The sequence below is a fragment of the Arachis hypogaea genome, chromosome 13, assembly GCF_003086295.3.
Source record: "Arachis hypogaea cultivar Tifrunner chromosome 13, arahy.Tifrunner.gnm2.J5K5, whole genome shotgun sequence".
Taxonomy (NCBI): domain Eukaryota; kingdom Viridiplantae; phylum Streptophyta; class Magnoliopsida; order Fabales; family Fabaceae; genus Arachis; species Arachis hypogaea.
The window spans coordinates 34224521-34368699 of NC_092048.1; the positions used below are offsets into that span (position 1 = coordinate 34224521).

General features: G+C 36.0%; 6 protein-coding genes, 1 long non-coding RNA gene and 1 other non-coding gene across 17 annotated transcripts; 3 read left to right on the forward strand and 5 right to left on the reverse strand.

Moving 5' to 3' along the window:
- Positions 1-2674: 2674 nt before the first annotated feature.
- LOC112739660 (small nucleolar RNA R71) lies at positions 2675-2782 on the reverse strand. Its single transcript, XR_003170594.1, has one exon. It is a non-coding gene; the product is annotated as a small nucleolar RNA R71 (small nucleolar RNA).
- A 28637-nt stretch (positions 2783-31419) lies between these two features.
- On the reverse strand, positions 31420-32007 carry LOC140177550 (uncharacterized). The gene has a single exon (XM_072210671.1). The coding sequence runs from the start codon at positions 32005-32007 to the stop codon at positions 31420-31422; it is 588 nt and encodes a 195-aa protein (XP_072066772.1).
- A 2978-nt stretch (positions 32008-34985) lies between these two features.
- Positions 34986-43800, forward strand: LOC112738010 (uncharacterized). Of its 2 annotated transcripts, none has more exons than XM_025788227.3 (22): positions 34986-36166; positions 36512-36627; positions 36798-37006; positions 37436-37555; positions 37951-38079; positions 38171-38296; positions 38764-38816; positions 38928-39027; positions 39120-39237; positions 39351-39560; positions 39661-39988; positions 40100-40193; positions 40431-40539; positions 40739-41010; positions 41116-41243; positions 41375-41609; positions 41840-42028; positions 42133-42419; positions 42539-42719; positions 42815-43057; positions 43157-43248; positions 43325-43800. In XM_025788227.3, exons 1-22 carry the CDS (start codon positions 35331-35333, stop codon positions 43470-43472), a joined length of 4323 nt encoding a protein of 1440 aa, XP_025644012.1. In that variant the 5' UTR covers positions 34986-35330; the 3' UTR covers positions 43473-43800. The 2 variants fall into 2 exon arrangements, with proteins under 2 accessions (XP_025644012.1, XP_025644013.1); XM_025788228.3 differs by having other exon boundaries at positions 39120-39213.
- Positions 43801-44819: 1019 nt separating this feature from the next.
- Positions 44820-48228, reverse strand: LOC112738012 (ATP-dependent 6-phosphofructokinase 3). The gene is made up of 11 exons (XM_025788229.3): positions 47371-48228; positions 47243-47289; positions 47124-47163; positions 46972-47034; positions 46756-46893; positions 46400-46681; positions 46183-46312; positions 45824-46089; positions 45634-45682; positions 45388-45542; positions 44820-45204 (listed from the first exon to the last, which is right to left on the reverse strand). Exons 1-11 carry the CDS (start codon positions 47470-47472, stop codon positions 45055-45057), a joined length of 1422 nt encoding a protein of 473 aa, XP_025644014.1. The 5' UTR covers positions 47473-48228; the 3' UTR covers positions 44820-45054.
- Positions 48229-48877: 649 nt separating this feature from the next.
- On the forward strand, positions 48878-53311 carry LOC112738013 (mitochondrial-processing peptidase subunit alpha). Its single transcript, XM_025788230.3, has 13 exons — positions 48878-49245; positions 49366-49617; positions 49701-49997; positions 50611-50778; positions 50870-51037; positions 51146-51226; positions 51508-51574; positions 51759-51856; positions 51990-52062; positions 52165-52235; positions 52404-52453; positions 52768-52880; positions 52995-53311. Exons 1-13 carry the CDS (start codon positions 49207-49209, stop codon positions 53045-53047), a joined length of 1530 nt encoding a protein of 509 aa, XP_025644015.1. The 5' UTR covers positions 48878-49206; the 3' UTR covers positions 53048-53311.
- A 4944-nt stretch (positions 53312-58255) lies between these two features.
- On the forward strand, positions 58256-62058 carry LOC112738014 (NAC domain-containing protein 75). 8 transcript variants are annotated; one of them, XM_025788232.3, is made up of 6 exons: positions 58256-58835; positions 59099-60091; positions 60236-60391; positions 60470-60568; positions 61508-61608; positions 61702-62058. In XM_025788232.3, the coding sequence occupies exons 2-6, from the start codon at positions 59303-59305 to the stop codon at positions 61730-61732; spliced, it is 1176 nt and encodes a 391-aa protein (XP_025644017.1). In that variant the 5' UTR covers positions 58256-58835; positions 59099-59302; the 3' UTR covers positions 61733-62058. The 8 variants fall into 8 exon arrangements, with proteins under 8 accessions (XP_025644017.1, XP_025644020.1, XP_025644019.1 ...); XM_025788235.3 differs by having other exon boundaries at positions 60473-60568; XM_025788234.3 differs by having other exon boundaries at positions 60239-60391.
- Positions 62059-82748: 20690 nt separating this feature from the next.
- Positions 82749-84614, reverse strand: LOC140177922 (uncharacterized). Its single transcript, XR_011869572.1, has 2 exons — positions 84004-84614; positions 82749-83768 (listed from the first exon to the last, which is right to left on the reverse strand). It is a non-coding gene; the product is annotated as an uncharacterized lncRNA (long non-coding RNA).
- Positions 84615-84990: 376 nt separating this feature from the next.
- On the reverse strand, positions 84991-87964 carry LOC112738015 (phosphatidylglycerophosphate phosphatase PTPMT2). Of its 2 annotated transcripts, XR_003169186.3 has the most exons (8): positions 87635-87964; positions 87268-87532; positions 86830-86952; positions 86498-86591; positions 86279-86361; positions 86079-86168; positions 85390-85936; positions 84991-85315 (listed from the first exon to the last, which is right to left on the reverse strand). XR_003169186.3 is itself a non-coding variant. In XM_025788237.3 (7 exons), exons 2-7 carry the CDS (start codon positions 87460-87462, stop codon positions 85676-85678), a joined length of 846 nt encoding a protein of 281 aa, XP_025644022.1. In that variant the 5' UTR covers positions 87463-87532; positions 87635-87964; the 3' UTR covers positions 85384-85675. The 2 variants fall into 2 exon arrangements, 1 of the variants encoding a protein (XP_025644022.1); XM_025788237.3 differs by lacking the exon at positions 84991-85315 and having other exon boundaries at positions 85384-85936.
- Positions 87965-144179: the final 56215 nt, after the last annotated feature.

The window sequence follows — 144179 nt, forward strand, 5'->3', positions numbered from 1 at the left end:
GACTCAAGACTCAAACAAGAACACAAAAAAATATTTTTGATTTTTTTTTTTGTAATTTTTTTGTATTTTTTTTCGAAAATTATTATGAAAAAGAAAAAATAAGGATTCCAAAATTTTTAATATGAATTCCAGGAATCTTATACTCTAAAGCTCCAATCAAAGGGTCAGGCATGGCTTAATAGCCAGCCAAGCTTTAGTATGTAATCCAGACATGACACGCCTAACATGCCCTACAGTCGTGGCTTTACAGCCAGCTAGGCTTCAACATGCTTCATGAAACACTAGAATTCATTCTTAAAAATTCTGAAGAAAAATAATTTTTTTTGAAAACACATTTTTTTTCGAAAACAAAAGAAAAATTTTTGAAAGATTTTTGAAAACTTTTTGAGAACAAAATAAGAAGAAAATTACCTAATCTGAGCAACAAGATGAACCGTCAGTTGTCCAAACTCGAACAATCCCCGGCAACAGCGCCAAAAACTTGGTGCGCAGAAATTGTGATTACACTTTGATTATGTAAAATTCATCGCTCTTTCTTTCCCTGGTAATGGCGCCAAAAACATGATGCCAATACCATGGTTCACAACTTCGCACAACTAACCAGCAAGTGCACTGGGTCGTCCAAGTAATACCTTACGTGAGTAAGGGTCGAATCCCACGGAGATTGTTGGTATGAAGCAAGCTATGGTCACCTTGTAAATCTCAGTCAGGCGGATATAAAATAGTAATGGGGTTTTCGAAATTAATTAATAAAATAGGGATAGAAATACTTATGTAAATCATTGGTGAGAATTTCAGATAAGCGAATAGAGATGCTTTCATTCCTCTGAACCTTTGCTTTCCTGCTATCTTCATCCAATTAGTCTTACTCCCTTCTATGGCTGGCTTTATGTAATGCATCACCATTGTCAATGGCTACTTTCGGTCTTCTCTCGGGAAAATGATCCAAATGCCCTGTCACGGCACGACTAATCGTTTGGAAGCATTACCCTTGTCAATGGTTACATCATATCCTCTCAGTGAAAGTGGTCAACGCACCCTGTCACGGCACGACTATTCATCTATCGGTTCTCGATCATGCTGGAATAGGATTTACTATCCTTTTGCGTCTGTCACTACGCCCAGCAATCACGAGTTTGAAGCTCGTCACAGTCATTCAATCATTGAATCCTACTCGGAATACCACAGACAAGGTTTAGACTTTCCGGATTCTCTTGAATGCCGCCATCATTCTAGCTTACACCATGAAGATTCTGATTAAGAGATCTAAGAGATACTCATTCAATCTAATGTAGAACGGAAGTGGTTGTCAGGCACGCGTTCATAGGGAATGATGATGATTGTCACGTTCATCACATTCAGGTTGAAGTGCGAATGAATATCTTAGAAGCGGAATAAGATGAATTGAATAGAAAACAGTAGTACTTTGCATTAATCTTTGAGGAACAGCAGAGCTCCACACCTTAATCTATGGAGTGTAGAAACTCTACCGTTAAAAATACATAAGTGAATAGAGGGTAAGCATGGCCGAATGGCCAGCCTCCCATGGAGGTCTAGAGATCTAAAAATGATCAAAAGATGTATAATACAATAGTAAGAAGTCCTATTTATAATAAACTAGCTACTAGGGTTTACAGAAGTAAGTAATTGATGCATAAATCCACTTCCGGGGCCCACTTGGTGTGTGCTTGGGATGAGCATGAATGTTACACGTGCAGTGGCCATTTGTGGAGTTGAACGCTAGGTTTTGATCCATTTCTGGCGTTCAACTCTGGTTCTTGATCCATTTCTGGCGCTGAACTCCAGAATCGGGCAGAGATCTGGCGTTGAACGCCACTTTACGTCATCTATTATCGAGTAAAGTATGGACTATTATATATTGCTGGAAAGCCCTGGATGTCTACTTTCCAACGCAATTGAAAGCGCGCCATTTTGAGTTCTGTAGCTCCAGAAAATCCACTTTGAGTGCAGGGAGGTCAGAATCCAACAGCATCAGCAGTCCTTCTTCAACCTCTGAATCTGATTTTTGCTCAAGTCCCTCAATTTCAGCCAGAAAATACCTGAAATCATAGAAAAACACACAAACTCATAGTAAAGTCTAGAAATGTGAATTTAACATAAAAACTAATGAAAATATCCCTAAAAGTAACTAGATCCTACTAAAAACATACTAAAAACAATGTCAAAAAGCGTATAAATTATCCGCTCATCAGAAGCTAAGGCACAACCCTCTGGAGAGGACCTGACAGAAATTTTCGAAAAAGAAGGAGACATGGCCAAACCTAATAACAATGGTGGAGATGCAAGGAAGATGCTTGGTGACTTTATTGCACCCTCTTCCAACTTCTATGGAAGAAGCATCTCAATTCCTACCATTGGAGCAAACAACTTTGAGCTTAAGTCTCAATTAGTTTCTCTAATGCAGTAGAACTGCAAGTTTCATGGACTTCTAATGAAAGATCCTCATTAGTTTTTATCTGAATTCTTGCAAATCTGTGACACTGTCAAGACCAATGGAGTTGATAACGAGATCTACAGGCTTATGCTTTTCCCTTTTGCTGTAAGAGACAAAGCTAGAACATGGTTGGATTCACAACCTAAGAAAAGCCTGAACTCTTGGGATAAGCTGGTCAGTGCTTTCCTGGCCAAATTCTTTCCACCTTAAAAGATGAGCAAGCTTAGAGTGGAAATCCAAACCTTCAGACAGAAGGAAGGAGAGTCCCTCTATGAAGCTTGGGAAAGATATAAGCAACTGATCAAAAAGTGTCCTACTGACATGCTTCCAGAATGGAGCATCATATGTATACTCTATGATGGTCTGTCTGAGTTGTCAAAAATGTCATTGGACCATTCTGCAGGAGGATCTTTTCATCTGAAAACTCCTGCAGAAGCTTAGGAACTCATTGAAATGGTTGCAAATAACCAGTTCATATACACCTCTAAGAGGAGTCCTGTGAACAATGGGACGCCTCAAAAGAAGGGAGTTCTTGAAATTGATACTCTGAATGCCATATTGGTTCAGAACAAAATATTGACTCAGCAAGTCAATATGATTTCTCAGAGTCTGAATGGATTGCAAGCTGCATCCAACAGTACTAAAGAAGCATCTTCTGAAGAAGAAGCTTATGATCCTGAGAACCCTGCAATGGCAGAGGTAAATTACATAGGAGAATCCTATGGAAATACCTATAATCCTTCATGGAGAAATCATCCAAATTTCTCATAGAAGGATCAACAGAAGCCTCAACAAGGCTTCAACAATAATGGTGGAAGAAATAGGTTTAGCAATAGCAAGCCTTTTCCATCATCTTCTCAGCAACAGACAGAGAATTCTGAACAGAGCCATTCTGGCCTGGCAACCATAGTCTCTGATCTATCCAAGACCACACTAAGTTTCATGAATAAAACAAGGTCCTCCATTAGAAATTTGGAGGCACAGGTGGGTCAGCTGAGTAAGAAGATTTCTGAAACTCCTCCCAGTACTCTCCCAAGCAATACAGAAGAAAATCCCAAGAGAGAGTGCAAGGCCATAACCATGACCAACATGGCCGAACCTGGAGAGAGAGAGGAGGACATGAGTTCCAGTGAGAAAAGTCTCATGGGACGTCCTCTGGACAGAAAGGAGTTTCCCTTTGAGGAACCAAAGGAATCTGAGGCTCATACAGAGACCATAGAGATTCCATTGAACTTCCTTCTGCCATTCATGAGCTCTGATGAATATTCTTCCTCTGAAGAGGATGAAGACATCACTGAAGAGTAAGTTGCTAAGTATCTAGGAGTAATCATGAAGATGAATGCCAAGTTATTTGGTAATGAGACTTGGGAGAATGAACCCCCCTTGTTCACTAATGAACTGAATACATTAATGAGGCAGACATTACCTCAGAAGAAACCGAATCCCAGAAAATTCTTCATACCTTGTACCATAGGCACCATTACCTTTGAGAAGGCTCTGTGTGACCTGGGGTCAGGGATAAACCTCATGCCACTCTCTGTAATGGAGAAACTGGAAATTTTTGAGGTACAAGCTGCAAGAATCTCCCTAGAGATGGCAGACAAATCAATGAAACAGGCTTATAGACTAGTAGAGGACGTGCTAGTGAAGGTTAAAGGCCTTTACATCCCTACTGATTCCATAATCCTAGACACTGGGAAGGATGAGGATGAATCCATCATCCCTGGCAGACCCTTCCTAGCCACAGCAAAAGCTGTGATTGATATTGACAGAGGAGATTTAGTCCTTCAGTTGAATGAGGACTACCTTGTATTCAAGACTCAAGGTTCTCCTTCTGTAACCATGGAGAGGAAGCATGAAAAGCTTCTCTCAATACAGAGTCAAACAAAACCCCCCACATTTAAACTCTAAGTTTGGTGTTGAGAGGCCACAACCAAACTCTAAGTTTGGTGTTGAGAGGCTCCAATCCTGCTCTGATTATCTGTGAGGCTCCATGAGAGCTCACTGTCAAGCTATTGACATTAAAGAAGCGCTTATTGGGAGGCAATCCAATGTTATTTAATTATATCTATTTATTTTCTATGGCTATTTTATGTTTTCTTTAGGTTGATGATCATGTGAAGTCACAAAAACAACTGAAAAATCAAAAATAGAATGAAAAATAGCATTAAAAATAGCTCACCCTGGAGGAAGAGCTTACTGGCATTTAAACGCCAGTAAAAGTAGCAGAATGGGTGTTAAACGCCCAGTCTGGCACCATTCTGTGCGTTTAACACCAGAAATAGGCACCAGACTGGCGTTTAACGCCAGAACAGAGCATCAAGTTGGCGTTAAACGCCAATAAAGGGAGAAAAGCTGGCGTTAAATGCCATAAACAAGCAGCAATCTGGCGTTTAACGCCAGAATTGCATTCTAAGGGCGTTTTGCACGCCTAAATAAAGCAGGGATGCTAAGTCCTTGACTCCTCAGGATCTGTGGACCCCACAGAATTTCCACCTACCCCACCTCTTCTTTTCTCCTTTTCACACCTTTTCATAACACTCTTCCCCAAATACCCTTCACCAATCACCTCCAAATTCAAAATCCTTTTCTTCCCAAACCTAACCCCAAATACACGAAACCTAACCTTTCCCCCACCCCTATATAAACCCCTCACCACTCCTTCATTTTCACACATTATAACCACTACTTCTACCCCTTGGACGAACCACATATCTGCCTTCATCTCCTCCATTTTCTTCTTCTTCTACTTCTTTATTTCTTTTTTTGCTCGAGGATGAGCAAAACTTTTAAGTTTGGTGTGGTAAAAGCATTGCTTTTTATTTTTCCATAACCATTAATGGCACCTAAGGCCAGAGAAACCTCAAGAAAGAGGAAAGGGAAGGCAATTGCTTCGACCTCTGAGTCATGGGAGATGGAAAGATTCATCTCAAAGGTCCATCAAGACCACTTCTATAAAGTTGTGGCCAAGAAAAAGGTGATCCATGAGGTCCCTTTTAAGCTCAAAAAGGGCGAATATCCGGAGATCCGACAAGAGATTAGAAGAAGAGGATGGGAAGTTCTCTCCAAACCTATTCAACAAGTCAGAATTTTAATGGTTCAAGAGTTCTATGCAAACGCATGGATCACTAGAAACCATGATCAAAGTATGAACCCGAATCCAAAGAATTGGCTTACAATGGTTCAGGGGAAATACTTAGATTTCAGTCCGAAAAATATAATGTTGGCGTTTAACTTGCCAATGATGCAAGAAAACACGCGCCCCTGCACTAGAAGGGTCAACTTTGATCAAAGGTTGGACCAAATCCTCATGGATATATGTGTGGAAGGAGCTCAATGGAAAGTTGACTCAAGAGGCGAACCGGTTCAATTGAGAAGACCGGACCTTAAGCCTGTGGCTAGAGGATGGTTGGAGTTCATCCAACACTCTATTATTTCTACTAGCAACCGATCCAAAGTAACTGTGGATCGGGCCATCATGATCTATAGTATCATGATTGGGGAGGAAGTGGAAGTTCATGAGATTATACCTCAAGAACTCTACAAGGTGGCTGACAAGTCCTCAATTTTGGCAAGGTTAGCCTTTCCTCACCTCATTTGTCACCTCTGCAATTCGGCTGGGATTGTCATAGAGGGAGACATCCTCATTGAAGAGGACAAGCCCATCACTAAAAAGAGGATGGAGCAAACAAGAGAGCCCACTCATGGACCTCAACAAGAGCATGAGGAAATTCCTCATCATGAAATCCCTGAGATGCCTCAAGGGATGCATTTTCCTCCAGAAAACTATTGGGAGTAAATTAACACCTCCCTAGGAGAATTAAGTTCCAACATGGGACAACTAAGGGTGGAGTACCAAGAGCACTCCATCATTCTCCATGAGATTAGAGAAGATCAAAGAGCTATGAGGGAAGAGCAACAAAGGCAAGGAAGATACATAGAGGAGCTCAAGAGCACCATTGGTTCTTCAAGAGGAAGAAGACGCCACCCTCACTAAGGTGGACCCGTTCTTTAATCTCCTTGTCTATTTATTTTTTCTATTTTTGTTTTCTATGCTTTATTTTTTATGTTTGTGTCTTCATTACATGATCATTAGTGTCTAGTGTCTATGCCTTAAAGCTATGAATGTCCTATGAATCCATCACCTTTCTTAAATGAAAAATGTTCTAAAAGCAAAATAACAAGAAGTACATGATTTCGAATTCATCCTTGAAATTAGTTTAATTATTTTGATGTGGTGACAATACTTTTTATTTTCTGAATGAATGCTTGAACAGTGCATATTTTTTGAATTTGTTATTCATGAATGTTAAAATTGTTGGCTCTTAAAAGAATAACGAAAAAGGAGAAATGTTATTGATAATCTGAAAAATCATAAAATTGATTCTTGAAGAAAGAAAAAGCAGTGAAGAACAAGGCTTGCGAATAAAAAAAAGAAAAGAAAAATGGCAAAAATAAAAGAAAAAAGAAAGAAAAAGAAAAAGCAAGCAGAAAAACCCAAAAGCTCTTTAAACCAAAAGGCAAGAGCAAAAAGCCAATAACCCTTTAAACCAAAAGGCAAGGGTAAAAGGATCCAAGGCTTTGAGCATTAATGGATAGGAGGGCCCAAAGGAATAAAATCCTGGCCTAAGCGGCTAAACCAAGTTGTCCCTAACCATGTGCTTGTGGCGTGAAGGTGTCAAGTGAAAAGCTTGAGACTGAGCGGTTAAAGTCGTGATCCAAAGCAAAAAGAGTGTGCTTAAGAACCTTGGACTCCTCTAATTGGGGACTCTAGCAAAGCTGAGTCACAATCTGAAAAGGTTCACCCAGTTATGTGTCTGTGGCATTTATGTATCCGGTGGTAATACTGGAAAACAAAGTGCTTAGGGCCACGGCCAAGACTCATAAAGTAGCTGTGTTCAAGAATCAACATACTGAACTAGGAGAATCAATAACACTATCTAAATTCTGAGTTCCTATAGATGCCAATCATTCTGAACTTCAAAGGATAAAGTGAGATGCCAAAACTGTTCAGAGGCAAAAAGCTACTAGTCCTGCTCATCTAATTGGAGCTAAGTTTCATTAATATTTTAGAATTTATAGTATATTATCTTCTTTTTATCCTATTTGATTTTTAGTTACTTGGGAACAAGCAACAATTTAAGTTTGGTGTTGTGATGAGCGGATAATTTATACGCTTTTTGGCATTGTTTTTACATAGTTTTTAGTATAATTTAGTTAGTTTTTACGATGTTTTTATTATTTTTTAAGCAAAAATCACATTTCTGGACTTTACTATGATTTTGTGTATTTTTCTGTGATTTCAGATATTTTCTTGCTGAAATTGAGGGACCTGAGCAAAAATCTGATGCACAGGCTGAAAAAGGACTCCAGATGCTATTGGATTCTGACCTCCCTGCACTCGAAATAGATTTTCTGGAGCTACAGAAATCCAATTGGTGCACTCTCAATTGTGTTGGAAAGTAGACATCCAGAGACTTCTAGAAATATATAATAGTCCATACTTTGCCCGAGTTCTGAGGATGCAAACTAGCGTTCAAACGCCAACTTCCTGCCCTATTCTGAAGTTAAACGCCAAAAACATGTTACAAACCAGAGTTAAACGCCACAAACAGGCTGCAACCTGGCGTTTAACTCCAAGAGAAGTATCTACACGTGTAAAGCTCAATGCTCAGCCCAAGTACACACCAAGTGGGCCCGGAAGTGGATTTCTACATCATTTACTTATTTTCTGTAACCCTAGCTACTAGTTTAGTATAAAAACTACTTTTAGTGATTTATTTTACATCTTTAGATCATTTTTGAGATATCTTTTGTATCACTTTTGATCTCTTGATCACGTTTAGGGGGATGGCCATTCGGCCATTCCTAGACCTTCATCACTTATATATTTTCAACGGTGGAGTTTCTACACCCCATAGATTAAGGTGTGGAGCTCTGCTGTTCCTCATGAATTAATGCAAAGTACTATCGTTTTTCTATTCAACTCAAGCTTATTCTTGTTCTATGATATTCATTCGCACACAAGAACATGATGAATGTGATGATCAAGTGACACTCATCATCATTCTCACTTATGAACGCGTGCCTGACAAACACTTCTGTTCTATATGAAAACAAGCTTGAATGCGTATCTCTTGGATCTCTCTTCAACGATTCACATCGTCTCTCCTGATAACAGAGAATCTGAATCTGATATTAGAATCTTCGTGGTATAGGCTAGAATCAATTGGCAGCATTCCTGAGATCCGGAAAGTCTAAACCTTGTCTGTGGTATTCCAAGTAGCATCTGGGAAGGGATGATTGTGACGAGCTTCAAACTCGCGACTGTGGGGTGCAGTGACAGTGCGCAAAAGGATTATTGGATCTTATTCCAACACGATCGAACTAACAGCTGATTAGCCATGCGGTAGCTGTGCCTGGTATTTTTCATCCAAGACGAGAAATCCGACAGTTGATTAGCCGTACAGAAACCGTAGAGGACTATTTTCACTGAGAGGACGGAAGGTAGCCATTGACAACAGTAATACCCAACATGCAGCTTTCCATGGAAAGGAGTATGAATGATTGAATGGATGCAGTAGGAAAGCAGAGATTCAGAAGGAACAAAGCATCTTCATACGCTTATCTGAAATCCCACCAATGAATTACATAAGTATCTCTATCTTATTTTATGTTTTAATTATATTTTAATTATCAAAATCCCATAACCATTTGAATCCACCTGACTGAGATTTACAAGAATGACCATAGCTTGCTTCAAGCTGACAATCTCCGTGGGATCGACCCTTACTCACGTAAGGTTTATTACTTTGACGACCCAGTGCACTTGCTGGTTAGTTGTGCGGAGTTGTGAAGAAGAATTGAGATTATGATCGTGCATACCAAGTTGTTGGCGCAGTTGAGATCACAATTTCGTGCACCAACAAGCAACAATTCAAGTTTGGTGTTGTATGTGTGAGCATCTTCTCTATCTTTTCCTAGTGAATTTACATTCGAATTGTTGAGTTTAATCAAGATTTAAATATCTTTTAGCCACTATGGATGATACTTTGAGTTGTATAATTCTGTTTATTTCAAGTAGCATTCGGATGGATTTGATGGAGTTTCTGTAGAAAAAGAGACGAAAGTGAATGATGCTATCAACCCTGACCTCCTTGCACTCCAACAAGAATAACCCGAGCTACAGAGGTCCAATTAACGTGATTTCAGTGGTATTGGAAATCTAAATTCCAGAACTTTCCAACGATATATAATAGTATACACTTCTTCTCCAGCACACTCGGCCTTGGTGGCGCCTAACTTGGGATTTTCCAAGTTAGGTGCCAAAGGAAAGCTCACACGCCAAAAGCACATTGCGTAGGTGGCGCCTAACTTGGCTTTTCCCAAGTTAGGTGCCAAGACACACTCAACATGTCCAAGCAAGGCTGCCATAATGGCGCCTAGCTTGGGAATTTCCAAGTTAGGTGCCAGCCTTAAATCATCAAGTGGTCCTAGCGCTTAATCAAGCAGCATGCAAAGATCTTCATCAATTTTGGATTAAACTTTATTTTATTTAAAAATAGGAAAAGATATTATTTATTTTTAGAAAATATATTTTATATTAATTAAGATTAGATATAAAAAGGGAAAGATTCATCCCTTCGAGCAAATCTCTTTCTCTCAGACCTTATTCCATGTTTTACAGTTTTTAGAATCCTTATTTTCTCTCTGAATCATGAGCAACTAAACCTCCACTGTTAAGGTTAAAAGCTCTGCTTATTCTATGGATTAATACTATAACTTTTCTATTTTAATTCATGTATTGATTTCAATTTCAAGAATTATTTTCGTTCTTTATCTTATGAATCTGGGTGGAACGGAAGTATGACCCTTATTCTATTTGAGTTCTGTAAAACTTGGGAAAGCTCTTTGCTTGAGCAACAGCTTGAAAATAATTTCTCCTAAATTTCTAATTATCTGGAATTAATGGGATACGTGACATATAATCCTCTCATATTTGGATAATTAAGATTTCTGTGGCATATAAACTAGAATTGAACTAAACCCTCTAATTGGAATCAAGTGACCAAGGAATTGGCAGTTGATGAAGGTTAGAGGAGACTAAAAAGGTCTAAGGAATTAGGATTTAGTCACATATAGTTTGCCATGAATTGAATCTTGCATGATTAAAATAGTTGGTAAGAAAAGTTAATCTGGAAAATAAATACCTCTGAAACCTTAACTGTTTTCTCCATATATTTAACAACCCGTTTACTGCTTGCTTTCTAATTTTCTGAATTTACTGTTTGATGCAATTGAACTCTCAAAACACCATTTTCTACTTGTCTAACTAAGTAAATCACTCAATCCTTATTTCTTAGTCCATCAATCCTCGTGGAATCGACCCTCAATCACCTGAGGTATTGCTTGGTACGACCTGGTGCACTTGCCGGTTAGTTTGTGGAGGCCATCAGAGCAAATGGCGACCTCTTCGCCTGGACTCCGGCCGATATGCCAGGGGTAGACCTTGAGTTTATGTCTCACTGGCTTGCTGTAAAACCAGACGCTAAACCCGTAGCACAGCAACGAAGGAAAATGTCGCAAGAAAGGGCCAACGAGGTGGCCAAGCAGACGGCCAGCTTGTTAGAAGCAGGATTCATCAGGGAACTCGAGTACTCGACGTGGTTGTCGAATGTAATTCTCGTCAAGAAAGCCAACGGAAATTGGAGAATGTGTGTCGACTACTCGGACATTAACAAAGCGTGTCCAAAGGACTCCTTTCCCCTCCCAAACATTGATGCTTTGGTAGACGCGGCAGTAGGGTACCGGTTCCTAAGCTTCATGGATGCATACTCTGGGTATAACCAAATACCGATGCACCAACCCGATGAAGAGAAGACAGCGTTCATAATGCCAACTGGTACTTACTGCTACAAAGTGATGCCATTCGGACTAAAGAACGCAGGAGCCACCTACCAGAGGCTGATGAACAAGGTTTTTAGCGGTCTCATCGGTAAATCCGTTGGGGTTTATGTGGATGATATTTTGGTAAAAACAAGCAAGCCATGCGACCTAGTCAGTGATCTAGACGCCGTTTTCAAGTCTCCTCGTAAGCACAACATGAGACTCAACCCCCCTCAAGTGTGCGTTCTACATGGAAGCTAGGAAGCTCCTTGGTTTAATGATAATACAAAGGGTGGTAGAGGCCAACCCGGATAAGTGCGAAGCCGTCCTACGGATGTCAAGTCCAAGTTGTGTCAAGGACGTGCAGAGACTGGCAGGGAGACTTACGACCTTATCTCACTTCCTCGGGGCCTCGACAGCAAAGGCCCTACCTCTTTTCAACTTGATGAGAAAAGAAGTAATCTTCAAATGGACTCCGCCCTGTGAAGAGGCATTCAATCACTTCAAAAAGATACTCTCGACACCCCCTATCCTCGGCAAGCCAAAAGAAGGCAAGGTTTTGTTTCTATATTTGGCAGTAACAGATGAAGCCATGGCGGCTGTCCTTATCTGAGAGGAAGACAAGGTTCAGCAGCCGATCTACTTCATTAGCAAGGTCCTCCAGGGAGCAGAGCTAAGATACATCAAGCTGGAAAAGCTAGCTTATGCTCTGCTAATCTCGTCCTGGAGGCTGAGGCAATACTTCTAGGGGCACCCGATCATTGTGAGAACCGACCAAGCCATCCATCAGATCTTACAAAAACCCAACCTAGCAGGTCACATGATGGTATGGGCAATTGAACTGTCTCAATACGACTTGCAGTATGAACCCAGGCATGCGATCAAGGCCCAGGAAATGGTGGACTTCCTAGTTGAGGTAACTTGTGATTCCCCCGAGAACCTGACCACACGGTGGAAGCTCCACGTTGACAGAGCCTCCAACCAAGCATTAGGGGGGCGGAATAATACTTGAAAGCTCGACCAGGATGATTTATGAGCAATCGATCAAATTTGACTTCCCATTCTCCAATAACCAGGCGGAGTACGAAGCCTTGATAGGGGGCCTTCTTTTAGCAAAAGAGGTCGGAGCTTCACAAATTGAGGTCAACAGTGATTCTCAAATCGTGACCTCTCAAGTCAACGGGACCTACCAAGCTAGAGACTCCCTGCTCTAGAAGTACCTGGAAAGGGTAAAAAAGTTGTGCGGCGACTTCGAAGAGGTCACGGTTCAACATGTACCCAGGGAAAGGAACACCAGAGCCGACCTCTTGTCAAAACTGGCAAGCACGAAGCCAGGCGCGGGGAACGATCTTTGATCCAGGGACTGATAAAGGAGCCGTCGATAACCCTATGTGTAATGCAAGTGACGAACTCCCCCTCATGGATAAACCCGATTCTCCATTTCTTAGAAGACCACCAATTCCCCAAGGACAAGAAAGAGGCAGCGATGATAAGGAGGTAGGCGGCCAAGTTTGTAGTAATACAGGGCCAGCTGTATAAGCAAGGGTTCAACCAGCCTTTGCTGAAGTGACTACGCCCCGACCAAGCAGGTTACGTCCTGAGCAAAGTTCATGAAGAGTGCTGTGGCCACCATATAGGGGGGAAGCGCTGGCCAGGAAGCTCGTCAGAGCTGGGTATTACTGGCCCTCAATGATGTCGGATGCACAGGAGTTCGTAAAAAAATACAGGAAGTGCCAGGAGAAAGCCAACTTGTACAAGTCCCTAGCAGTGGAGCTAGGCTCAATGTTAGCCTCTCGGCCTTTCGCCTAGTGGGGAATCGACCTCCTAGGCCCGTTCCTAGTTGGTCCCGGGCAAGTTAGATATTTAATTATAGCCATCGATTACTACACCAAATAGGTCAAGGCAGAACCACTGGCCAGCATATCATCGGCAAATTGTCGAAAGTTCATGTGGAGACAAGTGATCTACAGGTTTGGAATCCCCAAAGTCATTATCTCGGACAATAGGACCAAATTCGTAGATAAGAAGTTCGGCGAGTTCCTTTCAGGGCTGAGAATTAAGCAAAAGTTTTTCTCGGTCGAACACCCGCAGAGCAATGGTCAGGTAGAAGCCGCAAACAAAATTATTCTTAAAGGCCTGAAAAAGCAACTAGACCAAAAGAAGGGCTCCTAGGACGACACCACAATCCTCCACAGGAGAAATACCTTTCCAACTCACCTATGAAGTCGACACGGTAATCCCTGTGAAAATCGGGGAGCCCAGCCCAAGGTTACTCCTTGGTGGTGTTGAAGAAGCAGTGGAAAAATACTTGATCGATGAGACAAGGGAGGAAGCCCACTTGTCGGAAGTTTCTTTGAAACAAAGGATAGCCCTAAGGTACAACGGCAGGGTGCTGAGCAGAAGCTTTGAACAAGGCGACTTGGTGCTGCGGCGCAACGACATTGGGCTGCCGACGCCTGGGGAAGGCAAGCTGACAGCAAATTGGGAAGGTCCATACAGGGTAAGGGAAGCCCTTGGTAAGGGAGCTTACAAACTGGAACGGCTCGACGGGTGCGAGATACCGAGGACCTCGAATGCGGCAAATTTAAGAAGGTTCTACTCCTAGGAGGCGACGCCAGGGCGTGTTGGGTTTTTCCATTGTCCTCACCTTTATTTTATGATGTTTGGTTACTGTTTATACTTTATTTTGTGAGTCCGTGAACATTTATATGTCGCTACGCCGTTTCACAATTATTAACGGGTTATGTCTTATGTTTATTTAACATTTCACATTTCGTGTGTGCTTTTCTGCCTTGGCGGCTTTCCGGGATTGATCGCCCCGGGGACCAATTCAAATCCAACTAATGGATACAAAACAAACTACGGTTTATGGCCTACCGGCCATGCGACCAAAACAGTAAACATCTTTCATTGGCACCACATCGGCTTATTTAATACTTGTTCACGAAGAATAAACAATTCAAAGTTAAAAACTACAAGTGTCACACCAGATACAAAAAAGAAAGAGGTGCCTCGGCGGCCCAGTCAACAAAATATACAAAGAATTACAAGTTACTTCTTCATATCGACTATCTTGCCATCCTGGATAGTCTTGAAAGCTCCTATAGCCAAGGTATCAAAGTTGGGAGATAGCAGCTTGACCTGCGCCTTGATGGCCTCCTCAGTGCTTGCAATCACCTCGTAAGCATTCTTAACAGTCACTTTGTTCTTTTTCTTCAAGCTGGCGACCTCTCCTCTTAGACCGGTAGCCTCAGCTTTGGCAGTATATGCGGAGGCAACAACCTCGACCAATTTCTTCGCTAAGGCAGTGACCTTTGCCTCTGCCGTAGTCGCCCAACCCAACGAGACATCAAGCTGGCTCTCCAGGGTCATCTCCCGGTCAACAAGATGGGCCACTGTCCCATTAGAAACTTCTAACTTCTCTTCTATGTCTGCTAGCTTGACCTTCATTGTCTCCATTTCAGCCTTCAGGCTCCCGACCTCCCGTAGAAACGAGTGGTACTTGCCGTCTAGCACCCCAGGCAGGGCTAGAATGGGTTCATCTTTTCTCGCGATGGTCACAGCACGGAGTATGCAGCAGTAAACCCATCTAGCCTGAGAGGCCAAGTCCCTACCATGGAAGAAGTTGTCGGTACCTGGCATGAGCTGGGAGTCAATAAACCCCCCAGCATCAAAATTCTTCTCCATTACGGTGAGTGCTCCTTCTGGGCTAAACGTCGCCTTCCTTTTCTTAGGATTCTCAACGATGGTCAGGTTGGGACCCGCATCCTCATCGGGTATCTCCTCGGAAGGGAGGACCACCCCGGTGCTAGGAATTGCAACGGCGCTGGTGCCGGTGGTTTCTTAAGGAGTAGGACCTGATTGAACCTCGAGAGTCGGGGAAAGCGGAGCCTCGGTAGAACAAGATTTGGAGCTATCGTCACTGTGCCCTGGGAGGAACTGGGCCAGCAGATTGCTAAGTCCAACCTTCTTGGCATCCATGGACACTAAAACAAGAAAGAAAAACATGGCGTTAGACTAAGTGAAGCAAATACTCGAACCCATGAACTAAAAATATGGTGGACGACCCGACGACTCACCCACATAACTTCTACCCATCTCATGACCACCCATCAGTAGATGGGGGTTGAAGTTATTCTTGCCAAAGATAGCCAGCAAGACATTGGCGATTTCCCGATTTTACTGGTTCAAACCTTTGCAAGTGCTCTTTATTAACCAATTCGACCCAGCCCCAAAGCTCCAGTAGGTCGGGATACGCTATTCTCCTTCCAAGGTTAACTAGAAGGGATGACAACCCTCAGCGGACCATACTTTGAAGTACTTTTCTTTGAAGCCGTGAAAGGAATCTTCGAATAACCCGAAGATCCAGTGACCTTGCACGGCCCGAAATGACATGTACCCCTTTTGTGTTTCCCTTCTTTGGAAGGACTGGTCAAGAGGAAGAAATAAAAGAATACTTCCACTAATATCGGGAGCTCCAAGCACTCGCATACCATCTCGAAGCAACGAATGGAGGCCTAACTGTTTGGATGTAACTGTGACGGCGCCACATCACATCGGTTTAAGAGAGAGATGACAAAAGGAGAGAAGGGATGCCGAACCCCCAAGTTAGTAAACATAGATTTGTATACCCACATCCAGTCGGCTACCCGAGGAGTATTCATGTTAATATGGCAGATGCATTCCCGATCCCCAGGAACAAACGTGTCGTAATGTCCCTCTTCAGGACCACCCCCACAGAGCTGATTGGAATTTCGGAGCTCTTGCAGCTCCGCAACGGTCATCTTAGAAGCCGTATCTTTGACATCAGAGGTAACCCAAATATAACGGTCCACTGAAACTCTCGAGACAGGGCGTTGTGCCATACATACAGTAGGGCACCACTTAAAGTCAGACCCGGGTGGTCGGAAACTCGGGAGATGCGGAAACTAGCGCTACGTCCTACTATGCAATAATCTATGGTCAATTAAACGCAAAAATGGTGCACTTAATGGTAATCCTCCTGGAACCTATCTAGCGGCACCGTAACCCAAACGAAAGCAATTATAAACAATCTAGGCAGTTAAAGAAGGAAACAACAACAACAACAAAAACCAGAATTAATCTGTTAAAAATAAAGGGAGTCGATGCTTACCAGGAAGTGAAAGATGAGGAGTGATGAATTCCAAGGAAATGCAGTGAAGCAAGAAAGGATTGGAGGGCCTGAATTGGAGTGAATTAGGAAAGAAAAGAAAGAAGAAAGCAGGAGTGAATGCAGAAGCAGAAGCAATTTGAAGTCAGGTGCAGTGTAAAGGAATAAGGAGCGAGAGGCAAGAAGGGAGAATGGTAACTGACACTGAAAAGTTCAAAAGTCAGGGCAAAATGGGCTTTTTACCCTAGGTTTCAAATCAGCCATAATGAGCATTAAATGCTCGACGCAACAATCGAATAGACTTTTCTGATAACGAGCAAAGGCCACGCGCCTTGGGGCCACAAATTCCACCACAGACCCATGTCCCCACGAGAACTCGGCCAAGAAAGGCGAGTAGTTCAAACGTGCTAGCTATGAGCTGCGCCATACCTATCGCGTTGGGGCACTGTTTCGGCCCGACCCGCCAACAACCCAGGTCTAGGCCCGAGCGGCCGACCCGATGGTCATGCTACCCGAACCAGGAGGAAACTCACCTTTTTCTCCTCACCACGTGGAGCCTGGACAGCTAGCAGAAGCTTTTAGGAAGGTGGGTCTGACCCCGAAGGGCCCACCTGATTATGGACTATAAGAGGGGAGGGACCTACCCCTCTCCAGAGGTACATCACTTACCCTAACCCTAATCGCCGCGTATTATATGGATACTGGTTTGAGCGTTAGAATCCTTGCAGGTGGCCCCACCACATTGTCATCCCGCGGATCCTAACCTGTGACCACCTCCAGCTCTTCGATTCGCACCCAGGTCCTAACCCCCTCAAGTCTCTGCTCCATCAAGTGAACTAGCCAAAACCGTCAAACCTCTGAGAACCTGAGCAAACGAACAATATATATATAAAATTAAGTAATAGGTCATTCTATACGTATACTAAAGAAAAAATCATGTTATTATATGGCATTGATGTCAACTTTGTTTATTTAGCAACAATTTTAGCTAATATTTTCCACATTTAAAAATGATTTGGTTTTATTTTTAAAAATATTAAACAAGAATATTCACACCATTATTCAACTTAAAAACTTTTTATCTCATTCATAAAAGTGAAATTCAAATTCTCGATACTTTTTATCTCAATGGGACACTTGTTTAAGCGAACGAGTGAGCTGACCACTTGACCAACACAAGTTGGTTATTTAATTTACTTCTTTATTATCTACAAATTTCAACATCTATTTCAATTTTGAAAGAGTTAGCCAATCTGTACTTTTTCAACATGAATAAATATTTTTGTTTTCTTTGTGGCCCATTACCACTGCATAACACACATAAAAATAAATCATTAAAGCCCACCACCCTGTCCAAAGAAAAAAAAAGTCTGCCACCGCTTTAGTTAGGCTCCTCCTCTCAGATAGCTTCACTAATCAAGCTTCTGTAAGCTTAGCTCAGACCTTATTAGAGACTTACGATATTACCCTTCTATGTGATACGAGGAATATTCAAATCAGGTTGTCTCACCTGCGTAGACTATTCTTTTGTCTACTAAAACATCATCCTTCCAATATCAACCGTTTACATATTTTAATTTATATCTATATGGTAAAAAACAACAGAACATCACATTCCGCACAAAGATGTGCCATATGAGAACCGCTTCCTATCCTATTATTTATCTATTGTGCTATAACTGTGCATTTTTTGTTTAGCAGATACAATAATCCTTTATGATGTTATATATCCTTGCAGCTTTACATAAAAAAGGTGCATATACTCATCTCATGAATGAAAAAGATCGCGAGAACTCGGAATGGCTCCATATATTCAAGGAAGTTGATAAAGAAATAAAAGATAAACAAGAAGATAAGGATTCAAATTGAATAAAAAGATACATTGAAATTGAAATCAGAGTAAAGGACATTTTTGTCCCTGACCTTTTTTTTGTGGACTTTTTCGTCCTCAAGCAATGAAAAATACATTAAAGCCCCTGACTGTTGAAAAACGTGAACATTTGTGTCCCTCCGTTGATTTCTGCCGTTTCCACTCGACGGAAAAGGCTGAGGTGGCACAGGTGGCGCTAAGGTGGCACGTAACGGAGGCCACATGACATTGGGGCAAAAAGTTATAGGACATATAAGTCCCTGGAGACGAAAACGACGCCGTTTCGTCTCCTCCCCCAATCTTTGAAATTCGTCTTCCCTCATCCCTCGTCTGCACAGTGACGGCGTAGTGGGTATAGTGGGGAGTTGTGGCAGAAAGGAAATTCCTCCTTCCATGGCATCTGAAGGGATATCATCTAGCTGGAGAAGAGGTGGAGGTCAGGTGGGCTCGAGCTCGCGTCCTAAGGAGAAGGACAGCAAACATGGCGTCTCACCAAAGTGCTTCTGTGGAGAAAACGCAGTCCTTTTCATGTCGAAGACCCGGAGCAATCCGGATAGATTGTTTCTGTGCTGTCCCTTTTACAAGGTATGGAAACGCAATGTGATGCACGTTTGGTTGAAGATGTGTTAGGGTTTCTAATTTTTAGGGTTTGAATTATGTGGGTTGATTTGCTGCAGGCAAGACAACCGTATTGCAAATTTTTTGTGTGGCTTGATGAGTACGTTGCTGGACTTGGATTGACAGCAACAAAGTATATGGGAGAGAAGGAATTTGTAGATGTAGAAGATTATCACAGGCAGCAGGACATGGAAATGAGGATAAGTTGCTTGGAGAAGAGGATATTAGCTCTAGAGATGAAAAGAAAGCCAATAAGATGGTGTATCTGTGTCATTGTCATTGTGTTGATTTTTGTTGTTCTAAGTTGTAAGAGTTGATAAACGAATGAAAAAGTGTGTAATATTGTTGCAACAATTATAGGTGAATTCAGTGTTATTTATATGAATGATGATTGTATTGCCCTGTACGTGTTGTGTAAGATGTGGAGGAAATTAAAATTGGTTCCCTAATACATAACATACCATTGCAATAGTCATAAAAAAAAGTTGTTTAGTTAACATCCATGTTTATCTGACCCACAAAGGGTGTTCAAAAAGTATGGGACAGAAACCTAAATTATTTGTACTACTTGTCAACAACCATTACATAGGCAAAAAGTTATCACAAAAAGCACTTAATGACAGTAGTCTTCATTCTTTCGAGTCCTTTGTTTTTGGAGAAGTTGGCAAATTTTGGGGTGGAGCATCTTGATTTGGAGCTGTAGATGGGATGGTAGATAGAGTTGGCTGTTGTGTACTAGTGTTGATTGTGGATGCAGCGATTGGTGCCGACGGCCTGAAAATCTTCTGCTTTGGTCTGAACCTGGACTGTTGTGGGCGAGATGTGTCATTGGCTTTCGCTGGAGATTTAAATGGACGACCTATAGTTGGAGCTGGTAGCCTGGTTTGAGTAGTTGTTGGCCCTGGAGGTGATATGATAAGTGTGGATCTTGTCACCCTTGTTGGAGCTAGTGGCATAGGTGGATTGCTTGGGGCAGGTGATTCCACAACAGTGGGATTTGGGGAGCTGCCTGGTTGGCTGCTGGATGCATCCTGCAAATATGCATGCAAGATGTGAACAGAGTAGTATTATGAAGACAAATTAGTCCCTAAGCTTAGCAGTATTAATACAGAATAGTCCCTAGGCATATCAGTAATCAGACATCGTAGTCCTTAATTATTTCCATACTAAGACAGATTAATCCCTAACCTTAGTAGTACTAATACTAAGACAGATTAATCACTATAGGGTTCTTACCTCTGAACCTGGAGCAGATTGTGACAGTGGAAGCACAATCAGTGACTGGGAGGAAGTAGCTGCTTTCTTCCTAGGGCGCCTTGTCTTCGGCTTCCAGTTTGGGTTGGAAGGGGCTCCTTTACATGTTTTGTAGTTGTGACCCTTCTCACCACACTTGTTGCAGGATACAACGAATAGCAAAGAAACTGGACCAAGTACTGTACAGGACATACCAGTCAGTTGCCATCGATTGCATGAGCAACTGTGCCTAATGAGGTCCACATCCACCTTAGTTCCTTTTCGAGAAACCTCAAACCTCTTTCGTTCATTATCACCAACCCATTCAGCCGTCCACTTGGTGCTTAGGTTTAACAGCTTCTCCATCCTCTTTTCCTGAACTGGTGCTAGCCTCCCTGAGTGATTCTCCAAGACCCGTTTATGATTCACCATCCGCCTCATGAGATAGTACCTGATCTCTTCACACATGGTCAGGATAGGCTTGCAGCGATAGTTTACTATTTTTGCATTAAAAACCTCACACATATTGTTTGTGAGGTTATCCACTTTTGGCCCATGGGAGAAGTAAGCCTTCACCCATGTCTCAGGTTCAAATTTGCTGAGGTACTCCCAGGCACCCTTGTTAACTGTCTTCAACTTCTCCATGCATTCCTTGAACTCAGCAACAGTCGTGCACCTGGCACACTCCCACACAACTTGTCGAATGTATAGATCCTTGTAGCGATTGATGAAGTTTTTCCACATATGCATAACGCAATTGCGGAGCTTAGCGTGTGGCATGACCTCCTTCAACGCAGGCAGCAAACCCTGGCCACAACATAATCAACCACACAGCAATGAAATTAACCAAGTAGGTGGCAATGAATATCATCAATAAATTATAAATGATCTAAACCAAATGCAGAGCAATGCCAATAACCATAAACTGGAGTTACCTTCTGTTAGTCTGATATGAAGTTCCAGCCATGGTTAGCATCGGCTCCTATGTTCCCTTGCAGATTGGTCAGGAACCACTTCCAGGCTTCCTTAGTCTCAGCCCTGACCACTCCATAGGCAACAACATAGAATTGGTTGTTTGCATCCTGAGCAACTGCTGCTAGAAGCCAACCACCGTAATATGTCTTCAGAAAGCACCCATCCAAATGCAACAGGGGACGACATCCATCTTTGAAACCTTGTTTGCAGGCATCTAGGCAAATGTATAGTTTATCAAACACAGGGGGACCATCTGGAATTGGCATGAGCTCAAGCCTAGCTGATGAGCCTGGATTGCTCCTCAGTATTTCCTCACAATAATCCCTGGATCTCTTGTATTGTTCCTTTTCATTTCCTTGGATCTTCTCCCTAGCCTCCTTCACTGCTCTATAAACCATTTTAGGATGGGGACAGAGGGCAAATTCCTCTTTAAGAAAATCAGTAGCCTCCTTTGTATTCATGTGTGGTTAGGTGGACATCCGCTTTTCAATCTTCTTACTTAGCCAGTGTTGATCAGCAGCGTTGCTGCCCAAATCCATCACACAAGTGTGTTCTGGATGGTAGGTCTTCACTTGATAACACTGCAGACTTTTGTTGTATGACAAGTGAACCAAGTAAGGGCACTCCTTATCCCCACACCCCACTCTCACTCTCTCTTTGTCATTTTTTATCCATTTCACTTCCCGACCCTCAGCGATGAAAGAATCTTTAACTACCTCCTTGAACCTGTCTACAGTGGCAAACCTAGTTCCTAGCTCAAACTTGCCCTCACCATGAGCATACTCATCATTAAAATCTGGAAACTTTTCACCTCTGCCTTCATCATCAGATGATATGGAAGTATGTAAGTCTTCAGACTCATACTCAAACATTATCTCCTCCACCTCCGTTGGGAGCTCACTGACATAAAACCCACCCCCGACTGCATAATCCGGCTGGACATCAGGTCCTTGATCCCCTGCTTCACCACGTGCATCAGTCCCATTCCCACTCCCTTCCCCTCTTTCATTGACCCTTGTGCGAAATTGTCTTTTCTTCTTCCCTTGCTTCTTTGGTGTAACTACCTTTTTTCTAGGAGTATTTACCTTCTTCTTAGGAGTAACTACCTTCTTGATCGGCGTAACGACCTTCTTCTTACCCTTGACACCTCTTTTTCTCTTCCCAGCAGTGACCCCACCATTGCTGTCACTCTCACTGCTGTCACTCTCAATTCCAGCCGGTGGAGGTTTGTACAAGACGTCCTCTGTGCTCTCGTACCCGTCATCAGATGAAGAGGAAGAATTCAGTTTCTCTGTAGTTTCATCCACCCCCCTGCAGTATTTCTGTCCTGGGCAGCATCCTCAACAACTTCCGGCTCGTCGACAGGATGGTCAAAGTATATATGGAACTCACCTCGCCCTGGGTGCTTCATTAGGTTCTCTCGCATTGCGTTGATCCCAACATCTCCAGTCAATATGTTCATCCCGGATTCAAATTTAGTGCTTGATGGATCATACCAGTATACTGCCTTGTATGACTGGTAGCCCAAACCCTTAAATAGTGTCACTAGGTCTCCGAAATTCACAAAGTCTAGGTCCATCTCAGGGAACATTTCCTCCATTCCATTCAGATAAACCATTTCTCCACCAACTCCTCTTACGAAGTTCCCTCCATGATGAAAGACTGGAACCACAAACACGTCAACCATCTGAAATTAACCAGTGCAGAACTAGGATTAAAAAAGGAAACAACACAACATATGAAAGAAACTACATTTCCCGAACACAATCCCTCCCCCTAATCCTACACAGCACGCAATACACCCCATTTTCACTTTCTTTCTTACACTGTAAACATGCAAACACATTGCATTCCTAGCTAAGCATAACAATCTTACCTTGTGACGAAGACACCAGCCACGACCTCAGACGAAGCTTCTCCTCAGCCTCTGCCACCAGCGATCACCCCTGGCCTTTTGCTCTTCTACGTGTTGTATTTTTTGGAGGGAGAAACAGAGACGAAGGAGTTTGATCGTCTTTGGGTTAGGGTTTTCTGTAATTCTCTCACTCAACTATGGGTCTTCTGGGTATTGTATATGGGGATTCAACTGTGTTGATTGGGGGAGGAGACGAAATGGCGTCGTTTTCGTCTCCAGAGACTTATATGTCCTATAACTTTTTGCCCCAATGCCACATGACCTCCGTTACGTGCCACCTCAGCGCCACCTGTGCCACCTCAACCTTTTCCGTCAAGTGGAAACGGCAGAAATCAACGGAGGGACACAAATGTCCACATTTTTCAACGGTCAGGGGCTTTAATGTATTTTTCATTGCTTGAGGACGAAAAGTCCGCAAAAAAAAAAGGTCAGGGACGAAAATGTCCTTTACTCTTGAAATAAAAACAAAAAGAATAGATGAAATTAAGTACAAAGAGAATCACTCTATTTTCTACCTAATTTCTTGACGCAACAAGAAAGAGACTCCAAAACCTAACTTATCAACGCCATAGTTTGGGAATTGAATCGAAGGGACCCCTCAACCTTCTACTTAATTCCTGATACAACAAGAGAGGGACTCCTCAACCTCAATTGTCCACACCATGGTTTCATCACGAAACCAAAAAGAAAATTTTTCAAACTTCTAAAATTATTCTGTACTCAACTACCCTAATTTATGAGGTATTTATAGGCTTTCATTAGGTTAAAATATAGATAATTCTAAGCCCACAAACATAAGGTCTAATCTAATAATTAAATAAAAAAATCAAAATATATCAAATTAAATTAAAATATTTTAAAAATATAAACTAATATCTTTTAAATAACACTTAAACTCTTCGTATCACGAACAATCTAACATGTATGTTTATTTGTTCACTTCTTGGACACCTACTTGAATCACTTTCCATGTAATTTTCTACAGCAAGTATGATCTGCACAATAAGAGCAAAGTTTGGTTGATGTCGAAAAAGTGAAGCCATATTATCAATCACTCATCCAAAAAGTAAAGACTTATAATAGAGGCTGATTTTTTTTATATGGAAAAAATATTGGTGTTTTTTTGGGGAATGGGATTATTTGGTGTAATTACAGATGGGTAGATTTTGTAAGTGAAAAGTTAACACGTAGGGGGCGTGTTGGACACGTGGCAGCATCCTGACCAACACGTGGGGGCGTGTTGGACACGTGGCAACGTATTATGCAACACGTGGGGGGCATGGTGCAACACGTGGGGAGCGTGTTGAATGAGTTCCACAGTACTGTAATACATTTCAAATATCAATATTCAACCAAAACACCATCTCCATTTCCATATTAAAAATAATTTCTGTATAATAGAATGGTGTTATTAATTTGTTGTTTCTATTTTTCTTATATCCTTATTTTATAGCGTGACCTTTATTTGTGGGGGGGGGGAGGGGGGAGATGGTTTATAGTATTTTCTGGCAAAGCTTAAGTGGTGAAGCCTCAACATTAAGGTCGAGGTCAAGCTCTTGTTGGATATTTATACTTTGAGATCCATTGTACCTTTATATTTCTCAAACTTCTAAAATGAAATCATGTATATTATATATATTCATCTATATATAAAATGAGTTATCTTACGTGTATATTAAAATTAGTCACTAAAATCAGATATCAATATAAAATACATACTAAAATATAAATATCACATTAAAAATATATTAATAACTGATTTTAATATACAAATAGTATTTTTAATATAAAATTTATATACACTTTTATAACGGTCAGTTTTTTATGTTTTCAACTGTTTCCAATTTGTCTTTTATGTTTGCACATGCATCCCCTATAATTATAGTTTGGAAATGAACCGACAGAGCTAAGCAAGTAAGCATAATTGAACGGATTTTGTAAACTAAATAATTTGCGTGTATATAAATAAGAGAAATATTAGGGATATTAAAATTTATTATTTTTGGTTATTATTTAGTCATTAATTTGATTATTTTAATTTAGTTTTTTTAGTCTAATAATTTAAGAGTATATTTTATTTTATATTTTTAAATATTAATAGCTAACTAATAATTAAAAACAATAAATTTTATTAATCTTCTAATATTTTTCTATAAATAATTTAACCAATCATCTAATAATTAATAATATTTTCACTTGTAAATTATAAATATGATATAAATAAATAAAACTTGCCATTTGAAAAAGTATTCGCTTCCAAAAAGAAGTAATTGGTTTTCCATTTCTTTAAATCTGAATTTAGGAAGGAGGCTAATATATGTTAACATCTCAAGTTGTCTGGGAGCAGGTAAAATTGACTCTTGAATCTATTTGAGTTCGATTTATTAGCAATTCAATAAATAGAATTTGTGAGTTTGTGAACTAAACATAAGTACAAATTTAAGTTCATATATTAAATGACTTAAACTTAAATTTGGTAAATTCATATCACTGACTCGTGAACTAATTTTATTATATATTATTTATTATAATTAATTATATTAATAATATATTATGACTTTTATATTTTTAATTTATAGTAATAATATATAATTTTATATATACATAAGTTTTATATATAATTATAATAGAGGATATAAATTATAATTGATAGATAGACAAATATATAAGTGATAGTTTTTCTTATATCTTAGCTCATAAATTCAATTCAATTTGTGAACTTTTGGTGAGTTGAATTTGATTTTTACAAATAGACTTGATCATTAATGAGCTAAATGATAAGTCGAACCCAATTTTTATGAGCCAAATTCGATACTTCCCACTCTACTCCCAAGTTAATGGTATTAATTTTTATCATTTTACTAGGTAACTAATTAAGATATCAGCCAACTGCAACTAACTAGTACATGGACTGCAAAAGAAGACCAACAAGGAGAAAAAAGAAGAAACAAACTTAGATCCACACACCGCGGTCCGAAATTGCACCGCAACGTCACACCACCCACCATTGTCCATCGCTCAGAATTGTTCGCGCCGCCCACCACCTTCCCTCGCTCAGAAGTCGTCTGCATTGTTCACCACCGTCTGTCTAGTCTTTTTTTTAGAATGATTTTTTTGGAGGAGATGTGAATTCAAATTATCACGAGAAATATCTAAAATCAAATAAAAAAAATATCCAAAATCTAAAAAATCAAACATCTAAAACCAAATGAAAACAAACATCCAAAATCATTGTAAAAAGAATATCCAAAACCTAACAAAAAGAAACATTTAAAATATAACAAAAAGAAAACATCCAAAACCTAACAAAAAAATATTTAAAATTATTTTAAAAAATCCAAAACCTAGCAAAACGAGATATTCAACATCATTGAAAAAGCACATCCGAAAACTAATAAATATTTAAAACTATTTAAAAAATCCATCCAAAAACTAAAAAGAAGAAACATCCTAAATATATGAAAAAAAACATCTAAAACATATACAAAAAGACACATCTAAAACCTAGGAAAAAGAAACATCCAAAATTAGAAAATATAATCATCCAAAAACTACAACAACAACAAGAACACTGTGTGGGGGAATATCGCGGCAATCGCTCTCTAGTACACCGTCGACCGTGGAGGACGTGCAGCTTCTGTTGACAAACGACTGATGCATGACGGACGATGATGGACGATGCAGTGCTGAGACGCGAATTTGGCATGACACGACGGTTGCGCAAGGTGGAAGAGACACTAAATTACGTCGCAACAGCGCAGAGGGAGAGGCGGTGCGAAGGAAGAAGTGGCACCGCAAGAAAAAGAAGAAATATAGAGGGAGAGGAGAAAAAAGGTGGAAAGGGAGAAAGGACATGTGTCTTTGAGCATAAAATTATTTTAAAATTTAATTAATATTTTTTTGAAAAGTTAGCTACTTAACTGCATATAGAGTTAGTTGTTAGACTTTCTCTAGGTTTTATATGTAAAAGACTACATTAACGTGTACATTTAATTAACAATCGAAAGCTAATATAAGATCTAAGCTTGATTTGATAAACTTTTCGAAGAGGTGTTTGTGCTTTTTTCGTTTTGTGTTTGATAAATTAAAAGGTTCATATACATGTACTTGTGCTTACCGTTTTTAAAAATTAGATATACTTTTGAAGTCAGTTAAGAAAAAATTTTTTAAAGTTGATTTGTACTTATCAAAATTCAAAAATTTAATATAACATCGTACATTAATTAATATCTAAATTTAATTTTTATATTAATATATATTATAATATTTTTAAATTTTAAAAATTATTTTATCAAATACACTTATTATTACAAACTTTTTATTTTTAATATGGTGAAAGCTTTGGTGAATAGCTGGGTTATGGGGGTGTATGGTGTTTCACTAGGGTATGGTGGCTGCGCAAGACAATCGGACTGTCCAATGGGGAGTACTGTAATCGGATGGACCGAATACAAAAATCGGATGGTACACAAAACCCTTGATTCGATTTGTGTACTGGTCCCACATGGCACACATGCAGCTCCTCTCCGCATGTATTCCATGCTTCCAATAACCCTTGGAATGTAACCCACCCTCCCAGTAGCGTCACTTTTAGCCTCATACACCAATCTCTATCTATTTGCTCCCCAACCTCCCACCATCTCCATTTTTGGACGTTGCAAGGACCACATACCAGCTCAAAAAAATCTAAACACAATGCCAAGAAGACCAAAAATTAAAGAAGTAAATCAGTTAGAACTTTATATTTGTTAATTATTTTGGACATCTAAATTATGTAAGTTTTTATTCTTTAATATTTTGATTTAATAAATATAGCAGTAATAATATTAAATTTTAGTAATAGAGTAGAACTAATTAGTTAAGTTTAGGGGTTTAGAAATAGAATAGAACTAATTAGTTTATAAACTCTAAATTTTTTATTAATAATATACTTTGTTTTGGAATGAAATGTATGACTAGTTATTATTATGGTTTTGCTGGAATGAATGAATGAAATCAAATTATTATTATTATTATTATTATTATTATTATTATTATTTGGAAGAAAATTTTAATTAATATATTTTCGTTTTAATTGTATTGTACTAGAAATATGAATTTAGAATCTATTAAAAGTATGAATTTATAATATTTATGTTAAGAAAAAAAAAGAATTTAATAAATTATTCTTGATTATTGATAATTGAATGTAATGTAACATAATTTAGGATAATTTTGACAATAAATTAGTGAAAATCGAACCTAAAACACAAATTTAATATATTATTTTATGATTATTATTAATAATAACGTTGGTTTTTTAATAATAATAATAATAATAATATGAATATTAACTTATTCTGGTTATTATGTTATGATATATATGCTTTGTAATGTAAAGAAAAAACACATATTATATATATATATATATATATATATATATATATATATATATATATATATATATATATATATAAGTATTTTAAATAATTTATGATTATTGAACTTATTCTGGTTATGCATAAGTTGGGTACAAAATATAATTTTATTGGTAGTAATAATGGACATTTGAGTATAATCATGTTATTGTTAATATAATTATGTACTGGTAGTTACAATAAAAATGTGATATTGCAGGGTTCATGGATGTTGATATGTGATCACTTTTTGCCGTCGGACTCGTACAACCCAATTGTTGAGGGGCATTTACGGTAAACTGGTTTTTACCATGTTTCTCAGATTGGAGTTGTTCAATGCCAGTCAGCAATGATTAATGCTCTAATCGAGAGATGGCGACCAGAGACTCACACATTTCATTTTCCGGTTGGTGAGTGTGCCGTGACGTTGGAGGATGTGGCGATGATTCTCGGTCTGCTGACAAATGGAATTCCAGTTACAGGACCAACCATGAGTAGTTTTGAGGCCTTGGAGGCCGAGTGCTTGCACCACTTTGGTGTTGCACCGAGGAAGACGGACTGTAGAGGAAGCTTTATAAAACTGACGTGGATTAAGGGTTTGAAGGATTGCATAGTGTTGACTGATGATATTCAGATTCAGAGGTACGTCAAGTGTCACATAATGTTATTATTTGGGGACAAGTCGGGTGCAGCGGTGCACTAAAAATTTCTGCCTTTGCTTCGTAACTTCACTGGGATCATATAGTTTAGTTGGGGTTCGGCATGCCTCGCACACTTGAATAGATCATTGTGTAGGGCAACTTGTGTCGACTGCAAGGAGATGGATGGTCCGCTTACACTTTTTCTTACTTGGGTTTGGATCTGTCTCCTATTTCTTGCGTCGATTTCTGACAATCCCCAAGTGTTTCCAATTGCAAATAGGTAAAATGAATTAATGTATGCGTTGAAATCTCTACTAGAAATTGTATTTTATTTTTTACATAATAAGTTAAATAAGAGATTTCTGACGGCAGGTGGCGCAACTGGGAACGTGGAAATTATGCTTACCGATACCATACGCTTGCGCACTACAGGAGGTTGTTGGATGATCTGCAAGAAGGACATGTATGTTGTAAACTACTAGTACCTACTGTAGTTTGATAAATGAATTAATTGTTGTGTAGTCATTTGATGGTCTCGATGTGTTCAGTTTGTGTGGTAGGCTTATAGCATTGACCACATTAAGCCAGATATGATTTCTGTAGACATCCGGCAGCATTCAGTTGTTTGGAGTGCCACAGTGCCGCTTATATCTTTCGATAGATTCAGGAGGCAGGTTGGCTTGATCCAGGATATTCCTAATCAAGAGCAGGATCTAGATGCATCACACGGGAAAGTACTAACTGAATCTAAGAATTAAGATTGGTCTGACACTTACTCTTTTTGGGTGATGCAATGGACCAATCGGTATAGTCATATTCTTGTTGATGATTTGGTGCCTTTACATTATCCTTTGGAGATTTACATGCATTAGTACCAAGGAACATTCGGTGCCCACTTGCAGATATCGGACCTCGTATTTCAAGAGAATTCAGAGGGTCCTCATAATCAGGAGGATCAACAACAAGAACCACCGACACTGCCCCTGCCACCGCCACCGGTCCAACAGAAGGTTCAGTATGTTACACCGTATGTTTTGCACACGCATCCGTCGGATTATTTTACACAGTCAGTCCTGTTACATCAACAGTATTGGAGTGGTCCACAAGTTGATGTAGGGGAGCAAGCTTCATTTAGCAAGCTGCTTGGTTTCATGGCTCCAGGGCCAGGTTACTTACATTCAGGTAATTATGATGACATTCCCACCGACTAGTTGGCACATCCGAGTGGTATTACTCCAACTAGGAGGTCATTAGATTCGATACCTCAGGTTCGCACTACCTCTGAAAATTCTGGAGATAGAATGTTTGTTGACTGGTCTAGGAGTGTTGATGCCACGAGAGGGATTATACAAAGTGGAAACACTAGGCGTATTCCAATGAGTCTAATTCAGGAGAGCAATAAGTCAGTTGATGATGAGACTGATGACTACCTAGTAGACCATCCGGATAGTGATGGCGATGAGGATGAGGATGAGAATGAGGATGAGGATGAGGAGGACGACAATGATGTCGATGATGAGCCGGCAGGTCAAGATGATGAAGACCACGGTGATGATCCCACACCTAGTGCAGTTAAGCTATTAGTTGTATATTGATAATTAACTAGTTTGTGTTGTATATTGATAGTAGCATATAGCATTGTCTTGTATATTTATAGTCATTTTGTTTTGATTATTTACATGTCTTGTATGTTGATCTGATAGGTACGGCTACAAGTGAAAAAGGAAAAGGCTACAACCTTAGAACGGATCCTCCGCGCAGGAGCACTAATCGGTATACCCCGTCCGCTTTTAACAGGGTTGTAAAGAAGTGCAAGAAGTTATACAAAGATGTGAAGTCGGCAATGAGAAAATAATGTGTGTGAAGTTGTTCATTGTGTTAACTAGGTAGTTGTAACTATTTTGGTTTGAATGTGTGTATTGATTATGTTAATTAGGTTGTTGTTACTGTTTTGGTTTGCATTTATGGATCGACTATGTTAATCAGGTTGTTGTTATACTTAATTATGTACTTAATTAAACTGCATACAATATATCAAAATGCTAATGTCATACAATAACATACAGTCAACTGAAATGCAACAAAAATAACTCTAATTTCCGACTAGTCCCGCACTTGGACCACCACTTTGACGACATCTACTACGGTTGTGGCCCTCAGCACCGCATTGCTTGCATCGCCTAGGACCACGTAACATACGTGTATCCATCTCCTTCAAGAAGCGGGTCATCTTAGGCCGACCTATGGCTACCCGTCTTAGGAACGGATTTCCAACGAATTGAGGTCCATGATAAGGAGGCTATGTTGTAGGATTTTCCAGTGGTCTGAACCTAGCCCTGTATACTCTTCGAACTTGGTCCATCTTGTAAACGTCATGAACATACACTTGCCAATCCAACCGATGATTTGCACAACAAGCAAATACATGTCGACACGGAATTCTGTCAACCTGGAATTCACCATAGTCGCAACGTTGTTGGCGTAGGTCAATTGCATACTCAACCCCACTAGGCATCTCACGTACTTCAAAGACTTCAGTTTCTCTGTCAAAGCAACTAACTTGTATGTTTCCTGATGCTCGTTGATTTGCATGCAACTTAGAGGTCACAAGCTCAGAGAACACATGCCCAGCATTAATGCGAGTCTCAGCCTTAGCTCTTTTCCTAGTGAACAACTCATTCAGTCTGTAAAATGTAGCCTTCACAAGTGCAGTGACTGGGAGATTGCGTGCCCCCTTCAAAACGGAGTTGATGCACTCCACAAGGTTGGTGGTCATATGACCCCATCGATATCCACTGTCAAATACCAAAGCATACAGCTCACGTGGGATCTGGTCAAGCCAGTTGGTGTAAGCCTCACCCCGTTTGCGTAGTCGTTCATAGCACATCTAGTACTCTCGAATCGTCCTCGAATATCCTATGATAAGAAACATTCAACCATGAACAACATTCTATTCCATCGTATTTATAATAATAAAAGATTGCCTGTAATTCAAACTTACCGATGTTGACGATAAGCTTTTGCAGGTAAGGTGTCTTGAACTTCCTCAAGAAATTCGACTCAATATGCCTTATACAAAACATATGGAAAGCTCTAGGAGGAGACCAAGCCCCATTACTACGAGCAATAGCTAACCTGATGGAATCGTGTCGATCAGAGATAAGTCCTACACCATCGCGTGTCACCACATGTTGGCGCAAGTTACTTAGAAAAAAGTACCACGCCTCAGAAGTCTTTCCCTCCACTATGGCAAATGCAATAGACACAATATTGTTATTGCCATCTTGTTAAACTGCTACCAACAAAAAACCCTAGTATTTTCCATACAAATGAGTCCCGTCCACCTGCACAACTGGCTTGCAATGTCTGAATGTCCTTATACAAGGGTAATAATTCCAGAAGACTCGATGCAGTACACAGATATCAGGAACTAAATCATCCCCCTGGTATGCAGGCATTATTTCAAAGTGAACCACCGCTGACGGCTCCTTGTAACACATGGCCTCAAACCATATGGGCAAGGCTTCGTACGATGCTTCCCAACCTTCGAAGATTGACTCCACCGCCTTCTGCTTTGCCAACCATACTTTGCGATAACTGATGGTGTAGTTAAACTTCGACTGTACTTCTGCAATGACTGATTTCACCTTTATAGATGGGTCAACCTCTACCAACGGCTTAATTGTTTCTGCAACTGTCTTGGAATCTAGTTTCGAATGGTCTTGAGAAATACTAGATCTGGTACAAGTGTGACTACCATTGTACCTCCTTATCTCCCAACAGTACTTCTTCTACATTTTGGTAACCCAGATAAGCCAATCACAACCTGTGCCATATTATGTACATTTAGCATAGAATGTCGTCGGTTCCAACTCATACACCCTATAGTCTACACCTCTACGGATGGTATAATCCTTCATCACCTTGATTATTGCCTCTCTCGAACTGAATTTCATTCCAACCGTGAATTCACTATCCACCACAATAGGAAGCTTTGCTACAATTACACAGCAAGATATGTATTCTCGTAAATAATAATAGTCTATATTTTAACAGATATAATTATAGTCTATATTTTAGCTATCTTATCTACCTAAAGACCTAGTAAATATAGTCCATACTAAAGAACTATTAACTAATAAAATAATCAAATGCATGTTACACAAATTATAATTCACAGATCACATATTTTACTCTTCTGATCTTATTGATCTACTACCCCAAACTATCACATAACTATCTTTCTTTACATACCTGTATTCATGTATTGAGGAAACTCCGGTGCATGCATAGCCTCCAAATCCAACGACCGCGTGAAAGAAGGCTCTTGAAACGGTTGTTGGTTTGCCAATACATTTGTGACCTCCGCTACATCTGCGTTCATAGTGCCGTTAGCTTCATCATCTTCTTCACCCAGACCAACTATCTCATAATTACTTTAAAATTCCTCCTCGCTATCACTATTATAATCTTCCAATTCAATATTTCGGTCCATTTTAGACTGCTCGAACTCAATATATAGCTCGATGCATGACATTCGATGGTGATTTTCAATATATATTGAAAACATTTCATGCATGCTCGCTTCATCCGTCACGTATTTGGTTTGAAATTGAACGAACCCCCAAAATACGGATAAAGGATACATGTACAAAATACACGATACTCTCCTAGATATATGAGGATCTATCTTCTCACAAATCACACCTTTTAATTCCTCAAACGATAATGTGTATGGAATAACAACATCTAACGGATTTTCACATACAAATTGAACTCCTTCATACGTTTATAATAAAATCTGTCCAAAATAATATATTTTCAAAATAACTCTATCATCTATGATAATAGTGATATACTAAGCACTCTCAATCACACTATTATTTTTTTGGAAGAATGAAGAAGAAGGAGAACCAGAGAAGAGGAGCAACATTACTTCCTGGTTTTTTGAACTAGACGAAGAGATAGTAGAACTAGTGGGGAGTTCTCAAAGTAATCTTTATGTATACAGCAACAAGCAAATCGGACGGTCCGACCGCGTCCTCGCATTTCAAATTTTTTCATAACACTAATCGGATCGTCCGATTAGTTCCAACATATTTTTTCTGTCCTGAAATCGCTGGTCCAATTTCAGTATCTTCAACGTTCTGCTTTGCACAAATCGAACCATCCGATTTGTGTCACTCTTTCTCTGCAATAAAATTAGACGTTCCGATTTTTTCTCACTAAAATAAAAAATTAAACGCCATCACAACAGTATAAATCCCACTAATACTCCATAACTGAACATATCTCATGTATCAAACTCATATAAAAAAATATTAGCCTATTATTACTTGTATTTATTAAAAATTATTTTTAATTTAACTTATTAAACATAAATGCTACCATTTTTAAAAAATTAATTTTTAAAATCTACTTGTTAAAAGTAAAAATTTTTACAAACCAAATGTCAATGATCCATAATATTAACTACACGTCGATTCATAATAATTAATTTAATATCTCACTGTTTCCCTTTTTTAATTATCCTCTGCCATAAAATAAAAATCCAATAAAAGGCTGTCATTTTCAAGAAAGAGTATAAAATTAAATGAACTTAGTCTATTATTTTCCCTTCATTTTTTATCGTACTCATGAGTCATGACTCATGATGGGTTGCAAATATTGGGAACGCGATATTCTGTGGGCGGAGAAAAGCCCGTAATTAGTTAATCACTTATCTGGGCCAAAAGTGGGCCGGCTTGCGTGAGAGATGTGAGTCAGCAGGCCCTGACGTAAGAAAGAAGAAGGAAGGGTACACGTGGGAAGCCTAGGTGGTGCCCCACCGTGTAGACACCTATTCAGTGGGAAAGAGTCCTCTTCGGTTTCTTCCTTTCTTCATTTGTCTTTCTTTCTTTCTGTGCCAAGTCTCTCACTCACTGCTCTTTCGCTTTTCTGCTTCAACTGCCTTTACTTTCCTTTAATCCTCCGTCCCACATACCAATTAGACACCTTACACTCGTACTCATCATACACATACACCATTTCCTTTCTACTTTCTTTCTTTCTTCTGCGCTAAGTTTTTTTCTGATTCCTCAATTGAATTCACCAAAATTTCTACCTTCCCTGTGCTGCATGATATTCCACGAAACCAATTCCACAGAAACCCTAGCCACTTCAGTTGTCTCATAAAATCACTATATCTGTGATGAGTTCGGCTCCTTTTTAATGGCTCGCGCTCATCACAATCACACGCTGCTTTTCATACTATACTTTACCTTGTTTTTTCCCTTTCTTGATTTTGCTTCATCATCTTCTTCTTTAGACCATGATTTCTCCATTATTGATTGGGATTTTGACTGGCTCCACGGGGATTACACTCCCCCGGCGCCGCCTCAGCCTCCGCCGCTGCCGCACCCGCCCTCCCTCACCTGCGAAGACGATCTCAGGGGAACTGGTTCTTTGAGAACCTCCTGCGACCTCAATTCCAGTTTGGTTTTCGATAGGGATGTGTACATAGAAGGAAATGGGAGCCTCAACGTGCTTCAAGGTGCGAGCTTGAGTTGCCCGATTTTGGGTTGCGTGATTTTGATCAACATCAGTAAGGGGTTCACCTTGCAGAACGGTGCATCCATCGTTGCTGGAACTGTCTCTGTGGTTTCCCAGAATGCCAGCTTGCTCGCTGGCTCTGTCATAAACGTGACCGGTATGGCCGGTATGCCGCCTTCTCAGACCAGTGGCACGCCGTCGGGGACTCAGGGCGCCGGCGGGGGTTACGGCGGCAGAGGTGCCAGCTGTGTCTCCGACAACACCAAGCTTCCCGATGATATCTGGGGTGGGGATGCGTACTCCTGGTCCTCACTGGACAAGCCGTGGAGTTATGGGAGCAAAGGGGGGACCACAAGTAAAGATGAAGATTATGGTGGGGAAGGAGGTGGCAGAATCAGCTTTGAGGTACTTGATTCCATTGAAGTCTCTGCGGATCTTTTGGCAAATGGAGGTGACGGTGGGATCAAGGGTGGTGGAGGTTCTGGTGGTAGCATTTATATTAAAGCTCAGAGAATGTAATGTGGCCCCTTTCCCTCTCTCTTCCTTTAATGCAACAGTACATTTTTAAAGTTGAGCATTACATCAGTTTTTTCTTCCTATTCGGGTTTATTATGTTATACGTAGTGACTAGTGAGTGTGTGTATATCTGATCGGTTGGCAATGGTCTTGCAATTTTTCTGTTCTCATCGTTATTAGTTTTTGCTGAAAGTGTTTACAATGAGGTACTCTTTAACATGCAAATGTTAAACAAGCAATGCTTCCCTTCATGGGCTTCAACTCTTCTCTATTTCCCTGTGTAATTTCAGATTGCCGGGGCTAATGAAATAGTTTGCAACTAATCATGTCCTCTCAAAACGCAGGACCGGAACTGGCACTATCAGTGCTACAGGAGGTGGTGGGTTTGCCGGAGGTGGAGGTGGACGAGTTTCAATCAATGTCTTCAGCAGACACGACAATACGAAATTCTTCATTCATGGTGTGATACAGTGACTGCTGTTTTTAAATATGCAATTTTATTGACCCCTGCCTTGTGTTGATTATAATTTTCAAGAACAATTTTATTCTGCATTCTGATAAGTGAAAGTTTATTAATGCTAAGAAATGCTACTGGCATGATATAATATGCTTTTCTTTTGTTTTTTGCAGGAGGAGTTAGTCTGGGATGTTCTGGCAACGCAGGTGCTGCTGGGACATATTATGATGCTGTTCCTAGGACACTCACAATTTGTAATTATAACTTATCTACACAAACTGATACGCTTCTGTTGGAGTTTCCTAAGGTGCCTCTTTGGACAAATGTTTATATCCAGAATAAAGCCAAGGCATTGTTTCCGTTATATTGGAGCCGTGTTCAGGTGATTGAAATACTGAGCCTGTTTCCCATTGAAATGACATATTATATTAATTTTTGAAAAAGGGGGGATGTTTTGAAGAGGTGAACGGTTGATAAGAGTAATTTAAGCAGTACAAAAATAAAATCCTTCATAAATAATTAAATATTCAGATGCCAATAAGAGTTACTAATGGACATTCAGGCTAAACTTGGAGGATCTACGTTTGGCCATTTGTTGGTATAACGTCTCTTCTGGGAAAAATGAAGTTGAAGAAAAACTAGGAATCGGTTGACAATAGACAAGGCAAATGTGATATAGTTACCTATTATTGTCTATTAGGATCAATTGATGGAGGGATCAATATTCTGTTATTTTTAGTGCTATCTTCATATCATCGCAGTTGAGATTTAAAGAATTGATTAAATACTACGTATTTTCATGAACTTACAGGTCAGTGGGCTAGTTCGTTTGACTTTTGGCTCTGTTTTAAGTGTTGGGCTTGCTCATTATGGTTCATCAGAGGTTGAGTTAATGGCAGAAGAGCTTCTAATGAGTGACTCCACAATCAAGGCAAGCGGATTTGGACAGCTTCTTTTTTCTTAGAGTAGTACTTTTTTCACTTTTGGACATTACGTGCTCTTTCAAAGCCCCATGTTATAATAATTGTTTCTCTTTTTTGAAGTATTTATTAATATTTTTTAGTGTTTTATATAAACCTTTTTTAAAAATAGATAGATTGTGAAAAATTAGCTAGACTAGAGTCAATATTTGGTTTATATATCTTGCGCTGATCCAAATTCAGAATCCATATCCTACTGACTTAAATAATATAAAAGTTTGAGGGAGCCAGTTGTTCTTATTGATCTACAACTGGACATTATTCTATCGCATGACATTTGTATTGGATGGTTAATGATGAATAATGTGTTCCTGTCTATTTTTGTTGTTTTTGCTCTATTGATTAGGTATTTGGGGCGCTTCGTATGTCTGTCAAGATTCACCTGATGTTGAATTCCAAGATGCTTATAGATGTTAATGGTGAACCATTTGTTTCAACAACTTTACTTGAAGCTACCAACTTAGTAGTTCTCAAGGTTGGTATCCTTTGTATTTTTCTCATTTCCATCAGAAGCTTAATATGTATTTTTTTTCTTATGACATTCTTCCCTATGTGGTGGTGAGCAGGATTCATCAATTATTCATTCTAATGCAAATTTGGGAATTCATGGACAAGGTTTTTTGAACTTATCTGGACCTGGAAATCTGATTGAAGCTCAACGTCTGATTTTGTCATTGTTTTATACTATCAATGTAAGTCAAAGTGATACATTTAAGTTCATAGGCTTTCTCTATGTTGACATTATGTTTAGGCACATCTGTTTTGTATCTTGGAGCAATCATGTGCATGCTCACTTTGATGGAAGTTTTATTTTGTTGGGGCAATCATCTGTTTTGTTGGTATCAAGAAAATTTGAGCTACAAATTTGGTGGATTGAACATAAAAAAAAAGGGAAGAAAAACTTGGGGGATTGATGGGTGGGATATTTTTCTACTCAAATTTGGTACTGCAAATTCGGGTTGGCAGCCAAACAATTATGTATTTTTTTAAGCAACATCTGAGGGTTAGCATGTTATGAGCAAAGAAGTTTGACTTTGTAGGCAGAGACAATAGCAATAGTTTCCGAAGCTAGTTAACTTACATTTTTCCTTCTTGTTCCATTTATATTTACTTGTCTTCTTGTCTTAGTAATAATAACTCTCATCTTTGATATTTAAAGGTTGAGTCTGGATCTGTTCTAAGAGGTCCTTTGGAGGCTGCTGGTGATGATATGTGAGTTTATTGGATGTATAGTAAGAAAGCTTTAGCAATTAGCATGCAATTCTCCCTTTCGTTTAATGTATTATTTTCCTTCTTTTTTTTTTTTTCTTTTGGAAATGGTAGGACACCAAAACTCTACTGTGAACTTGAGAATTGCCCTGTGGAATTGCTCCATCCACCTGAAGATTGTAATGTGAATTCTTCATTGGCTTTCACCCTTCAGGTTGTTTATTACTCAAGTCAAAAACAAAATCACTATAAAGGTTAGATTATCTCTGTATCAAGGATAGTAAATATCTTGGGTTGCTATTGCAGATATGTCGGGTTGAGGATGTGAATGTCGAAGGCACCATAACTGGCTCCGTTGTGCATTTTCATTGGATTCGAAATGTGTATGTCCAAAATTCTGGTGTGATCAATGTCTCTGGGCTTGGTAGTGTTTTTTACTCTAGATCCATGTCCATAACAGATCTCATACATTGTTTTTATATGGTTTTAAATGGTTTATTGTTACTGTACTGAATTGTTATTTGGAGTTTTTTGCAGGCTGTACTGGTGGGTTGGGTAGAGGAAGGTATTTTGAAAATGGAATTGGTGGGGGTGGTGGACATGGAGGCTATGGTGGGGATGGATATTACAATGGTAATTTCGTTGAGGGTGGTTCGACTTATGGTGATGCTGATTTGCCATGTGAACTCGGCAGTGGCAGTGGAAATGATAGCCTAGCTGGTGCAACAAAAGGAGGTGGAATTGTAGGTAAGATCTGAATTAAAGTTTGGTTGTGTCTAAACATAATGCTGTTACTCAATAATCTCAAGTGAAAGCTGGTTTATAATTATTATCTTGATTTTGGCAGTGATGGGTTCATTGGAGCACTCATTATCAAGTTTGGTCGTGAAAGGTTCACTTAAAGCTGATGGAGAAAGCTTTGGAGGAGATACAGGGCAGGATGGTAAAATTACTTCAAGCATTGGTCCTGGCGGTGGCTCTGGTGGAACTGTTCTGTTGTTTGTTCAGACGATATCACTTGGTAATTCTTCCATAATCTCAACTGCTGGAGGACAAGGTAGTCCTGGTGGGGGTGGGGGTGGGGGTGGTGGAAGGATTCACTTTCATTGGTCTAATATTCTAGTTGGAGATGAATATATCCCTATAGCAAGTGTAAATGGAAGCATTCTTACTAGGTTGGTGCACAAGCAAAGTATGCTTATATGGGCTTCTTCTTCTTCTTCTTCTTCTTCTTCTTCTTCTTCTTCTTCCAAGATCTTTTATTTAGTTTTCATTTCTAATTTCAGAGGAGGACTTGGTGGCGGGCAGGGTCTTCGTGGGAAAAATGGATCTATAAGTGGAAAAGCTTGCCCCAGAGGGCTTTATGGCATCTTCTGTGAGGTATGTCAGCAATCTTCCTTTACTATTTTCATTCAACATTTTTATAATTGGAATGAAATTTAGAAAAACTAGTTGCCCTGGCATCATCAACTTTATTTTGTGATCCTTTTTTCTGTCACCCACATAGTATCTGGGCTGGTTTGTTCATGTGTGTATAGGTGAGATGATTTTGGAATTTGAAGATAAACTAGTCAGTTTCCTTAAATAAGTCACTTCAATTTTAACTACGCGTTGCAGGAATGCCCTGTCGGTACTTTTAAAAATGACACTGGGTCTGATAGAGCTCTGTGTCGTGATTGTCCGCCTGATGAGCTTCCACATCGTGCCATATATATTCCTGTTCGAGGTATTTTCCATAACTAAAATGTGTCATACTTGAAACAGAGTTAAAGCCTATTAATGTGTGCACTTCTACTTGAAACATTTCCTTAACTGTTTGATACTCTCAGTCAAACCTCTGTGCAGTGCAAGTGTAACCCTCTTTTAATATTTTATCACATAATTTTAAATTGATCAGATTCCTAATTCCCATTTACTTTAAATAGGTGGTGTGGTAGAGAATCCTTGTCCGTACAGATGCATATCTGATAGGTATCACATGCCAAACTGCTATACCACATTTGAAGAGTTGGTTTACACTTTTGGTGGGCCGTGGCTTTTTGGTCTTCTTCTCTTGGGTGTCCTCATAGTGCTTGCCCTAGTTCTCAGTGTTGCACGAACGAAATACATTGCGGGGGATGATTTACCACCCCATGCGTCTTCTCGGAATGATACTCGATTGAACCACTCTTTCCCTTTTCTGGAGTCACTGAATGAGGTCCATGGCCTAGCTCTTCCTTGTCAATTTCATGAATGGTCACCACCTTTGGAACTATATTCATCATTGTAGTCTATTTTAACTTAAATTCCTGTGACCTTTCAGATTATTGAAACAAGTAGATGTGAGGAATCTCAGAGTCATGTGCACAGGTTGTATTTCCAGGCCCCAAATACATTCAGTGAACCTTGGCATCTATCTCATTGTCCCCCTGAACAAGTAAAAGATATTGTGTATGCCTCTCTTTTTATGACATATAGTGGATCTTTGGATATTGTCAACAATATATATTCTGCACACTAAGTTATTTTAGTTCATATTGTGATGGATCTTGAAACTATTTAGTATACAACTTATATTGCAGATACGAAGATGCCTTTAATAGATTTGTGGATGAGATTAATAGTTTAGCTACTTATCACTGGTGGGAAGGGTCTATATACAGTATCCTCTGCATCGTCGCATATCCTCTTGCTTGGTCATGGCTGCAAAGGTGTCGAAGAGCGAAATTGCAGCAACTTAGAGAATATGTTCGATCAGAGTATGATCATGCTTGTTTGCGTTCTTGCCGGTCACGAGCACTCTATGAGGGGCTGAAGGTTCTCCAGATTTACTTTCCTCAGTGTTTGCTAAATTACTACTGAAACCATTTGTTACTTCAATTATCCTTTCCTGTTTTTGCCTCCCCACTCATAAAAAATATATCATGGAACGTGTTTCTGTTGTCCTATTTTCCTTAGTTTCTCTCCTGATCAAACGAAAGGATTATTTGTTAGAACCATTTTTTGTATCATACACTAGTATAGTTACACCATCTATCATGTTACAGGTAGGTGCAACATCTGATCTGATGCTGGCATATCTGGACTTCTTTCTTGGCGGGGATGAGAAAAGACCTGATTTGCTGCCTCGCCTTCATCAAAGATTTCCTATGTCTATAGTTTTTGGGGGAGATGGAAGTTACATGAGTCCTTTCTCTCTTCACAGTGATAATATTCTTACTAGCATCATGAGTCAGGTTTGCATAGCTTAAATTTTAACTCTAGGTGAAATGTTAACAAATACTCTTAGTTGTTTATTTTGTTGGTTCATTAATCATTATTATATTTTTGTGCTTTCTAGTCTGTTCCATCAACTATATGGTATCGGTTAGTGGCTGGTCTTAATGCCCAACTACGCTTGGTTCGCCATGGACATCTAAGGATAACTTTTGGCCCTGTTATTAGCTGGCTTGATGTATATGCAAACCCCACATTGGCTAGATATGGTGTCCGTGTTGATCTTGCCTGGTTTCAGCCCACAGCCTCTGGATATTGCCAATTTGGACTTGTGGTACATGCAACTGGGAATGAAAGCATCTCTTCATCGTGGGAAGGTTACGAAGATTCAATAAATGAAAAGCAGCCACAGTATGCCAAATTTTTAGTTCTTTTGCTGACTATTAATGAGTATGAGAATTTTTATCCAAAAAAAAAAAAAAAAAGAAAGAAGTCTGTGATTAATAACTTCTGATGCTTTTGATGTGCAGTTTCCTTAGAGGTTCTAGAAATCCAGTGCATTACATGACAGGCTATGAACACCCATTGATTCCTAGAAAGATATCTGGTGGGATATTAAATGCCAAGAACCTGAGAACACTTAAAGAGAGGAGAACAATATATTATCCTTTTGCTTTTATTATTTACAATACAAAACCTGTTGGTCATCAGGTATTAAAATATTTTCCGTAGTTAACTTCATTACATCTGAGAAAAGTCTGGTTAGTGTTCTTGCACACGCTTTTCTGACTTTTTTATAATTGCAGGATCTTGTTGGTCTGGTTATCTCTATACTACTCCTGGGAGATTTCATCCTAGTGTTGCTTACTTTGCTTCAGATGTATTCATTGTCCCTACTGAACTTCTTTTTAGTGCTATTTGTTCTTCCTTTTGGGGTACTATTTTCGTTTCCATCTGGAATTAGTGCTTTGTTTAGCCAAGGACCAAGGAAATCAGCTGGGCTTGCTCGTCTGTATGCTTTATGGAATCTTACCTCCTTGGTCAATGTTGTAAGAAGTTCTGAACTCATTTATTTTTTTAATGTAGCAATATTTTTTAAGCTCCTACACTTGTTTTAAACCTCGTGTAAAATGGATTTCTTGAAACAGGCAGTGGCTTTCTTTGGTGGATTTATTCATTATATAGTAGCACATTCAAATAACAAGCTCTCCAACAACATTCAATCCTGGAATTTTAGTTTGTAAGTAGCTGTTACAAAATTTGATTCTAGAGATGAATTTGAAGTCACAGTTTCACATGTGGTGCTTGTTTTGTAGGGATGAAAGTGAATGGTGGATGCTGCCATCCGGTCTAACACTATGCAAAATAATTCAAGCACGCCTTATTGATTGCCACGTTGCTAACCAGGAAATACAGGATCCCTCATTGTATAGCAGTGATCCTGACGTCTTCTGGAATTCTTAGATGTTTTAACTTTGGTTTCTGTATATTTTTTTTAGTGTAGGTGGCAGCTGCCGTATTTTGTGGCATTGTGTAAATTGTATTGTCATAGGAAAGGGAAAGGGAAGGTTCATCAAAGGACATCGTCATACACATCCGTGTTATTATAGTTTGTTCTGATTATTACTAGAGTCACGTGTCCAGCAATAACATGGGTAGATGAGCTGAAATCACAAATTCACAATCAATCATCAATAACACGATTGAATTAATTATTTACTAACAGGGATTGTGCCCGATATTGGTAACTTTTGGTTGTATACGATTAGTTACTCCGTGTGATTCACGTTAATTACCGTTTTGAAATTTCTTAATTATTGTTTATAAATATAATAATTGTATAAAGAAACATGTAACACTACTATCCAATGCATTAGCTGTATAATATATAATAGAGCTAAGGGAATATTTTCCCCAGCACACTTACATTCTATAGTAATATCCTTTAGTATTTATTTTTGGTAAATTTTATCATATATTTTCTGAAGTGATATGTAAATTATCTTCTGTGATGTAAATTATTATATTTTTATGATTGAATACTATCTTAATTATAGTTAGGTCATTCTATAATTAAAAAATTATTTAAAAGGGGTGAATGTATAATTTGATAAAATATTAAAAATTGAATCCTAGTTTTTTTTACCAAATCAATCTTCTAGAAAATATGTCCTAACTCTCTCTAATAACTGTCGCTCCTCTCCCATTCCTTCTTCGTCATCGCTCCTTTGATATTCTGATATTCAAACTAAAAGCAGAATTTTTTGGCACAAACTTTTTGGCCCATACATCTTTGTCATTGATGCTGAACTTAACCTTGGTTGCACCCCTGAGCATGACGTTAATGGTGGATGCCCTTCGAAATACAATTCGAGCGAAGAGGGATTGATGGTTTGGGTGCTACACCTCCTGCATGTACAATCCTTCAATGCAATCTCCGTACGCCATTGTCAAGAACTCCCTTACTTCCCACTCCCACTCCTCCACTCTGTACCCTTTCGAGAGCGTCACAATGATTTGGTAAAAAATAAATAAATTTAGATTTTAATATTTAAAAAAATTATATAATTATTCATTTTAAAAAACTATTTAATTATAAAATGATCTTATTTTAGTTAAGATGTTAATTCTCATTAGATTAAATTAACTCAAGTTAAAAGTAAACATTCAATTAAAATATATTATGTCATAGAAGATAATTTACATCTTATTTAACAGAGAGTTAGGTAGAATTCATCTTTATTTTTACGTCTATTTAAATTGTTTTCCAAACCTATCAAATGGTTGAGTTACCTTTCAGTACACTACATATTCAAATAGAGTTGTTGCCAATAAAAACAGAGATCCATTTACAGAATAAAGAAAATTCCAAAGAAACAGGACAAAAACATAACAAAGAATATCTTCTCATGGTCACAGCCATCTGATCTTAATCTTATGTACTACTTACAAGGCATGAATGATGATTAAGGTAAACCCAGGATAATAGCTTCTAAAAGTACACAGCAATGTAAATACACCTAACTTTTCTTCCTTAACCAAAGCGTTATTTGGCCGATTCCGATGGTTGTTCTTCCTTATTCTCTTCAGCAATATCAGGCTTATGTATTATAAAACTAGGCTGGTTTGTTGAAGATAAAAGTCTTGCCCACATTCTATCAGTTATTATTACTTTGTTCTGTCCCTCAATGATTCTCTGCAAAACAAAGTTATTACCATCAGAACTTACAGGCAAAACTTTTGTTTATATTTTATCATGTAATCAGTTATCATCACTTGATTTTAGAATGGAAACTATATTCGGTTTGAATTTATGGTTCCAACTTCCTATCTATTTGGCATATATCCAAGAAATAACAAGCATGGTTAAGAAACTCACATAAAAGGGTATATAAGTTTGTCTTCCATTCACAAGGCCACATGTAAAGCCAGTATAACCTGCCATTGCTCCATGAACAGCACTTTGAGCAAGAAGGGTGCAGTAGACATTATCCGAAGCATTGCTTGGAACAGCTCGGATCATATACGTTGGATCTGTTATTCAGAAAAAAAACAAAAACAACTGCTTCAGCTATTGCTCCTTTCAGAATACATCATACATCATACACAATGTATAGTGTTTAACCTATATATTTGAGGTTTATGGTCATTGTCTTCAGTTTGGCAAAATGATCCTGCAAGATCAAAGATTCAAGATGCTTATAACATTAACATGGCTGTAAGGAAGCAAACGGGTCAAATATGGACTGAAGAACTAAACTAAGAGAAGAGGGTAATGCAGTGAAAATATTAAACACATGCATCAGAATTCACACCTTAATCTTGTGGGATATCCATAGGCCAACATCTTGAAGAAGCTTGTTTCCGGAAGCATCTTGCTTGGCCATCGATTGCATGCTCTCGGAAACAAGCTCCTGTCCTGCCCCTTCAGCAATGACAACAACCATGTGGCCGTTTTCTTTGAGTCTCCTCTCTACAAATTCAAGCAATCCACCTGGCCCTTCCAGGTAAAAGGGTGACTCTGGAATTAAGCAACAATCCACATCTCGACTCGCAAGAGTAGCATACATTGCAATAAACCCTGCACCATTCATTACAAAATATCAGGCTTGCTAACCACATTAATTAAAACAAAATATAAGAGTATGCTGATGTGATGATTCTAGAAAATTACCACTGTATCTTCCCATGAGCTTGACAACACCTATGCCATTCTCAATGCTCTCAGCTTCAACATGTGCTGCATTTATAGCACGTTGAGCCTCCTCAACAGCTGTGTCAAACCCGAATGACTTATCAATAACCTATCCAGAAAAGCATTTGCCAAGTTAGTTAAAAGAATTGAAATACACAAAAGACCATTAAGGAATAGAAAAAGAATCTATATGTACCGGGATGTCATTATCTATGGTTTTGGGGATTCCTACAACAGCAACTTTGAGACCACGCCTTCTAACCTCCTCAAAAATCCTGCTAGCACCTCTCTGAGTTCCATCTCCTCCAATGATATAGACCTGATTGATTCCACGATCTTGAATGCTGTCAACTATCTTAGTGGTGTCATGTCCTCCTCTTGATGAACCAAGCACGGTTCCCCCACGCTTGTGGATGTCATTCACGCTTTTTGGAGTCAGTGCGATTGTGTTGTGTGCATAGAAACCCTTGTATCCTCCCTTCATTAATTAGTTCGACCAATTATTACTCAATAATCCTCGTCAAATATATATAACAATCAATAATCACTTACATTGATTCCCATAACTTTCTTGACGCCATACATGTTGTTTAAGCCGCATACTAATTCCCTGATAACGGTGTTGAGACCAGGGCATAGACCCCCACATGTCACAATAGCAGCTTGAACTTCATCTGCTTCGTAATACACCTAACAACATCAACATGCTGCATGCATAAGCACCACCACTCTATCAAATTCAACAGAGATATATACAGAAACACATACCCTTTGACGGGGTCCTGCACGCCGAAAATGCACCCCTCTTGGACTATCTTTGTGAGCAATTATCTGTGTGGAAATGAAGGAAAAGCAGTTACAGTTACATAGTTCCGTATATCAATGCGGTTGAAGAAAGCGTAATTGTTAATGATTCCAACCTTCTGAGGAACACTGTCATCGACGTGCACGAAATACTGCCTGGCAAGAGAAAAAAGCGAAGAATTCAAGATATGAAATTACGATAGAAGAAGAAAGAAGGGCAAGTTCTGAAACTTACTTGACAACTGAGTAAGCGGGATTGTCTTGCAGAGGATTAGAATGTGTCTGCCAACAACACATTTGTTGTTATGAGAAAAAGAAAAAGAAAGAGAGAAATGATTGTGCATGATGCATAGATATACGTACAGGAAGCTCAGGGATGTAATCTGAGAAATGAGGAACATCCTCAAGAACATAGCCAGCGGGGCCCTTGATCACCTTCGGTTTCGAATTCACTGACGAACCCATCCCTCAAAGTCGCAAATGCGGTTTGTCTTCTCTTGTTCACAATTCAAGAAGGATTCAATGAATAAGGCAATAAGCATAAACACAACCTAAACTAATGTTTCTGGTTAAACGGAATAACGAGTGGATCACATGAAGCTCTCATTTATAGTAAACAAAAATAAAATAATAAATTACTACTATTATTACTCATCAAAATCAAAATAAAAATCAGAGTCAAAGTCAAAGATAGTAGGAAACAGAGTCGGAGAAGAGTGCCACCAAACCCAAACTCAAGGTTCCAAAAACTCACGGCTGCTTTGGCTTTTCATAGCAAAAAATAAATACTACCCTATGCATATGGGAACGTTATTTTTCTTTCCTACGGGTTGAAATTATCATTATAATACACAAATATGATTTATTCATGGGGTCAAAAAGGTATGATTAAATTATTCAATTATTTATGACCTAAAATAAAACGGCTGCTAGAGAAATGGCCGCCCTAAATTGTTGGAGTTTGAGGAATGAGGTGACTAGTCTATTAAAGGAGCGACGGCTGCTAATGGAAACATTAAATTAAAATATTAAAAAATGAATAAATAAAAGATATATGAGAAATTTTTTTACATAAACATCTGATTGTATATTATTACTTGACACCGTCACCAAAAAATATATTGTTACATTACATGACTACAATTAAAGAAGAAAACTGGCTCTCCAACAGCTTTTATATATAGTTTGTTTCAATAACCAACAACTTTAAAACATTTCTCTACTTTTCTAAAGAGTTATTGTAGTGTTTAAGTAGAAGTATTTATTTGGGGTGTTCAATATTGACAGCAGAAGACGTTGAAGTGTTGAACGACGTTAACATTCCCATGGACTTGAAGATGTAGGAAGGAGGCAAAGTAGACCAGTTAAATGTTACATTAATATGACATAAGATATAAAAATATAAAATTGTGTTTCACATATAGAATATAGATAAAAATATTATGTTTTAAGATAATAAATTAATATTTTTTGTTTTTTCTAATAAAAAACACAAAAATACTATACAAAACACAAATTTTTTATTGTTTTTTTTTTAAATTTTGTATGAAGAAAATAAAGAAGATAAATTAAATTTTTTATTATTTGTTTTATTTTATATTCAGTTTATTATCAAATAAAATATAAAATATTAATTTTTGTATTTTTATTTTTAATATCATATTTTATTCTGTTATTGAAAACCAAATGCAGCCTAAGTGCTTATGCAACTACATTATAATGATTTATGCACACATTTTAACAATAGAAAAACCTTATATTTTCTTTAAACACTTACAACTACTTCAAATGTTATATATCTCTGCTTCTTTGCTACTATTAAACAAAGTGTCGGCAGATAAAAGATAGAATTTAGTTACATTTATGGTTTTCAAAGAAAATATCTATTGTTACATTCTTAAGGATAGAATAATTAATTCGAACTTTAAAGAAGGAAAAAAGTGGTTCATATTTGAAGTGAAGTGAGATAATTTTCTTCCACTCAATTATATTCCCAGATTATTTAAATATGATAAATAATCCATCATTAAAAAAAGTTTTTGATTGATTGAAGTCTGAAGATGAAAATGAAATGGGCTGGGTCTAGGGCAAGGTTGGAGGAGAGAAGAGGCCCAAAGTCCAAAAGCAAAGAGGAGAGTGAAGACAGAAGAGAGAAGAAGCCTCAGTCATTCACTCATTGATCGCGATTGTCTTGGCACAATGTACAGGAACGCTGCTTCACGCCTTAGGGCCTTGAGGGTTAGTTACCGCTCTCATCTCTCTTGCCATTCGATTCGGTTCAATCCTTAGTCTACTCTCAGAACTGATTTAACTTCTACTATTTCTTAACTAACTTTGATTTCAATCCTACGAGAATAGGCGCGTTCCATCAGCAGGCTACCTGCTACTGCTAGATTCGCAAGTTCGAGCTCCGTTGCCACAACAAAATCATCTCCGTTGGGTGGCTTGTTTGGGTGGCTCACCGGCGGCGGATCCAGCTCTGCTCCCCCTCTGGATTTCCCCCTTCCCGGAGTGACCCTCCCCTCTCCATTGCCCGATCACGTTGCCCCCGGTAAAACCATCATCACTACCCTCCCAAATGGAATCAAGCTTGCCTCCGAAACTTCCGCGGTATGTGTGTTCTCTCTTGGGCATTCTTTGATAGATAGGATAGATTCTAGTAATGTGCTGAGGGCTTTGTGCTGCTTGTTCAGAGTCCTGCAGCCTCAATTGGTTTGTATGTGGATTGTGGTTCAATCTATGAGACTCCTTTAACATTTGGGGCAACACATCTGCTAGAGCGAATGGCCTTCAAGAGCACTAGAAACAGGACTCACTTTCGGGTGGTTCGTGAGGTAGAGGCCATTGGTGGCATTGTGCAGGCCTCTGCTTCCAGGGAGCAGATGGGTTACACCTTTGATGCTCTCAAGACTCATGTTCCCGAAATGGTCGAGCTTCTTGTTGATTGTGTCAGGAACCCTGTCTTTCTTGACTGGGAGGTCAATGAGCAGGTACGTTCCCATATCCTTCTCAAATGCTTCTGTTGATGGTGTTTTTTATTTTTATACTATTCACACTGTTTAGAACGGTGCTATCTGAAACTGAAATTAGTGGTCTATATGAAAGTAGTTCGAACTTCTAACAGATATATTCAATGATAGTATAGTCCAGTGAATGTGAGCCTTGCTTGGGAGGCAGTAATAGGATGTAGTTTGTTGATGTGGTCTTGAAAGAAATTAGGTTTAGTTGTGTATGATTATAATGCCTGGTGTGTGATTTGAAAGTTGAATTATGCCAATAATAATAAAGGATTCAACTAAGTTGTGCCCTAAGGGTACATTTTTAAAATATAATAATAGAAACTTATTAATATTTTTTATGTATTCAATACATTGAAAATGTAAAAAAAAATTAATTTTTGCAATAACTTTTATAAAACATTTCCTTTTATAATATGCTTAACCTATGTCCTTAGGGTACAAGTTAGCAAAACCCAATAATAAATAGTGAAAGGCTGCTGTGTTGGGTTTAGCTGGAAATAAAGGGCAGTAGTGTAAAAGAAGGTTGAGTGTGGTGGGATGTTTCTAACTTAGAAGCTTTATGCTTGTCCTCTGCCATATATAGCTTCTGAAAGTGAAGGCCGAGGTTGGTGAAGCTTCCAAAAATCCTCAAGACTTGCTTTTGGAAGCGATTCATTCTGCTGGATATTCTGGTGCCTTGGCGAATCCTCTTTTAGCTTCAGAATCGGCACTTAACGGACTAAATGGTTCAGTTCTGGAGGAATTTGTTGCCGTAAGTTCTCAAATTGATGCTTCTAAAGCATTTAAATATTTTTTGAGCTGTTCTTTATCTCATTTTCAGACCATTTTTTATTTAACATCAGGAAAACTATACGGCACCTCGGATAGTACTTGCTGCTTCTGGTGTTGAGCATGAGGAATTGTTATCTATTGCAGAACCGCTTTTGTCTGACCTACCCAACGTCCCGCGTCCAGAGGAGCCCAAATCTGTATATACTGGTGGTGATTATAGATGCCACACTGAATCAGGAGTATGCATCAGAAAAATATATTTATAATTTTGTTCTTTTCATATTTTTATTATTACACTTGTCACTTGTGAAGAAATGTGTGTCAAATCTAACATTTTGAATGGCCAGAGGACCCACTTTGCTCTTGCATTTGAACTTCCTGGTGGCTGGCATAAGTTGAAGGATGCTATGGTCTTAACTGTTCTTCAGGTATGCCAAAGAATGTATATTTAGTTGGCTCCTTAAACTTTGTTGCCATTTTGGTGGTTTCTTTCATGAGACATGTTAGGAGGCCAACACTTTTAGCCAATACCTTATTTTTATACTATTAGAATTTAGGGTTTAGTGTTTAGAATTGATTACTTAGGGTAGAGTGTTGGTCAAGTATTGACTACAAATGATCGTTTTTGTTGGTCATGTAGCATTGCTCTTTTTTCATTGTAGTCCAGCATATTGATTTTGGAAATGACCATTATCTTACTTGAATGTAGATGCTACTGGGAGGTGGTGGATCATTCTCTGCTGGCGGACCTGGTAAAGGAATGTATTCACGGCTATGTAAGTTCTATCTATTCAGTAACATCTGGGTCCATAGCTTAAGTTGTTCAGCAGGAACAGAGAATGAAACAACTGCTGCTGGTTTACATACAGTGGCCGAATATTTATGCTGGTCAAGACTTCATTTATAACGTGTTCTTTTCAAAATCTTTTTACCATAACATCTTGTGTTTATCATATGCAGATCTCCGAGTTCTGAATGAATATCCACAAGTTCATTCTATTTCAGCATTCAACAATATTTACAATAACACAGGCATATTTGGTATCCAAGTTACAACAGTAAGATCCTATGCATCCTGTATCATGATTTCTGGAAATATTGAAGTTTCCTTTCCCTGCTCAATATACAATAATATTCATTATAATTATGTATCATAATATTCATAAGATTATATATGTGCTTATGTGTTAGGGTTCGGATTTTGTATCAAAAGCCATCGATATAACAGTTAATGAGCTTCTTGCAGTTGCTACATCTGGACAGGGTATTCTGTTAAGCTATTCAATTCGCATGACTAATATTTTGCTTTTTGGTTACAACCTTCATATGGGAAGCTTTATGCTTATTCTTTGGGTTCTATATGCAGTTGACCAGATACAGCTGGATCGTGCCAAACAGGCTACAAAATCTGCAATTTTGATGAACTTGGAATCAAGAGTAAGTAAATTTACATCCAGTGAAATTTCACATGGAAATCATACACTGATATTTTCTTTTTATTTTTTTCCCTTTCTCTTGTCCTTTCTGTTAATTGTGCCTTTAGTTTTTTAGTTCATATGATTTTTTATGACTATCTGCTTATTATTAAACTTAATTTGTTTTCAGATGGTTGTTTCAGAAGATATAGGAAGACAAGTTCTGACATACGGTGAAAGGTATGGATTAGTAATCACATTGTAAATTTCCTGTTGATTTGTTGCTTCTTTAATTAAATTTCTGTCTTTGGTTACCTGAACTCCTGTCGCGTCTTATTTTCTTGGTTTTAGATGTTTAGTAGCTTAGACAGTAGCCATTTAATTTGTGAATAAGTTTAAGGATTCAGATTTCATTGTGGAGATATTTGTTTGACTTCCAGAAATTGCAATTAGCAGTGAACACTTGTTTATTTATTTTTAAAATGACGTGTACGTGTTATGTTCGCTATAGAATGTTGCTCTTGGGTTCTGAAAGTTGTGTTGCCTCTTCTCAGGAAACCTGTCGAGGATTTCTTGAAAGCAGTGGACCAAGTAACGCTAAAAGATATTGCTTCAATTTCTCAAAAGCTCATTTCTTCCCCTCTTACAATGGCATCATATGGAGATGGTATTTCCCTTCTTCTTTTCCCTGACCCTGTAGAATCCCCTTTGATTATTTTATTTATTTATTTAATGTGTCTTGCTGTGTGATAATTTTATGTTGCCTTTCCATGATGTGCAGTTATTTATGTTCCAAACTATGAATCAGTGAGCAGCAAATTCCGTTCAAAATGAGGTGTGAGTGTGACATACAATCAAAGAACTCATGTATGGATGAAAGGTGTAAAATTAAGTTAAAACCCTAAATGTCCTTGTTGTAAGCCAATAAATTGGTAATCATGCGCAAGTAGCATATGCCTGCGTAACTCATTATTTTTGGGGTTCATAATCATTGACCTGAGTGGGTCTTCATTTACTGTTTGAAGTTAGGCTGAACTGACTGCCGGATTATTTTTGGATTCAGTCTCATTCCAACATTGATCCGTTATTCATTTTCAACCATTGTGTCACTACAAATTTATTTTATTTCATTTCATTTCTTTTTGCAGCTTTTAACTGTCTTTTTTATATCGTAACTCTTCGTTAATCTTTACTAACATCACTTGAGGGTCCTTAATTAAATATACGATGTTTTATTTATGTTTATACAATAACATGTTATCTAATGCACTAGTTTTGTACTGTCATTTAACTAGATTTATTTGTTTAAATTATATTTGAAGTAGTAGATTTAAAAGTTAGTTATTTTGTTAATATGATAATACATAGTTGTTTGTGTAAAATTTTTATATTGACAGTACAAAATTAAATTCTTATTTTAAATGTGTCTATTATTATTTTTTCGAAAATGGTCCGAGCATATGTTCTTGTTTTTTTTAAAAAGTAGTTATTGAAAAAGATGATAATTAATTGTATGGAGCCATTTTTATATGAAAGTGAAAAAAACCATTGGAAGACTTAATATGTTTAATTATATTATTTAATATAATCCCATACAATTATTTTTGTATGAAATTGATATCTAAAAATTATTATATAATTTAATATATTTGATTAAATTATCTAATAATTTTTTAATTATTAATTTTAGAGTTTAATTTTAGTATACTGACAAGACAAAATGTTTTACTCAATCATGCAATTACATTCATTCTTTTGGATGATTATTTACGTAATTAATATAAAAATATAATTATTTTTATTTACTTAACATTAAATACACGTATAAAATTATTTTACACTATCAAAATTAAATTCTTAACTTTAAACGAAAAGAGCACTAGAATTTTCATATATGTCAATAAATATCTTTCTATGAACAGTGGTCTTAAAAGAAATTAATAAACAATTCTTGAGTAGATTTCGGTTTAAAACTGGAAGTTATAAAAAAAGGGCGTGATGGTTGATCATATCACATATTGTTGAGAGGTAAATGTTTAAGGAGCTAGTAAAAAAAAAGTCTGCAGACTTGCTGCCTAACATGTTGCCCCAGCCGAGCCCGTAGTTCCGCCTCCATTTTGGTCAAAAGTCAAAACAACAATTTAGACGAGTATCACATAAGAAATCTAAATTACCGTAAATAAAGTAAGCATCATCATTCAGCACCATCATTGTTTTCCATATTATCCGCTCCGTCATACCTACTTTCGTACTTACCAATTCCATTTTCCATTCTCTCGGATGGTCATCGTCAAGTTACCCATATTACTATTTCTAACTTGGAATATGGATCACACTAGTTTGCACGTTCTTCGTGGCTCAGAACCTTAAATCATTACATTTACAATTTAATTACATATCTCATAGCATAAGTCTTTATACATATATATAGTTTTCACAACGCCTTTCACCTGCCAAAGAATTCCACTTCGCAAGGAACGCCAAAGATAGGTTCATGTCAAAATCGATTAAGTGGATCAAATCAGTTTTACCGTTTCTTCTTTCTAGCAATGGAAAAGATAATTAATAACTACAGGCTCCCTTTCAGAATTTCTTTGTTTGACCAATCGTCTGCTTGTGCGCTTGGTAATCATATTGTAGTATAAATGTATAATCACTTAAGCTTTACTTGGTCTCCTGCCTCTTTAGGTAATGCTGAAATTAAAATATATATGAATGTTGTCCATTAATTATTATAATATGAAAAGTCTAGGGCCAGCAACTTTGTTAAATTTTGGCCAACATGTAACCAGTAAAGAAAAGTAAATCATTGGATGAAATCTCACACAAATCTTACACTATTAAAATCATCATTGATAACTACAAATCACAAAAGTTGCTGCCCGTAGCATTCCTCGTTATAATGTAAATAGTCCTCAATTGAAGTTTATGGGACATGAATGTGTTCTCAATAGTGGTATTATTACCTGCTTTGCTGGCTTGCAGTGTTTTCTCTTATAGTAATTCCCGTTTAATTAATTACTTTGTATAGTACTAATTTAACTAGAACCGTAATGATTCCATCTTTGTCTCCTACATACATTATATTAATAAAATGACGGTGATACTAACTCCATCGGTTATGAGAATAATTACGTGTTGATATAATAGAGTTACGCAGACCAGCAATTGAACGGATAATATATAAATATATCCCCGTGAAAGTGCAAGAATTACTAAAAGCTCCAAGGAGAAATGCAGAGCATACATACATAAATACCGTATCGGATTTGTACTCCTAAAGAAATATTCTAAAAGATAAAGTATGTATATGCGGGCGGGAACAAAGCGGTAGAGTATGCTGGAATTTCCTTTTGGTAGGATATTTTAGAATATTTGAGTGTGTATAAAACTAATTAAATCCTTACTTATTTTTCCATTATAATAATAATTAAGCATAAATAGTTTGTGTACGTATTTGTATATATGTATAATTGAGGGATGAAATAACTAGGTCATTGGTCAACATACTCTATGAAGTATGAACGAACAGAGAGTGTTAGTTGGTGCAATTTGCAAAGGACGACAAAGCTAAGGAACAATCATAACCAACTCTCAACATTGCAAAAAAAAACATCATTAGGGCCCCTCTTTTCTTTCTCTGTATTGACTGCTCTAAAGAAAAGAATATTAATGTATGTAGTTATAAACGTGAAGCCTAACCACACCATAAAGAGGAGCCAAAGATTTCCATCTTGATGCCGGACCCACCTATGTTCTTGGTCGTCTACTCTTTATATATTTATGTCCTCTAATATAATATATGATGATTGCGATCAATATTAATATTATTATTATTATTATTATTATTATTATTATTCAAGAGTCATACCTGAAGAAAAATAATAATGTTGATATACATCCCAAAAAGAAATTATTAATGTTTGTTTTTCATGTTAAGTACGGTAATTTGTCGATTGTTACTGTGGGGATTGGACTTTAAATAGACAGATTTTTAAGTCTAACAACATCAATTACTTGAATAGTTGTTGTAAGAGCATTTGTTATCGAAATAGGTTGACACTGTGTTGTTGAATGGTTAGAGTTAGGGATAGTGTTGGTTGTTCGGAAATGAATAGCTCTGAAGGGGGTAAATTTTGCCGCGGTTGGTGGTTGGAGACGCAGCGGTAATGAAGGCCGTTGCTGAAATAGAATTCAAATTCCACTATGACAAGTAGAACTGACCGACGAAGTTGGGTTTGTTAATCGGCGATAGCCGCTAGCGCATTTCGGACATCTATCTTCTCCAGCGACGAGTACTCACTGACAGTTAGCACTCCGACAATTTCGTGCAATTTTCACAGCAATTTTCCATCAATTTCCCACTATTCCACTTCCTCTCTGTTATAAACAACATGATGTGAATGTCGAATGCCTGCTGCAATGTACCGTCCTCTCAAATACAAAAACCTAACTCAATTATATCTCATCAGCCATCGATTTTGTGTTAACATTTGTTGTTTTTAGCAAAAAAAAAAAACATTTCTTTTAAATTGCTATCTAAAATTTTTACCTTTACTGTTAATTTTTTTACCATATTTAAAATTAATTAACTAAAAATTAATTTTTTTTTTATAAAAATCAGATGTCAATAAACAATTGGATGATTTTTTTATAAAGAAAAGTATATGGAACTAATTTTAAATCAGTCAAAAAATAGAACAATTTAATTAATTATAAATATAGTAATTAATTTTATTTATTTATAATTTAAAATATTGGTTATTAAATGTTTCACCATATTTAAATTATGAGAAGATACCTTTAATATCATTGCAACGTGAATAACGGAAACTGATTCAATTAGTTTCGTCTCTTCACCCTTCTTCTCTCTCCAAATGCCTAAAACATGATAAATCAAAAAACATCCTAATACCTAGTATAAAGTAGAGATTTTGGATTCATCCAGAAACATTTAGTTAATTTTTGGTTAGAACTATCTTGGTTACTAGCATTATTATTTATAATCATCATAATCACGACAAAACTACGGCCGTCAGAAAATGCACCCTTTTATATATATATAGTAGTAAAGAAAACAGTAAACTGTTTGGTGTGTGTGCTTCTAGTTCAAGTTTCGTTTCAGAAGTTTAAATCCAAAAATATATATTAATATATGATTTAGTATAATAATAGTTGTAGTAATTAGAAGAGAGGGTGGTGGTGGTGGTCCATCAAGTACTAGACTGCACATTTATTTTCCTTGATTATCAAGCAACCTCTCTGATCTCCGAGTGAGTGAGTGTGTGCAAAACATTCATGCCAAAAGGCATCATCATCACCACTCCAGCTCAATACCCATGTGAGTTTCTATCAGCCTTTGCCCCCCTCCCCCCTATTTTTCTCTTCTCTCTCTCTCTCTAAGATAATTTTGGCTTTATTATGTATGTAGATATGCTCCATATACATGAATTTGTTATACGTGCAGTGAAAATAATGTAGATGTTAATTAATAAAAAAATTTAAAAATCAGTATAATTTATTATTTTTTATTAATATTTTTAATTATTAATTTAATTTTTTTAATTTAAAAATGTGATCATATATTTTTAAAAAAATTTAGGGATCAGCATTTTTATTAAAATTTGGTCAGTACTTAATCAACAAAAGAAAAATGAGTAATATATTTTTTATTAGATGAAATCTCACACCATTAAAAATACTATTAATAACTAATTAATAACTACAAATTACAAAATTTGCTAACCCCTTAACATTTCTCTATACTTAAACATTATTAATTAACTAATGGTCTAAAAATAATAAATTTTATTCATTCTCTAACATCTCTATTAATTAAATTGTAATTCTTTCAAAGTTAAAGCTATATATAAGTCGTTTTTATTACTCATCCATGGATGTTCCGCGCCTAATTATTTCTATGATTCTGACACGTATTAACAAGTGATCAGTTAATTTTAATGTGTATGGTTCCCAACTTCCCATAGCTTAACTATGGTAGAAAGCTTCGCAATATATATGTTTCTCTCTAATCAATTATTTATGTTTGTCTTCCTTTTTTCTATTCTTGTTTTCATATACAGGACTATTTATTTTTCAAACTTGTATTTTTTAGTTATATATTCCAAATATATATATATAATTTTGTGCCGTTTTGTGCTTTATTTGCTTTAGCAGTGAAGGCTGAAAGAAAGGTTCTGCCTGCCTCCTCAAGTAGTAGAAGCAAGCAGCATACACATACAAGAGAGAAGAGACGAAGGCAGCATGGGCTTTCAACTTTAATTAGTTAGAATAAACCAAACGGCCTGGATGGTTTTCTTTTTTTTTCTTTTTCTTTTCTTTTCTCCTTCTTTCTTTATTATATCCTGTTTCTGTTTCTCTCTCTCTTTATTCATTTCTCCTTTTTCCTCTTCTCACATAATTAAACCGAGCAGCCTAGCTATTACTACATACATCCGCTTCATAAATTAGCAAAGTCTTAAAGGTGCTATTCTGTGCTATGTGTTTGAAGCCACACCCAACTTTTCCTTTATTATAAATTTTTATTCGTCGCTGCAGAGAGAGAGAGAGAGAGAGAGAGCTCTATGTGGTTTATGCTTAATTTCTATGGTTAAAGCAGCAGGTTTATTGCTCCTCCAATCTATTATATGTTCTAACAGTTTTTTTTTTTTTTTTTACATCCTTCCCTTCTCTCCTTTAATTTCTAGGTTTCCTGCATATAGTGCATACTTAATTTCATATATTCAGCACAAATTAATTTTCTGTTGATACTCTAAATAAAATATATATGTAGCCTAGCTACCACTGGTTGCTTTTCTTGAGAAAAAGTTATTAGTATTTTCGATTAAGGTATAATAATAATTTTGTTTTTATTATTCGTTGTAGCCTGGAGCCACTAGCTAGTTTCTAAATAATCGAATCGTTATATGATGAAGTAGATGATTGGAAGATGTGATCCAGTTCCAATATATATTAATCAAAGTGTTGGATTTGTGAGTTATAGATAGAAGAGAATGATCATGAGTAGTAGCAGTAGTGGATTGTTGCATAGAAAAAGAATTGAAAATAACAAGGAAAGAAGTAGAGTCGATGAATAAGATGGATCTGATAGATGCGAAGCTGCAAGAAGAGCATCAATTGTGTGCATCATCGTTGAAACAGTGCCCCGCTTGTGGACATAAGTTTGAAGGCAGCAGCGGGAAGAAGGCGGAGTGGGAGTGGGTAGGTCTGCCAGCGGGAGTGAAGTTCGATCCAACAGACCAAGAACTGATAGAGCATCTAGAAGCAAAAGTAGAGGCAAAGAGATCGCACCCTTTGATCGATGAGTTCATTCCCACCATTGAAGGAGAAGATGGAATCTGTTACACCCATCCCGAGAAGCTCCCAGGTGTGACGAGGGATGGGTTGAGCAGACACTTCTTTCACAGGCCATCAAGGGCGTACACCACTGGAACACGGAAGAGAAGAAAGATTCTTCAAAACGATGAGGCGGAGGCCGAGAGAGGAGAGACACGGTGGCACAAGACCGGTAAGACAAGGGCCGTTATGCTCAAGGGAAAGCAGAAGGGGTGCAAGAAGATTCTGGTGTTGTACACCAACTTCGGCAAGAACAGGAAGCCCCAGAAGACCAACTGGGTCATGCATCAGTACCACCTCGGACTCCATGAAGAGGAGAAAGACGGGGAGCTCGTCGTCTCTAAGATTTTCTACCAAACTCAGCCGAGGCAATGCAGTTGGTCTTCTTCTTCTTCTTCTTCTTCAATTACTGCTGTTGCTCCCCCTGTCAAAACTAATAATGACACCTGTCCCGTTCTTGGATTCCCTCCTATGGAACATTTCAGCAGCTTCATCCCTCTCAGAAAAACCCTCCATAATGAGGTGATTAATTTATCGTAACAACTATATATTGCAACAATTAATGAATATTAAATAAAAAGTTTTGACTATTTTTTTTTTATTTCTCTAACATTACCAATATATAGTGACTTGGGTGCATGTTAACATAGAGCAATGACCTTGTAGCAGGAAGTTGGAATAGGAGGGGAAACTTGCACACCAGCGTCACATATTCCTTCATCAAATCCTGTTGGAGTCTTCCATCACAACACTTCCATCATCCTTGACGACCTTATCTCCGCTAGATTCATGACTCCTCCTCCTCCTCCTCAGTTCCACCAGGTAGGTACTTTCTATGTGCAGATTGGTTATTGTTGTTGTTGAGTGCTACGTTGACCTTTGAAAATCCACATGATGCAGCAGCATGATAATAAAGTAGTAGGAGGAACCTCTGCTTCTGGTTTAGAGGAACTCATCATGGGCTGCACTTCAACTTCAACCACTCATAATATCACCAAAGTAAGAACAATGAGACTAATTCACTCAGCTCTCTTCACATCAACTTTGTCACCTATTATGCGCACTATACAAACTATATCACACTAAACATGGTCCAGTTTTTTATTTATTCTTGTTTTGAATTAAAGACTGGAATAATTCAACATGCTGCTTCTCTTCTCTTCTTGTTTCTGTATCTAAGAACAGAATATAATCTTTTCTTTGCACAATAATGGAGGAAATTAAAAGAATGAATTACATCCAAGAATAAGAATTCCCAATACAATTATTTGTTATATGAATTTCTTTAAGTTACATTAATACCGTGTGTATACAAGGTCATCAAACCACTTCACATATTATTGCACCATTTACTTTGTCATACTTGTTTTAATCTTTCTACATCAAAGAACTCTATGTCATATTTATTGTTTAACATTAGATTATTTTACAAATGAAATTATTGATTAAAGAATTATTATTTGTCATCTAAACTTTATTACTAAGTTTGAATATGAAAGAATATATTCCTACCTTTGTTAATAGCTTACGGGGTTAATTTTGCTTTATGTTGATGTTATATTTCTTTTTTCCCATTGTAAAGTAATAAGAATATATCATATGCAGAAGGAAATAAAGAAAAGAAAAAAGTAAGGAGAATATGTAGACTAATAAATCCGTCAAACTATGGTAATTTGAAGGAAAGAGATCTCCAAGACAAGGAGGGAAAGAATCCTTCTCTTTATTAATTTTCATCTTTGAACTTTCTAAGTGCCAATTGAAAAAGTTAGAAAACAAACACACACACATGATTATGCAACTTCTAGCTAGTAGGTGGCAATAAAAACATCACTGCTGCATGAGAATGAGTAGATTGTTAGAAAGAAATGATTGTTTGGATGAGCTTCAATGCAATTCAAAGTGTGCAGAAGGCTAACCCTAAATTAAATTACATTGCAGGAGGCATCAATGTCAAACACAAACCCACAAGAAGCTGAGTGGTTGAAGTACTCTTCTTATTGGGCTGACCCTCAGCCTCAGCCTCAGCCTCATCTTCATGGGTAATAATAACAGACCCCTGGCAAAGTAATCATCCACACTTGCGCTTTCCTCTTCTTTTTTTTTTTCATTAATGCAAATATATATATATAAAGGGCGTGGCTTTTCGAGTCTCAACGGAAATAACTGCTGCATGTGTGCACTGTAACGGCACATACATCAAGTTGGAAACAAACAACAAAGGAGGGAAGAACAAATTGAATCAAATTCAAGAAAATGAAAATAACCGCAAGAAAATTAAAGCTCGCTGCTGTTCTACCTCCTCATCACACAAAGAAACAGTTTGATAATGCATCAAAATCATCACTATTACCGATATAGTATCTTTTTTTCTCTCATTATTCATATTATTTTATTATTTTAATTAAGATGTTTGTATAATTTCCCTTTTACTGACTTGCTTCTTTTACACATTACATGAAATATCAAATATACCGATGAGTTTCTGCAAACTGCTTTGCCCTAATATATATAGTACACCTAGATAGGTACTTTTGCTATTAAAAGAAGAGATATTTAATTACATTAAACAAATAAAAAAATATAGGTAGCAAACATATTATCTGCTAACTTATTATCAATAATAATTAATTATTATATTTTAAACACATGTATAAAAAGACATATCTAAAAAATATATTTATAAAGACAATTTTATTAGACATATCCATAAAGACACTTTCATTAAATACAGATATAATAAGAGTTGGTAGAAATTGGTAGAAATACTGTTATAAAGTAGAAGCCTATGTTGTAAACTGTTTTAAAAGAACTTCTTTGAACCGTTATTGATGTAAACCGTTAAAAGATATTACGCTGTGTGAGTGTGGTTGGACGTTACGAGTTACCAGTGATTGCACGAATTCATAGCTTCCTTTTGGAGCTTTTATTGGTGTTGGTGATTGCCTATTAAAAAGAAATGCTACTTTAGGAGTTGAGTTTCGATAAGATCTTTTAGTTTTGATGGATCCTTTAACTGACCAAACAGTAGTACTCTACACATGAATTTGAACTGCAATATATGTACAAAAATAATAGTAATAGAATAGAAACACGCGCACACGTTTTCCTGTGAAATTTATATATTAAGTTAGTTACGGTTGATGGTTAGTAGGGTACACTTTGCTTCTCTATAGGCCTTTATGACTTGCGTCTTTCATATATTCCTATCTCTATGATCTATCCAGTAATAAGGAGGAGGGAACCCACGTTCAAAATTTGTTATTGAAATTATTACTGATGACTGATGAGTAGGTCTTTTATTTTGAATGACACAAGACAAGTTGCATTCTATGTGCTAGGGTTACTTTTTCTGTTTAGTATTTGGGAAAGCTAGAGAGTGATATCTCAGAAATAAATATATGATATCATATAGTATAGGAGACAGACACATCTTTAATGCTTTATTCTGCGTTAGATTCGAGCTTTTCCCTACGGTATTATTGGAGTAAAGATGTGTTTATCACAGAGAGAGAGAGAGAGAGAGAGAGAGAGAGAGAGAGAGAGAGAGAGAGAGAGAGAGAGAGAGAGAGAGAGAGAGAGAGAGAGAGAGAGAGAGAGAGAGAGAGAGAGAGAGAGAGAGAGAGAGAGAGAGAGAGATGCATGCTAATCCTTTTGTTTAATTCCATGGGATAATATTCATGCAATAAAGCTAAAATAATGAATAGGTAATTTCATTGTAGTTTCTGTTGGGAATAAAGGTGCGTGTTGAATAGGGATGAGAAGACAAGAATAAACTTTTTAGGTTCTTTCATTTTCTTTTCTCTTTTTGATTGACTGCGTATAACTCCTATACGTTCACTCACCGTGTGTATATATAAAATAATATATATACTAGTAGCCATGGATCTACTATATGATATGTGTTAGTACTGTTTGTGTCAGATTGATGCTTGCTTAATAATCAGAATTAAAAACAAAGGAAAAATAGAGATTATATGCATAGACATGGTTTAAATAATTATATTCGTGATATATGAATTAGTTGTTGGGAATGGAATATGCATGTAGTGTGGTATGGAGGACTTTCTCTTTATGGGAGACTTTGGATGCTTTGGAAGGGAACATAAGTGATAAGTGCAAGAGTAGTAGTAGTCGTGGGGCAGTTTTGCTTATGTGGCAGAGATTTGGTCCCATAAAGAAGTTGCAGGAGGAATGCTCGTAATCCTAGTGCACTCTCCCAATATATATACAATTCCAATCCATTTTATAATTCTATTTTATAATTGTTATGAGCGGTAGTGTCTACTTACCTGACACATTTTAGACATGATATTTTAATATTTGTCTAACACTTTTATTTTTTATATTTAATTATATTTTAACAAAAAAATATAAAAAATAGATATATTTAAATACTATTGTATATCAATATGTATAATTTTATTTTTAATATAGAATTTTAAAATAATTTTAAAAATAATATATATTATTATTTATTAAAATAAAAAAATTAAATATTTTATATAATTAAAAAATATTAAAAATAATTAAAAAATATATATATATATATATACTATATTTTTGTATCTTATAAAAATATAAAATCCGTATGTCCACATATCCTATTTCGTAATGTATTTTGTATTCGTGTTAATATCTATGTATCATAAATTGTTAGTGTACAGCAGACATCATGTGTAGGTCGTGTACTTATTCGATATAGTTTCTATTGTACATTTTGTTCTGATGCAAATAGCAAAAAAAATTTCTAATTGAAATCCAAATATATTAGTAACTGTTAATTGAATGCACTTTGATGGTATAAAATCATGGTATGATACTAAACTTCAAGTATGCATAAATAACTCTTAATCTACCAATTTTGATTGTATAAACTATAATAGTTCAGCTATGCATTTAAATTTTTTTGTTAACTAAATTTAATTAAATTAGTCTAAACGTAACAAAAATTTCTTTCATTACATCAAACTTGTATACATGTATCAATAACGCAAACATATCTTTTTTTATTTTCGCGTTTCTTCTTTTTCGTGTTCTTCTTTCTTTTTCTTTACTTTACTCATTCTTTATCTTCGCATTCCTCCTCCTCCTCTTCCTCCTCCTCCTCCTTCTTTTTCATGTTCCTTCTTCTTCTTCATGTATTTTTTCTCAATCGTCAATCTTTTATTGTTGCTATTGTTGCTGCATTTTTTTTCCTCCTTTTAATTGAGGTTCATTTGGATCCAAAAATAAATTTGATGTGTTTTTGTTGATGATTAAGTCTTTTTGACTGTTTGCTCAAAATTGAACTAATTTCGATTCATTTGTGAATTAATTGAGGTTCACTTGATGCTAGTGATAAGTATTAACCAAATTTTTTATTCCTGAAGTAATTTCGGTTCATTTATTAGTTTAATTGAGGTTCATTTGGATCCAAAAATAAATTGTACGTGTTTTTGCTGAAGATTGAATCTTTTTGACTGCTTGTTTAAAATTGAACTAATTTCTTTTTATTTATGAATTAATTGAGGTTCATTTGATGATGCAATTAAGTATTGACCAAGTTTTTTATTCCTTAAGTAATTTCGATTCATTTCTTAGTTTATTTGAGGTTCATTTGGATCCAGAAATAAATTCAATGTGTTTTTGTTGATGATCGAGTCTTTTTAACTACTTATTCAAAACTAAACTAACTGAATGGAATAAAGTGAAATCTAATACAATTGAATAAAGTGATAATGAATAATTTCATTCTTCTTTGCTAACAAACTTGGTCAATACTTATCAGTAGCATTAAGTGAACCTCAATTAGCACACAAATGAACCGAAATTAGTTTAGATTTGAACAAACAATAAAAAAGACTCCATCATTAACAAAAATTCATCGAATTCATTTCTGAATCACCCAAATGAACCTCAAAAAAATTAAGATTTGAACCGAAATTACTTAAGGAATAAACAATTTGGTCAATATTTATCAGCAGCATCAAGTAAACCTCAATTAACACACAAATGAACAGAAATAAAATAAGAAATGAACCGAAATTATTTAATGATGATATCAGAGAAAATGAAAACCAATAAATATGTTAACAAAATGTTGGTGTTATTGGTGATGACAATAACAAAAAAGAAAAAGGAGGAGGAGGAGGAGGAGGAGGAGGAGGAGGAGGAGGAGGAGGGAAGTAGAAGAACCTGCGTACGCGAATTTGGAAGAAGAAGGAGGAGGAGGAGAAGGAATCAGAGAAGGAGAAGGCGCGTGATTTGAAAAGCGGTTATAACAATTTGGTTAGACTTAGTTAAGTATTTTGTTTGGATGTAGAAATTTATTCAAACTATAAATATATTACTAACTGATTTGTTGGCAATAACCCGACTCAGGTAAAACTATAAATCACTAAAGAACAGTTACCACATAAATAGGCTAAAATTCTCAATAGCTTCGCAATATTAGGAGTAATCGTGACACAACAACTCTATAAATATAAAACCTTAACTACGCATAAAAGTACGTTATTCACTCTAAATATCATCTCTACTACTTTATTCTTTACTACGTTATTTATTTTTGAAAAACTGACATATATTTTGCCTCCATCAAAGATAGGCAAATTCAAATAGGGGTGTCCATGGATCGGATCGTATCCGCAGATCCGCGGTAAATATCCGCATCCGATCTGAAAATTGTGAATACGATCTGATCCGCAAATTGATCGGATCCGATCCGATCCGATCCGCACCCTTTGCGGATCGGATCACGGATATCTGCTCTACATCCACATATCCGATCCGCGAATCCGCAGATCCGCACAATAATAATTAAAAAATAAATAAATATATATATGTTTGGTATTATATTTACTTAGCTTGTTTGTATGTTTTAGTTAGTAATTATTATTCATATATTGTATTATTTTATTTTTGTTATTTAGAAAGAGTTTGATTAAAAATATTTTAGGAATAAATAAGTTTAAAAGTATGAAAAAATATTTTTATTGAATTTTTTTACATAGAAATATAATTAAAAAGAGAAGGTTTAATCATGCGGATCCGATATCCGATCCGATCCAATTCGCATATTTGCGGATCGGATCGGATCGGATCTTGCACTAAAAAGCGCGGATATCATATCCGATCCGATCCGATGAAAATTGTGCAGATCAGATCGAATTTTCGGCCATATCTGATCCAATCCGATCCGCGGACACCTCTAAATTCAAACATGGAGTAGGACGAGCTGAAGTCAGTTATATCTATATAGGAACATTAATTAAATTTTTCATTAAGTATAAATTTAAAAGAAAAAAATTAATTGAATTAATTTATACTTTAATGCTATTGACGAACTGTTCAAAATCTTATTGCTGTTCAATGTCCTATTAAATTAATATATTGTCCTAACTTGTTCATTCTTAATATATTTAAAAAAATGTCTTAATAAGTTAATATATTTTCCTATTTTTCGATTCAGTCTTAAATTCGTTTGGGCTAGATAGGTATTATAGGAGAACATAAATGTCACAAAAAAAAAAAATCCAAGTAATTCTTCAAACAATAAAGTTCTTACTTCACGAACAATCTTTAATCATAACTATCTTTGTGGAAGTGCTTCGTAGAACATCTACAAAAATTACCAACAACTTTCAAAAAATTACATAAATAACTGCCCTCTTCAAAATACTGATTATACCAGAAGTGAGAAATAGAATATATTGATGGGTAAAAAATTAGGCTGACAATTATCTATAACAATATACAAAAAAAAAATAGAGAGAATTGTGTCCAATTTTTGTATTTTTATTTTAACCTTATTAATAAATAGTGATACATTTTAAAAATTGATATAAAATATAATTATTATTTTTTCTTCATTCATATTGCGGTTACTTCTTTATTTTACGCACAACTTTCACTCATGGTGTCTTCTTTTTTGTTCCACTACAAATAGGTGGTACTCTTTTTTATCTTTCAGGTAATTCTATTAGTCTTATATTTACAAAATATAGTTATTAAAGTCAGATTTCTTACTGTAACTAACACATAGTTATTCATTGTGTCATCATTTAAATTATTTTTTGTCTGTCTTCTTCTATCTCTGGTTATGTAAGTTTTATTTTTTTTTCTAACCATGAATATAAAACCTTCTCAATATTGAAAGAGAAAGTCTATGCCTGTTATTCAAGGTCGATATAAAACTTTAAAGTATATTTAGTTTGAATGGTATCAATAATTTGAGAAAATGAATTTGAACTTAAATAACTATTCTTAATGAAGAGCAGTGGCTATATATTTATTGATTTTTTAATGTGTATTTACATGTCATCTTTTATTTGTGTGGTGTTGGACAACAGTAGTGCTCATATCACAATTTCAAAGTTCATTTTATATTTATGTCCATTCATAAAGTATTTTACAAAAAATTATGTTTAAATAAATTTTTTATCTTATAATTATTTTATATTTTAAAATTTAAAATTTTATATTTTTATTTTTATTCAAGAATTATTTTTGTATTTTATTTAATTCTGTTAGTCTAAAAGTATTAATATTAATTTTTATTTTTTAATTTTTAGAATAAATAAAAAAATGTGACTTTTTTTATAAATTAGATGATTTAAAAATTACTCATTATAAAATAAGTTAAGTTTAATTCTTGACATGTTAAATAAAAGATAGTTTAATTAGATAAAAAAAATAATAAAAAAATATAAGAACACATATCATATAAAAAAATTTCTTTCTACATCAAAGTGATAAGATAAAAATTTTTTTTTACATCAAATCGATAAAAGAAAAAGGCAGAACTATTTTTTAACGTAAAAAGTTAGAAATGAATTAAAATGATAGAAAAATTATTAAAAATATAAATTAAATAAGTAAAATGAAGAGAAAAAAAATAGAAGTAGAAGTTATGTGTAAAACCGAATAAAATTTATAACTACAGTGGATAAAGGTAATAAAAGACGATAGAGACGGCGATGTAATTAATGGTGTTGAAAAAAAAGGAGAAGGGCGATAGTAAGAGAAACACATAAAAGTGTGCATGAAGGACAAAATTGGTAGATTTTTCTAAAAAATTGAAAAAAAACTTTAATTAGAGTGAAATCAAACTACTAGTGAGAATACATCATACTCAAAACAAAAGGATATAAACTAAAACTAACATAATATTAAACAAAATATAAAGATAGTGAAGGATGTAAAGACATTGATAAAATAAAGGATATAACTAAAACTAACATAGAATTAAACAAAACATGAAGATGGTGAAAAATGTGAAGACATTCGATGTATACTTAGTCCATTTTTTTATTTATTAACAATTTGCAAACACTCTTTTTTTTTTTGTTAGGAAATGTATTATTATGGTTTTTTTTGTGTCTGATAAAAGAAAGAACAAAGAGCAATTAAGATGGAGATATCTTCTCCTTCCTAATGATTTGTTCAATAACACTACAGGAAATTAAAAATTCGGTGTAAGGACATGAATGACTAGCCGCTGTCTTAGCTAAACGGTCGGCTACTGAGTTTGCTATGTTGAATTAATTGAATTTGAACCGCCCAATTTCGCTGTAGCACCTCAGAAATCTTCAAAAGAAGGTCTGTGTATTCTCTCCACATCAGGGATGAATCCTTTATAATCAAGAGATAAGCTTCTAGACAATCTGTTTCGCAAATTACCTCCCTGTGACCACTTTCCCAAACCAAAGAAAGACCCCTCCAAATTGCGAATAGCTCACACCAAATAATAGTTCCTATCAGAATGCTTGCCGAACAACCCAATAACCATTTACTCGAACTGTTTCAAATAGCACACCCAAAACCAGCAAGTTGGTCTTGATCCAAAAGACTAGCATCACAATTTAATTTAACATTGATTGGGGGAGGGCATCAAGAATTACACAAAGAGGGATGATGTGTCACTTGATTAGAACGCTTAATTGCAGCATACTCAACTGCATAGTGTTTGATAAGCTTGAGAACTTTCTCCTTGCTCCAAATGTCATTTTGATTAAAAATATCATTGTTTCTGTCCCTCCAAATTCACCAAAGACCTACTGCAAAAATCTCTTCATTGGTCTGAAGTTTTAGGCGAAGCCAACTTTGAAAATCCAAGGAGATATCCCAAGTTTGCATTCCCACCTTCAAGCTCTCCCAAATCGGCCTCACTTTATTACAAAGTCTGAGGCAGTGTTCTACAGATTCTGGTGCTTCATTATATCTGGGGCAAAGATCTGTTGCTGTTAAATGTCTTCGGTAACGGAAGCTAGCAGTAGGAATGGCCCCATGCAGGATGAGCCAAATCAACCCCTTGACCTTCTCAGGTATTCCCAAATGCTAGAGCCACAACAAATTTTTATTTGTATCCCATGCAACCTTCTCTTTTAAGGAGCCATTCATAACCATCCCTTGTTGAGTGAGTCTTTAAGGCATTAGATCTCCAACACCAATTTGGATCACACCCTACCTGCACTATAGGGTTGTAAGTTATAATATCTAGCTTTAGGGCCCCAGGTAACACAGTATAAAGATGATCAAAATTCCAATCTCCACCAAACCACACATCGTCCAAAGAGAGACAAGTGTCTGAAATATGCACAAAAGGGATCTCTGGAGCTAAAGACCCCGATGGTCTCCAAGGATGATACCAGAAGGATTGAGTTAAAGAACCAATGCACCAAACATAGCCATTTTTAAGCCTACTAGCTGTCTTTGTGATGTTGCGCCATATGCTCGAGGATTGCATAGGACATGGAAGATCCAACCCCAAGTTTTCTTGAACATATTTAGCTAGCATAATGCGCACCCATAATTTGTTCCTACCGTGGAAGAGCTGCCAAACTAGTTTACCAAGAAGGGCAGTATTAACACATTGAGTGTCGCAAACACCAAGGCCCCCATATCACAGTACTCCAATTTAACAAATTTAAGCCCTGCTCATCTGTCTTTCCTTTCCACAAAATATTACGCATAACAGAATCAATCTTAGTACACACTTTGTTCGGGAATAGGGAGACCTGCATTTGATATATAGGTAGAGACGTTGCCACAGGTTTTACAAGACATAATCTGCCGGCCATATTAAGTAGCCGACCCTTCTAGCTAGACAATTTGCTTTTAATTTTCTCCACCACCTCCAAACAAGCCGCTCGAGATGCCCGCGGATGGTTGATGTTAATCCCCAAGTACTTGCCCAACTCATTAGCAAATCTGATAGAGACACACTAGTCAGTACATTTCTACAAGTATTAGACACGTTATTTGAACAAACAGCTTTGGACTTATTTATGTTCACCTTCATGCCCAATATCTTACAGAATAAGTTCAGAGAATGCATGGCCTGGTGGGCCTGTGTCTTGCTTGCTTTACAAAAAAGAAGAAGGTCGTCTGCGAATATGAGATGTGAGATTCGTGGACCTCCTCGAGAAGCAGCAACCGGATCCCAAGCCCCCAACTCCACTTGGTTAGATATAAAGCAAGCTAGCATCTCCATATAGAGTACAAACAGATAGGGTGACATGGGTCTCCTTGTCGCAACCCTCTATTGGGTTGGAAACTATCCAACCTATTCCCATTCCACAATATCGAAAGAGATGACGCCTGAATACAATTCATAATGAGACTTCTAGTAGAGGTAGGAAAGCTGAAGCTACTCAAGGTGTAGTTTAAAAACTTCCAATCAATTGACCCGGTCATATGCCTTCTCTAGATCTATCTTAAAAGCGATCATGCCCTTTCTTGATTTCGTTCTCTTTAAGAAATGAAGGACCTCTTGCACCACTATGATGTTGTCAGGAGCTCCTCTACCAGGAATGAAGCCTCCCTGATTTGGACATATAATATCAACCAAGTAGGGTCTCAAACGAGTTACTAGCACTTTAGTTACTATCTTGTAAATGACATTGCAGAGACCGATTGGTTGAAAGTCCTTCGTTCTGCTTAGGGAGTCAACCTTAGGAATGAGCACAATAAAGGATTTCAAGTATAGAAGGATTAAACGTGTCGCCCTGAAACACTCTACGCACCAGACTCCACACATCTTGACCCACTACATCCCAATATTATTTTAAAAAGAATGCTTGGAACCCGTCCGACCCTGGAGCTTTGAAAGGACTCATGATGTCCACTGCAGATTTAACCTCCAACATCGACACCGGCTTAGTAAGGTTCTCACAAGCTTCACTACTGAGAGAAGGTCTTGAAAAATCACCCATATAATTTACCTCCACCGGGTCGGTTGAACAAAAAAGATCTTTATAAAAGTTTAGTGCCTCTTGCTGAAGAAGATCTGGATCAGAAGACCAAGATCCATCGCTTACAAAAAGGCCATAAATCTTGTTTGCTTTCCTTTTAATGATGGTCTGCATGTGAAAAAACTTCGTATTTTTGTCACCATACCTAACCCATTACTCCCTAGATTTCTGGAACCGGAGCATCTCTTCTTGAAGAAGAAACGAATTATAATCATCCCTACACCTCTGTTCCTCTTCTTTGACAACTGCATCATCACAAAATTTTAATATTTTTTGGAAGTCATTAAGCTTTCTTTCTAGAGCTCTTTTCTTGATAAAAATATTCCCAAAGACAAGAGAATTGAAGTTCAGAGAAGCCTCTTGCACCTTTCTAAGCTTGCCATTTATATGGGTAATGTTGTCATTCCAACCTTTATGGACGACACCTTTATAAGATGGATGAGTAGCCCAAGCAGCTTGGAACCTGAACAGTCTACTGCCTTTTTTGACTGGCAGTCTAAGGCATCTGGTGAGTAAAGGGCAGTGATCAGTGTTAAGAGTACTAAGATTAAATAATTAGTTAGTGAAGTCAATAGGGTTGTGATAGTTTCTGAGTTTGTTACTGCAGAGTAGTTTAGTTCCTAACTACCTCTTCTTGGTCTCTTCTTGATAGTCATGCATGACTATATATATGAATAGCCTCTGATGTAACTAAGGGACTAATAATACAATACACTTCACTCATAGTCTTTTACAATCTCTCTATGATTCACAATTGTGATTTCAACATGGTATCTAGAGCCTCAAAACCACTATTCTTTCGCCATTGAATTTTTTTCCCTTTGCTTCATTGATTCTTGTTCTTTAATCATTCATCTCCTTCAACAATGGCACTGCTTCTAAGCAGTTCTTCTACCACAACAAAACCAGGATTGGTTCTTCTTGCTGAAAAACTTGAAGACAACAACTATAATACATGGAAACATCAAGCATGGCTCATGATTCAGACTCTTGAGATGGAGCATCATTTGGATCCCACCCAAACACCAGCAAGATATGTGCAAACAACCCTTCTTGAAGCTTCTTCAAATCAAGATTTCTCTACCACATCAAATACCACTCCGGGTACTACACCTGCTACAACACCATCACCATCACCTGCTCCCACAACAACCACAACACAGGTTCAAGAATGCACAGCATACAAAGAATGGCGTCAGAATGATCTTGCACTCACTACTTGGCTTTTTTCTTCAATATCTAATTCCTTCAAGAATAAAGTTCTATATTGTCACACCTTTGCTGAAACATGGAACACCATCACTAACTTTTTTTCTGTTGCATCAAAGACAAGAATTCAAAGTCTCAAAACACAACTAAAATGTGTCAAGAAAACGACTACCGTTTCTGATTACCTTTGCTGGATTCACAAACTTGTTGCATCTCTTCTTGCGATTGGCCATCAGATTAGTGATGATGATCATATTGATGGGCTTCCAGAGGACTATAGTGGCTATATCACTTCTGTCATGTCTAGACTTGGTACATTCACAGTGGCTAAGGCAGAATCGTTTCTACAAGCATATGATGATATGCTTGATCGTTTCAAACACCCTAGTACTCACATTCCCATTGCGCATTTGTCACAATCCTTCTTTAGCTCCAATAACTGAGGCGGAGCACGGAGAGGTCGTGGTGCAAGATTCCAAAGAGGAGGATGGAATCTATGGAATAATCCTCGCTTTTCTTGCCAAATTTGTGGACGCAATGGTCACGTAGCTTGGAATTGCTACTATCGTTTTGATCAAGGTTATCAACCAAATTCTACATCAAACACACCACAGATACCTTTTTCTAACACCGTTCCACCATCACCATCTCCATCATTCCATCAACCTCGAGCATATCTCACTGCACCCTCTTCAATTGGTGAATCAGCCAGGTACCCAGACTCAGGTGCGAGTCATCATGTTACCCCCGATGCAACCAACTTGTTAACATCTTCTCAAGGTCCTCCTGATCTAGATCAACTCTTTGTGGGTAATAGTGTAGGTATCCCTATCTTAAATTATGGTTCTTCAATATTAATTGATAAATCTAATAACTTTGGCTATCGTTTACAAGATCTCTTGCATGTACCTAATATTACTCAGAATTTAATGAGTGTTTCAAAGTTTGCAGAGGACAATAATGTTTTCTTTGAAATTTGGCCTAAAAAGTGCCTTGTTCGTGATTAGGTTTCTCGCCAACTCCTTCTCCAGAGCTACACTAGAGGAAAAATTTATGTTTTTGATCACCTAATTGTACCTAAAAATGTTTCTTGTTTGAAGAATGGTGCTACATATTTGTGTTGTTCTTTCAATACCTCACCCTGTACTAAGAAATATGCTACTGATCATACTTTTAATTCATGCCTACAAGAAAATGATGTACTCATTAAAAAGATAGAATCTTGTAACAATTTACATTTTGATAATAAATCAAAAGAGTTGCATTTTATTCCATTAAAATTTTCAAATACTGCACCTATTGTTACTACTACTTTTATAAATCCCTGCACGATGTCTCTTAATAGTGTTGCTCTCACTGCTACAAAATTCAATACTATTAATTTATGACATAAATGTTTAAGCCATACTAATGTTCCAAATGTGATACACGTTCTAAAGATTGTGGCGTTACTGTCCCTAAAAATTCAGAAGTGCATAATGTTTGTGAGTTTTGCTCTCTTGCCAAGATGCATGCATTGCCTTTTTTCTAATTCAACCTCTTCTTATAATCTGCCTCTTGAACTAGTATATGTGGATATTTGGGGGCCAGCTCCTATACTCTCTAAATCTGGTTTCAAATATTATATTGCTTTTGTGGATGCCTTTAGTCAATATACCAATATTTTTTTATTGACTAATAAAGCTCAAGCCTTTGCAGCCTTCAAAACTTATATAGCTTTAATGGAGAATCAAACAAATTGTACTCTAAAAGCTCTCCAATCTGATCATGGAATGGAGTTCTTATCAAATACTTTCACTAACTATTTGAAGCAGTATGGTATAAAGCACAGGCTGTCATGTCCCTACACACATCAACAACAAGGATGTGTTGAAAGGAGGCACATGACCATAACTGAAACGGGTTTGTCTTTGTTAGCTACTGCATCTCTCCCAATAAAATTTTGGGAGGATGCTTTTGGCACAGCTGTGTATTTACTTAATAGATTAACCACATTAACCCTTAATTTCATCTATCCCTTTGAAACTCTTTTTAAAAGAAAACCTGATTATACTATATTTAAAGTCTTTGGTTGCCTATACTTTCCATACTTAAAACCATATCATAAGCATAAATTAGAATATAAAATTGAAAAATGCATTTTCTTAGGATATGACAATGCACATCATGGTTATAAGTGCATGACAAAATTTGAAAAATTATTTGTGTCTAGACATGTTATTTTTAATAAAGAAGTCTTTTCTTATTGTGATTTATTTTCAACTGAATTACAATCATCTAATGCAAATAACTTGAATGTAATTTCTCATGAAACTATCATGACTTTGCCTGTGGTTACAGAACAACAAGATCTTCATTATCTAGAACAATTTCATACTAATACTAATATCATGTCTGACTTTGAGATGACAGCACCTTTAAATGCACAAGAAGTCCAATGTAAAACTTCAACTCAGAATCACAAAGACTTATAGCAACATCAAGTTACACCATCAATTTCAAACACTGGAACTGAAATTTCCTTGCCACCAACAAGTCCTACACCAATCAACATTCATCCTATGATAACAAGGTCAAAGGCTGGTATCCATAAGCCAAGAGCCTACACAACCTTAGCATCTTTGGGTTTATATCAGAACACACCAAAAAGTGTGACTTAGGCTCTTAATACTCCTTATTGGAAGTCTACTATGGATGCAGAATACCAAACTCTAATAAATTGTCACACTTGGGACTTGGTGGATGCACCACCCAATGCTACCATAATTGGAAGCAAGTGGGTGTATGCTATAAAACGAAATAGCAAAGAAGAAATTATGAGATATAAGATTAGACTCGTTGGCAAAGGCTATCATCAAAAGGAAGGTGTGGACTATGAACAGATTTTTAGTCCAGTGATCAGACCCTCAACGATTCGAATTGTGTTAACAATTGCTCTCGTCCAAGGTTGGGTGTTGAGACAATTTGATTTCAATAATGCTTTTCTTAATGGAAAGCTTGAAGAGCAAGTCTACATACAACAACCTCAAGGGTATACAACAATAACAAAGCCTTGTCCCACTAAGTGGGGTCGGCTACATGAATCAAACGACGCCATTGTGCTCTGTCATGTATCATGTCTACAGAGAGACCGTTTACATGTAGATCTCGTTTGACCACCTCATGGATGGTCTTCTTAGGTCTTCCTCTGCCTTTCGCCTTTTGTCCATCTTCCATCTCATCCACCCTCCTGACTGGATGTTCTATCGGTCTTCTTCCCACATGTCCAAACCACCTGAGACGCGATTCAACCATCTTTTCCACAATGGGTGCTACTCCAACTCTCTCCCTTATATTTTCATTCCTTATTTTATCCAATCGCGTATGACCACTCATCCATCTCAACATCTTCATCTCTGCCACACTCAACTTATGTTCATGCTCCCCTTTAGCCGCCCAACACTCCGTACCATACAGCATAGCCGGTCTTATAGCGGTGCGATAGAATTTACCTTTAAGTTTTAAAGGCACTTTTTTGTCGCATATAAAACCAGATGCACTCCGCCATTTTGACCAACCTGCTTGGATCCTATGATTTACATCCTGTTCAATCTCTCCATTATCCTGTATGATGCACCCAAGATACTTAAAACTTTTAACTTTTCGCAGGATGTTTTCTCCAATCTTCACCTCTATATTGGAGTTTTCCCTTCTCAGACTGAACTTACATTCCATATATTCCGTCTTGCTACGGCTTATGCGCAGACCATACACTTCTAGAGCTTCTCTCCATAACTCCAACTTCTTATTTAGGTCTTCCCTTGACTCTCCCATAAGGACGATATCATCGGCAAAAAGCATGCACCATGGCACGGGCTCTTGGATGTGCTCTGTGAGTACTTCCAAGACTAATGTGAAAAGGTATGGACTTAAGGATGATCCCTGGTGTAATCCTATACCAATAGGGAATTCCTCTGTCACACCACCTTGAGTCTTCACACTAGTTGTGGCCCCCTCATACATGTCTTTAATTGCCCGAATATATGCGATCCTTACTCTCCTCTTTTCTAAAACCTTCCATAAAACCTCCCTTGGTACCCTATCATACGCTTTTTCCAAATCAATAAACACCATGTGTAGATCCCTTTTATTACTACGATACCTCTCCATCATCCTTCTTAATAGGTATATCGCTTCAGTGGTAGATCTGCCTGGCATAAATCCAAATTGGTTCTCTGTTACTTGTGTCTCTTTTCTCAACCTCCGTTCTATCACCCTTTCCCATAACTTCATAGTATGACTCATAAGCTTAATCCCTCTATAGTTTCCGCAACTTTGTATATCCCCCTTATTCTTGTAGATAGGTACCAAGGTGCTCTTTCTCCACTCATCAGGCATCTTCTTTGACCTTAAAATCTCATTAAAAAGCTTGGTTAACCAGTTGATGCCTTTTCCTCCAAGACCCTTCCAAACCTCAATCGGGATATTATCAGGTCCTACTGCCCTGCCATTTTTCATCTGCTTTAGAGCCTCTTTTACCTCGAAGTCTCGAATCCTTCGATAGTAGTTAAAGTTTTGATCTTCTTCCCTTGTGCATAATCGACCAAGGCTCGGAAGAGTCTTCTGTCCCTATGTTACACTTGCGGTACATAGCCGGTCCCAAGCCCGGATAAAGGAGGAGGGTTGTGTTAGGTCTTCGGCAACCAACATAAAAATATAGCCGAACCCCCATGACATGAAACAACCTCAAGGGTATGAGAGTAAGAATTCAAACAAGGTTTGTAAGCTCAACAGAGCTTTATATGGGTTGAAAAGGCTCATCGGGACTGATTTTTGACACTCAAATCTACTCTTTTAAAATTTGGGTTTATTAATACTAAATCGGATACTTCATTATTTGTAAAAAATATGAAAAATTTTATCACATATCTTTTTGTATATGTTGATGATATTGTTGTGACGGGAACTAGCTTGAATGAAATTGAAGAACTCATTGCAAATTTAAATAAGATATTTCCTCTGAAAGATTTAGGGGAGCTAAATTTTTTTCTTGGTCTTGAAGTGAAATACTTAGATGATGGTTCTATTTTTTATCTCAAAAAAAATATGCTGCAGAATTATTAGAAAAAGTTAGGATGTCTACCTCTAACGCCATGTCTACACTAATGCTTTCATTAGTGAAGCTGCACAAGCATGACTCAGAACCTTGTGAAAATCTTAGATTATACAGATCAATCGTTGGGGCCTACAATATCTAACAACTACTAGACTGGACTTGTCATATGCCGTAAATAAAGCTTCTCAATTCATGTATAATCCTACAGCTGAGCAATGAAAAGTTGTGAAGAGAATTTTGAGATACATCAAAGGTACGACGGGACAAGGTTTGATATTTTCAAAAAGTTCTGACTATAGGATTATTGCATTTGCAGATACGGATTGGGGAGCTGATCTTGATGATCGTAGGAGCGTTGCGAGATATTGCATCTATCTTAGAGCAAATTTAATAGCATGGAAGTCACAAAAATAGAGCAAGATTAGCAGAAGTAGTACCGAAGCTGAGTATAGAGCACTTGCGTCGGCCCAGGCAGAGGTGGTGGCAGCAGTTGCTCCAAAAGTTGAATGTTGCTCAAAAATTACCCCCAACTATCTATTGTGACAACCAAAGTGCTTGTCAACTTGCAAGGTTAGCAGAGGTAGTACCGAAGCTGAGTATAGAGCACTTGCATTGTCCCAGGCAGAGGTGGTGGCAGTGCAACAGCTGCTCCAAGAGTTGAATGTTGCTAAAAAATTACCTCTAACTATCTATTGTAACAACCAAAGTGCTTGTCAACTTGCAGCTAATCCTATATTGCACAGCAGATGCAAACACATGGAGTTGGATCTTCATTTTGTGAGAAAATTTGTGAACCAGAAGAAACTTTTTGTGGTACACATCCCTACCCAAGATCAGGTGGTAGATGTCTTGACAAAACCAGTGTCAATAAGACTTTTTGGTAAGTTTAGAAACAAACTTAGAATGAGTGATTCACCTCACCTAAGTTTGAAGGGGATGTTAAGAGTACTAAGATTAAATAATTAGTTAGTGAAGTCAATAGGGTTGTGATAGTTTCTGAGTTTGTTACTGCAGAGTAGTTTAGTTCCTAACTACCTCTTCTTAGTCTCTTTTTGATAGTCATGCATGACTATATATATGAATAGTCTCTGATGTAACTAAGGGACTAATAATACAATACACTTCACTTATAGTCTTTTACAATCTCTCTATGATTCACAACTGTGATTTTAACAATCAGAATGCAAACAATTGAACACCTATGTGAACGCTTCAGGAAACATAACTCTCCAACTACTATTACTGCAAACTCTGTCCAGCTTCTTAGCCACTTCCTTATTCCCCTGAACCTTTCTCAACCAAGTAAAACTCCTACCCACTGTTGTCAGATCAAACAAATTACACGAATCCAAAATGTGAGAGAAATAACTATTGTGATTAACATTGAAGTGCCCCCTTTCACTTCTTGAGAATGCAAGATTTCATTAAAGTCACCTAGTATCAACCACGGGTCCTGTATAGAAGTTTCAAGTGCCAACATATGTTCCCACAAATCTTCACAAATCGCCGGTTGGGAGCTACCGTAAATTGCACTACACACCCACTTTTTTCCACTCCTTTCAATAGCAACAGATAAACATTGTTCCATGGTAGCTATCACACTACACTTAGCTTTATCATCAGAGGATAAAAATTATATACCCCCTCTGTGCCCACTAGCTTCCACAATCCCACAGGAGTAAAACCCAAACGTTCTCAAAATATTCTCATAGAGCTAAAAGTAACATGTGTTTCAACAAGAATAACAAAAGCTGGATTAAATTTTCTTACCAGTTCTTTGCAGTGTACTCGAGCCATCCTGTTAGAGTCTCCTTTCACGTTCCAACTGATCAAGTTCATAGAATCACTATCCATAAAAAACCAGACTTGATGGTGGAACGCCACCCCTAACGTCTCACATTGAGGGTCTTCTGTCTCCCATCTTGGTACCTCCCTCCAAGATATCACCGCCCTCCAACTTTTCGTTGCCATGCTTGACCCCTCCAACCTGTTCAGTCAGTGAGTTCTGAAGTGAAGGTGGTCTTCTCCTCTTGTGATTAATTTTAACTAGCAGAGTAGAAGCATTAGATGCAGCTTTCCTTACTCCCGTAGCACCGCCAGAGAAAGAAATAGTCCCTGTAAAAGATTCTTTGGGCTTTGGAGCATTTTTCTTGACTTCACACTCACCCAAAAATGACCCTTTATCAGCCCACAAGTGTTTTTTTTTTTTTTTTTACCAAAAACTGGCCTTTTGAGATTAAAATCCACTTTTGCGCCTTTATTGGCTTTGCCCTTTTTTACTTTAGTCCTACCCCCATCATTAGATGCATGATTTCCTTGCGAAGATGCATGCAATGTCCCACCCACAAAATTCTCACTTGCCATATTTAGCGAATCTTTAGTTTCACTATTTTGAAATTTGAATCCCTGATTTTTCGCCTTCTCCGATGGCCTATCCGCGGTGCTTATCGGCTGCTCTCCAGCTTCTGCTCTTTTGTCTTCTTCTTGTGGTTCACTCAAATTTTCTGGTGTTGCACGAACCACCTTCTCTTCTATCTTACCACAATCTCGAGTCACATGCCCAAAGCAATTGCATCTATCACAAATGAGATGCAAATTCTCATATTCAATGTTGTACTCAAAACCATTTACCATGATTTTTCGTCTCACCGGCTGTCCCAGATCAATTTGAATGCACGCACGTGCATATTTTCCGCGCTCAACCGATTTGGTGGCTAAGTCAACCTTAATCGGCTTCTCCAATGTTCTAGCTATATTCAAGATAGCCTTCTCATTATAGTACCATATGTTAAGGCCTGTGATTCTTATCCAGACTAAAGTAGAACCAAAAGTGTCCTCACACGGGCGAAACGACGAACATCACGGCTTAACTGCCACATAATTACCAGCGATCATCCATGGCCCTCCAAGTAACACGCATTCTCTATCCTCCCGCAAATCAAACTTGATGAGAAAATATCCAAAACCAACGTCTAACACCTTGTATCCTCCTTTGGTTTTCCAAACTCCTCTTATCTTTTGTATAATGGCAAAATAGCTAAAGGTTTTGTCGAGGACTTTAACGATAATGGCATCCTTGTATGGAGCAGATAGGATCATTCTGGCTTCCTCTGTAAAGACCACATAAAGTATCTCTCCATCAATAATGGTTGTCATTTTGTCCTCATCAAGAGAGTCCACCTGTGAGAAAACCTAGCCGAAGATTCTCCTACTACTTTGTCCCGAAAAGAAATCTCCAAAGGTTCTTTACCCTTTACCTTCTTCTCCCCATCTCCCATACCATGAGTTGCTGCTTGCCCTTCAGACTCCATGGCGCCCCCCGATACCTTGTTTTGGTCCAAACCAGAACCTCCACTAGCCTCCATAACACTTTTGCCCTTCGAAACTTCATCTATAAAACCTGGATCAAGATCCCCATTGACTTTGCCACCAACAAGAACGGTTCCTTCTAAAATCCTCCCATCATCTCCACCGCCCCGCTTTCACCCGCTCTCTCCACTCATTTTTAGCTGGTCAATGTCTTAAGCGTATTATTATGGTTATAGGAGTAACAACGCTGTTTTTATTTTAGTGGGAGGTTATTGAATTTTTCAAAATAAATTTTATGATTATTTTATCCTTATAATTTGCTTTATAAAATAGTTTATTAGAAAGTAAATATAGTCCAAAAAAATTAGAAATTAAAGTCATGGTCAACTCTTTGTATTGTTTTTATAGATTTCACCTTTTTGTTATATGGTACAAAGATTATATATAATATAATAAATAGTACATGTTGTCATATATAAGAATATGGGACTTAATATTAGCCTTTCATGGAGTTTCTCTACCTTAATAAAAGAACTAATATCAATCAGACTATGTTTATTTTTGTACTTAATAAAAAAAATTAATATCATTTAACTTTAATTTTTAACTTTCAAGATACACATGAAAAGATGTAATCTTTTATGCATTAGATAATTTAAAAGATACTTATTATATAGGAAGTTAAAAATATTCTAAACTTAAAAAATTATTTAATAACAAAATTAAGTTTGTTCAAAATCGTAGAGAGAGTTAGAGAGAGAAAGAGAAAGTTGAAATTTTTTAAATAATTACAAAGAATCACCACCATCAAAACTATTAAATTTGAGTATATTAAGTGAGGTTTAAGAAGCAAATCAGAACGATAAATCTAAAAATTTTATGTCTCTCTTTACATAGTGTTTCACTTTAAGTAACTATTTTTTATGGATAGTATTCAAATAACGAATAAAATAATAAGACGTATTAGATTATGAAAATTAATCTCATCCTTATAATACGATGGCATTATTTCAAAACATCTAAAATGAAATAATAAAATATAGTTTAATTGATGTGCACAATAAAATAAATATAAAACTTATAAAAATAGCAGTCAATTGTGGATAGCAATAGTTGCCTTCTGTCCTAAGGTACTATATTAAACTGCGACTTAAATTTATAATTATTAGTTAAAAAATTTACAATTATGTACTATTTTTTATTATTTTGGTTGAAAATAATATATTTTGATAATGTTTTTTAGGATTAGCGACATCAAATTTTGATAATTTCGAAAAATTTTAAATGATTTATGCCTTAATTCTTTTAGCAAAACTTCAACAACTCATAAAAGTTTACACAATAGATAGTTATAAATCAAAGTGATAGACAAGAGTACAAGTTGCGATGATGATACTTGGTAATAGATGGTTATAAATCAAAGTGATAGACAAGAGTAAAAGTTGCGATGATGATACTTGGTAATAATTAATAACGATCGGATGAAGAGAGTGTAGAAGGAGAAGAAAAAAATGAGAAAAGAGAATAAGGTAATATAATAGTAGCGATGAGACAATGATAGGTATGTGTATAAAGAATAATATATAGTAAGAAAAAAAATAGTGTTTGATATAGTGAGGCAATATAATACAAATATAAATTAATAATTTTAAAAAATAATAAAATTAAAGATAATTTTAAAAATTAAATAATAAAATTAAAAAAATATTTTTATCAATTAGAATTATACATAAAACTAAATTCTTTGAATATAAAAATTACCTTTGATTTAAATTAATTACTATTAAAAATAAATAAATAAACCTAAAAACATTTATAAATATTTAATTTACAAATAATATTTCTAAATCTTTATTTTGATTTTTTTTACGTATAATAACAACATAGTGATATCTTATTTAATTTAAATTTATAAATCTTATACATTCTAAAAGTTAAATAATTTAAAAAAAATATTTTTGTTTTTAAATTTTTTATTCTTAATATTTAAATTATTTTATTAAAATTATAATTTTAAAAATAAAAATATAAAAATTAATCTTTTAAAAATAATAGAAAAATGGCTGAACAGACCTATTGAGCCGCTAGTATATATTAAGTATAAACCAATAAATTATGACATGATTAAATTGATTATGGAGAGTGGCATACTTGAAAGCCAATATGCGACTCTATCGTCCACCCATTCTCTGTGGCAACATCTGCTAGTCTTTTCTAAGTTAGTTTCCTCTTCTCTTCAATATCTTATCTTTGGCTTTGGTTTCTTTCTCTGCATGTTGTCTCTGGCACTGTTCGAATAACTCAACATCCCTTTCCAAGAACATCTTGTGAACATTCATAGTAATCCCGAGAACTATGCAATGAAAAACATAACATAAAACATAAGCCTATGTAACATGGAATTAAATTAATTATATCAAAATTAATTGTCGCAAAAGAAACCCGAAAAATTCTTAACAAAAGGTTGCGGATGTGATAAATAAATTTACAAATCAAAGCAACTACCGTTTACAAATATTTCAATACATCGTACTTTTGTGGCATAAACGCAAAAGTCCAAATAGCAGTACACAGAGATAACAATTTACCTTGCCATCAATCCCGGCTTCTCTCTGTGCATGAAGAAAGTCCATGAGGTGGCTTGTCTTGTCCGACTCAAGCACATATTCTACTCTGAGTAATTAAATCCATACTTAAACCAACTCCTCCAATCCACAGAAACATGGCTTGAAAGGAAATCCATTACAAGTCTCTACGTTTAGGAAAAATAAGTAAGAATTTCTCATATATATATATATATATTGATCACTTTTATGTACTATTTCTTCAAAAATAGAGATGTTTTATTTTTTGAAATTCAGCCAAAGAGCATATATTATTTAAAACTCTTTTTTTTTATTATTATTAGTGTTGTTAAATTATTCAGAAGTTTAATAATAGATAGACTATTAGATCAAAGTTATCATTGTTGTTATTAGCAAGCATAATCAACCATGTTTATCAAGCACAGCCCTATTAGCCCCAGGAGATGTCAGCTTTGGCTTCGTTCGGCATTTAAAAAATGCATGATGAACAACTCAGCAACAAAAGAAAACAAACCCATGAGAAAGGATAAAAATAGAGAAATCAGAATTCAGAATAATCAGAAAACCGAGAGCAATATTCAAGCAATGCAGAGTGGTAAGAAACATAAATGCAAAATCAAGGGGCTCCATCACCAATGCTATGTATACATTTTCCTCCTTCAATGCTTGTTTGTTGATTAAGCAATTGTTTTCACCATTGCCACCCTGTTTGGCTTCCCATACAGAAAACGAACAAAACCTTTTTTTTTTTACTCTGGAACGCTACTAGTTTGCATCAACAACATAACTATCGACGCCAAATAGGTTATTACTTATTAGATTACTCAGTTGTCACCGGTCACCGATACCTGGTACTAGATATCTATTGCTAAAGCACACTTCTCCAAGTGTAAATCCCTAGTGTATTCTAACGTTTTCATACAACCTTTTTTTTTTCTTCTGTAGTCTTGACTCGGTTATACTTTGCTCCACTCATATGTCATCTGTGAATTTTTATTGTAACTTCTCACTCTAAAATCCACAATTTTATTTTTATTTCTTTTGACTAAATTAAGTGTCTGTAAACACTTCATTATTTGATGCATCGCACACTTTTCACAATGTATCAATGTGATGTATATATAGTTAAGATACTTTTACGACCAATGTATTGTATATCAATACTACCGCCCAAGTTTTTCACCAGAATTGGAGCAACACTAACTGACTAACACTCTAAGGCTGCATCCACACGTCAAGACATATTACGCTGTTCCTTCCTAGAATCATATTGCAACAGAAACTGGAGCAGTAGGCAGAGCCACAGAGGTCAGATCTGCAAAACGAGCTGTGCTTCAGGCAGGCAATGCAAGTAAGCAAGTGCAAAGGAACAGGAAAGAGACCTTGTACCAGTAAACAGAAGCAACCGTTCGGCCACCAACTGAGTAATTGTATTTATTTCACATCAATAATGATTTAACTTGCATATGGAGTAATCACCCATGACCATGAGGTATCTACAAGAGAACTACAACCTATAACACGACAATGGAGGAATCTTCCCTCCCTATCTTTCATACTATGCATACTCTCATTTAACACAATTGCACCGACTCTGTGGGAAAGTATCCAACTTCACTTATTTCCACAACCTTCTTCTGTACATATCCGTGTCAAGCTGGCCTGGCTTGCTGGCTTAACAAGCACGTGACTCAGAAACCGGCAACCACCTTGTCATGGGTACACTATTTCCGGATGTCTTTAAGGATGCAAACAGACAAGATAGTCTTGATATCATGGGATTAGTCTTTGGCACTTTAGGAGCAATGGCCAGCTCCATACCAGCATTACCAGAGCTCTGGTAGCCTTCAAGATCAGCTTTGGTTATAAGAACTGCATCCCATGAGGGTGAGCGTGCAAAAGAACAAGGTCTGCGTTTGCTATAGTTTTGAACAGCCTGCTCACGATAATGCAGAGATTATTAAAAGTTGAATGCCGTGAAGAGGTACCATAATCAAAAGAAAGCATTACAATCATCATACCACTAGCCTTCATAAGGTTAGGGGGCAGAATGACCAACCAAACTGCAACATTCATACCTTCCATTGCGATGGAGCTAGCATCACTCTGGGTCTTTGAGACCGCACATATTCCAGGGCAGCAGCAGCTGTCATGTGCTTGTATTCAATCTGCAAAACATAGGTTCATTACATGGTTCATTACATGGCAACCAATTAGCATTCAAAGCTTCAGCACATGCCACCTCACATCACAAGTATAAGATAGTTCATAAAATCACCAGATAGCAAAGCACAATTGTTGTACTCCTTCCCCGCCCAGCTTTACAGTGAACATAAGTAGTTTTACCACAAGTTGAATTCTCTGTAACAAAATACAAAAGGTGAGGCAAAGTTACCTACATTGCATCCACAAAAGCACACACATACATTGGTAGATGCATTAGACTTCCAGCCCCTGCTCTTCCAAAATTAAATTTCAAAGACAAAAGAAAACCCACGATGAATGAACTGCACAGCCCGGCTGATATCAGCAAAGGAGGGGGCAAAGAGATAATCCCTTGTGGGAATTACCAAGTGATCAATTCCATGAGCCTGAAACAAATAAACCCAGAATATTAGAAATAGTTCTAGCCTAAAACGACTCTATTGCAAGGCATCGTGACAATACTTATGAGCTTATTTGTGAAAATTCAATAACTCATTATTCCTAAGTATCAACGAAACATGACACACCCGCACAAATAATACTTAACTGAAAATCCTAGATTTCAAGGCTTACACAAAACGCAAATTCAAAATTTTCCAATTTGGAAAAGGGGAAAACACTTACATGATACAATGATGAAGGCACCAAAGTTTCATACGGTTCATTAAGAGTTATTACACCACCAACGCCAAGCTTCTTCAAGTGAGGAACATCTTTGGGGAATGGGACTGCGCCCAGCAACAAAAACTGTAAATAACAACACACTTTAGTTAAACCACTACTACAAAACACATCACAAATTAAACGGCATGGCACCTCGCAATTACTTCATTTTCAACGATCACTCATTCGCTCTAAACACAAAACGATCATCATGTGTTGCTATTAAGTTGATTCTGTGGTGGGTCCCACCCACATTAAGCCTCATGTTTCTAATTCAAGGGTGAAAATCTACCCGCATATCAGAGAGTTCACTCCAATTCAGAGCAAAACGCAGAAATAAGAGAGTAAAAGCAGCAAGAATGAACGCAGACACAGGAGAAAGAGAGTAAAAAAGAAAACCTCATCAACTTGATCCCACCACCTGAATTCAGCTTCAATCTTGTTACGAAGCACATTATACAAGAGTGTCGGGTAAAACAGGATCCGAGCAACTGCTCCAACCAACGCTCTCTTTGAATCAACCCTCACAATCTGCATCTCCCCCTTCTCTTCATCCCTACTACTCCCCGTATCGTCTAACTCCTCGATCTTCATGCCACACAGCAAATTAAACCCCGAAACCAAACAAACAAAGAAACCCTAGAACCACAACCGCGATCAAATTCTGAAACAAAACCTCAATTTCAGGAATTGTGATAAGAAACATTAATTATTATCAGGTAACCAAGGAAAACTGTAAAAGGAAAAAGGATCAATCTTATTTTACCACCGAGATAGGGGAACAAGGAAGGCGAGAAAAATCACAGATCGATGAAACCTAAGCAGCAAGAAATGTAATCGACCGATGAGGTAGAAGCGAAAGTGGGAGAGTGTGGGATTGAGAGCGTTGAGATGTTAAGGAAAAGGAGAGGGCACCTGTCAAGAATGCCCTCGGAATTTAATTTTATTACCGAAAAGCGAAAAGACCTACTCTTGCTTCAAAAGAGGGTAATGGTAGAATAAAATAACGTCAAATGTAATGAAAATCATAAATAAAAATAGGGCGCCACTTAGATAAATATACAAGAAACATCTTTTTTTAAAGACACATTATTTCTACCAATTAATACTGGACAGTTAGCATTGATCAAACCAAAATACGGTTCATCTTTAATAGTTTTTTTTTTTCTTTTTTATTTGTGGTCATAAACGGTTCATGCATTTTGGGTTTTTTTTTCTTCTTGCCGGTCCTCCCCTCTTAGCGCCGCGGTCTCTCACTCTCACGGCCTCATCGCATATTTGCCGTCTCCGCCTGAGGGCTGAGGCAGAATCGTCACCTTCCCTCATCGCAGCATGAACGTCGCCGCCTCCAACCCCGTCTTCCTCGCCATTGCAGCCGCATTTTCGCCGGTCTTTGTCGCAGCTCGTCCGTCAGCCTCTTTGCCGTTCGCCGCTCTTCCTTCCGATAAGTCTTCTGTAATTTTATCTAGTGTGTGTCTTCTGACCTTGATGGAGTGTGGTAATTGAAGACAAAGGCCAGGTATGCTGATGAAGAAGATTGGAACCATTATTATAGCAAGAATGTTATTGAGGGTGCTGATTAGTTTTAATGATTAATGATGATAATGATGAGATGATTGTGGGCTGTTGCTGAAGCTCTATTACTTGTGTTGTTTTCAAACAGTTAAGAATGATTAAACAAAATGGCTCAGTAGGTGTGCCTCGTGTGCCATTGTTGAATTTGAAGTACAAAATTAGTAAATTTCTGTGTAAAGTGTAAACAACTAATCTTGTGCCATTGTTAGAATGTGAATTTATCATTCTCATGCATATTTGTATCTTGAAGTTTCGTATACGCAATGTAAATATTAAAGAAGAACTTGCAGCAATTCATATGATTTGGTGTTGTCTTTGACTCATTTTATTTTGATTATGTTATATTTTCTTTTTTAGTTGGTTCTTTTAAAAAAGACTAGTACTAATGTTGTTGTTATAATTAATAAAGAGAAGAGAACATATTTATCCTAATTCTTAATACAATTTATTCTGAGTTTCTATTTGATGATGAGCATTGTTGGAACCTTAGAACAAAAAAGAGTTTTTAATTTTTTATAGTTCTTCACTTCTTTCCCAGCTAAATGACAAGCTAACACCATGAATGAGAATCATGTATCATTTTGAATTGAACTAATAATGTTACATGCTTCATATGATTCTGTTTTTATATTTCGCAAATGAATCAATCTATATACTAGAGTTTTGATTAAAACTAATGAAAATTGACAGAAAAAGTTCAAATGTATTTGACAAAGATCATACTTTGATTACATGTATGAATTTAATATTTGCTATAAGAGGATAAGCTTCCTCAAGATAATACATTACAAATAATTTCTACTACAACAATGAATATTGCCTATAATGGTTGATATTAAATATTTGGCCAGTATTTTGCCAATTTTTTCAATCTTTTAATTTGTTATTAATTCATTAAAATACATAGAATGGTGGAATCACGATGGATCTAAATGCCAGATTGCCAGTTAATCTCTAATTGAGAGCAGTCAAGTGAGCTTTTCACTCTATTCAAAGCTGCTTGCCTGTGTTGCAGTAATGGACGTGAGGGATCTTCAATCTCTTTGGAGCTGCTGCCACCTTCACTTTTGTAGGGAGATTTCGTTGACAAATCTTTTCATTTGATTCAAAGGCACAAGCTATGATGATGAAGGAACACAGTACAAAATACATTAACTGCAAAATCATGCTGTAAAAGTATAAAGGAGCTAGGTGATTATTTGAGCAAAGACAGCAACAAATTCAAGGTTTAGTCATGATAATCAATAACAAATTCAACTCAGATGATTTTTAGCAACAAAAAAAATTAACTCAGTGATTATTCAGCAAGACAACTACAAATTCAAGGTTCAGTCACTAACAAATTCAACTCAGTGATGACTTTCAGCAACAAAAAGATTTACTTAAGTAATTATTTGAGTAAAACAACAACAAATTCAAGGTTTAGTGACGATAATCAATAACAAATTCAATCAATTCAGGCATCGAGACAAACCCCTTATATTGTATTTGTTGAATGCACTTCTATGTTTTGTTGCCTTTGTACTGTCCCTTAGTGTATTCAGGATACAGAACACATTATTTAAGATAAAGGCAATTGATTTCTTAAAAATGTTGACATAATGTTAAAATTAATTGTGTATTAAAATAATAAACTATTAAAAATAAAAATCCATTAGAGCTTAATGGACAGAGCTTCATGTCAACAACCAAAGAACATGCCTGGATAAAGTTCCAAAAGACAATTATCCTGCCTCGTCTCCCTTTAGATAGACTCCAAACAGTATGTTAGCTAATCACCAAAATATCTCACAATACATAGTATGCTCACACAATGCTGATTCTACCATTGTAATTCTTTATATAAGAATATACAGGAGTAACAAATTAATATTAAATTTTATGTTTACAGCAACAACTTTTACAAGCACTGTTTAGCATCCCCAAGACATATCTATCTAAATAAACCATTAATCCAACTTCTAAACTGAAGTATACATATGGTCACAACTAATTAGGTTCAATCCAAACGCAATGTAAATAGAAAATTCTAGCTCAATAACAAATTCATGTCAGTGATGATTTTCAGCAACAAAAAATCTAGTTCAGTGATATTCTCAGCAACAAAATCAAAGTGCATTGATAAATTATAGCAACAAAATTGAAAAAGAAAGAACAGGAGAATTTGTTGGAACTCACCAAATCGGAGACCAGCTTCCGGGAAGGAAGCTGACGGCGGGGAGGAAGCTGACAGTGAAGAGGAAGTTGATGGCGAGAGTGGAAGCAAGAAGACAACAACGACGATCAGCCCTGGAACCTGTTGTTTCTGCCGCCGCCGGCGACAAGCGCAACAAAGGCAACAAAGGCGCGGGATTGAGTGTGAGACGGTGACGAGACAGGGAGCGACGACGATGATCAGTCCCGGGACCTGCTGCGACAAGAAAGGCGCGCGAGGGCAACTGAGTGCGAGACGGTGATGACTGACGACGAGCTTGAGTGCGACACTGGAGATAGTAGAGAGACCGGAGTCGAGAGAGGGAGAGAGCTTGTGCGAGAGCCACTGAGCCACGATGATAGAGATGAGAGAGCTCAGCTTTAGTGAGAAGGTGATGTTGAGGGAGGAGACGGTAAGGGTGAAGGGTGAGGGCTAGGATTTTAAACGACGTCGTTTACCAAAGTAAAAAATAAACTCAGTCCGGATTATGTAAACCGGCAAGGTCAAATCAAATCTAAAGAATAAATTAACCGGTTTTATAAATACACCAATCAACACATGACACATCAGCATCTTTTAGAAAAAGACGTTTAGGAGGTCTTGATGGGAGTATCCGCCATAAAAATAACGACTAATTTTTTTAGATATAGAAAAAGATCGTGTATATTCTAGGATTTTTTTAAATAAATAAAATAAATATTAAAATTATTAAAATACATAATTTTTAGAATTTTTACTGTTTTGTGTATTTCATCTTATTTCGTTTACAGTATCGTCGTATTATAGTGTAAACGAGATAAAATACACACACATCTTAACGTATTACGTTTATAAACGCGTTGTGATAGTACCTTATTTTGTTTGTAAACGAGATAAGGTTAAGGCAGCTCGTTGACACAGTAAATGAGATATAATATGACAAAAATACGGCTTCTATAAAAGGACTAGCAAACCGTTGGTATTCTTCACAAAATCATCAAATTTTTCTTCTCCTCCCTTTTTCTTCCTAGAGATTTGGAAAAAAATGTTTAGTATTAGTGATATTTTTGTTCTGATGGTTTATACGAACTGTCGGATGAGAAACAGTGACAATGGAGTGATATTTGAGTGCGAAAGTTCGGCGCTCTTTCGAAGTAGAAGAGTGGATTCATTATCGGAGTTAAAGAGTATGATATTGTCTCACGTCGGTGGTGCGAAGGCAAAAGAGGTTGGTCGAATTGGGTATAGGATGCTAGCACGGATAGGGAATGGGGTGTTTCGATTTCGTCTATTTTGGCTCGATGGCGACGAGCATGTGTGCCTTATGTTTGATGTGCACGGGAAAATTATGGTTGAACAAGTGATGGAGCTTTCAGTAGAGGTTCGTGACGTTGGTGGGGGCGGTAGTGGTACCTTGGACTTCGTACCGGATGACCCTCCTCTCGCACCACGTCCTTGCATTATGCGAGTCCAGTGCAGGACATGGAGATTGAGGGTGAGAAATTGAACGATGACTACGTTGCCAATAGTGACGAAAGTGGTTCATCAAAGGGTGATGATGAAGATGAGTTCATACCAGAGACTCCCGTTGGGGGATCACGTTGATACCTGTTGCCAGCTCCCAAACCAATCCTAAAATTATCATCTATGCCCAACCACTACCACACATTGGACTTGGATTCAATGCATGAGAAAACTCCGTACTTGAACACAGGGGTCGAGAATTATAACACAGATTGTGGTGTGAAGTTTAGGATTGGTCAAAGATTCAGGAGCAGAGAGGCAGTCCTGCAAGGTGCGAAAAATTACAGCATCCGACGAAGCGCAGAGTATCAAGTAGTTAAGTCGGACCAGCTGAAATACCACGTACGATGCAGGCAGTTCACCGGTGGTGTGGCATACTGAAGCCTAGGCTGGTAACCTGGATCGTGGGAGGAGGATGCACCGGGACTCCGGGAGACATCTGAGGCACCTAGACTGATGTCGTAGCACGTGGGGTAAAGAATGGGACCCCATACGAGGCAACATACTCTCTCGCCACACGAAACTGCTCTGCAATCCGAAACATGGTCTGTTGGTCAGCGCTCCTAACCTAAAAGACCTCGGAGAACTGGATCTCATCAACCAACGATCCCTCCTGCTGGCTGGATGATGCACTGAGGTCGACCCACCCCAGAGGAGTCGTGAACGGGTCGCCATGGGCAAAGTGGCTCACCGGTGGTGCTGATGGTGCTGGTGGAGCTGGTGCTGGTGGTGGTAACTCATCAACATCATGGGGTATGTCGCCGTGATCCTCATGCTTGTCGAACTCCGTCTCCTCCTCCGACTCCACGTCCAACCTCTTCCTACGGGGTCAAGCTCGCTCTCGTCAAGGCCCTACAGCTCCTCCTCCTGGATCCCTCGCCCATCGCTCCCTCCGGGACGGCCTCTTTGTGTCTGGGCGCACCTCCCTGGCACGCCTCCGGCAATTAAGAACATCGGCTGGAAGATGCAGGACCTCCCTAGGCTGACTCGGCGTGGGCTGTACATCGTCATGAAGTGTCGCAAGTCTAGGATCATCGAGCACATCCTCACCTGATAGATGTCTCACCCTATAGGCCTGTTGGTACCAGACCCAATACTCCAGTGTTGGCCTGTCGTCTGCAGTGGGCTGAATGGTGATCATGCAGCTGACCTCATACCGAGCCCTAAACCCATCGTACTAGTCACACAGCCTGGTCATACATCCTCTCCTCATCCAATATAGGTGAGAAACCAATCGACATTGACCGGATCGATCAGGACTGTCTGCTCACCTCCGAACTGGCGCTTCACCCGATCAGGCTGGTGAAACTCCACAATGTTGAAGCACATAAGTGGGACAATAGACAACCAAGTCCCCTACTTGTGAGGGGACCTCACCCAGTCCGGAGTAATGGCCTGCAACCGGTCGTCAGCGTATGGCGTCCAATAAAACTACAATGCACAATATCATCTTGCCATAAGAAGTAATTCACTACAAAATGACGAAAACGTGTAACATTTAACAAAGTAAAGATAATGGTATACCTCGTTTAAAGCGAGCCGATCTAATAATGTACGCCAGCGAAGAACCCTCTGTGCATGGTGGTCCTTAGTCTGCTGTGACATCCCTATCAACCGGTTAAATAAACAAAGAAATTTACATATGTCAACCCGTGAAAGTAAAATATGAATTCAATAATTAGAAATCCAAAAAATCTCAAAACGAAAATGGTTACCTCATGATTAGTGGAAATGTCAGAATCTGCCTGTCCTCAGGACACCACTGTGGAAACCTGTGGTATATCCAAGACATGAGAAGCGGTGTGTAGCCGGCGATGTTCGTTGTATCACGACGTGCTGCATGGCATAAGGAATGGTACGTCCATGCAAGCATAGTGGACCCCCACGAAAGACCGCTGCACATCCCAAAGTCTGCCAACAATGGAAACCACCTGATGTGCACCTGATTGTTGGACTTGTCAGTCATCAGGTATCCACCGATCAGCAGCATGATATAGCACCTGGTGTACTGTTGGAGGGTCGCCGGATCGTTGGTGGGTGGCATCTGTTGGACTCTATTCCTGAGCCAGGTCATCTTGATGCTGAACAACTCCTTCCTCTGCGCACTCTGCTGCGCTAGAAGGGACGGTCTGGCTCCTAGGAGCTCCTCCACGTACTCCAATGTCGGCCGCTGGTGCCAAGTCTGGAAGTCACGTAGGCGTCCACCCATTGACTCTTTGTCTGTGTAACCCAAGGTGGTACGCAACATCCTGCAGGGTGATGGTTGACTCACCCCATGGTAGGTGGAAAGTGTGGTCTTCGGATGCCACCGCTCCACAAATGCAGTGATTAGGGAGTTGTCAAAGACAAAGTCCCTAAGCTGCATCGTGTCGCCAAACTCGGCTTTCCTCAAGTAAGGGACGATGGCATCTGGGGGTGCAAGTGTGTGACTAACCCGCCTAGGCAATAAAAGGCGATGCCTCTGTTTAAAGGTAAAAAAGTTACAAATACAAGAATTCAAATTAATTTATCTCGCATGTTCAGATCTATTCTAAAAAATATCATATGCAACTCAGATAACCATCAGAAAAAATAACACTTATAATTCCTATTTGCCAACTAACATACTTCTCAAATTGTCACTATGAATAAAGTTAACTTTTGCTAACTAAGTTGTCAACAAGCTAATCCTATAAATAAAAAGTTCACTATAAATTATGTTAACTACTAATAAATGTTTTAATCCATATTTGTCAACTAACATACCCTGTGTTGCCTAAATATGATTCCATCTATCCCGTTTATTCACTAATTAAAAGACAATCCATTATTAATTTGAAACACAAAAGATAGTACTAACATCAAAGTTGATGGCTCCCGCAATGTATCAGGTCGCGTTTAGCCGATTTATTGTTAGGGTTGCGTGCCATACCATTCCATGAACTCAAAAATATCAATAAACTGGCCTAAGGATGGAGAAAAATGAGAGAAATGTGGGTCAGGAGTGGTACCAAATTGTCTGTCATATAAGTTGCTTTTATAGAAGTGCTTTTATAATTTTACTCTTAAAGATGTTTACTCATCATGAAATATTTGTAGAATGACTAGTACATAAACTTGAGAAAAAGAAAAAAATGATATATATAAAATAAAGTATAAATTGTACCGTTTTGTCTTTAATATATCGAAATTCTTTAATGTTTAAGAGTAAAAATTTTTAAAAGTAAAATTATAAAAAAATAAATTTATTTAGAATGAAAGTAATGTGATTAAGTGTAATTTACTTAGATGTGATTAAAAAATAATTAAATAACTATGTATCGTAAAAAATTGACATTATTGAAGGATAAAATTAAAATTTATTTCTATGTATTGTTTTTGTCTCAACGTTTTGGTCCTATTTACTTCCCTAACATTTCAAAATCGTCTCAATTTTGTCCCGTCGTCAATTCTGTTAAGATTTCTAATGGTAGGACAACATTGAGCCAATTTCAAAACGTTATGAATTTAAATGGGACGATTTAAAGATTAGGGACAACTTTGGTACTTATCCCAAACATTGGGGACAAAAACGATACTTTACTCTTTATACTGCTATAACTTATCTTATTGGGCCGAAAAAAAAAAGTTACACTCCATTAGTCCATTTAAGAAGATGCTCATTGCAACTGACTCTTAATTGAAATGGCATACCTGGCTGTGTAGAAATGAATTTATTTTTCAGAATAAAACAACAGTCGTGGTGAAATGTATTACCAGATCGTTTCGTAGTTCCAAGAAATGGTGTAAAACTAACTCATGTTGTTGATGGTTATGCCGAAGATGACATAGAAGTTACTTCGTATCTATTATTTGTTGTATGCTCTATCGAGTGTGTTGAGATTGTTTGACTTTCAAACAAAAAAATTGAAATGGCATATTAACATTAGACCAAGAAAAAAAATATATTAACATGTCTCTTAAGTCAATGAGTTATAACTCAAATAGTATAATCTTTTCATACTAATTTAAAAGTTGCCACTTGCCAGTTCGAGTCTCTCTATTTTTGATAAAAAAATAAAAAAAAACACGTCTCTTAACATATTATTATAGTGTAGATAAATATATGATGTAACGCCTCAAATTTAGACTTTTTTAATTCATTAAAAAAAAAAAAAGAAAACAAAGAAGGCGCTCATCAGCCTTCTTCATGGATGGGAATCAATTTTCTGCAAATCTATCATAGGTATTAGATGAACTATGTTTGCTAATGTTATTAGATTATATTTTGACCTTGCCCATTATCATGAGATTTACGGTTTGTACGTGTGGATAAATTTTTATAAATTTTAAAAAAAATTATCCTTTTAAAAAAATAAAAAAATAAAAAAAAATTTATATTTAAATATTTTATATAAAAATATTTTTTTGTTTAATAATTATGTTTAGATATAATAACATAAATTTATTTATTTATTTATTTATTATATTAAAAATATTTTTTAAATAATTTTTTTAAAAAATATATAAATTGTACTTTTTATAAAAAACTTTTTTATTTTTGTATTATTTTTATTTTTAATATTATAATTTTATTAAATATACTAAAAAGTAAAGAAAAATCTTTTTTATTAAAAAATTTAACAATTTAGTAACACTCAATCAAGTTGATAATTATTATTCACAAGTGTCCAGTAATAATACACGTTTTATCCTTTTTACCATTAAATTTAAAGGTAATATTATTGTTGTTATGTCAATAATGTTTGTTAAGACACACAGTATCTTTAATATTGTGCCTAAATTATTAAAAAAATAAATAAATAATATTTAATAAATTTTAAATATTTTATTTTTTATTTTAAATATTTTATTTTTATTTTAAAAAATAAATTAGACCATTTAAGTATTACAACAAAGGTGTTATAAAATTCACCAATAATTAATTCGAATGGTTAAGTCTCGACTTTATCCGAATTGTCCAGATTTCACGAAGTTTCCAATCACATGCATGCCCAACCATGTTTCAGCAGCAGAGGAAGGATAGCTAGCTAGAAGTACTATGGTAAACATACTCCTACAAGGCTACAATCCTATTAACCAATTGAATAGGATATTATTTTAGAATTGGGTCTGATCCACTTTAACATTGGCCGTATGCTTACAACTTTTTTTTGTCAGAATCTCTGCCTAACTTGATGCTACCCCTTTACATTTGTTTTTGGACTTTTTTATTTAATTATGTATAAAAAAATATTAATTCTCGTAATGTGTATGAATAAAAAATTAGAACAAAATGTGTATAGTCACCTCAGAAGTAGCACACACGAAATGAAATTGTGTTCCATTTTAAAGATGGTGCACACGAAATAGAATTTTCAACTCATTTGTATCACCCACAAAATGGAGCTACTATTGCAGCTAGAATAGACGCGAAATAGAGCGTGTCAGACTGTGCCTCGTTTCATAGGTGATGTAAGTGAGTTGGGAGCTCTATCTTATGTGCACCATCCTTAAAATAGAGTGTAATTTCATTTTGTGTGTTAAAATAGCCATGAGTATTTTGTTCCAAATTTTCATCCATGCGTATTTTGAGAAATAATAATTTTTTTATACATATTTAAATAAAAAAGTGTTTGTTATTGTATTTAAAATTTACTTTTTTATTTAATTGAGTTTCAATGTGTGTATAAAATTGATATTGAGTAAAACGGTATTATACAAAAGAAAAATTCTACTGAAGAATAAAGATTATCTTAGAAATTAATATTTAAAGTGGTTTTTGAACTTGTAGTTGAGTCTTAATGTTGTTCTTAAATTTAAAATTGTTCTAAATTTGTTTCTTAACTTAAAAAAGGTCATTTCTGAGATACTTTTCAATGACGAAATGATGACATAGTTAGACAGAGGCCATATTAAAAACTATGCTAGACTGGTAAAACGTCGCAGTTTCATTTTTTGCATCCAAATAGAACATAAACGACATTGTTTAGGGTATTTTGAGGGGTTTTAACTGTAGAAACCCCTCAAAATACCCTAAACAACGTTGTTTATGTTCTATTTGGGAACCAAAAATGTAACGGCGACGTTTTACCAGTCCAGCATGGCTTTCGTCCAACCACATCATCATTTCGTCAACGGAAAGTATTTCAGGGACGACCATTGTTAAGTTCAGGGGGAAATTTGAAACAATTTTAAGTTAAGGGACGACATTGAAGCTCGACTGCAAGTTTAGGGACCATTTTGAAAATTAACCCATTATTTTAGAGGTTGAAGTTGCGTGTCAGACTGAATGAGTAATTAACGTATGGAAGAGTGACGTTTGAAGAGTTTTGTGGCATGTCAGAATCTCATAGATCAAACAGAGTGTGAGTTTTAGGACATTAGTATTTTCTATTGTTAATGTTGTAATTGGAACTTGATTATTGGTATAATATCCAATAATAAAATAATTTATTTAATCTTTTTAACTTATTTTTTTATTATTTTTAATTCACCTTTGTCATAGCGTGTTTTCAGTGCTGTTCTCCTTCTTGGTCATTTGGTCGATTTTCAAGCCTCAATCCCTCTTTGTATCTGCGCCACGATTTGGCCTTTGTTTTGACCGAGCTTTTGCCACGGTATTGCTGTGCTTCCGTTGCCGTTCAACCCTCATAGGAGCTCCCTCTCCATTGAGTATTCTTGGATTCGACCTCCAAAAGAAGTCTATTCAAGTGTCTCAGAATTTAGTGAATTGATTTCTTTTCTTTGTTCTTGTTTCTTTCCTGTATTTAGGTTGTTGTCAGTTCTTTATTGCTATTGTTTTTTGGATTTAGCTGTTTTAAATGTTGTTGTGGTCCTGTTCTAAGTTCATGTTATTGATATTGTTAATTTGGTCATTTGTAGAACTTATGATAAGGTGTTGTTATTCTAATCTGTGAGTATTACGTTGCAGTATTTATGTAAAATTGTTAATTTAAATAATTATTTTGATCTTAGTTCATGTATTTGTCCTCTTCTTGGTCCTTTCTTTCTAGATTAGGTTTGTTTTGTAGTTTTATTTTCCTTTTTTTTTATTTTGTATTAAAAGAAATTGAATTAAAAATAAATAAAAAGAGATGAATAAGAAAATTGAATAAATTATTTTACTATGAGATATTATAACAATAATTAAGTCTCAATTGTAATATTAACAACAGACAAACACTGATATTTTGGGATTCACACTCTACTTGGTCTGTGAGATCTTGACATGCCAAAAACTTTTTCAAGTTCTCACTCCTCCACGTGTTACTCATTCAACCTTGACGCACAGCTTCAACAACTAAAGCAACTTTCACCTTTCAGCACAGTAGAATTTTCCTATACAAGAAGATAGGGCTGTCACCACTAGAATATGTCCCCGTATATTGTTCTGCATGCTCGACACACGTCCATATATGTTAGGTTCATGATTCGGTAATTCCAACACTGAAAAGCGAGTCCTCTCTCTATTTTGATGTCCGTCTATCTCTCTCTTCTTCATACCTACTAATAGGATAATTTCTGTGGCTCTTTCAGCCACCCGTCAGTTTCATATTCATTTGGAATACAAATATAATAAACCAAAAGTAATGTGTACGCGTTTGATATCGCCTCATCTTCTCCCTCTATTCTCTCTCCTTCATTTCACGCACTCGCTTCCTCTATCTCAATCTCGAAAAACCCTAACTCCCTTATTCCCTCCATTCCCTCCTCGATAGGTTACTCTCTCCCTCTGACCTAGATCTTCTGTCTTTCGATGTTGTGTGCTCTCCCTCTCTGGATTACAGCGTCTCTGTGGGTCGTTTGTGATCTGCCTGTCTCTGGGTATCTCGATGTGAAGGGTTGTCGTAGTGCTAGGTTGGAGTTTCTAAAGATGAGATTTGATTTCTGGGAGTGGATTGTGAGAGAAGAGAACAAATGTCTGATTTTCTGAGTGTGGTGGTCTCTCTTGCTATTTCTAAGAAACCCTAGGTTCTCAACTCCGCATTGGACAATCTAGTTCGTATTTGTTTTTAGTCGTCGCTACGTCTTCTTTATTTTCGTTGTTTCATTCAATTTAATGCCAATAAAACTAACCTAATTTCTTTGGTTACAGCTGATGTTGCGAAAGTCACAAATTGGAAAGGCGATTTGAACAGAACCGATCCGGATAAGTAGCGTGGATTATTGTTCTATTGTAGGTTACTGATGCTTTTTTTTTTTACTTTACTGGTGTATTAGGGTAAAGTGATCGAAATAATTAGGAATTATGGTTTTCCAGCTTTAATATGTAAAAACTGTGAAGATAACGAGTTTATCTAAAATTTATGGCATTAGATATTTGTATTTAGGTGTCTTGTGTGCTATTTGGTGATTTTTGTGTGGTGTTGTCAGGCTTGCTGGGAATAAGAAAGGAATTGTGGTCTCCAAAGGCAACGGAAAAACTGGAAAGTGAACAGGTGTCAAAGACCCTACTAAATCAAAGAGGCAACTTAATGCTTTCTTCCTTCTTAGGTATTATTATATACTATATCTATCAATGTTATTTTTTAGTACAGTATCAAATGAATATGTTTGCATTGTCTCGCTCGATTTCTTGATATACTTCTTTGGTTTTGTTTCAAATAAAGGTTAATTTACTACTGGAATCGGAAATGGGGTCAAAAAGTGTGTAAGAAAGTTAAGTTAAATATTTTTTTTGCCTATTTTTATATAAATTATGTTTAATGTGTTCTTTTTTTGTGGTTTTATAATATTTATATTTTATTTGAGATAATGCATATTTTAATAAATTTGAGATTTCTTTTATTCATTTGGAGGTGAATGATGGGTTGGGATGGATATTGGTTAGGGTTGTTGTTGATGATGATGATTTTATCGTCTATTGGGTCTGTATGATTCTGAATCCTTTTAGGGTAGGTATGTAAGGATTTTCGATTCATTTAATTTAAGTATTTTTGGATCTGTTATTTTTGAGTTTCATATTGTATTTTCGATCCCAGAAGGAAGAGTCTTCGTTTTTTTCTGTTCTTCCAGCTCTGATATGTAAAAACTGTGAAGATAACAAGTTTATCTGAAAATTAAGGTGTTAGATATTTGTATTTAGGTGTCTTGTGTGCTATTTGGTGATTTTTGTGTGGTGTTGTCAGGTTTGTTGGGAATAAGGAAGAAATGGTGGTCTTTAAAGACAATGAAAAAACTGGAAAGTAAAAAGGTGTCAAAGACCCTAATAAACCAAAGAGGCAACTTAGTGCTTTTTTTCGTTCTCAGGTACTATTATATACTGTATCTGTCAATGTCATTTTTTAGTACAATATCAAATGAATATGTTTACATTGTCTGACTCAGTTTCTTGATATACTTCTTTGATTTTGTTTCAAATAAAGGTTAATTTACTAATGGAATCGAAAATGGGGTCAAAAAGTGTGTAAGAAAGTTAAATAAATTTTTTTTGCCTATTTTTATATAAATTATGTTTAATGTGTTCTTTTGTGATTTTATAATATTTATATTTTATTTGAGATAATGCATATGTTAATAAATTTCATATTTCTTTTTTCATTTGGAGGTATATGATAGGTTGGAATGGATATTGGTTAGGGTTGTTGTTGATGATGATGACTCTATCATCTACGGGTTTGTATGATTTTGGATCCTTCTGGGGTAGGTATGCAAGGATTTTTGGTTCATTTAATTTAAGTATTTTTGGATCTGTTATTTCTGAGTTTCATATTGCGTTTTCGATCTCAAAAGGAAGAGTCTTCATTTTTTTGTTCAGATTTTAAGTTCGTGACCAAGGATAGTTTATTTTCTGATTTTCATAACTATAGATGTGGGCGAAAAAATAATTGCAACGGCAAAGTGATGTGAGCAAAACCGTCGGCTAAGAATTTCTTCTCGGTAAAAGAGAAATAACCTCGTTGCAAGTATAGTTCTCAACCAACAAGTAATGCTCAATCAAAGTTTAATTTTTGGTTGTCACAAAGTCAACCCCAATAAAAATAATCGAGAGTATTAGTCCCGGGTCGTTCACCCTAGGAATCACAATCGAGTGCTCAATTATTGGTTATGAGTATCATGGGGATTGATAAAAGTGCAAGAAATTAAAAAGGCAAGAAATGTAAAGCAAGCAACTAAAGGAAGCAAGTAATAAAGAGAGACATTCATGGCAAAAATTTAGAATATAGGTTTTCTATCCTAGTCATTAACTATCACACAATGATTAACAAGAGCTAATCCTATTTAGTCATCTCCAACATAAGAAGAAGGTATAATGTTATCTTCATTTGAGAGAAAGTTAAATAAGACTAGTTAATCTCAATTCAAAAATCCTAATCAACTTACTAATTGAATTAGCAAGAGATTAGAGTCAATGAAAACAATATTAACTAACAACTCTAGATCACCAACATAAGTTGGGTATTAATGACTCAAGAGCACCTAATTTCTCTTTCCAAGCCAAGAATGCTCAAAAAGCTACTCTAAAGCCCAACCAAGTATTTTGTCAAACACTTGGTAGGCATAAAAGGAAAACATAGTAAATTGTAAGGAATAATAAATTCTACCACTACCCAATGCAAGAAATTAACAATAACAACTCAATTAAACATCAAAGAAACATAAAACATCAAATTGCATTAAAGAAAATCCAACTCCAACAATAGTGTTTATAAAAATAAAAAGAGGGATAAAAGAGAAATTAACAAGAGGAACTAAGGAAATTAAAGCAAATCAACAAGGAAAAGTAAAGGAAACTAAATCAAAACAAGTAATTAAACCTAAATCTAAGATGAAAGTAAACTAAGAACCCTAATTTCTAGAGAGAAGAGGGAGCTTCTCTCTCTATAACTAAAATAAGGCATGTTTCCTACACTAACTAATTGCCCTCCTTGACCCATCTTAAATTCTGCATGAAATAGCCTCAGAAACGAGTTGGATTTGGGCCTGGAAAGCTCAGAAATCGCCCCCAGCGAATTTACTTTAAGTGAGTCACGTGCCGCTCGTCACGCGTGTGCGTGGTCGACGCGTGCGCGTCGCTGGCAGAGTTTTTTCTCACGCGTACGCGTGGGTGGCGCATGCGCGTGGCCTTTAATTCTCCAAATGTTCATTTCTTCATGAATTCTCCACTTTGCATTCTTTTTTCTTCACTTCTTCCATCCAATACTTGCATTATGAATCTGAAATCACTCAACAAACATATCAAGGCATCGAATGGAATTAAGGTGAATTAAATTTAGCTATTTTAAGGCCTAAAAAGCATGTTTTCACACTTAAGTACAAATTTAAGGAGAATTACAAAAGCATGCTATTTCATCGAATAAATGTGAGATAAGTTGATAAAATCTCCTAAATTAAGTACAAGATAAACCACAAAATTAGGGTTTATCAAACCTCCCCACACTTAAACCAAGCATGTCCTCATGCTAAACTCATGAAAGAGACAAAGGGTATCAACATTTATTCAATTGCAAACTATCTACATACAACTTATCTACATGCAATCTATCTATATGCATGCAACTTCTTGGTCAAAATAAATCAATTCCCAAGAGTACATATATGAACACAAGGGCTAAGGGTATCAACAACCAAGTCAAATCCACAATTGATTTGAGTTATTGAACAAAATTTAACAAACTTGCAAGAAAATAGATGATCATAGGTGAAAACATGTAATTGAGCGATCGAACCCTCACTGGATGCGTATCCGCTCTAGTCACTCAAGTGTATAGGGATGATTCACTCAATTCTCCTATAATCATGTTTTCTAAGATTTGTTTTTCATCTAACGATCAACAATTATTCAATGCATGCATACAAATATCTTGAGGACTTTCTCATAGGTTGTAATGGGGTTAAGGTCAAGGTAAGGGTATATATATGGCTAAGTGGGCTTAAATTTTGAATCTTTGATTAATTTAAACTTCTCACCTAACCTATATAATAACCTATACAATTTCAAAGCTAACCTAATTATCCATTCTTCACTTTTTTCACACACTCATGCATTCTTTTTTTATCACAACACATATGCATTGATTATTATTGAACTTCACTTTGGGGCATTTTGTCCCTTTTTTATTGCAATTTTTTTTCTATATATATATTTTTTTTTCTATTTTTTTCTTTTTATTTTTCTTTTGATATATATTTTTCTTTATTTTGTATTTTTTTCTTTTTGCAATAAAGTATATACAAAAGTATCAATGCATATGGTTTAATATTTAATTAATACATGAGTATATACCCAATTTCTAATATTTTCAATAAAAATACAAAAGGTTTAATTACTCTGTTGGTCCCTATAGTTTCGCAAAATTTTCAATTAGGTCCCTATACTTTTTTTTCTTTTAATTGTGTCCTTAGACCAATTTTTTTTAATTGGGTCCCTACACTTTTTTTTTATTTAGGTCCCTATACCAATTCTTTTTTTTTAGTTAGGTCCCTATAAAATTAAGCCAATTACTACTAAGAGGGACTTAATTGAAAAAAAATTAGTGCAAGGACCCAATTAAAAAGAAAAAAAGTATAGGGACCTAATTGAAAATTTTACGAAACTATAGGGACCAACAGAGTAATTAAACCAATACAAAAACACTCTTTTATCCCAACCAATGTTCCCAACTCTCCCACAATTAAATGATAAACACTCTCACTAGCCTAAGCTAATCAAAGATCCAAATTAAGGACATTTATTGTTTTTCACTTAGGGCTTGTAATGTGCTAAAATTAAGAACAAATAGGTTTAGCATAGGCTCAAAATTGGCTAACAATGGTAGATAAAATGTAAGACTATTTGGGTAAGTGAGCTATTTGAAACAATGGTCTCAATCATATAAATGCATGTATACATAAAATAATGGATATAAAGAATCAAACAAATCAAATTTACAATCATAGAAAGAAAATAATGCACACAAGAATGGAAATAAATGGTTATATGAGGTAACCACACAATTAGGCTCAAAACTCACATGCTTATGTGTCCTTAGCTCAAAACATGTTCCACAATATATATAATTCAAACAAGTTCTAAAAAAATTTTTTTTACACAAATTAATTGGGGTGCCCTATAAATAAATTTCTTAGAAAATTTTATTATCTTGACTAAGCTTATTATACATATATGCAAAATAAGAGAATGCAACTAAAAATTCTAAAAGACCTAAAAAAATGAAATGCGAAAGTGTTGGGATTAGAAATTGTCACCCAAAAACGCCGATTGGTCAGACGACCTCTCCACACTTAAAAGTTTGCACCGTCTTCGGTGCATCCAAAGATGAGCAAGGGGTTACGGCGACTATACGGATTGCCACCTTCAGCTGGTGGATCAACCGGCTGCTACATGTTCCTTCTTCCCACTTTCATTTTAGCTTATGATGACTCACTCATGAAAATAGAAAATAGGATAGTAAGATGAGAAAATGCAAAAGCAAGGAAGCGTAAATTGTTGGAATGAGGTAAGGACCACTAGAATGGAGTGAGTGAATTAGTGTGACATTAATGAAAAATAGGTGTGTGAATTCTAAGATTGCGCGCAGTTTAGAACTCACACCCTAGTACAAGAAGCTATGTCACAATTACACAAAAGAAAGCATACGCTTCGCTCATTCTAGTGTGCTTGAAATACTTCCAAGAAATCTTGTAGGTTAAGATAAACAAACAAGACATAAAGAAGCATGAAAGAACTCAAGCAAATAATCAAGCAATTGTGAATTGGATAATGAATGAACATTGATTGATGTGCAAGTAAATTTAGTGAACCAATTGAAATATAAAGCTTACACATCAAACAATGACACATATTGAAGTTTGTTTGCAACACCTAAATGACATAGAGGTGGAACACATGAGTGTTATGGAACTTAGGACAAATAAGATAGAAGTTAAACTCAATCACATAGCAAGCATGGTCCACAAAGCTTGAAAAGCTAAACAATATGTCACTAGGTAAGCTTTCGATCCAATTCCACAATTCCAAAATCTCAATGCATGAAATAGGTGATGCAAATAAGGATCAATCATAAACAAGCATCACCAAAAAAATGCATTGATAATACACTATTGCCTAATCATAATGAAATGCATTAAATCACATGGTGGCTAAAACATGCAATTCAAAAGTTTTAAAACGTTTGAAGGCAATGTTATAGACTTGGTTTTCAAAAACATTAAGCATGAAGAATATAGTTCCAAGTAGCAAAATATAACCTCAACAAAGAAATCCAACAATGAAACAATTTCAGCATCAAGAAACAGCAAATCAAATCAATAATCCAACACTTATCATGAAAACAAAAATTAAACAAACTAAATAACTAACTAACTACCTAAAAGAGTTGGTGATAGATGGTGATTGATAACGTTAGATGATGGTTGAAGAAGGGATAGAAAAGAAGAGGAGAAAGAAGAAGGAAAAACATGGAAAGAAGAGAAGAAAAGAAGGTGGCTAAAACAGGGTAGTGCGTCACGCGTACGCGTCATGTCACGCGTGCGCGTGGGTGGCAGAAGTGAGGTGCGACGCATACGCATCGTTGACACGCACGCGTGAGTGAAGAGAGATAGGTGACGCGTACGCGTGGGCCAGAACTGTGCCAGAGGCACAATTTCAGCACACTACATGCACAACTTTCTGGTTTTTGTACTGGACCCTGAAAATTTTGGTGGTCACGCGTATGCGTGTGCGAGGCGTATGCGTGAGGAGTTGGAAACTTGGGGGTCACGCATACACGTGGGTGACGCGTACGCTTGGATGGGTGCTCTGTTTTTTAAAATTTTCCAGTTTCTTGCACCAAACCAAGCATTCCAAACCTCCAAACAGCTATCAAAATACCATAAAACCTTATTTAACATACTATACTACTAAATAAACTCAACAAACAAAACTAAACATGAAATTAAGCTTATTTACCAATATGTACAAAAGAGAAAAATGAAAGGAATTTACCATGGTGGGTGTGTCCCACCTAGCACTTTTATTTATTGTCCTTAAGTTGGACTTATGGAGAGCTCTCATCAAGGTGGCTTGTGCTTGAATTCATCCTTGAACTTCCACCAATGCTTGGACTTACAATAAGCTCTATCATTCAAAATTAATAACTCCAAGTTTTGATGGAGTTCTTCATAAACCATGAGCTCCCAAAATTGGTCCTCTTTGTGTGATCCGAGATCCCACACTTTGTTTTCACACTCGTCTTCAAGTTGATCATGGTAGTTCTCTCCGGGTGGTAAGTTCTTAGAATTCTCATGAGGACACTCAAACATCCTCCTAGATCCATGCAAATTGGTTCTACACCAACCATTGCTCCCAAACTTGGAGTTTCCAACCATAATGAACCGAGGATTGTGATGCCTACCACTAACCAACTCTTTCTTTCTCTCCATTCCACAAAGAGCTCTAAGTTGGCCATTCGTTTCAAGCAAATCATATTCAAGCGGAATTAGAAAGCTTAGAGATAAGAATTTTACCCACTTGAATGGTGTAAAGGATGATGGTAACTTAGGAAGGGGGCCTCCCCACACTTTGACAATGCGAGGTCCATCCCCTCGTGCTCTTCTTTGGTTACCTCCACCTCTTGACAAGCATCTTCCATGTCTACTTCTTGACAAAGTTCTTCACATTCAACCACTTTCTCACCAACCTCTTCTAGCTCTTCTCCATTCTTCATGTTACAACTTGGAGGTAATGTGGAAATTATCTCAACATCTACCTTAATTTTAATGGGAGAAGACTCCTCAATCTCAAGAGGCTCATGTGTTGGTGTGGGATCATCATCAAGAGGAAGATTTGTTGCTTGCTCGCCTTCTTCCAATTCTTCATCATTCATCATATGCTTAGGAGGTTGCGCACCCTCCTTAACGTTGCTTTCAAGATCAATGGAAGAAGGTTTAATGGGATCATCGAGGTGATTTGTTAGTGAGGGACAATAACTCTTCAATGATCGAGTCCAATTCTTGATCAACCTCTCCTAATTCTTCAACCGCTTTTTTCGGTTCAATTATCTCAACTTCCTCCTCTTGTTGCAATTCTTGCTTCAACTCCTCTTCTTTACCTTGAAGCTCCAAATTCTTATTCTCATTGTGCTCCTCAACTAATCCTCCACATTTAACAATAAGGGTATCTTAGATAGTTGAGCACAATGATGCCAATTGGCTCATTGGTGCACGAATTGTAAATCACACTTTTTACAACTCGTACCACTAACCAGCAAGTGCACTGGGTCGTCCAAGTAATACCTTACGTGAGTAAGGGTCGATCCCACGGAGACTGTTGGCTTGAAGCAATCTATGGTTATCTTGTAACTCTTAGTCAGGAAGACAATAAAATAATTCATTTATCAAGTATGATTGCAAGGAATAAAAGAGCAGAGCACAAATTATACTTGTATGCAATGATGGAGAATATGTTGGAGTTTTGGAGATGCTTTGTCTTCTGAAATTCTGCTTTCCTCTGTTTTCTGATTCACGCATGCACGTCCTCCTATGGCAAGCTGTGTGTTGGTGGATCACCGTTGTCAATGGCTACCATCCATCCTTCCAGTGAAAAGGGTCCAGATGCGCTGTCACCGCACGGCTAATCATCTGCAGGTTCTCAATCGTACCAGAATAGGATTCACTATCCTTTTGCGTCTGTCACTACGCCCAGCACTCACGAGTTTGAAGCTCGTCACTGTCATTCAATCCCTGAATCCTACTCGGAATACCACAGACAAGGTTTAGACTTTCCGGATTCTCTTGAATACTGCCATTAATCTAGCTTATACCACGAAGATTCTGATTAAGAGATCTAAGAGATATTCATTCATTCTACGGTGGAACGTAAGTGGTTGTCAGGCACGCGTTTGTGGAGGAATGATGATGATTGTCACGTTCATCACATTCATATTGAAGTGCGAATGGATATCTTAGATAGGAACACGCATGTTTGAATGGAAAACAGAAATACTTGCATTAATTCATCGAGACACAGCAGAGCTCCTCACCCCCAACAATAGAGTTTAGAGACTTATGCCGTCAAAAGGTACAAAGTTCAGATCTAAAATGTCATGAGGTGCGAAATAAACCTCTAAAAGTTGTTTAAATACTAAACTAGTAACCTAGGTTTACAGAAAATGAACAAACTATGATAGATGGTGCAGAAATCCACTTCTGGGGCCCACTTGGTGTGTGCTGGGGCTGAGACTTAAGCTAATCACGTGCATAGGGCTGTTTTGGGCGTTCAACGCCAGCTTTGGATCCTTTTTTGGACTCCACTTTGTAACTTGTTTCTGGCGCTGGACGCCAGACTGCAACATGGGATTGGCGTTGAATACCAGTTTACGTCGTCTATCCTTGAGAAAAGTATGGACTATTATATATTGCTGGAAAGCCCTGGATGTCTACTTTCCAACACAATTAGAAGCGCTCCATTTGGAGTTCTGTAGCTCCAGAAAATCTACTTTGAGTGCAGGGAGGTCAGAATCCAACAGCATCAGTAGTCCTTTTTCAGCCTGAATCAGATTTTTGCTCAGCTCCCTCAATTTCAGCCAGAAAATACCTGAAATCACAGAAAAACACACAAAATCATAGTAAAGTCTAGAAATATGAATTTTGCCTAGAAACTAATGAAAATAAACTAAAAACTAACTAAAACACACTAGAAACTATATGAAATTAACCCCAAAAAGCGTATAAAATATCCGCTCATCACAACACCAAACTTAAACTGTTGCTTGTCCTCAAGCAACTAGATAAATAAAATAGAATACAAATCATTTAAGAAGCAATAATATCTCAGAGTTTTTGAGTGAAGCTCAGATTCTAATTAGATGAGCGGGACTAGTAGCTTTTTGCTTCTGAACAGTTTTGGCATCTCACTTTATCCATTGAAGCTCAGAGTGATTGGCATCTATAGAAACTCAGAATTCAGATAGTGATATTGATTCTCCTAGTTTAGTATGTTGATTCTTGAACACAGCTACTTTATGAGTCTTGGCCGTGGCCCTAAGCACTTTGTTTTCCAGTATTACCACCGGATACATAAATGCCACAGACACATAATTGGGTGAACCTTTTCAGATTGTGACTCAGCTTTGCTAAAGTCCCCAATTAGAGGTGTCCAGGGTTCTTAAGCACACTCTTCTTTTTGCTTTGGACCTTGACTTTAACCGCTCAGTCTCAAGTTTTCACTTGACACCTTCACGCCACAAGCACATGGTTAGGGACAGCTTGGTTTAGCCGCTTAGGCCAGGATTTTATTCCTTTAGGCCCTCCTATCCGCTGATGCTCAAAGCCTTGGGGTCCTTTTTATTGCCCTTGCCTTTTGGTTTTAAGGGCTATTGGCTTTTTTGATCTTGCCTTTTGGTTTTAAGAGCTTTGGCTTTTTTTGCTTGCTTTTTTCTTTTTCTTTCTCTATTTCTTTTTTTTTCTGCAAGCTTTTGTATTCACTGCTTTTTCTTGCTTCAAGAATCATTTTTATGATTTTTCAGATTATCAATAACATGTCTCATGTTCATCATTCTTTCAAGAGCCAACATATTTAACAGTCTTAAACATCAAATTCAAAAGACATCTGCACTGTTCAAGCATTCATTCAGAAGACAGAAAGCATTGCCACCACATGTAAATAATTAGAATTTATCTTATTAAAAACTCGAAAAATATTACCTCTTATTCTAAAGAAATTCTTCTATTTTATTCATGTTTAATGATGATGATAAAATTAAATTATAGCTTAATTGGGAATAAAATAAAAAATATAGATACTAATTACTACTATATGACTCCTAAGATAAAACTAAAATAAAAACAGTTATCACAGAGTTAAGGCTAAGATTGGAATTTAACAACCTTTGTTCTGGGAAGTGGATGTTCCTCTAATCTGCGGGGTGCTTGGTCCTTCAAGAGATAATTTCTGGTGCTTCAATTCCCTTAAATCACGCCCTTGCTCCTCCTGTTCTTTAAGCAAATAGCAAAGAATGCTACTTTGTTCCTTCTGTTCTTTCTGTATTTGTTTCATAGCTTCTTGCATCTTGGTAATAGATGTTTCAAGATACTCCCAGTATTCAGATTGAGGGATTTCTGGGAGAATTTCCTGTGTTCTCTTCTTGATGGGGTCATCTTGTGCTTGTTGTTTTTCCATTGATGCTTTGGTGATTGGCCGCTCAACTGAGATATACTCAGTTATTCCCATCCTTACTCCAACGTCCTTGCAGAGCATAGAAATCAAGCTTGGATAAGCCAACCTGGAATCTTTGGAATTTTTGTTTGCAATTTTGTAGAATTCAGTTGAAATCAGTTGATGAACTTCCACTTCTTTTCCCATCATGATGCAATGGATCATCACTGCTCTTCTAATAGTGACTTCAGAACGGTTGCTTGTGGGCAGCAGAGAATGCCCAATGAAGTCCAGCCATCCTCTGGCGACTGGTTTGAGATCTTCTCTTTTGAGTTGATTTGGGACACCCTTCGTTCTGGTGGTCCACCTGGCTCCAGGGATACATATATCCTCTAGAATCTTCTCCAGGCCCTTGTCTGTTCTCATCATTCTCCTATTGAAGGAGTCTAGATCATCTTTCAGCTGAGGTAGCTTTAAGATCTCCCTGATCTTGTCAGGGTGGGTATGAACAATCTTTGCTCTGACCAAGGTCCGATAGTCATAGATAGTAGATCCAGATAGTATTTGCTTGTCTGTTTGCCACATATTAGCATAGAACTCCTGGACCATATTCCTTCCCACTTTCGTTTCAGGATTAGCCAGGATCTCCCAGTTCCTGAATCTCCGGATATTCATCTTCTTTCAGATCGAATCTAACTTCCGGGATCACTGATCTTAGATCCATTATTTTGTAATAATAGTCTGAATGTTCTTTAGTTAAGAACTTCCCTTGGTTCCAAAGTGGTTTTGGAACACTCTCTTTCTTGCCTCTTGGAGTGGGTTGTTTTCCTTTAGGAGCCATGATCTTAGTGGGTATGGTTTAGTGATCACGGATAAACACACCAAACTTAGAGGTTTGCTTGTCCTCAAGCAAAAGAAAAGAAAGAAGAGAGATAGAAGGAGAGCTAGTGTAGGATGGTGGATGAGAGGAAGGAGGCCGAATGGGTTTTTAAAAAAAAAAGGGAGGGGAGGTTTTCGAAAATAGGGAGAAAGATAAGATAGAAGATATGATTTTTAAAAAAGATAAGTATGATAAGAAAAGATATGATTTAAAATTGAAAAGATATGAAAGATATTTGAAAAAGATAGATTTGGATTTTTGAAAAAGATAGTATGGAGATTTGAAAAAGATATTGATTAGTTGAAAGGATTTTTGAATGAAAAAAAGATAGATTTGTTTTGAAAATTTTGAAAAAGAGTTGAATTGGATTGAAAAAAAGGATTTGTGCTTATGGATTAAGATACATTTGATATTTTTAAAATAGGGTTTTTAGAAATTAGGGATTTTAGAAATCAGGGTTCTTAACATGTTTATGCAAGAAATCATGAATTGAAACATGAAAATTAAATTTAGAATGAAAAATATGAAGTAAAAACGAATTCACCTCCTCCCCACCATCCTGGCGTTTGAACGCCCAAACGCTGCATGTTTTGGGTGTTCAACGCCCAAATGCTGCCTCTCCTGGGCGTTCAACGCTCAGCTGTTGCTTCTTTCTGGCGTTGAACGCCAGGAACTCCTTTGTCATTGGGCGTTTTTCTGAACGCCCAGGACGCTGTAAATCTGGCATTAAACGCCCAGAACAAGCTTCTTTCTAGCATTCAACGCCCAGAAGATGCTTCTGTCTAGCGTTTAACGCCCAGATGGCTATCCTTACTAGCGTTCAACGCCCAGTGGATGCTTCTTTTGGGCGTTGAACGCCCAAAACAGACTCTTACTGGCGTTTTCTTGCCAGTGAGCTCTTTTTCTCTGTTTTGTGTGCAGAATCCTTCTGTAACCCTGTGAACTTATACAATTGACTCTTTACCTTAGTATCAGTGAACTTTATATAAACAAATAAAATCAAGAATAGGGCAAAATGCTTAGAGGAAGTGATGCCCCATGGCTGTGTTGCCTCCCAGCAAGCGCTTCTTTATTGTCTTTAGCTGGACCTTGCTGAGCTTTTAATCTAGCTTCAGCCTTGAGCACTCTTGCTCAATATTGCCTTCAAGATAGTGCTTGATTCTCTGTCCATTAACAATGAACTTCTTGTCAGAATCAATATCTTGAAGCTCCACATAACCATATGGTGATACACTTGTAATCACATATGGTCCCCTCCACCGGGACTTCAGTTTCCCGGGGAATAGCCTGAGCCTAGAGTTAAACAACAGAACCTTTTGTCCTGGTTCAAAGATTCTAGATGACAGCTTTCTGTCATGCCACTTTTTTTATTTCTCTTTATAAAGCTTGGCATTTTCGAAAGCAGTGAATCTGAATTCCTCTAGCTCATTTAACTGGAGCAATCTTTTTTTTCCAGCTAATTTGGCATCAAAGTTTAGGAATCTGGTTGCCCAGTAGGCTTTATGTTCCAGTTCCACGAGCAGGTGGCATGCCTTACCATACACAAGTTGGTATAGAGAGGTCCCTATAGGAGTCTTGAATGTTGTTCTGTAAGCCCACAGAGCATCATCCAAGCTTCGTGCCCAATCCTTTCTACGGGTATTTACAGTCCGTTCCAGGATTCTTTTTAGTTCTCTGTTAGAGACTTCAGCTTGCCCATTTGTCTGTGGATGATATAGAGTCGCCACCTTGTGGCGAATCCCATACCGAACCATGGCAGAGTAAAGCTGTTTGTTGCAGAAGTGAGTGCCCCATCACTGATTAGTACCCTGGGAACACCAAACCTACTGAATATATGTTTCTGGAGGAACTTTAGCACTGTTTTAGTATCATTGGTGGGTGTGGCAATGGCCTCAACCCATTTTGATACATAGTCAACTGCCACCAGAATATAAGTGTTTGAGTATGATGGTGGGAAAGGCCCCATGAAATCAATACCCCATACATCAAACAACTCAATCTCCAAGATTCCTTATTGAGGCATGGCGTAATTGTGAGGTAAATTACCAGCTCTCTGGAAACTGTCACAGTTACGTACAAACTCTCGGGAATCTCTGTAGAGTGTAGGCCAGTAGAAGCCACATTGGAGGACCTTGGTGGCTGTTCGCTCACCTCCGAAATGACCTCCATATTGTGACCCATGGAAATGCCATAAGATCCTTTGTGCTTCTTCTTTAGGCACACACCTACGGATTATGCCATCTGCACATCTCTTAAAGATATAGGGTTCATCCCACAAGTAGTACTTTGCATCAGTAATTAATTTTTTCTTTTGTTGCCTGCTGTACTCCTTGGGAATGAACCTTGCAGCTTTGTAGTTTGCAATGTCTGCAAACCATGGTGTTTCCTGAATGGCAAACAAATGCTCATCAGGAAAGGTCTCAGAGATTTCAAGAGAGGGGAATGACGTCTCTTCTATTGGCTCTATTTGGGACAGATGGTCAGCCACTTGGTTCTCTGTCCCTTTTCTGTCTCTTATTTCTATATCAAACTCTTGCAGAAGCAACACCCATCTTATGAGTCTGGGTTTTGAATCCTGCTTTGTGAGTAGATATTTAAGAGCAGCATGATCTGTGTACACAATCACTTTTGATCCTACTAAGTATGATCTAAACTTGTCAATGGCGTAAACCACTGCAAGCAATTCTTTTTCTGTGGTTGTGTAATTTTTCTGGGCATCATTCAAAACACAGCTAGCATAATAAATGACATGCAGAAGCTTGTCATGCCTCTGCCCCCAGTACTGCACCAATGGCGTGATCACTGGCATCACACATTAGCTCAAATGGTAATGTCCAGTCTGGTACAGAAATAACTGGTGCTGTGACCAGCTTGGCTTTCAGCGTTTCAAACGCCTGCAGACACTCTGTGTCAAACACAAATGGCGTGTCAGCAGCTAGCAAATTGCTCAGAGGTTTTGCGATTTTTGAAAAATCCTTTATAAACCTCCTATAGAATCCTGCATGCCCCCAGAAAGCTTCTAATTGCCTTAACATTGACAGGTGGTGGTAATTTTTCAATTACCTCTATTTTTGCTTGATCCACCTCTATTCCCTTGTTTGAAATTTTATGCCCAAGGACAATCCCTTCAGTCACCATAAAGTGACATTTTTCCCAGTTTAAAACCAGGTTGGTCTCTTGGCATCTTTTCAGAACTAGTTTCAGGTGATCAAGACAGGAGCTGAATGAGTCTCCATATACTGAGAAGTCATCCATGAAGACTTCCAGAAATTTTTCCACCATATCAAAGAAAATAGAGAGCATGCATCTCTAAAAGGTTGCAGGCGCATTACACAGCCCAAATGGCATCCTTCTATAAGCAAACACTCCAGATGGACATGTGAATGTTGTTTTCTCTTGATCCTGGGGATCTACTGCAATCTGGTTATAGCCTGAGTTGCCATCCAAAAAGCAGTAATAATCATGACCTGCCAGTCTTTCTAGCATCTGGTCTATGAATGGTAAAGGAAAATGATCCTTTCTGGTGGCTGTATTGAGCCTTCTGTAGTCAATACACATGCGCCACCCTGTAACTGTTCTTGTAGGAACCAGTTCATTCTTTTCATTATGAACCACTGTCATGCCTCCCTTTTTGGGGACAACTTGGACAGGGCTCACCCAGAGACTGTCAGAAATAGGATAAATAATCCCAGCCTCCAGTAATTTGGTGACCTCTTTCTGCACCACTTCCTTCATGGCTGGATTTAGCCGCCTCTGTGGTTGAACCACTGGTTTAGCATTATCCTCCAATAAGATTTTGTGCATGCATCTAGCTGGGCTTATGCCCTTAAGGTCACCTATGGACCACCCAAGAGCTGTCTTGTGTGTCCTTAGCACTTGAATAAGTGCTTCCTCTTCCTGTGGATTTAAAGTAGAGCTTATGATCACTGGAAAAGTGTCACCTTCTCCCAGAAATGCATATTTCAGGGATGGTGGTAATGGTTTGAGCTCGGGTTTAGGAGGTTTTTCCTCTTCCAGAGGAAATTTCAGAGGCTCTTTCATTTCCTCTGAATCCTCCAAATCAGGCTGAACATCTTTAAATATGTCTTCCAACTCTGATTTGAGACTCACAGCCATGTTGATCTCTTCCACCAAAGAGTCAATAAGATCAACTTTCATGCAGTCTTTTGATGTGTCTGGATGCTGCATGGCTTTGACAGCATTCAACTTAAACTCATCATCATTGACTCTCAGGGTTATTTCCCCCTGTTGGACATCAATGAGAGTTCGTCCAGTTGCTAGGAAGGGTCTTCCTAGAATGAGAGTAGCACTCATGTGCTCCTCCATTTCCAGCACTACAAAGTCAGTGGGAAAGGTGAATGGCCCAACTCTAACAATCATGTCTTCAATCACGCCTGATGGGTATTTAATGGAGCCATCAGCAAGTTGGAGACATATCCGGGTTGGTTTAACTTCTTCAGTTAAACCAAGCTTTCTGATAGTGGATGCAGGTATTAGGTTGATGCTTGCCCCAAGATCACATAAAGCTGTCTTGGTGCAATTACCTTCTAATGTGCATGGTATCAGAAAACTCCCAGGGTCTTTAAGCTTTTCAGGAAAGCTTTTCAGAATGACTGTACTGCATTCTTCAGTGAGGAGAACTCTTTCAGTTTCTCTCCAATCCTTCTTATGACTCAAGATCTCTTTCATGAACTTGGCATAAGAAGGTATTTGCTCAAGTGCCTCTGCAAATGGAATCTTTATTTCAAGAGTCCTGAGATAATCTGCAAAGCAAGCAAATTGTTTATCCTGCTCCTCTTGGCGGAGTTTTTGAGGATAAGGTATCTTGGCTTTATATTCCTCAACCTTAGTTGCTGTAAGTTTATTTCCTACAGAATTGGTTGAAGAAGCCTTTTTAGATGGGTTGTCATCAGCACATGTGTGTGTCTAATCCCTCACTGGCAATTGAGTGCTAGAGTTAGAAGCTGGAGTGACGTTAGACGCCAGCTCCTCATCTGTTCCTAGCGTTTGAACGCCAGAACTGTGCTTCTATTGGGCGTTCAACGCCAGATCCTTGCTTGTTTCTGGCGTTGAACGCCAGTCCTGAGCATGGTCTGGGCGTTCAGCGCCAGCCTTCCACCCAACTTCTGGCGTTTTGGTGCCAGAATTATTTTTTCCTGGGCTCTTACTGTCCTCAGATGGATTTTGGGTGGTTTGCTCATTTCTTGGTTTCCTGCTGCCTTGAAATGGGGTATTTAGTGCTTTCTCACTTCTTAATTGAACTGCTTGGCATTCTTCTGTTATTTGTTTTACAGCTGCTGCTTTGTTTGCTTTAATTGTACTTCCATGTTTATATTAGCCATCCTTGTCTCTTGTAGTTTATCCTTGAATTCAGCTAACTGCTTTGTTAGAAAATCCAATTGCTGATTGAATTCAGCAGCTTGCTCTGCAGGACTGAGTTCAGCAGTTACTGTTTTAGCCTCTTCTTTCATGGAAGGGTCACTGCTTAGGTACAGATGCTGATTTCTAGCAACTGTATCAATGAGCTCTTGATCTTCTTCAATTGTCTTCCTCATGTGGATAGATCCACCAGCTGAGTAATCTAGAAAAATCTGAGCTCTTTCTGTAAGCCCATAATAGAAGATGTCTAACTGAACCCACTCTGAAAACATTTCAGAGGGGCATTTTCGTAGCATCTCTCTGTATCTCTCCCAGTCATCATAAAGAGATTCATTATCTCCTTGTTTAAAGCCTTGGATGTCCAGCCTTAGCTGTGTCATCCGTTTTGGAGGAAAGTATTGATTCAGGAATTTTTCTGTCAGCTGTTTCCATGTCCTTATGCTAGCCTTAGGTTGGTTATTTAACCACCTCTTAGCTTGATCTTTTACAGAAAATGGAAACAGTAATAATCTGTAGACATCCTGATCTACTTCCTTATCATGTACTGTGTCAGCAATTTGTAAAAACTGTGCCAGAAACTCTGTAGGTTCTTCCTGTGGAAGACCGGAATACTGGCAGCTTTGTTACACCATGATAATGAGCTGAGGATTCAACTCAAAGCTACTGACTCCAATGGAGGGTATGCAGATACTACTCCCATATAAAGCAGTAGAGGGGTTAGCATATGACCCCAGAGTCCTCCTGGACTGTTCATTTCCACTTAGATCCATGATGGAGAAAGGGAGATGATGTAAAATAAAAAAAATTATTTTTATTTATTTATTTATTTATTTAATTATTTTGAAAATAAAATAAATTAAAATAAAATAAATAAAAATAGGTGAAGATTTTCGAAAAAATGAGGAGAGAGAAAGTGGTCAGGAAGTTTTGAAAAAGATATGATTTGAAAAAGATTTTAAAAATTTTTTAAAAAAAATCTGAATTTTAAAAATAAATTTCGAAAATTTGTTTTTTAAAAATAGAGAGAAAAGATATTTTTGAATTTAAAGAGGAAAGAGAGAAACAATAAGATAGCACAAGATTTAAAATTTTTAGATCTAATGCTCCTTGTTTTCGAAAATTTTGGAGGGAAAATACCAAGGAACACCAAACTTAAAAATTTTAAGATCAAGACACAAGGAAAACTCAAGAACACTTTGAAGACTCACAAGAACACAAGAACATGAAGAAAGAACACCAAACTTAAAATTTTTAGAAAACCAAAATAAAATTTTTGAAAAACAAAGGAAAATCAACAAGAAAACACCAACTTAAAGTTTGGCACGAGATTTAATAGAAAAATTATTTTTTTGAAAAATTTTTGAAATGAAAATAAAAAACTCTGACCTAAAAGATAAAAATTTTCTAATCTAAGCAACAAGATTCACCGTCAGTTGTTCAAACTCAAACAATCTCCGGCAACAGCGCCAAAAACTTGGTGCACGAATTGTAAATCACACTTTTTACAACTCGTACCACTAACCAGCAAGTGTACTGGGTCGTCCAAGTAATACCTTACGTGAGTAAGGGTCGATCCCACGGAGACTGTTGGCTTGAAGCAATCTATGGTTATCTTGTAACTCTTAGTCAGGAAGACAATAAAATAATTCACTTATCAAGTATGATTGCAAGGAATAAAAGAGCAGAGCACAAATTATACTTGTATGCAATGATGGAGAATAGGTTGGAGTTTTGGAGATGCTTTGTCTTCTGAAATTCTACTTTCCTCTGTTTTCTGATTCACGCATGCACGTCCTCCTATGGCAAGCTGTGTGTTGGTGGATCACCGTTGTCAATGGCTACCATCCATCCTTCCAGTGAAAAGGGTCCAGATGCGCTGTCACCGCACGGCTAATCATCTGCAGGTTCTCAATCGTACCGGAATAGGATTCACTATCCTTTTGCGTCTGTCACTACACCCAGCACTCACGAGTTTGAAGCTCGCCACAGTCATTCAATCCCTGAATCCTACTCGGAATACCACAGACAAGGTTTAGACTTTCCGGATTCTCTTGAATACTGCCATTAATCTAGCTTATACCACGAAGATTCTGATTAAGAGATCTAAGAGATATTCATTCATTCTACAGTGGAACGTAAGTGGTTGTCAGGCACGCGTTCGTGGAGGAATGATGATGATTGTCACGTTCATCACATTCATATTGAAGTGCGAATGGATATCTTAGATAGGAACACGCATGTTTGAATGGAAAACAGAAATACTTGCATTAATTCATCGAGACACAGCAGAGCTCCTCACCCCCAACAATGGAGTTTAGAGACTCATGCCGTCAAAAGGTACAAAGTTCAGATCTAAAATGTCATGAGGTGCGAAATAAACCTCTAAAAGTTGTTTAAATACTAAACTAGTAACCTAGGTTTACAGAAAATGAACAAACTATGATAGATGGTGCAGAAATCCACTTCTGGGGCCCACTTGGTGTGTGCTGGGGCTGAGACTTAAGTTAATCATGTGCATAGGGCTGTTTTGGGCGTTCAACACCAGCTTTGGATCCTTTTCTGGCGTTGAACTCCACTTTGTAACTTGTTTCTGGCGCTGGACGCCAGAATGCAGCATAGAACTGGCGTTGAATACCAGTTTACGTCATCTATCCTTGAGCAAAGTATGGACTATTATATATTTCTAGAAAGCCCTGGATGTCTACTTTCCAACGCAATTGGAAGCGCGCCATTTGAAGTCTTGTAGCTCTAGAAAATCCACTTTGAGTGCAGGGAGGTCAGAATCCAACAGCATCAGCAGTCCTTTTTCAGCCTGAATAAGATTTTTGCTCAGCTCCCTCAATTTCAGCCAGAAAATACCTGAAATCACAGAAAAACACACAAACTCATAGTAAAGTCCAGAAATATGAATTTTGCCTAGAAACTAATGAAAATAAACTAAAAACTAACTAAAACACACTAGAAACTATATGAAATTAACCCCAAAAAGCGTATAAAATATCCGCTCATCACTCATCACTTCGGTTAAGCTAGCCACGGCTTCCCCTTGCTTTTGGAAACGAGTTAGAAGTTCTTGTTGTTCTTGCATTAGGGGTTGGAGAGATTGGTCCAATGAAGGTGGTGGTGGAAGAGAGGGTTCATTATTTGGGAGAAAGGGTTCATAATTGAAAGGTGGTTCATCTTGGTAAGGATATGGAGGTGAGGTATATGGAATTGATGGTTCTTGGGAATATTGATGTTGGAAGGGTGATGACTCTAAGTATGGCTTATATGGTTGTTGGTATGGTGGATAAGAATTAGGGTCATATGTAGGTGTTTGGTGGTAAGGGGCTTGTGAGTATGGTGGGTCAAAACTATGTTGAGGAGGTAGTTCATAGGCATATGGTGATTGTGGTTGACAACCACAATGAGGATCACCACACACACTAGATTGGTATGCATTATGGTATGGCTCTTGATCATAATACATTGGTGGAAGTTGTTGCCATGAAGGTTGATCAAATGTTTGAGACTCCTCACACCTTTGATTGCTCCGTCCTTGATGGATGTTGCTATTGTAGCTTTCATTTCCTACAACATAGTTTGAACCAAACTCATAGCCAAAGGGGTGAGAATTCATAGTAGCAAGAACAAATGAAAACAAAATCTAATAAGAAACAAAGAAAACCAAATCCTAAAACTAGCAAAAACTAACAAAAAAATAAAAGGCAAACATATTCACAATATTCACATATATACAATAACAAATAACAAGCACACATTGCAATGGCAACGGCACCAAAAACTTGAAATGAGCAAAACCGTCGGCTAAGAATTTCTTCTCGGTAAAAAAGAAATAACCTCGTTGTAAGTATAGTTTTCAACCGACAAGTAATGCTCAATCAAAGTTTAATTTTTGGTTGTCACAAAGTCAACCCCAATAAAAATAACTGAGAGTATTAGTCTCGGGTTGTTCTCCCTAGGAATCACAATCGAGTACTCAATTATTGGTTATGAGTATCATAGGGGTTGATAAAAGTGCAAGAAATTAAAAAGGTAAGAAATGTAAAGCAAGCAACTAGAGGAAGCAAGTAATAAAGAGAGACATTCATGGCAAGGATTGAGAATATAGGTTTTCTATCCTAGTCATTAACTATCACACAATGATTAACAAGAGCTAATCCTATTTAGTCATCTCTAACATAGGAAGAAGGTATAATGTTATCTTCACTTGAGAGAAAGTCAAATAAGACTAGTTAATCTCAATCCAAAAGTCCTAATCAACTTACTAATTGAATTAGCAAGAGATTAGAGTCAATAGAAACAATATTAACTAACAACTCTAGATCACCAACATAAGTTGGGTATGAATGACTCAAGAGCACCTAATTTCTCTTTCCAAGCCAAGAATGCTAAAAAAGCTACTCTAAAGCCCAACCAAGCATTTTGTCAAACACTTGGTAGGCATAAAAGGAAAACATAGTAAATTGCAAGGAATAATAAATTCTACCGCTACCCAATGCAAGAAATTAACGATAACAACTCAATTAAACATCAAAGAAACATAAAACATCAAATTGCATTAAAGAAAATCCAACTCCAACAACAGTGTTCATAAAATAAAAAGAGGTATAAAAGAAAAATTAACAAGAGGAACTAAGGAAATTAAAGCGAATCAACAAGAAAAAGTAAAAGAAACTAAATCAAAACAAGTAATTAAACCTAAATCTAAGATGAAAATAAACTAAGAACCCTAATTTCTAGAGAGAAGAGAGAACTTCTCTCTCTAGAACTAACCTAAGGCATATTTCCTACACTAACTAATTGCGCCCTTGATCCATCTTGAATTCTACATGAAATAGCCTCAGAAACGAGTTGGATTTGGGCCTGGAAAGCTTAGAAATCGCCTCTAGCGAATTCACTTTAAGTGAGTCACGTGCCGCTCGTCACGCGTGCGCGTCGCTGGCAGAGTTCCTTCTCACGCGTATGCGTGGGTGACGCGTGCGCGTAGCCATGAGTGTTCTTCTCACACGTACGTGTGGGTGACGCGTGCGCGTGGCCTTCAATTCTCCAAATGCTCATTTCTTCATGAATTCTCCACTTTGTATGCTTTTCTCTTCACTTCTTCCATCCAATACTTGCCTTATGAATCTGAAATCACTCAACAAACATATCATGGCATCGAATGTAATTAAGGTGAATTAAATTTAGCTATTTTAAGGCCTAAAAAGCATGTTTTCACACTTAAGCACAACTTTAGGGAGAATTACAAAAGCATGCTATTTCATTGAATAAATGTAAGATAAGTTGATAAAATTCCCTAAATTAAGCACAAGATAAACTACAAAATTGGGGTTTATCACAAAGCCTAAATTGAAACCGTCCAAATTGGCATTCAGGAAAGGAGAAACTGTTGAGAGCACAAAAGGCACTGGAAAAAGGTACCCTTTATCATATATTTTTGGACCTTACATTATGTGCAGAAAAAAAGAAAAAGATAATGGTGTCACATGATAGTTTAACATTACCATAGTTAAGTTGGAGAAGTATGTTCTTTTTTGTTCTTCTAATTAAAATTATGTGTTATAAGTTACTGTTATTTTAATTACACTCTGTTAGTATATGGTTACATTTATTTATCAATTGTGTTTCTTTAGGATTTTAATGAATGTGTATTGAATTACATAAAACTATAATTTTATTGACAGGCTGAATGCTGATTTATCATATGCATAAATAATATATTTCCTTATAGAAAATGTTCATTTTAGATGTTTGTGTAAGAACCCAATTTTTCTACCTCGAAAATTGCATCTGTTTACTATAAAATAATAATTTTCGTAAATTGATATATGTATGTGTGATAGATAGATGTTAAGACAGATGAATTAATATAACATTAGGTTAGTTAGTTAGAAACCACGCTTGATCGACTAAGCAAAATGATCTTGGTTATTTGATGAACCAAGATTTAAACCATTATTCTTCTCCTAACCCTTAGTTCAACTGAACTAAACCCCTTTTAAACAAAACCAGGCAACAGATAACCCTAATTAATTCCTTTTGTTCTTCCCCTTCTCAGCAATGCAACCAACCTTAGTTCCACCTCCTACTAGTAGAGTTGTGCTTGCATGTTGATGAGGAAAGGAAGCCACGAAGCCTTCATCAACAGCTCAACCCTTCTTTATTTCAGTGATGGGAGCAGAATAAAAAGCAGGGAGGAGGAGGACGACCGAAGATGAAGCAAGAGCTACATCCTACCCACCCAATTGATCCGTCGATTTTCTCTGCCAAGTAAGAACTAGTGATTTCATCTTCTTTCCTTTCTTCTCCAATTCGAATTTCTGACCCATCCCTTGCTCCATTCTTCTAGTTCATTCAGCATAGCCATCACCACAAGCAACGAAAGGTGAGTGATTTTTTCCCTGCTTGTGATTGATTCAGCCGAATGGCCTTGAGTGTGACAAAAAATTCTAGTTCTTGTTGTGACTAGGGTTCGGGCTCAAGGAATCAGCAAGGACAAGTTTTGTGTGTTTAATCATCAACCAAGGCAAGGGCTAGGATAGTTAAATATTAATTGTGATTGTATTTGGTAAATTAGTTGATAAATGGTAAAATTGTTACTTGATCATTGATGATGGTGTGCTGAAAATTCTGGTTTATGTGTGTCCTAATTTTGTTGATGATATGTAATTTATTTAATTGTGTATCTATTGTTGAATTAATGAAATTGAGTTGTTGGGGTTGTGTTGAGGGTAGTAACATCTTTGGATACCTGAAAGAAAGTTAAACGTCTGGTTTTAGAAGAGTTATAAGCTTAGGTATGGAATTTGGTATATAAATTGTGAAATTGCTCAATGCAAAATTTTCTGCATAATTGACAGTGACTTGCGACAAATTTTGGGAGCAGTTTAAACCACCATTTTGGACAAAATTATTTTTATATGAAATTTTGGTGGGTCTTTAATGTCTCCTAAAAATTTCAGAATATATCGATAAGTAAGCTGGGAGGAATGAATTTTTGAAAACTGTAGGTTTCTGCAGAAAATTATGTGCTCCTGCTTCAGAAGTATCAACTTTCAACCTACTTAACTTTTAATTCTGATAAGTAATTAAGTTGGGACTAGTGAAAGTTTAAATCTTTATATGTTTATTATACTTAGTTTGAATTTTAGACCTATGCCATGTTTATAAAAATAGTTATGCAGTTGGAAAGGTGACTAACTCACTGCCCTTTACAAACAGCTTCCTCTAAAATAGGGTCATAGCTGCATAACTTTTTGGTGTGATATGGTGATGAACTAAAACTTAATTTGTTTGAAAGCTAGGTGAGTTTTATTTAAGTTCACCAATTTTGATGGGCAATTGGATAGAATTGGCTTTTTCATGAATTTACTAAAACTATTGCTCTCTGCTGTTTTTTTTTAATATACTCTCAAGGTGATGGTAGAACTCTGAAAATTTTTATAAAATTCAATTTTTAACAGATTGCCTCAAAACTAGTTTTATATTAAAGCTTAAACCTATAGAATTTGCTTTTATAAATTAAAGATTCCGTACTTGAACTTTTCACAACATATATGTACTTTAGAAGTTCAATGGGTGCTGAGTCAGAAATCTGCACATAGCAGCTGCTATTTTTCATGAATAATCTTGGGTGTAGGCATTGATGTGTGCGCATCATGTTGTGTTTTTCTATACTTCTTCATATCAAAAATTAATTCATCATGCTTAATTAATTTTTGTGCTTAAATCATAGATTACTTTCATATCTTTGATTTGATTTATTTTGTAGGAAATGGTGGAAAAAGAAGTAAAAAAAGCACAAAACAAGCGTGAAAGAAAAAAGGATTTAATGGGTAAAGAAGAAAAGAAGCAGGGAAAGGCAAGAAGCATAGCATTAGCAACGCTAACGTTGCTTCACAAGCGCCAGCCCTTAGCATTAACAACGCTAACTTTGGGCCAAAAACTACATCCAACAACGCCTGCGATAGTGAATATGGAAAATTTCGCAGGCCACGAATACGCGTGGGCGACGCGTACGCGTCAAAGTGATACTTTTGCAAGGCGATGTGTACGCGTGGGTGACGCATACGCATAGGAATAAAAGCGTTAACCATGCTAACGCTATGTCATTAACGCCAGACTGAGCGTTGTTAACGCTACCTTCAACCTCAACAACGCCAACTTGACCTCTTCATACTCCAATAAGGATAACTCGAGCTACAAATTTCCAAATGAGGTGATTCTAATGGCATTGGAAAGTAGGAATCTAGATCTTTCCAATAATATATGGCACTATATGGTGGACACTAAATCTGAAGGAGAAAATTGTCCCGAAAGTGCAAAGATGAACATCGTATCAACCTGTAGTAAGGCCAGCTGACCTCTTCACCTTCCATGGAGTATAACTTGAGCTGTAGAGCTTCAAATGATGTTCTTCTAAAGGCATTGGAAAGTAGACATCTAGAGCTTTCTAATAATTTATAATAGTATGGGGTGAACTTTAATTTTGGGCTTCAGAAGCTGGCGTTAGTAATGCTAACGTTACCCTATCAACGCCAGTTTGGGCGTTATTAACGCTAACGCTACCCTCAATAACGCCTGCGACCCTGACAACATGACCTTGTCCTCTTCAAAGGAGCATAACTTGAGCTACAGAGGTCCAATTGATGCACCTCTAGTTGTGTTGGAAAGATGACATTCAGAGCTTTCCAACGATGTATAATAGTTTATAGTGGGCATGAAATTGGAACACAAGCAATTGGCATCTTTAAACCCCAAAAACACTTAACAGAGCATCCATAGCGTAGTTAACGCTAACTTTGGGCCACCAACGCCAGTTTGGGCGTTGACAACGCCAACACTACCCCAATAACGCCAAGCACCCCTGGACTTCACCTTTGCCTAATTAACTTCACTCCAAGTCTACTTAAACTTCAAGCAAGCAAGCCCACAATTGTCAACCAATCAAGGCCAGAAGAGTCATCTAGAATTAGCTAATTTTCATTTAATTGTAATTTATTTTCAATTTCATTTCAATTTGTAATTTAGGCTAGCTTATAAATAGGCTTTAGTTCATCATAGAAGGGGGGACTCTTGGCTGAAAACACTACTAGGAGGGGTCTTCGGACCCTCTCTCCATACTTATCTACTCCTCTATTTTCTTACATTGTAAATATTTTAGTTATGAATCACTAACTCTTTCCATTGGGAAAGAGAGATCTATTGCAATTTAATGGGTTGATTTATTTTCATTCTTCATTTTCAGTTCTTCTTTTATTGTTCCTTTAGAAAGAATCTTCGTTCTTCATCACAAGGGTTCAATTATCTTGAGAAAGAAATTGAATCTAACTTTGATTCTATGGGAGTCTCGAGAGAGGGAACATAGAATTGTGCTTGAAGTTCTTTCTCACAATGGTTATGAACTTGGGTTTGGGATTGGTACGTGGCATATAACCTTCCAAATACTTGATTCATGAAGTTGTGTGGCCTTTGAATCAGAAATTGAACTTCATCTCTTCTCATGACCAATTAGATCAAGAGATTGGCAATTGATCAAGTTAAGAGAAATCAAATCACCAAGAGATTGGGGTTTGATTACTTATGATTTGCCAAGAGATCAATGATTGCATGATTGAAAAGGAGTTGAGAATTGTTGATCCTGAGGATGCAATATCTCTTGATCCCAATGTTTTTCTTTTATTTTTACTTCTAGTATTTTACCTTTCCGTCATTTACTTTCTTGCACTTTCCTTTCTAGTACTTTCTATTCCTTGCAATTTACTTTTCAGCACTTTATTTTCTTGCACTTTACTTTTTATGTTCTTTACTTTCTTGCTCTTTATTGCTTTATTTTAATTTCTAGTCAATTACATTTCTTGTTACTCATCACTCCAAATTAAACTGTCTAACTAGAATAATCAACTAAGTATTGATTGCTTAATCCTTTAATCCTCGTGGGATTGACCTCACTCTTATGAGTTTTATTACTTGATACGACCCGGTATACTTGCAGGTAGTTATTGGGAATTTAATTTTTTCCGTATCAGGCATCAAAACCATGCTTATAGGGCACTGTGATGCCAAGGCATCTTGTTATATTTTTCTATGCTTTTTCACCTTTAATTTTCACTAATCATACTTAATTATTGAATATTTTTGTGCTTAAATCATAGATTACTTTCTTTGATTTGGTTTGAATTTGTAAAAATTGGTGGAAAAGGAAGTAAAAAGCACAAAACAAGCATGAAAGAAGAAAGGAGCTTAAAAGAAGAAGCAGGAAAGACCCACGTTAGTGCCACTAACGTGGACAAAAAGAGAATGAGCCAAGTTAGTAGCAAAGTTAATGGCATTAACATGGAAGAAGTGGAGTTTTGGGACGTTAATGGTGAAGTTAACACCATTAACGTGCGAAGCAAAGGAAGCCCACGTTAGTGCCACTAACGTGAGCACCTGGCAGCCTGACCATGTCTTCTTCAAATAAGAATAACTTGAGCCATAAAGCTCCAAATGAGGTGATTCTAGTGGCATTGAAAAGTAGGAATTCAGAGTTTTCCAAGAATATATGGCACTACATGGTGGACGCTAAATTTGAGGGAGAAAACCTGCTCTGAAAGTGTAAAGATGAACATGGTATCAATCTGTAGTAAGGCCAACTGACCTCTTAACATTCCAAGAAGTACAACTCGAGCTGTAGAGCTCCAAATGATGCGCTTCTAAAAGCATTAGAAAGTAGACATTCAGGGCTTTTCAACAATATATAATAGTATGGGGTGGACATTAAGTTTTTGCTTTAGAACCTGGTGTTATTAACACCGTTAATGCTGGCGTTAGTGGCCACATTAGTGCCACTAACGCCAGCGACCCTGGCAGGCTGATCTTGTCCACTTCAAACGAGCATAACTTGAGTTACAAAGATCGGATTGGGCTGCTTTTAGTTGCATTAGAAAGCTGACATTCAGAGCTTTCCAACGGGTATATAATAGTCTATAATGGACATGAAATTGGAGAATAAATAATAGGCATCTTTAAGCCCAAAAACACCAACTGGGGAGCAAGTCCTAGCATTAGCCACACTAACGGCAGCACTAACGCTAGCACTTGGACCTCAAATTGATTCATTTAAGTCGACTTCAAAGCTCAAGCAAGCAAGTCCACAATTTTCAACCAATCAAGGCCACAAGAAGCATCTAGAATTAGCTAATTTTCATTTGATTGTAATTTGCTTTTAATTTCATTTCAATTTGTAATTTAGGAAAGCCTATATATAGGCATTAGATTTCACAAAAAAAAATTCGGGACGAGGCTGGGAGAACACTATTGGGGAGGAGTCTTCGGACCCTCTCTTCTCACCCACACTTCTCTCCTCTTCCACTTTCTTACGTTGTAAATATTTTAGTTATGAATTACTAACTCTCTCCATTGGGAAAGAGAGCTCTATTGTTATTTGATAGATTAAATTGTTTTTATTCTTCTTCTTCTCTTCATCTCTCTTTGATTTACTAGAAAGATTTCGTTCTTCATTCAAGCATTCAATTGTCTTGAGAAAGAAATTGAATGTATTTGAGTTTTATGATTACCTTGGAAAAGGAATCATAGAACCATGCTTGAAATCTTTCTCACATTGGATTAGATTTGGGGTTGGTCGGATATAGTTACATGTAATTCTCCCAATACTTGGATCTATGAAGGTGTGTGGTATAATCAGTGACCAATCTTCATCTCTTCCCATGAGTAATTAGATCAAGAAATTGGACAATTGTTCAAGCTTAGAGAGATTAAATTGCCAAGGAATTGGGATTCAATCACCTAAGATTGCCAAGAGATCAATGAGTTGCATGGATTGAGGAAGAGATGAAAGCAATTGATTCGGAGAATTCAATATCTCTCTATCCCAATGTTTATTTTATTTTTAGTTCTTACATTTACTTTTTAGTCATTTACTTTCCTGCACTTTACATTTCCAGCACTTTACTTTCTTGTACTTTACATTTATGTCATTTACTTTCTTGCACTCTATTGCTTTCCTTTACTTTTATGTCATTTACTTTTCTTGTTGCTCATCACTTTAATATGCTTGTCTAACTAGAATAATCAATTAACTATTGTTTGCTTAATCTGTTAATTTCTGTAGGATTCGACCTCACTCTACTATGAGTTTTCTCTTGACGACAATTCGGTATACTTGCCGAAGGAAATTTGTAGCGATACAGATTTCTACGTATCACACTGTCATAAATTGTAGTCCATTTGATGCATGAATATATAATTTGCACAACTCCGAGTCCAATCAGTATATTGATTATTAAATAGAAGATCAGACACTATTAGGAAAAATTTGCAAAAAATAGACTAAGTATAAGAATAATTAAATATATGAACAAAGGGTAAAATTCTAATTTCTACATACCAAAAACCTAAAAGACATATATGAATATTTTATAAGTTACAGAGAGTCAAGGGCGAAAGTCCCTAAGAGATTAACACAGACATTAACACTTTATTGCTTATCTTTATTTGTTCATTTTTTTTGTTTATTCCTTGACTGAATCTTTTATTTTTTTTCCTATTTCTATAGGAATAACTAATAGGGATTGTTATTTGTGTATGAGGTCCATGTTGATTTTACAAGTATCATTAATATTTTTGTTATTTTTCTTTATCTGAAATTTTTCACACAAAAAAATTGGGAGTCAATTTTAGTTTTGTTGTCTTTTTTAATTTTTTATTCTAATTAACACTTTGTGTCGTATGTTAGTAACCAGATTTAATTAGTATAATAAGCATTGCTGTTGTGAATGTAGTAACCGACATAGCTTTATATAAATTTTGTTTTTTTTAATGTATTTTTTTAATATTTTTTATGATATATGAAAATTCATAAGTGTGTATAAAATAAATAGAATATTATTTTAAGAAAAATTTTTAAAAAATTTTGACAAATAATTTAATCTTTGTAATTTCTATAAGAAATATTGTCTCTAATCTTCTATAACAAATAAGTTAATGTATTTATAAGGTACATTTTTAGCTGCTATTTTTCTTTAATTTGTATTTTAGAAGGTCGTCATATATTTTTGTTACTATAGTTTATTTTCTCTTTTTTCTGTTTTTTTTATTTTTTTATTTTTTATTTTTTTGATTATTTATTTTATAAATACATATTTTGTTTCTCTCTTTTATGAAATAAAATTAGTAACAAACTTCTCCTTATTTGTTCTCCTCTTTTATTTATTTCTTTATTTCTTTATTTCTTGGCTGAATCTTTTATTATTATTTTTTTGTTTCTACGTGAGTAACTAATGGAATTATTATTTGTATATGAGGTGTATGTTCATTTTACAAGTATCATTAATATTTTATTTTATTTTTTTTTTTGAAATTTTACACATAAATGGATTGAGAGTCAATTTTAGTTTTGTTATCTTTTTATTTTTTTATTCTAATTAACATATTAGTAACTAGATTTTATTAGTATAATAAGTACTGCTGTTGTGAATGTGGTAACCAATATAGTCTTAGGGCTTGTTTGGGTGAGCTTTTAAAAAAAGATCTTTTTTCGAGTTATCTTTTTTTAAAAGATCTTATGAAAAAGTAAAAGTAATTTTATGTTTGGGTATCTCATGCAAAAAGATCTTTTATCTATCAATTATGTTTGGATATAACAATATAAAAGTACTTTTTTGTTTATTTATTACATGAAAAATATCTTTTTTTAAGGAAAATACACTACAAGAAAATGGAACATTTGTAACAAAAAATTTGTATTAAATTTAAAATTGTTACAAAAAAAATAGTATTTTGTAATAATAATTTGTGATTGTTACAAAAGAATAATGTTTTGTAACAACATTACAAGTTGTTACAAAACATGATAATATTTTGTAACAACCTGTTTTATTTTGTTACAAATTATGTTAGGTTTTGTAACGAGATGGTGTTTTGTTACAAAATATTACAATATTTTGTAACAAAAAAAAGTCGTTGCAAAATTTAAAATACTTTGTAACAAAATATTTTTTTGTTTCAAAAGCTTTAATTGTTTTGTAACAAAAAATTAATTTGTCACAAAATTTAACATTGTTTGTAACAAGTTACTTAATTTGTCACAAAATATAAGTATATTTTATAACAAAAAAATTATTTCAAAATGTTAAACACTTTGAAAGTAAAAAAGTTGTTTATATAATTCTTTTTAGAATAATTTTATTTTGTTTCAAAAATTAAAATATTTTACATATTGTTTATATTTATTAATTTTTAAGAATTGTAAATATTAATTTTATATTCTTTTAAAAAACTAATATATAATTTTTATTAATAATCAAATTTTTAATGTTAACTAAAAATTAATTTGTGAAAGTTTAAAAAACTTAATTAAACTATAAATATAAAATCAATAATTAAATATAAAAGAAAAAACTAAGATACACAAATATAATTTAAATAATTAAGATTTTTGTGTATTTTTTTATAATTGATTATTTCATATGATTTGAAATTAAAATTTAGTATTGGAAGTATTATATAATTTAATCTAAATAATTTTTATTATGAATAAATTATAGTTTATTTTATTAAATTGAGCTCTAAAAGATTAATTTATTTGAAATGGTTAAATTAATTTTTATAAATTCTTTAATTTTAAGTTAATTAATGTTTAGGTATAATTTTTATTATAATTAGTTGTTTTATATAAATTAAAATTAAAATTTTAGTAAAAAATAATAAAAAATTATATCAATAATCTGAACAATTTATTTATTTATCTATAATTTTAAATTAGAAGTGTTTAATAAAAAAAAATTTGTAATTTGAGAAATAAGTAATATTCTTAAAATTAATTATATTGATTGAATTTGGTTTTTAAATTAAAACTCTACACAAATCCCAAATTTCCAATTCTAAACCCTAATTTCTAATTCACTAATCCTAACCCCAATTTCTAAAATACACACATGTAATGTAACACCCTCCCCTTACCAGTTCATTCTCTACTGAGCCACATTCACCTTCCCTCATGACTCACTCACCACCGTCCTCCTCTTTCCAGATATACACCCACACACAGACTCACTTCACTCACTCTCAGCCTCACCAACGCACTCACACCCAAGTTCTTCACTCTTGCTTCTTACACGCACACACAGAGAAATCGAAAGGGAGAAGAGAGAGCTCGCGAAACAGAGAGAGATGGAGCCGCGTCCTACTGTCGACCCACGCCTCACCCCCGCCGCTGTCCTTATCGCCAAGAAAGAGGGACGCCGTCGACGCTGTTCAGAGATGAAGGGAGAATTGCGCGAGAGCCAGTGGAAGAGGGAGCCTCTGTTAAAAGAACGTGGTTTGAGATCTTTGTTAAAAGAACGTGTATGTTGGTGTGAAAGTTTACTGAAAATGTATTGGGTGTTTGTAATTGTGAAAGTATGTTTTGTTCTTCGTTTGAAATATGTTTGAATGATGACTTTAAAGCGCTTGGTAATGCTGATTTTGGTTTTTAAGAACGATTTTGAGTTAAGATCGGAATTGTGACTGGATTGCTGGAAATTCTGGTTCTAATTTTTATGTCAGATGGTGGTTATTGAACTGTTTGTTTGATTAGGTTGTAATATATTGAATTAAGAGTTTTTGGGCAACTTTGGTTAGTCAAAATAAAGTTAGAATGTGGTTTTAGATGAATCCTAGGCTTGAATATAGGATTTGGTATGTGAGATTGTTGGAAATACTTTGTGTAGAATTTCTGCAGAAATCTGCATAATGTCGAACTCGCCGTCACTGGAGGTAAGGTCATTTTGGCATATTTTCAAAAGTTTTGATCGCATGTGGGGCTTCTTCATTTTGTGCTTACAGGTAATAAATATTGCGTTATGTATTTATGTTGTCACTCTCTCTCTCTACGTTAATTGTTTTTTCCTTTAATATAATGCAAAATAAGATCTACTTCTGAATAGCTAATATTTGATTAGGCAATGATTATTGTTGCATGGAATGGATCTGGGAATCCAAGTGCAATTTTTAATGGTGATGTCTTCAAGAAGGTGATGAGTGTGTTTATAATAGCAGCCATAATGAAACTTAGACAAGGTAGGGGATAGCAAATTTTACCTGAAGATATACTACTGTCTAGTGTAATTCAATAGCTAATTCTATCATTGTTGCATGTGTTTCTGTAAAAATTACAATCTACCTTGCTACTTTAACCGCCGTTTTAGAACCATTTCTTCTGCCACTATTAATGTCTAACATGAAAGAGTATCAATGGCCAGAGTCTTTCTAAACTTGTTTACTTTCAAGCTTTTTACATTATGAGGAGGTTGCTTATGGTTTTTCCTTTTTCATTATCCTGGTTCTGTTTTTCACTTGGGCAGCTACTCTGGATGTGATTCTCAGTTGGAAAGAGAGAGAGGGAGAACTTGAAAAGAGAGAGCTCAGAGAGGGAGAACTTGAAAAAAGAGAGCTCACCACCATTTTTTCTTGTCCCCTTTCCCCTGTTCTGCTTCTACATTCCCAGGTCATTTACTGCATTTTTCTTTCAATTCTGTTAAGTTCATTTAATTCTGTTAATTTTGCTTAGTTAGACTTAGTTAGATATGCATGTTGTAGTGGATTCTAGGTTGTTAGGTAGGCTAAACATAGTTTGTAGATGAATTAGGTCTAGAAAAGTTTTGCTGTTTTAAATGTGTTTGGAATAAATTTTTGTTAATTATTTGTTGAATGATCATGAATGTTGTTTGAATTTTTGTGAATCTGTGATTGGATGATAATGATTTTCTTCTTTTCTGAATCGAATTGTGAACTGCTGCTGTTATGTGAATTTAGTTTGTGCAATGATGATGATGAATTTAGATTGTGCACTCAAGTTGTTTGTTGCTTATTTCATATGGATGAATATGTGAATTTTGTTTAATTGTTATTGTATTCATATGGATATTGATTTGATTGAGTGAATTTGGGAAATATGCTAAATTGCTGCTGAAATGCTGCCGGAATTTGTTTAAATTTGTTTCACTATTAGTTTTTCATTTAAGTTAAATCTTCTCATCTTTCTATGGATTTCAATTACACTGAAATTGAGAATTGAGACTTGTGAGTGCTCTGGTTGGTGGTCTTTTCAGGTGTGTGACACTTATTAGAAGCTTCTCCATGACCATGAAAAAGGAACTGAATGAACATGATAGAGTTTGTAATTTTTAGTTTACATTTTGGAGATTTATAATTTCTAGTTTTTCTAGTCCTATATATCTATCTAGTTCATTAGGGTTTTTCAATATGTCTTGTTAGTTTGTACTTTATAGTTTATATGTTGAAGATTTATAAAACAATCTTAATTAAATGAAAGATATTTGAACTATCTATGTTATTATATATTATATAAATATTGACTTGCGGAGTAAATTAGTTAATATATTAATTAATTAAAAAACTAATATAATTTGGCAAATTATGTGTAATTTGTATTTAAAAAAAATATTACAAAATAAATAGTATTTTGTAACTAAAGAAAAAAAATATTACAAAATCAAGTTACATTTTGTAACAAAATTTTATGATAGGAAAAAATATATTGTCACAAAAAATATTTTAAAGATCAAAATTTGTTATTACTTTTGTAACGACTATTGGTTTTTTGTATCAGAAAAATTTGTTACCAAATATCACTTTGAATTGTAATAGTTCCGTTTTTTGTTTCAAAAATTTTTTGTAACGGGACATACTGCAACGACCCCTTTTTTTTGTTACAAAATCCTTTTGTTTCAAAATTTTGATTTTTTGTAATAATTTTTTTGTTATAAATATTACTTTTTCTTGCAGTGATAGATCTTTTAAAAAAAGATGTAAATTATAGCTTCTCAAAAAAGATGTTTTTCTGATTTTCTAGTACTTTTACTTTTACTACTTGAAATTTGTCAAACACACTAAAAAATAAAAAAATATCTTTTTTTTATCAAAATAATGACGCCCAAACAAGCACTTATAAAATTATTTTTTGTTTTTTTTATGTGATTTTTTTATATTTTTACGGTCTCTCTATAGACATGATATATGATAGAATGTAATAACGTCGTTTGATTCATGTAGCTAACTCCATCTAGTGAGGTAAAACTTTGTTGTTGTTGTTGTTTTTATGATATGTGAAAGTTCATAAGTGTATTTAAAATAAGTAGAATATTATTTTAAGAAAAAATTTTTAAAAAATTTTGACAACCAATTTAATCTCTTTAATTTCTATAAAAAATATTATCTCTAATACTTTTATAACAAACACGTTAATATATTTATAGGGTGGAATTTTAGCTGTTATTTTTTTTAATTTGTGTTTTTAAAAGCCGTCGTGTGTTTTATTATTATACTTTGTTTGTTCTTTTTTTGTTTCTCTCATGAATTGGTTTTTTATATTTATGATTATTTATTTTATAAGTACATATTTTGTTTCCCTTTTTTATAAAATAAAATTGGTAAGAAATTTATCCTTATTTGTTCCCTCTTTTTCTTCTTTTTTATTTTTGTTCTTCTAATTAAAATTATTTGTTGTAAGTTATTAACCAGATTTCATTTGTATACTAAGCATTGCTGTTAAAAAATAAATTAATATATTTATAAAGTGCAATTTTAGTTGTTACTTTTTTAATTAGTATTTTAAAAAATCATCATGTATTTTGTTATTATAGTTTATTTTGTCCTTTTTCTGTTTCTTTGATATTTTGGTTTTTTTTTTTTATTATTTATTTTATAAATACATATTTTGCTTCCCTCTTTTATGAAATAAAATGAGTAAGAAATTTATTCTTATTTGTTCCTCTTTTTTCAATATTTCTTTATTCATTAACTGAATCATTTATTTTTTTTTCTGTTTCTATGGGATAAATAATGGATTAGTTATTTGTATATGAGGTCTATGTTGATTTTACAAGTATCATTAATATTTTATTTCATTTTTTATTTTCTAAAATTTTGCACACAAAGAAATAGAGAGTCAAATTTAATTTTGTTGTTTTTTTTTTAATTCTAATTAACACTAATTATATTGTTTTCATTTTTGTGATTTTTTAATATTTATTTTTAGAGAATTTTTAAAATTTTTTTACAAGTGATACATTTTTATGTATTTAATTTCAAAAAGTTTTTGTAATAAAAAAGTGAAATATTCTATATTTCGTTACTATATTTTTAAAATAAAATTAATAAGAAGGTTATCCTTATATGTTACTATTTTTTGTTTATTTCTTTAATCTTTGATTAAATCTTTTATTTTTTTTGTTTTCTGTTTTTGTAGGGGGTAAATAATGATGTTATTTCTATATGATGTTCATGTTGATTTTATAAATATCATAAATATTTTTTTTATTTTTGTTTTTCTGAATTTTTGAACAGAAAAAATTTGAGAGTCAAATTTAACTTTGTGTTTTTTTATTATTTTTCTAATTAAAATTATATGTTATAAATTAGTAACCAGATTTTATTTGTATAATAAGCATTATTGTTGTGAATGTGGTAGTTGATGTAAAACTCCGGTTAATTAATAAATTAATTATGAGTCAAAGAGATTAAAAAAATAAATTTTATAATTTGAAAAAGTAAAAATATTTAAAATACGAATTTAAGCATTAATTTTAAAAATTTTAGCCCAAAATTACGCCAATAAACTGAACCGATTAGACTATGAGCCTAAGACCCAATATATATAACCCAACACACAACCACTCCTCCTTTCATTTCTGCCATCCACGTTGAGAAGAAGAGATTGGAGCAAGAACCCTAACCCTTTCCCACTTTCAATCTTCATTCGACCATAACTTTCAATCCAGAGTTTCAATTGACGAGCCGTTTGTGGCCACGCGTTCATCTCGGAATCCTTTTCAATTCTATTGAAAAAAATTGGTAAGAAACTTTATATTTCATGCCCAATTTTCTCTTTCATTCAGAATTCACATTTTTGTTAAGGGTATTGAGTGATTTTCATGATTTTGGTGGTTTAGGTGCAATCTAGCCTTGAATAATTATTGAATTATGCCTTAATTGTCTGTGGGTAAGGTAAGAAACTATTATCCCCTTTTAATTTTCTAATTTTATGAGATTAGGGTATTGAAATTATGAATGTGTATGAAATTATATGAAATGAAGTTGAATATTATATTAATTAAAGTCAAATTGGTGAATTGGAGTACTTGGAATAAAGCTTTTGTGGCTGAAACTTGTTGGAGTTGTTTGGGAGTCTTGAAAGCTTGAAGTTCAGTATTTTGAGCTTTGGGAGAAATCGGTCAAAGTATGGTTTTAGTTTCTTGTAGTTAACATATAATGTTGTGTGAAAACTTAGGCTAGTTGCCTTAAGATAAGTTTGAAAAATGTGAATTAGTTAATTCAATTGATTAGATATGATATGTGCATGTAATGTGAATTGTTGATGTTCAAATGTTAAAATTGGTGGAAGAATTATGAAATTGAGTTGACGATATATTGGATATTGAATATTGAATACTGATAATTGAATGTGTATATATGTGATGTATGAGGAGTATGACGACGAGTTGATGTTCGATGTTGGTATTTGTTGAATGTTATTGAGAATTGAGATTACTTCTAGATTTAGTGTAGGATGAGTTTATATGTTGAGGTTTGATGGTAATTGTTAAATTGGTAGATTTAGAAAATAAAAATATTTTGAAGGAACTGAAGAATTTAGGTATTAGAATGATTGTGAATTGATTTGAGAGCATGTGATGATGTGAAGGAGTGTTGGTATTGATTTTGGTATTTTGGTATTGAGTTGAGTGTGATTGGTTTAGTTTTGGATGGTGAGTTTTAAGGATTTGAGGATTTGGCAAAATTGGATAAAAACAAAATTTTAACCAACTTCGACGAGCCATAAGTTGGCCCTCAGAGTTTGGATTTGAGTAAACTTTGTTCTAAATTGAAGATAATTGTAAGAGCTAAAATGGTGCAAAGATGAGAAAAATTGGAGTTTTGTAGAGAAAGTTATGAACGTCGGAAGTTAGGTATAAAAAACTAAACTTTGAGAAGTTGCAGAAAACCAGAATTCCTGGTTTGGGTGCCCACGTACCCTATCGTGCGCACGCACAGAACAGGGCATGTGATGAGACTCGTGCATACGCACACCCTAAAATTTTACAAGTTGTGCGTACGTACATCAATGATCGTACACACAAGCCCTATTTTTTTATAGGAAATTCTGTTTTTAACTGTTTGACCTTTTCGTCAGGCTTGTAAATTTTCGTAACCCCAGTTTAAGGTCCGATAGCTAGTTTTTAGGTTTCGGAATAAAAGCGAATATATTGAGGGTGTTGAATTGATATTGAGAAAAAATGGATTAAGTGTAATGAGAGAGTTATGATGGGAATAACTGATTTTTTATTGGGACATGATGAAAATGATTATGATGTTGAGATGTGGAGTTATGATGGGGATAATTATGATAATGAGTATGATTGATTGCGATTATGAGGATAATGTGAATGACTAAGAGATTAAGACATGATAATGCTAATAACTAAGAGGTTGAGATATGATGATGAATGTTTACAATTGAAATATGATGAGGATGGTTATGAGATTGAGATGTGTTTGCCTGGGTAGTAATTAAGGGTCAGATCTTGTTCCACTTGTTCTGAGTTAATGTTTGAGACACTTGGGTAGTAGCAAGGGTTGTGATTTATCCCACTTGCTCCGGGTTGAGTTTGTAAACACCCGCTGATGAGTCCATATTTGATGATAGATTTTGGATTGATTTGAATGGATTTCATCACATAAACTCACATTTATTCACCTAAATAGCATGCTTTTGTGTTTTCTCTCTAAATTATGTCCAATTGTGAAAACATACTATTTTGTACTTATTTTAATCAATTTTATTCCACTTTCATTCCATTCGATGCCTTGATGCATTTGATGAGTGATTTCAGGTGTAATAGGTAGGAATGACTTAATAAGAGTGGAAGAGAAGCATGCAATTGAGAGAAACATGAAGAAAACAAAGGAGAAACACACAGCCGTGTGTGCGTACGCACAAGTAGAAAAATTAGCAAGTGTGTGTACGCACAGGCACCAGCACGTGACTTCATTAATGAGGCACGTGGCTCACAATTTTGGGGGCCTCTTGGCCCAGTTTTGGAAGGCTGAAGGCTGGTTTGAAGTGCTATATGAAGGGGACAACATCATATATGAAGGCATTAGCATGCATTAGATTAGATTATATTAGAAAGCATTATTAGGAGTAGGAGTAGTGTAGAGTAGAAAATTCTCTCTTAAGGTTTACTTCAATTTCCATTGTAGCATTTTATAATTCAATTTTGGTCTTGAATTTTGCTATCTCAGTGTAAGTACTCTTTAATTTCCTCTTTAATTTCACTACTCTTGCTACACTTTCTTCTATTTCAAGTCATTTTGTTAATATATGCAATTTTGGTTTCTTGAAATTTTGATTGATGAATTTAATATTTTATGATTTCTACTTACTTGATTGCATGTTTATTGTTGATTTTGTGAATAGTTTGGTTATGGTTTTTATTTTTCCTTTGCAATTTCCTATGTTTTGGTTTTATGCCCACAAGGTGTTTGTGAAAATGTCAATTATGAGTTTTGACTAGATTTTCACACATTGGCTTGGAAAATGAGTTCCTAGGATACTAGAGTCATAATGTCTGACATCTAGTGGTAATTCTTGGGTAGTTAGTTGGCTCTTATTTCCATTGACGCTAGCTTTTTACTAAGAAATTAGTAAGTTAGCTAGGACTTATGGATTAAGGTCAATTATGCTTGCTTGACTTACTCCTCAATGTTAGGGGTTGACGAAGTGAATTGACTCATTATAGTTATCATAGTTGTGGTTATGGCGATAATAGGATTCCTTAATTCTCATTCCCAAGTCAAGACTCTTTTATGCATTTATAGCATTTTCACTAAGTTTTGATCTTGCCTTCCTTTTCATTGCATTTACTTCTTTTTTTGGTCATTTTATAGTTCTTTTATTTCTTAGTTCTTTTAATCTTTCATTCTATACTTCAAAATCCCCTTTTTCCTAACAACCAAAAGAATGACACCTTAATTGCATTGTCCGCGGGAGACGACCCGAGGTTGAATTACTCTCAGTTATATTTTTATTTGAAAATTAAACTTTGATTAAGAGTTAGTTGTTGGTTTGGACTATACTTGCAACAAGATTTTATTTTGAGAAATTCTAGATCAACACTAATTCTTCACATCACCCGCCTGGGTAGTATGCAGGAGTAGTGGTTCGTTCCACTTGCTATGGGTTAAACGGGTAGTATGCAAGGGTTATGGTTTAGTCCCACTTGCTCTGTGAGGTGGTGTTTCTGTAGCTATTGGACATGTCGAGTTTGGCTGTATAACTGACAGATGATATCATCGGCCATAAGGCAGACATGCATCATATGCACTTGTATGTTTTGTTTGGGTATGCATTTGTTTGGCTTGCCTTATTGCTTATCTGTAACTAACTGCTATTTGATCTATTTGCCATATTTGTTACTATATTTTGTGTTTTCCTTGTTTGTGTTTGTTTTCTCAGAGATCCCTCATGCTGGTGGAGGAGATGCTGAGGGTTGTTCCACATGGTAAAATGGTGGTTTGTAGAGAACGAGAAGTGAAGATTTAGATTAGATTTCTTAGATATAGTTACCCTATTCTGGTTTAGTGAAAACTTTAGGACATAAATACGGGTTGTTGGAGTTTTAGAATGCTTGTGGCTTTTTCGGGACATTATTTATTTTTTATACGGGCACCTTTATCATACTGAAAACCCCATTCTCATTCCATACATATTCTGTTATTTTTCAGATGCAGGACACGAGGCACCTCACTAAGCATGCTGGAGGCTCTGCTGAAGCGAAAATCTACTTTGGAATTTTATGCTTTGTATCTTGTGTGTGCCTCGGTTCTCATTGCATACATATTCTGTTATTTTTCAGATGCAGGACATGAGGCACCTTACTAAGCGTGCTGGAGGCTCTGTTGAAGCGAAGATCTACTTTGGAATTTTATGCTTTGTATCTTGTGTGTGTGTGTGTGTTATAGGTTCTCGACCTTGTATATATAATATTTATATTTTGTCCCTCTTAGGGGTTGATTTGGAGAAACAGGATTTTTATTTTGCCTTTTGGTAAACTTTTGGGTTGTTTATATATACATATTCTAGCCGGCCTTGACTTTGCAGGTCGAGTCTAGAACTTGATTATGCTTATCCGTTGGAATTCTATATATATTTGTCTTTTAATTTTCTGTATAAGCTTTCTATTGTATCGTTTTCATGAGCGTGGCATCTTCGGTTTTGTTTTGATCATACCCTTTCTTTCAAGGTTCCTAGCTATATTATCCTTTTTATATATATGTATGTACTTTTATTTTTAGACGTCGTAGCGCCTCACCACGTTTGATTTACGCCCTAGGCGTAAAGCTCTGTGTGGTAGGTGTTACAACCGACATAGCCTTATATATATATTTGACTCACCCGTTCTTTAATTGTGGAGCAGCCCTTGGCTTGGGAGAAGAAACTTTTTAGGAAAGTCAAGTTAAATAATACTACTACTTGCTTATTTTTATATAAATTATTTTTTGTTTTCTTTTATGTGGATTTATAATATTTAATTTTCTATGATATATGAAAGTTCACAGGTGTGTAAAAAATAAGTTAATGAATTTATAGGGTGCAATTTTGGCCGTTGGTTTATTTTGTTCTTTTTCTGTTTCTCTGATTTTTTAGTTTTTTATCTTCTTGATTATTTACTTTATAAATATATATTTTGTTTCCCTCTTTATTGAAATAAAATTAGTAAAAAGTTTATCTTTATTTGTTACTTTCCTTTGTTTATCTCTTTATTCTTTGATTGAATGTTTTATTTTTTTTTTAGCATAATTTTTAACTTTATTGATGCACTATCTCTTCTTGGGTATTTACTTAAATAAATAATTAATTTGTGCATATCTTTATTGATAATATGATATTTTTTTCATTGAAAATCTAATTATATAGGAAGCCTACTAGAATCATGATATCAAAACACAATGGTGTGATCATTACCTAAGTCTACCATTTCCTAGATCTATGCATAGGCTTTCTTATTTTGGTTCTTGCTTATCTCTTAGTGTGACCTCATATTGTTTTTGTTATCTTCGTGTTCTTTCTCTTCCTCTTCTCTTTCAATTCTCTTTCTTGCTCATATCTATTGTTGTTAGATTAGGATTTATAGAAAAGATTATTAATAAGGGTGACTGTTTATTACATATATTTATTTGTATATCTATTGCTATTAGATTAGGACTTATTTATATATGTATTTGTATATCTTTTAAATTCCCATATTATTTGCTTCAATTTTCTCCCAAAGTAAAGAATCTATGTATTTCAAAATTCAAATTTTTCAATTGAGATTTGTTTATAAATGAAATCGGAATATGTTGGTTGATTCATAGATTTCTCACATTTTTTTGGTCTATTGTACTATTTTTTTACCGAATTTGTTTTATTAACTGAAGTCTGTTTTTTTTTTCATCCTTTTCATCCCATTTAAAATGAGAACTGCCATGGATATGATTAATAAGATTAGTCATGAGAAGAAAAATATGAAAACTCAAAGTTAAGGTGATTAGGCTTTAGACTATTCCTACTTTCAGTGGTCAGCTGCTCCCAAATTCTATGGAGATGATTTTGATTAATGAATTTGAGAGTTTTTATAGTCTAAGCATGCCTCATTTATTGTATAATGTTCTAATCTTAATGTGTTTTAAATGCATTATTCTTAGGTTGATTTAGGGTGTTTTTTTTTGTTGTGTTTTTAACTTTTAAATATGTTAAATTTAGCATGCTGTGTCCTTATGTCATTCTGACTTTAATTTACTGTTGGTGTATTTATTTGTTTTGTTTTGGAAGAATTATTTGTATTTAAAGTTTGGCTATTTGTGTAACAACCCTAATTTTTACACTAATGCGAGATTTTTCAAAAATAATATTTTAAAGCGATTAGTTTTATTTTGACGAGTCGACTTTGAACTCCAAAGTAAAATAAATGGTAATATAATTTTATTATTATGTTATTTATTTATTTTACTTGCTCTAATTATAATATAGTCTAAATAATAATAATAATAATAATAATAATAATAATAATAATAATAATATTATTATTATTATTATTATTATTATTATTATTATTATTATTATTATTATTATTATTATTATCAAGTCTGATATTTGTCGATATAAGTAATTATTGATTTTTTTATGAGTTTAGAATTGCTAATACTTCATCAAATATCTTTTATCCTTAAGTTATTAATGCCATTTATATTAGTAACTTATATATATACTCTCATATATATTATTACTTGTGTTTTAATATATCCAATTTTAATAATTATCCATTTAAGATATTTATAACTTGGACAGCAGACTTAGCAACTCTGGAACGCAACACCCAACCCCCTTTATTTATTTTGCTTGACACCTCATTAGTCTCACTACATTCCCATTACTTAATTATCATCACATCTCTTAATTTTTTTCCTTTACGTGACTGAACAAGAGAAACAAAAGAAAGGAAAAGAAGCATGAGATATTAAGGGAGAAAATTATGACACATGCCCCTTCATTTAATAACTAATGTCACTAAACGCCAGTCCGCATCTCAGCACCATTATCCTTCGGGTGTCTTAGTGCTAAACACCAAGAAACTGGCGTTAAACATCGGACTCGTAGTAAAGGTGATAAATTTGTATCAGAACTAGCACCAAACGCC

What these genes read in the sequence shown, in the direction of transcription:
- LOC140177550 (XM_072210671.1), bottom strand. Translation starts at nt 32,007, where the DNA reads ATGTGCTATGAACGACTACGCAAACGGGGTGAGGCTTACACCAACTGG.
- LOC112738010 (XM_025788227.3), top strand. Translation starts at nt 35,331, where the DNA reads ATGGCTCGCGCTCATCACAATCACACGCTGCTTTTCATACTATACTTT. An exon ending in TATATTGGAGCCGTGTTCAG is followed by an intron (nt 37,007 to 37,435) that starts GTGATTGAAATA and finishes ATGAACTTACAG; the next exon opens with GTCAGTGGGCTAGTTCGTTT. An exon ending in CAATCCTGGAATTTTAGTTT is followed by an intron (nt 43,249 to 43,324) that starts GTAAGTAGCTGT and finishes CTTGTTTTGTAG; the next exon opens with GGATGAAAGTGAATGGTGGA.
- LOC112738012 (XM_025788229.3), bottom strand. Translation starts at nt 47,472, where the DNA reads ATGGGTTCGTCAGTGAATTCGAAACCGAAGGTGATCAAGGGCCCCGCT. An exon ending in GTGCAGGACCCCGTCAAAGG is followed by an intron (nt 46,894 to 46,971) that starts GTATGTGTTTCT and finishes TGATGTTGTTAG; the next exon opens with GTGTATTACGAAGCAGATGA. An exon ending in GGATATCCCACAAGATTAAG is followed by an intron (nt 45,683 to 45,823) that starts GTGTGAATTCTG and finishes TTGATCTTGCAG; the next exon opens with GATCATTTTGCCAAACTGAA.
- LOC112738013 (XM_025788230.3), top strand. Translation starts at nt 49,207, where the DNA reads ATGTACAGGAACGCTGCTTCACGCCTTAGGGCCTTGAGG. An exon ending in TTCTGGAGGAATTTGTTGCC is followed by an intron (nt 50,779 to 50,869) that starts GTAAGTTCTCAA and finishes ATTTAACATCAG; the next exon opens with GAAAACTATACGGCACCTCG. An exon ending in TTGGTATCCAAGTTACAACA is followed by an intron (nt 51,857 to 51,989) that starts GTAAGATCCTAT and finishes CTTATGTGTTAG; the next exon opens with GGTTCGGATTTTGTATCAAA.
- LOC112738014 (XM_025788232.3), top strand. Translation starts at nt 59,303, where the DNA reads ATGAATAAGATGGATCTGATAGATGCGAAGCTGCAAGAAGAGCATCAA. An exon ending in GAAAAACCCTCCATAATGAG is followed by an intron (nt 60,092 to 60,235) that starts GTGATTAATTTA and finishes ATGACCTTGTAG; the next exon opens with CAGGAAGTTGGAATAGGAGG. An exon ending in CCTCAGCCTCATCTTCATGG is followed by an intron (nt 61,609 to 61,701) that starts GTAATAATAACA and finishes ATATATATAAAG; the next exon opens with GGCGTGGCTTTTCGAGTCTC.
- LOC112738015 (XM_025788237.3), bottom strand. Translation starts at nt 87,462, where the DNA reads ATGAAGATCGAGGAGTTAGACGATACGGGGAGTAGTAGGGATGAAGAG. An exon ending in GGCTGTGCAGTTCATTCATC is followed by an intron (nt 86,362 to 86,497) that starts GTGGGTTTTCTT and finishes ATTTTGTTACAG; the next exon opens with AGAATTCAACTTGTGGTAAA. An exon ending in TAGCTCCATCGCAATGGAAG is followed by an intron (nt 85,937 to 86,078) that starts GTATGAATGTTG and finishes TATCGTGAGCAG; the next exon opens with GCTGTTCAAAACTATAGCAA.